The sequence below is a fragment of the Macaca nemestrina genome, chromosome 19 (genome assembly GCF_043159975.1).
Source record: "Macaca nemestrina isolate mMacNem1 chromosome 19, mMacNem.hap1, whole genome shotgun sequence".
Classification (NCBI taxonomy): domain Eukaryota; kingdom Metazoa; phylum Chordata; class Mammalia; order Primates; family Cercopithecidae; genus Macaca; species Macaca nemestrina.
In genome coordinates, this window is record NC_092143.1 from 56,289,286 (window position 1) to 56,433,464 (window position 144,179).

At 38.7% G+C, this 144,179-nt stretch overlaps 1 protein-coding gene across 1 annotated transcript; it reads right to left on the reverse strand.

The window, feature by feature from the left end:
• Positions 1-17,689: 17,689 nt before the first annotated feature.
• On the reverse strand, positions 17,690-76,308 carry LOC105498865 (polypeptide N-acetylgalactosaminyltransferase 1). The gene is made up of 11 exons (XM_011771238.3): positions 76,070-76,308; positions 67,082-67,256; positions 52,358-52,524; positions 46,552-46,759; positions 42,689-42,859; positions 40,584-40,701; positions 38,703-38,883; positions 37,618-37,757; positions 25,981-26,079; positions 25,347-25,481; positions 17,690-19,699 (listed from the first exon to the last, which is right to left on the reverse strand). Exons 1-11 carry the CDS (start codon positions 76,206-76,208, stop codon positions 19,553-19,555), a joined length of 1,680 nt encoding a protein of 559 aa, XP_011769540.1. The 5' UTR covers positions 76,209-76,308; the 3' UTR covers positions 17,690-19,552.
• Positions 76,309-144,179: the final 67,871 nt, after the last annotated feature.

A 144,179-nucleotide genomic window follows, 5' to 3' on the forward strand; every position in this document is an offset into this window, starting at 1 on the left:
CTTCCTAGCATCGATGGACTTTACATTTTGGCATGTTTTTGCAATGGCTGGTACCTGTTGTTCCTTTCCATGTTTAGTGCTTCCTTCAGGATCTCTTGTAGGGCAGGCCTGGTGTTGACAAAATCTCTAAACATTTGTTTGTCTGTAAAGGATTTTATTTCTCCTTCACTTATGAAACTAGTTTGGCTGGATATGAAATTCTGGGTTGAAAATTCTTTTCTTTAAGAATGTTGAATATTGGCCCCCACTCTCTCCTGGCTTGGAGAGTTTCTGCTGAGGGATCTGCTGTTAGCCTGATGGGCTTCCCTTTGTGTGTAAGCTGATCTTTCTCTCTGGCTGCCCTAAACATTTTTTCCTTCATTTCAACTTTGGTGAATCTGACAATTATGTGTCTTGGAGTTGCTCTTCTCGAGGAGTATCTTTGTGGCGTTCTCTGTATTTCCTGAATTTGAATGTTGGCCTGCCTTACTAGGTTGGGGACGTTCTCCTGGATGATATCCTGCAGAGTGTTTTCCAACTTGGTTCCCTTTTCCCCGTCACTTTTAGGCACACCAATTATATGTAGATTTGGTCTTTTCACATAATCCCATATTTCTTCTTTGTTGATTTCTTTTTCTCTTTTTTCTGTACACTTCTCTTCTTGCTTCATTTCAATCATTTGATCTTCAGTTGCTGATACTCTTTCTTCCACTTGATCGAGTCTGTTACTGAAGCTTGTGCATTTGTCATGTAGTTCTTGTGTCATGGTTTTCATCTCTATCAGTTCTTTTTAAGGTCTTCTCTGCATTGATTATTCTAGTTATCCATTCATCTATTCTTTTTTCAAGGTTTTTAGTTTCTTTGTGCTGGTTATGTAGTTCTTCCTTTAGCTCTGAGAAGTTTGATTGACTGAAGCCTTCTTCCCTCAACTCGTCAAAGTCATTCTCCATCCAGTTTTGTTCCATTGCTGGTGATGAGCTGCTTTCCTCTGGAGGGGGAGATGTGCTCTGATTTTTTGAATTTCCAGCTTTTCTGCACTGCTTTTTCCCCATCTTTGTGGTTTTATCTGCCTTTGGTCTTTGATGATGGTGACGTACTGATGGGGTTTTGGTGTGAGTGTCCTTTCTGTTAGTTTTCCTTCTAACAGTCAGGACCCTCAGCTGTAGGTCTGTTGGAGTTTGCTTGAGGTCCACTCCAGACCCTGTTTGCCTGGGTATCAGCAGCGGAGGCTGCAGAAGATAGAATATTGCTGAACAGCGAGTGTTGCTGTCTGATTCTTGCTCTGGAAGCTTCGTCAGGGGTGTACCCTGCCATGTGAGGTGTGAGGTGTCGGTCTGCACCTATTGGGGGATGTCTCCCAGTTAGGCTACTCAGGGGTCAGGGACCCACTTGAGCAGGCAGTCTTTCCATTCTCAGATCTCAACCTCTGTGCTGGGAGATCCACTGCTCTCTTCAAAGCTGTCAGACGGGGGCATTTACCTCTGCCGAGGCTTCTGCTGCTTTTTATTTAGCTGAGCCGTGTCCCCAGAGGAGGAGTCTTCAGAGGCAGGCCAGCCTCCTTGAGCTGTGGTGGGCTTCACCCAAATTGAGCTTCCCAGGGGCTTTGTTTACCTACTTAAGCCTCAGCAGTGGCGGGCACCCTTCCCCCAGCCTCGCTGCTGCCTTGCAGTTAGATCTCAGACTGCTGTGCTAGCAATGAGGGAAGCTCCATGGGTGTGGGACCCTCTGGGCCAGGTGTGGGATATAATCTCCTGGTGTGCCATTTGCTAAGACCCTTGGTAAAGTGCAGTATTAGAGTGGGAGTTACCCGATTTTCCCGGTGTTTTTTGTCTCAATTTCCTTTGGCTAGAAAAGGAATTCCCTTCCCCTTTGCGCTTCCCAGGTGAGGCCATGCCTCGCCCTGCTTCAGCTTTCGCTGGTTGGGCTGCACCTGTGGACCAGCACCAACTGTCCAACATGCCCCAGTGAGATGAACGTAGTACCTCAGTTGAAAATGCAGAAATCACCCATCTTCTGTGTCGCTCATGCTGGGAGCTGGAGGCTGGAGCTGTTCCTATTTGGCCATCTTGGGCGCACCCCCCTTGACTTCTGTTTTTATTGCACTGTGGTCTAAGTGTGTGGTTGGTATGATTTCATTTTTTAAAAATTTATTGACACTTGCTTTATGGCGTGTAGTCAATCTTGGAGTATATTCTGTGTGCAGATGAGGAGAATGTATATTCTGTGGTTGTTGGATAGAGTATTTTCCAGATGTCTATTAGACCCAACTGGTCAAGTATTGAGTTTAATTCCAGAATATCTTCATTAGTGTTCTGCCTCAATGATCTGTCTAATGCTGTCAGTTAGGTTTTTGGGTTTCCCACTATTATTATGTGGGTAAGTCTCTTCATAGGTCTATAAGAACTTGTTATGAATCTAGGTGCTCCACTGTCATGTGTTAAGTACTGCTGAATTGAACCCTTTATCACTAGGTAATGCCCTTCTTTGTCCTTTTTTATCACTGCTGGCTTCAAGTCTGTGTTTCTGATATAATAGCAACTCCTGCTCTTTTTTGTTTTGTTTTCATGATAGACCTTTCTCCATTCTTTTAATTTTTTTTTTTTTTTTTTTTTTTGAGATGGAGTCTCACGCTGTTGCCCAGGCTGGAGTGCAGTGGCGCGATCTCGGCTCACTGCAAGCTCCGCCTCCCAGGTTCCCGCCATTCTCCTGCCTCAGCCTCCTGAGTAGCTGGGACTACAGGCGCCCGCCACCGCGCCCGGCTAATTTTTTGTATTTTTAGTAGAGACGGGGTTTCACTGTGGTCTCGATCTCCTGACCTTGTGATCCGCCCGCCTCGGCCTCCCAAAGTGCTGGGATTACAGGCTTGAGCCACCGCACCCGGCCCATTCTTTTAATTTGAGCCTATGGGTGGTGTTACATGTGAGATGGGTCTCTTAAAGACAACAGACACCTGGGTCTTTTTCTTTTATCCAACTTGCCACTCTATGCCTTTTAACTGGGGAATTTAGTCTGTTTACATTAAAGGTTAATATAGATATATGAAGATTTGATCTTGTTATTGTTGTTAGCTGGTTGTTATATAGGCTTGCTTGTGTAGTTGCTTTATAGTGTTTGTGGGCTATGTACTCAAGTGTGTTTTTGTGGCAGCAGGTATTGTTCTTTCGCTTTCATGTTTAGCACTTCTTAAGGACCTCTTATAAGACGGGTCTAGTGATAATGAATTCCCTTTGCATTTGTGTGTCTGAAAATGGTTTTATTTCTCATTCATTTAGGAAGCTTAGTTTGGTAAGATATGAAATTCTTGGTTGGAATTTCTTTTCTTTCAGAATACTGAAAAGAGGCTCCCAACTCTTCTGGTTTGTAAGGTTTCTGCTGGAATATCCACTGTTCGCCTGAAGGGGTTCCCTTTGTAAATGACCTGTTCCTTCTCTATAGCTGCCTGTAAGACTTTTTCTGTCGTGTTGACCTTGGAGAATCTGATAACTATGTATCTCAGGGAAGGTCATCTTATATAGCGTCTTGCAGGGGTTCTCTAAATTTATTGAAGTTGCATGTTGACCTCTGTAGCAAGCTTGGGGAAGTTTTCATGGGCAATATCCTCAAACATGTGTTCCAAGTTGATTATTCTTTTTTCCCTTTCAGGAATGCCAGTTAGTCATAAGTTTGGTCCCTTTTTATTATCCCATATTTCTCAGAAGTTTTGTTCATTTCTAAAGGTTCATTTCTTCTTTATTTTTGTCTACCTGAGCTTATTTGAAGGAGCAGTCTTTGAGCTGTGAGACTCTTTCCTCAGCTTCATCTATTTTGTTATTAATGCTTCCAATTGTATTCTGAAATTCCTGTAGTCAGTTTTTCAATTCCAGAATTTCAGTTTGGTTCTTTCTTAAAAAGGTTATACCATCTTTCAACTCTTATATTGTTTTACTGTTCTCCTTGGATTGGGTTTCAACTTTTTCCTGTTTTTTTTTTTTTTCTTTTTTCTTTTTTCTTTTTTTTAGCTTCAACTTTCTTTCTTTTCTTTTTTTTAAGCTTCCTTGCTATCCAGATTCTGAATTCTATATCTGTCATTACAGCCATTTCAGTCTGGTTAAGAGCCACTGCTGGGGAGCTTGTGCAATTGTTTGGAGGTAAGAAACCACTCTGGCTTTTAGAATTACCGGAGTTCTTGTGCTAGTTCCCTCTCATCTGTGAGGGCTGGTGTTCCTTTATCTTTTGAAGTTGCTGTCATTTGTATGGGGCTTTTTATGTTCTTTATTTCCCTTGAGGGTTTGACTGTGGTGTAAGTTGACTATAGTTGATCGGCTTTGTTTCTGGATGCTTTCAGAGGGCCAAGGCTCTATACAGGATTTTTACTTGTTGCTAGAACCCTGCATTGGGTTTCACAGGCAATGAAAGTGGGAAGAATTTTTGGTGATGTAGTTCAGGCTGCAATCAGTAGATAAGGCTTAACAGTAAGGGCTTGTACATCCCTATCAAGCTACCAATAACTTTCTCCACAGAATTGGAAAAAAAAGAAACTACTTTAAAGTTCATATGGAACCAAAAAAGAGCCCACATTACCAAGACAATCCTAAGCCCAAAGAACAAAGCTGAAGGCATCACGCTACCTGACTTCAAACTATACTACAAGGCTACAGCAACCAAAACAGCATGGTACTGGTAACAAAACAGAGATATTGACCAATGGAACAGAACAGAGCCCTCAGAAATAATGCCACACATCTACAACCATCTAATCTTTGACAAACCTGACAAAAACAAGAAATGGGGAAATGATTCCCTGTTTAATAAATGGTGCTGGGAAAACTGGCTAGCCATATGTAGAAAGCTGAAACTGTATCCTTCCTTTACACCTTATACAAAAATTATTTCAAGATGGATTAAAGACTTAAACGTTAGACCTAAAACCATAAAAACCCTAAAAGAAAACCTAGGCAATACCATTCAGGACATAGGCATGGGCAAGGACTTCATGACTAAAATACCAAAAGCAATTGCAACAAAAGCCAAAATTGACAAATGGGATCTAATTAAACTAAAGAGCTTCTGCACAGCAAAAGAAACTACCATCAGAGTGAACAGGCAACCTACAGAATGGGAGAAAATTTTTGCAATCTATCCATCTGACAATGGGCTAATATCCAGAATCCACAAATAACTTATATAAATTTACAAGAAAAAAATCAAACAACCCCATCAAAAACTGGGTGAAGGATATGAACAGACACTTCTCAAAAGAAGACATTTATGCAGCCAACAGACACATGAAAAAATGCTCATCATCACTGGCCATTAGAGAAATGCAAATGAAAACCACAATGAGATACCATCTCATACCGGTTAGAATGGCAGTCATTAAAAGGTCAGGAAACAACAGGTGCTGGAGAGGATGTGGAAAAATAGGAACACTTTTACACTGTTGATGGGACTGTAAACTAGTCAACCATTGTGGAAGACAGTGTGGTGATTCCTCAAGGATCTAGAACTAGAAATACCATTTGACCCAGTGATCCCATTACTGGGTATATACCCAGAGGATTATAAATCATGCTACTACTGTAAAGACACATGCACACATATGTTTATTGCGGCACTATTCACAATAGCAAAGACTTGGAATCAACCCAAATGTCCATCAATGACAGACTGGATTAAGAAAATGTGGCACAAAAACACCATGGAATACTACGCAGCCATAAAAAAGGATGAGCTCGTATCCTTTGTAGGGACATGGATGAAGCTAGAAACCATCATTCTCAGCAAACTGTTGCAAGCACAGAAAAGTAAATACCACATGTTCTCATTCATAGGTGGGAATTGAACAATAAGGATACTTGGACACAGGATGGGGAACATCACACACTGGGGCCTGTTGTGGGGTGGGAGGAGGGGGAGATAGTATTAGGAGAAATACCTAATGTAAATGACAAGTTAATGGGTGCAGCACACCAACATGGCACATGTATGCATATGTAACAAACCTGCACGTTGTGCACATGTACCCTAGAACTTAAAGTATAATAATTTTTAAAAAGAGAAACAGAGTAAGGGCTTATAGATAGACTCTAGCTGAGCCATGTGCCTCTCAGTGTATTTCAATGCATTGGCAGCAGTGCTCTCTGGTGGGGCAGACAGGGTTGGGAGAGAGACGATCCCCTCACCAAGTCCATTCCTGGCTCTTAAGGGAGCCCCCTCCAATCACTGGTGCCATGCCTGCCTTTCCTTGGCCTCAAAGGGGGCTCTGGTGAGCTGTGCTCCTCCCTCCCTTTGAGGTGGTTCAAGCCAAAGGTTAGGTCCCGGGAGACCCACAGCTCTCTGGAGGCCCACTGAAGTCCTGTGTGCTTGGCAGAGTGAGAGCAGGTTGTGGGGTATATCTGTGGTCTGTGGGTGGTCTGTTGATGCAGTAGGTCAAGGGTGGAGCATCTCTGGGCAGGGCAGTGTTGTTGTGGGTGTGCAGCTGGTGTGGTGCCCATGTCTAGGTTTTTTTTTTGCCAGTAGTCAGCAGTGGGATTTGCGGCAGTATTCACAATAGCAAAGACTTGGAACCAACCCAAATGTCCATTAGTGATAGACTGGATTAAGAAAATGTGGCACATATACATCATGGAATACTATGCAGCCATAAAAAAGGATGAGTTCCCGTCCTTTGTAGGGACATGGATGAAGCTAGAAACCCTCGGGGGATTTTTTTTTGTTTTTTTGTTTTTTTTTGCCAGCAGTCAGCAGTGGGACTCGCGGCAGTATTCACAATAGCAAAGACTTGGAACCAACCCACATGTCCATCAATGATACACTGGATTATGAAAATGTGGCACATATAAATCATGGAATACTATGCAGCCATAAAAAAGGATGAGTTCATGTCCTTTGTAGAGACATGGATGAAGCTAGAAACCATCATTCTGAGCAAACTACTGCAAGGACAGAAAACCAAACATGGTATGTTCTCACTCATAGGCAGGAATTGAACAATGAGGACACTTGGACACAGGATGTCCTCACATCACACACCAATAGGTCTCCTTCTGATGAGTGTCCCAGAATTTGGCCTGACCAGCTTTTGTCCCAAGCCTTCTGCACCCAGATTGCTGGGCTGTTAGGCATTCAGGGCCACGAGGCTTCCCTGGGGAGAGGCTGTGGCTGCCAGACAGGCCACACCCCTCCTAGATTGGCCCAGCAGAAGCAGGCACACCCAGCTCCTGTGTCAGCCCATGAACCCCTGCCTCACTCTTCCCAGCACTGAGAGTGAGGGTTCTTCCTTCACTTAAGTTTCGGCCACAGATCTCTGTTCAGTACTGGGCTGCGTGCTCTAACCCTAGGAGATTAGGAGCGGGTCCATGGCTTTGTTGTCTGGCCCCTCAAGGTTGAGCACCAGCCACGCAGGAGCTGGGGGCGCTCCAGGTCCTCCCAGGATGCCAACAAAAATGCTGTAGTGGTAGTTGCTAGCGAAAACACTCTGTTGGGGCAGAGTAGGCTGTGCTGTGTGCCCGCTCCTATGGGAGTGGCCAGAAAGGGACTCTGGGATCGGTCAGTGGACAGGTGGGTGCACAGGTCAGATATGCCCTGGTCATGCAGGAAAGACAGCCCTGCTCTCTCCAGGTTCAGTAGTCAACAAAGGTTACAGTCTCATAGAGAAATATGTAGAGCCTTGGGGGATGACCATCTATGGCCATGTTTTGTTACAGCCGTCCCCATGCAAAGAGGCTCAAATTCTATCTCTGCTGACTCTCCAGGCAGTTTCCCCTGCCAACTCATATGTCCATGGGGGTCATAGGGTCTCCTGCAGCTAGGATCTTGGAGATCTGTAATGAGAATGGGCTTGTCTGCAGTTACTTCATCCAACCCTTTCTTAGGAGTTGTTCAGGGCCAGGAATAAGTTCCAGAGCTTGGCAACCCCATGCAGGGTTCCGAGCTTCCTCTCTCTTCAGCCCTGATGTCTGCATCATCTCTCCATTTGACTCTCAGTGCTTTCTCCCCAAAGATCTGTTCAAAGTATGATGGTTTACTCTATATTTTGATCTCTCTTAGTGGAGGATGCTCTTCCTGGCTGCATCTAGTTGGCCATTTGTCCCTCTCTTGCACTTTTTAATTAGATTTGTTCCTATTTTATTTTTTGATACTATTTTAAATGGAATTTTAAAAATTTCATTTTTGAACTGTTCATTGATGGTGTATATAAATACAAATGAGTTTAGTATATTGATCTTTTGTCCTGCAACCTTGCTGAACTCATTTATTAGTTCTGATAGTTTTTTAGTGGGTTCCCTGAGATTTTCTAGATACAAAATAATGTCATCTGCAAAAATAGTTTTATTTCTTCCTCTTCAATCTGGGTGCGTTTTCTTGACTAGTTGTTCTGGCTAGCACTTTCAGTATAATATTAATGTTGAATAGATGTGGCAAGAATAGACATCCTTGCATGTTCCTGATCTTACAGGAAAAGCATCCAGTCTTTCACCATTAAATATGATGATAGCTGGGGACTTTTCATTGGGGTCCTTTATCAAATTGAGGAAGTTCCCTTTTAGTCCCAGTTTTGTTTGGTTGTTTTAACCATAAAAGGGTGTTGGATTTCCTGTACTCTATTAAGATGATCATGTGGCTTTTGTTCTTTATTCTGTTAACATGGTGTATCATATGGATTGATTTTCAAATGTTAAAACAACTTTGCATCCATAGGATAAATACCACTTCATCATGGTGTATAATCCTTTTAATATGCTGCTGCATTTGGTTTACTAGTATCCTGTAATGGCTATTTGCATCTACAGGCATACCTCAGAGATAGTGTAGGTTCAGTTCCAGACCACGGCAATAAAGTGAATATTGCAATAAAGTGAGTCACACAAAGTTTTTGTTTCTCAACGCATATAAAAGTTACATTTACACTATACTGTAGCCTACTAAGTGTGCAATAGCATTATGTCTAAAACCAAAACAATGTACATTCTTAATTAAAAATACTTTACTGCTTTTTAGCATTTTTTAATGCTAATGTTCACCTGAGACTTTAGTGAGTCCTAATCTTTTTGCTAGTGGAGTCTTGCCTCAATGTTGATGGCTGTTGACTAATCAAGGTGGTGGTTGCTGAAGGTTGGGTGGTTGTAGAAATTTCTTAAAATAAGATAACAATGAAATTTGCTACATTGATTGAGCCCTCCTTTCACATAAGATTTTTCTGATGCTGTATGATAGCATCTTACCCACAGTAGAAGTTCTTTCAAAATTGGGGTTGTTTTTCTTAAACCCTGCCTCTGCTTTGTCAACTAACTTTATGGAATATTCCAAATCTTTTGTTGTCATTTCAACTATGTTTACAGCATTTTCACCAGGAGAATTTCATCTCAAGAAAACATTTTCTTTGCTCATCCGCAAGAAGTAACTCCTCATCCATTCAAGTTTATGATGAGATTGCAGTATTCAGACACATCTTCAGGAGAATTCTAGTTCTCTTGCTATTTCTACATCTGCAGTTACTTCCTCTACTAACGTTTTGGATCCCTCAAAGTTAGCCATGAAGGTTGGAATCAACTTCTTCCAAACTCCTGTTCGTGTTGGTATTTGACCCCCTCTCATGAATCATGAATGTTCTTAATGGAATTTAGAATGGTGGATCCTTTTCAGATTTGCTTTGCCCAGGTCTTTCAGAGAAATCACTATCCATGACAGCTATAGCCTTATGAAATCTTATTTCTTAAATAATAAGACTTGAAAGTCTGAATTAATCCTTGGCCATGGGCTGCAGAATGAATGTTGTGTTAGCAGGAATGAAAATATTAACCTTGTACATCTCCATCAGAGCTGTAGGTGTACTGTCAATGAGCAGTAATGTTTTGAAAGGAATCTTTTTTTCTGAGTAGTAGTTCTCAACAGTGGGCTTAAAATAGTAAACCGTGCTATAAACTATAAACAGATATGCTGTCATCCAGGCTTTGTTGTTCTACTTGTAGAACACAGTCAGAGTAGATTTAACATAATTCTTAAGGGCACAAGGATTTCTGGAATGAATGAGCATTGGCTTCAACTTAAAGTCAACAGCTGCAATAGCGCCTAACAAAAGAGTCAGTCTGTGCTTTGAAGACAGGTATTGACTTCTCCTCTCTACCCATCAAAGTCCTAGATGGCAACTTCTTCCATTTTAGGCTAGATGCCTACAATCAACAGAAGGCTGTTTTGTCTACATTGAAAATCTGTTGTTTAGTGTAGCCACCTTCCTCAATGATCTTAGATTTTCTGGATAATTTGCTGCAGCTTCTGTATTAGCACTTGATGCTTCACCTTACACTTTTATGTTATGGAGATGTCTTCTTTCTTTATACCTCATGAACAACCTCTTTATTTTCAAACTTTACTTCTGCAGCTTCCTCTCTGCTCTGTCTTCATAGAATTGGAGACAGCTATGGCTATGCTCTGAATTAGGATTTTGCTTAAGGAAATGTTGTAGTTGGTTTGATCTTCTATCCAGACCATTAAAACCATTAAAAATTTCTCCCTATCAGCAATAAGGGTGTTTTGCTTTCTTATCATTTGTGTGTTCACTGGAGCAGCATTTTTATCCTCCAGGCACTTTTATTTTGCATTTACAACTTGGCTAACTGGTGCAAGAGGCCTAGTTTTTGGACTATCTCAGCTTTCAACATGGCTTCCTCACTAAGCTTAATCATTTCTAGCTTTCAATTTAAAATGAGAGATATGTGACTCTTTTTTTCACTCTAACACTTAAGAGGCCATTGTACGATTACTAATTGGCCTTATTTCAAAATTGTTGTGTCCCGGAGAATAAAGAGGGCTGAGGAGAGGGAGAGAGACAGCAGAAGGACCAATGAGTGTAACAGTCCACATGCACGCACACATGCATGCACACACAATTTATCATTTAAGTTCATCCTCTCATACGGGTGTAGTCTGTGATGCCCCCAAACAATTACAATAGTATCATCAAATACCACTGAACCCCTTAACAGATATTCTAATAAAAAAGTTTGAAATGTTGCAAGAATTACCAAAACATGACACAGAGACATGAAGTTAGCACACGCTGTTGGAAAAATGGCACGGTGAGACTTGCTTGATGCTGGGTTGCCACAAATCTTCAATTTATAAAAAACACAGTATCTGCAAAGTGCAGTAAGATGAGGTATACCTGTATATTCATCAGAAATATTGGTCTTTAGCTTGTTTTGTTTTCCCTTGTTACGTCTGTCTGGTTTTCATATCAGGGTAATGCTGGCTTCACAGAAAATTGAGAACTGTTCCCTCTTCTTTTTGTAAGAGTTTGTGAATGATTGTTGTTAATTCTTCTTTAAACATTTAGTAGATGTGTTAGGTTGAATAGTGTATCCGAATTTCATCTATTCAGAATATCAGCATGAGACTCAGTTTAGAAATATGACTTACATTAATTTCCTGGGGCTGTTGTAACAAAGTACTATAAATTGAATGGTTTAAACAACAATTTTTGACTGTTTTGCAGGTTAGATGCCTAAAATCAAGGTGTTGGCTAGGGTTGGTTCTTTCTGAGGATTGTGAGGGGTTATCTGCTTCATGCCTCTCCTAGGTTGTGGTAGATTCAGACACCCTTTGGTTTGCGGATGGTGTTTCTCCGTATCTGCACATCATCTTCCTTCTCCATGTGTCTGTGTCATTTCCGTACCACCCCCTCCCCTTTTTTTTTCCTTAGACGGAGTCTCCCTCTGTCGCCCAGGCTGGAGTGCAGTGGCGCGATCTCCGCTCACTGCAAGCTCTGCCTCCTGGGTTCACGCCATTCTCCTGCCTCAGCCCCCGCTCCGAGTAGCTGGGACTACAGGCGCCCGCCACCACGCCCGGCTAGTTTTTTTGCATTTTTAGTAGAGACGGGGTTTCACTGTGTTAGCCAGGATGGTCTCCATCTACTGTCCTCGTGATCCACCCGCCTCAGCCTCCCAAAGTGCTGGGATTACAGGCGTGAGCCACCGCGCCCGGCCGTCATTTCCCCTTTAATAAGGACATCAGTCATACTGGGTTGGGTTCACTGTAATGATCTCATTTTAATTTGCTTACCTATGTAAAGACCTGACTTCCAAATAATGTCACATTCTGATGTATTAGTGGGTAGGACTTAACATGTCTTTCTTACCAGTGGACACAATTCGGTTCATTGCAGTCTATGCAGATCCAGTTAAGATAAGGTCATAATGGATTAGACTGGGCTATACATTCAATATAACTAGTGTCCTTATAAGAGGAGGCAGACAAGAAAGACACAAAAACATGCAGAGAGTAATGCCAAGTGAATACAATGGCAGAGATTGCAGTGAGGCATCTGACAAGCCAAGAATTGCCAGCAACCACAGAATCGAGAAAACAAGTCTCCTTCAGAACCGCCACTCTCTATCTTCTCTCCTTCCAGGTCAATGCATGTATTTGATCATCAAGGCTGTTTTTTTTTTTTTGTTTTTTTTTTTTTTAATCCCTTTATCTTTTTTCTCTGTGGTTCAGTTTGGACATTTTTTATTGACCTGTGCTGAAGTTCACTGATCCTTTCTTGTGTGTGTCCAATTTGCTGTAAATCCCATCCAATGAATTTTTGATTTTAGATACTTTTTGGTTTTAGGATTTTTTTTCCCCTAGTTTCCAGGCCTCTTCTGAAACTTCCCATCGTTTTACTTATTATATCCACATTTCTCTGTATACATTTTTAAAACACTGAAGAATCTGCCAGCCAATTCCAACATCTAGGTCACCAGTGGGTCTGCTTTTTTTATTGACTATTTTCAAAAATAGTCAATAAAATAGCCACTTTATTAGATGTGGTCGATTTCCATTTTGTAGTTGGCTCTAGAAACAGCCCTAAGGTCTTAGACGTGGTCTTAATTTTTATACATGCCCTTGTTGGATTTCAACATAAAGTTAAGTGTTTATCAAGCCCCTCCAAATTTGAACTTCAATCTGTGTTTGTGGTGCTGGGCAACTGCTGAGACCGCTGCTCAGATCTTTCTGCCTTTTGGTGGTTTTCTGTGACCATCTTGGAGTTTCATTCTGTGCACACAAATTTAATCAGCCAACCATCTGAGGGAAGTTTGTATGTAGATTTGGGGACTTCTTTTTCCGATTCCTTGCAGTCTAGGATTTCCTTCTTCAATTTCCAGCCTCTGTTTGCTCTCAAATAAGATCTGACTCCTCAGCCTAATATTATTCGTCACCATCTGCATGAACTCTACCTTCAGTGTGCTGAGTGCATGGTGGACACTCTCTGGGAAAAAGCTGAGATCTTACCCAGTGAACACCTTTTTAACAGGGATCAAATGCCCTACAGTTTCTGTTCACTTACCTGGGGCATCACTCTAAATAATATTTCGTTCCAAATTATTACTAAGCTTTAGTCTGATACAAGCTAGTCTTGCATTGCCAGAAGCTAGAATCAATTTTTGTTAATATTCACACATGATGGCTTACTTCCTCTTTTTGATAATTTCGTATCTGAATTTAGTTAGTGGGAGTATGGGGGTCAGGATTGACAGTTTTTTGTTTTTGTTTTTTTTCAAAGGACTTTATTCTTTTAAAACAGAATCTTGCTCTTCTGTCCAGGCTGGAGTGCAGTGTTGCAATCTCGGCTCACTGCAACCCCCGCCTCCCAGATTCAAGTAATTCTCATGCCTCAGCCTCCCAAGTAGATAGGACTACAGGGGCACCACCACACCACATTTTTGTATTTTAGTAGAGATGGGATTTCGCCATGTTAGCCAGGCTGGTCTCAAACTCCTGGCCACAAGTGATCCACTCACCTTGGTTTCCCAAAGTGCCGGGATTAAAGGTGTGAGCCACTGTGCCCTGCCAAGACTTGTTTTATTCTGATGGTTTTCAGGAAGTGGTATAAATCTTAAGACTCACTTTATTTTCTTGATCTGCGGACTTCATGAATGTGGCATTAAATCCCTGATCTACGTGAAAGGAGGCCTATGATTACAGAGGCGGCACCATCATCTCATGTACTACCTGGAAAAGGGGCAGAGTCAGTCAGATTACCCTTTGGTTTCAAGAGGCTGACTTCCCTATCCACCCTTCACTTGTAGGTGTTAACACCTATTAATATTCCAACTGAAGATGCAGGGATTTTTGGTTGGTTGTTTTTGTTGAGACAGAGTCTCACTCTGTCACCCAGGCTGGAGTGTAGTGGTGTGATCTTGACTCACTACAACCTTTGCCTCCCGAGTTCAAGCCATTCTACTGTCTCAGCCTCCTGAGTAGCTGGGATTACGGGCGTGTGCCACCATGCCCAGCTAATTTTTGTGTTTTTAGTAGACATGGGGTTTCACCATGTTAGCCAGGCTAGATTCGAACTCCTGACCTCGGGTGATCTACCCACCTCGGCCTCCCAAACTGCTGGGATTACAAGCGTGAGCCACCATGCCCAGCTGTATCTTTGGTTTAATTACCCAACTTTGTTCAGGCCCCCAAACTCTAGGCATTATACTTTGTTCTTAGAAGAGGAAGGGCTTTCATACTTAAGAGTTACAATTATCATCGAAGTTCATGTTTATCCTTTTTCAAATTTGTCTGGTCTTTAGGAATTTTCTGTATTTTCCGGTAAGTTCAGTATTCCACTTTAAAGTATATTTGTGGTAACTTATTCAGCCTTTGGATGTTTTGTAGCAGTGCAGGACTTTTCAGAAAACCTTGATGCCAGCAGGTGGAATACCTTCATCACTTTCCCCAGCACTTTATTGAGGCATACTTTACATACAGCAAAATGCATATATCCCAAGTATACAGCTCACTATATTTTAAAATATATACACACATACATATATATGTATATGTTACTACTACTGCAATCGAGATATAGAACATTCCATCATTCCAGAAAGTTCTCCTATGCTCTTCTTCAGTCTATACTCACCCCCAAAGATAACCATTCCATATTTGTTTTTGACCTTCATATAAATGGAATATGTCTAGCTTCTTTTGTTCAACAATGATTTAAAGATTTACCTACATTGTTTTGCCAGTATTATCATTTTTATTATTTTTAGAGACAAGGTCTCAGTCTGTCACTCAGGCTAGAGTGCAGTGGCATGATCACAACTCACTGCAGGCTTGAACGCCTGGGCTCAAAGGATCCTCCTACTTCAGCCTGCTGAGTAGGTGGGACTATAGGCGTGTACCACCATGCCCAGCTGATTTTTAAATTTTTCTGTAGAGATGGTGTCTTGCCATCTTGCCCAGGATGGTCTTGAACTCCTGGGCTCAAGTGATCCCGCCTTGGCCTCCCAAATTGTTAGGATCACAGGTGTTAGCCATTAAGCCCAGCCCATTCTTTTAATGGCAGACTAGTATCCAATGTATAAATATACCATTACTTGATTATTAGCTTGTTGACAGTTATTTGGGTAGTGTCAGATTGGAGATATTAGAAATAAAACTGCTATTCTTGTACAAGTCTTATTGTAAAAACATACCCTCATTTATCTTGGGTAGATCTTTAAAAGTGGAATCACTAAGTCACAGGGTAGGCATTATGTTTACCTTTATAAGCAACCGGCAAACTGTTTCCTGAGGTGATTAAACCATCTTGGACTTCTATCAGTTGTTCCACATTCTCACCATTTGGCGGGTATGCAGTGGTATTTCATTGTGGTTTCATTCTACATTCCCTGATGGCTGATGTTTGAGTGCCACTTCCTATGCTACCCCTGTATCTGGAGAGCTTCTGTGAAGTATGTATTCAATTCACTCATTGTTAAACTGGGTAGATGTTACAATGGTTTAAAATGTTCTTTGCTTTCCTTTGTTAGTTCTGTGTATTGTGAGTATTTTCTCTTAGGCTGTGGCTTGCCTTTTCACTTTAAAAGTATCTTTTTGATGAGAAGTATCTAATTTTGATGAAATTTGTCAGTTTTGTTGTTTAACCTTCCTGAGATATCTTCGCCTAAGATATCCTTGTCTACCCCAATGTCATGAAGATAGTCGTGTTTCCTTTTACAAGATGTATTGTTTTGCCATTCACATTTAGTTCTATAATCCATTTCGAATAAATTGTACACAGTATGAAGAAGGCATCAACATTGCTTTTTACCAGACATCCAGTTACTTCAACTCCAACTGAAAAATCTTTCCTTTTTCTACTGAATAGCTTGTTTTTGCTGAAAAGCCTATAACAATATATATGTGAGTCTATTTCTGGACATGTCTATTGATCTATTTGTTGTTTATCCTAACTCTAGTACCATACTATCTTAACTGTTGTAGCTTTAGAGCAAGTCTTGACATTGGGTAGTACAAGTGCTCCAATTTTATTTTTCTTCTTCAAAATTATCTTGGCTACTTAAGAGTCTGTTGCATTTTCATATATGTAGTTGCCAATTTCTACAAGATAGCCTTGTGGGATTTTGATTTCATTGAATCTAGATATCAATTTGTGGGGAACTGTCATCTTACCATTATGCAGTACTTCAATCCATGAGCATAGAATATCTATTTATTTTGGTGCTCTATAATTCTTCCCAGCACTGTTTTGTAGTTTTCAGAGTAGAGGTCTTGCACATCTTTTGTTAACTTTCTTCCTACTTAGAAGTTTGACTTCTCTGATGCTATTACAAATGGCATATTTCAACGTTGAATTTTCAAGTGTTTGTTGCTAGGGTAGAGATACACAACTGAATTTCATATATTTGCCTCATATTCTGCAAAATTATCAGTCCTGGTAGATTATCAAGCAAATGCTTGGCAATCTTCAAGAAATCAGAGAATGGAGAAAATGTCATCTAATTAGAAACAGATCTAATTTTCCAAATGGCTTAAAAAGTGACTCATTCTTTGCATACAACCCCTCACAGTTATGACCTCAGAAACACTACCTTCTAAGTTTCTTTTTCCTTTGAAGAACAGGTAACTATAGAGTTAAATTTGTTCTTGCTATACTTGTTGGAAGATGAGAAGAGCATCAAATCCTTACAAAGAGGAACCTCTGTTTTTCAGCTAAACGCAGAATGGGAGCAATGAGGACATGGCCTGCATGATGTCCTCCATCCGCAGAATGGATGAATATTCCTAATGTTCAATGGCAGCACTATTTCTCAAGAATGCCAATTAAGACAGAGATATATTAAAATAGACTGGGACTGGCATGAATAGATTTGTGAGATTCAAATTATCCTTAATTGTCACATTTAAGAATTCCTCACTGGTTAAATAATAATCCCATTTTTTCATCCTTCATTTTATCTTTTCTTTTTTTTTTTTTTTAGAGACATGGTTTCTTCTATGTTGCCCAGGCTGGAGTGCAGTGGCACCATCATAGCTCACTGCAACCTCAAACTCCTGCCCTCAAGTGGTCCCACCATCTCAGCTTCCCAAAATGCTAAAATTACAGGTATGAGCCAGTACCCAGTCATTGTTTTCTTTTTCATCCTTTTCTTCCCAATTTGATTTATAATAGAGTGATAAGCATCTGCCAAATTACAAATAATTATGACAAACAGGGATCCACTCTTTCAAATAAAACCAATGTAAGGCACAACTATACAGGAATATTTTGTATTTTCAAAGTATTTAGGAATTCTTTAATTAGAAAAATAAAGGCAATGGGAATATCTATCAGGTTCTAAAAGTACCCATGAATTAAATCACTTACATCTCCCACTTAAAAAACAAAACAAAACCTTAAATCACATTGCTGTTAAGCTTTCATACAGTAAGAAATAAGACCAAGCTATGCTGGAGTACAAAAACCTGAAATTCTGAGCATGAAAATAATTTATTGATTAGACATCTTGCTTATTCAAGCATTAGGCCTACTGGAGATAGAGTTAACACAGCTCATGGAAAAGGAAAAAAAAAAAAAAATCCATCCAGCACCTGCTTCCTTTCAAATTTCCTGGGGACATGGTTTATGCATTTTGTACTATAGCCTCACCCTAAAGCATCCCCATGTGCTTGATGTTGATTAACTTGAACAGGATATGAGAAACTTTGTGTACACTCAACCTCGCAAATATAATTAGTGATGCGACTTTCGGAAACATTCGTAGGCACAAGAAATAGCACTGCCTGCAGTGAAAGTCCTTGATAATCAAAGAAAAGAATTCCATTAAATATAATTTTACAAATAGGAAAGAAAATATATGCATTTTTGCCAACAGACTGCTCTACATATCAGGAAAAATGTCTTTATGAGATTCCTCCTATGAGATTAAAAGGTTACCTTTTAATTGACAACTTTTAACTGACACTCAGGTGATTCTGTGGTATAAAAAAAATCAGAGAAAAATAAAACTGATTTAGCCTAAAATTTAGGAAAAGAAATGCAAGCCTATTAATATGGAATAATAGCTGCACTTCTTTGGCTAAGTCATTAAAAAATGCCAATTAAACATTTTCAGTCAAATTTTATTTAAAAAAAAGCAGCAGATAAACATTACAATTCAATAATCTAATCTAAATATGCACTTGACAATGAAGCATATCTGAGTATGGAGTGAAAAAGGTTTTCCAAAAAACCATCAAATATATTATCTCCAAATACCCAAATAATAAATCACTTCTGCAGGCCTTTTGTTAAGTGGAATCATAAACAAAGAACTGAAGATTTATTGCTGTGAAAACAAATCTGTGGTACAGTAGTACGAATCTTGGGTATTTAGCATAATCAGTTGGGTCAAGAAGTTGGAAATGTGGTAAGAAATGTGTGTGTGTGTGCACGTGTCAATCTATAAGCTGGCTGACCCAGGAGCGACTGAAACATCTAATTTGTTCAGTTGAGATCAGACATTGTTAAATTTCCATTTTTTAGAAGGCAATTAAAAATTACAATTCCAACAGCCCACAAACCAAACAAAACTGTAGAGAGAAAGTAAAACTATATTCAAAGAGCCTTTTTTTTTTTCAGCTCAATTTCAGCACCCCAAGGAAAATAAAAGCATCCATGACTATCACAGATGAAAACAAAATGAATGTCATTGGAATCAGTTATTTTTCCCCACTGAGGTATAAAATCTAGATAGAAATTTGATACTATACTATAACAAATTGTACTTCTCATAGTTCTGTTTTAATTTCCTTTAAACCCTGTTTAATATAGTTTTTTTGTGTTGTTGTAAAAATGTTGTTTTCATGATTCCGAATCTGGTTCCAGTTCTTTTATTTTTATATCAATATTTAATATACTGGCTACCAGTTCTAATCAGGAAAAAAAATCTTGGAAATCTCTTCATTATGACAGCACGTTCAGCAGAAATTACTGATGTGCAAGCAAACCATAAAAGGTACAGTTCTCCAGAAAGCATATTTTGTTGACTTTTTTCATTGTCTCAATATTCTTTACCATGATTTTCGGAGAAAGACTCTTTCAGTCTTGTAAACATCAGTGTGCACAGTCTCATTACTATGCAGTTTCACGTCCATGGACAGGAAGGCTGGTTCACAGCTAGTGAAAAGCTAGAGAAGTCTAAGTTTTAATGGCTGATAAACCTTACATCCTGCAGAGAAGGAAAGCACTTTTCCTTTTTTGCTACTTAAGAATGTGGCAGAAATGTATGCTGAGGTAGCCCAGTCAATCCTTATTTTTTTCGTGTTTTTTTTTTTTGTAAATTTGGTCTCAGAATATTTCTGGCAGGGTGACGTTTCGAAGAAGCCACTGCTGGGACCGACTTCCATTGCAGTCTCTAATGCTGGGCACCTGGCTATCCTCTTCTGTGGCTTTATCCAGGCACTGATTACTGTTCACATGCTGCAGGGTTAATTTCTGAAAGTAACAGAAAAAAATCTTAACATGACAGTGGAAGAAAACAAAACACCTCAAGCATCAGTTTTGGTGATTATTAAATTCCTCTGTAGAAAAGCAGGTTTTTTTGGTAATATAAATTATTTAAAAGACAATGGAGAAAAAGTAGGTAGGTGGATGGATGGATATGTAGAGAGAGAAGAAGAGATAGGTAGATAGGCAGGTAGGTCGATAAAGAGGTATGAGGGAGGGAGAAAGGCACTGGGGTCCAGTAGGGTACACTTGACTTGCTGCAAGATGACCTAAATTCTAAGTCCTAATTCTGGCATAAGCTCTGTAACACTATGAGAAGCTTCTCTTTTTTTGTGCTTCAGTTTCCTAAACAACAAAAAAAGACCAGATTAGTGGTTCCTAATTTAGGATTCTCAACCTATTTTCAAACAGCTATTTCAAAATTGTTTCATTTCTCTATGATAAGGCTGTTCAAGTTAATTCTGTGATTTCAAAGCTCAAGTTTTTAGAAACTCAGGTGTTTCTGATAACTCAAAATCATAAAAATGTTGAGACAGCTGAGATTTAATAAAGTCAATCTTATGCCTATGTCCACAGCAAACCCAGAGGCTATCCTGGTGGTTAAAGGAGATGGTGTGGTACAGAAAGAAAAGCACAGGAATGTGGAGTTGAGTTCATAGCCTGGGTAACTTGAGGTTTCTCATTTTAAAAATCAGGATCACATTCCATATTTTGAGCAGATTTTGGGAAACTACATAGATAATGAAGATAAAGTACATAGTGCCTCATCTACCAAGGAGATTCTTAATAAATAGTTAACAGACATAGCTATATATTTTACTTATTTAAGTTCTAGATTTGATGCTGCAACATGTTATTAGGATAATTTTGAAAGGGCAGGGCAGGTAAGAATTAACAGATAGATAGTTGACAATGATCCACATCAATGATTGTGATAATATGCTCTGGTCATGTTAAGGACTTCAAAGTAGTTGTATACAGGAATGTGCATTAAGCATTACTCTACGAATGCAAATTAACTCGAAGGAAATGTAAAATGTTTAACACATAGTTATCTGATTCTTTTACTCATGGCTCTATTTTAATGTAGTTCTTTTATCTGAAACATTTCATTTTCATGAGGCCTTTTTTGCACCTATTAGAAATTAAAACAAAATTTAATAATTGTATACTACTTAGGCTTCCAGCCATTTATTATTCTTCCGTGTAGTGGTCAAAGTAGGACCTGGCAGATGACAGTCTACCTTTGCAGATGTCACTGTTGACAATGTCTTTAGGTTCAGGATTCTATCTTTAATGCTTCCAAATGTAAGACTAGAACCTGGAAGAGTCAGCAAGGCTGTGGGAATTTTTTTTTCTTTTTCTTTTTCTTTTTTTAAATGCAGACTTTGTGTAGTTTATTGAGAGGAGGGGCTTTGCAGTCAGACATTCCTGGGGTGATTTCCAGATTTGTCACACACCAACTATATGCTTCTGAGCAAAAACTTAAACTCTTTGAGACCCAGTTTCCTCATCTATAAAAAGGGGACAAAAATACCTCACCGGGTTTCATGAGGAAACACTGAGATAATGTACATGAAGTGCTGCCTATCCCAGAGTAAATGCTTGATAAATGGTACAATGACATTTACATACAATGGTAATTTGCATTTATAGCGTAATGCTTATTATTGGAAAACACAACATCCTAGCAACGTCCTGAGCAGTCATGGACACAATCCAGCAGCCAGAGCACTGCAGCTCAGTGTGCACATTGCTGCCAATGCCTTCAGTCTCAGGAAAGACCAAAACAAGAGAAACTCTCAAACATTCTGGGAGTTCCCGCAAAGCTTACCCCAGTGGCCTCCCTCATCAGGCCCATGGTCACTATTACTAAAAACAAAAAACCCCAATTAAGCACAACGAAAAATTTAGTTGGGAGAGTTGGTCTCTTTCAACCCAATTTCTAAAAATGTGCATTTCACTCATCTAGATTCATTAAAATAAACCCATTACAAAGACATAGGTTATTGCTCTGTGCTGAGTATTTAACTGTTCGACATCAGGACAGAATCCCCATAACTTGGAAGGTAAGAAGCACCCCCAGGAAGCCTAGACTCTGGTGTAGAACCCTGTTCCAGATACAACTCTGGCTCTGGCACATAGCCTTGTGGGTTGGAACCCTGTGGGTAGGATGCTGTCATCAAGCACTCCTCAGAGGACTCAGGCAACACCAGCTAGTCTCCATCCAGAGAGAGCTGGACTAAGGCATCAGGACAAGCAGGTGACAAGCATCTAACTGTACACCTCTGAAGAAGAGGATAAAAGCTATAATTAATCATTGCCTGCATCCTAGAACCTACTCCTAATCTCTAGATGCAACTAGGTCTAAAATCTGCATTTTATTCCAGAAAGGACAGCTATAAGCGGTCAAAGCAAAAGAGCCCAGTGCCTTATTATAAATTTTATGTAATATGTAATATAAGGAAGACTCAAAACTATTAATTGAAAATAGTGTGGGACTGTACAAAGAAACCTGGATCTAGAATCAAAAATTCCAGATTTGAGATCTAGTCATACTATCTGGCTGCTTGCGGACCTTGGGAAATTAATTCTGAGTTTCAATTTCTACTTGTATAAAAAGTATCCTGGGTTTAATTTCTAGGGTTACTTTGAAATCTAAGAATTCATGATTTTAGATTACAGATAATTGACATAGTATTCTGTTATTTTTCTAGACTGTTGTGTTTTCAATGGATGGAGGCAGGATGATTCTGATGGGCTGTTCCCCCTCCAGTGCTTCACCTGCAGTCTGCTCAGGCTGTTGGACCTGCACTGCAATTCAACTTCTCCCTCTGCCCAGGGAGAGGGAGGTATTCCTTTTACAGGTATTGACCCAAAAAGTGCTCCCTAATAAACATCCTGAATGCTCAACTTTATCTTGGAGTCTGCTTCTGGGAGAAATCAACTGCCAGTATTAATGTTTTATCTCAGCGGGAAAAAACCTTGCAAAGTGATCTACCAGTTTTAAAACTTCACACTCATAACTGGCTCTTTCTAAATACTCTATCTCCAGCTTTTTACCTGTCTCATCAAACATTTACTTTTGGAATACTGTTGTGGTAGACTGTGTAGGTTGGCTAGCCAACAGTCCTTCCCAATCCCTGTATCTCTCTTGGCCATCTCACACTCTAACGACTAGAAAACCAAAGACTTGCTTTCCCAGCTTCCTTTGCAGCTAGGGGTCACCATGGGATGAAGTTCTGGTCCATAAGACATAAGTAGAGCCTGCTAAGGGGGTTCCAGAAAAACCTTTTACTTTGCTAATAAAGAGTAACGCTAATAAAGAGCAACAACAGTGGTAGTGTCCCATTCCCCTTCCCCTCCCGCTTCTGCCTGGAGTTGGGATGTGACAGAGCTGCAGCAACCATCTTGTGGCCACAAGGAAAATCTAAGAATATTACAACAGTGTTATCCCTGACATCACTATGCCACTGAATTTACTTACCTCTAGACTTATGTAAGAAAAATAAATCCCTCTTTGTTTTAGCTATAATAAATACATTTAAAAAAATACTGCCTAATTAATATACTGTCATTTTCCAATAAAAGTAAGAGGTTTTTCATTTTTAAAATTTTGTGGTTGTCACAATGGCTATGGGGTGCTACTAGCACTTACTGTCTGGAGCCAGAGATGCTACACACCCTGCAATGCATGGGGCAGTCACACCCAAAATGGCAGTAGCACATACCATGGGAAACCCTGGAACAGCACATTCAGGCCATTTCCAATGGCCATATTAACTGAGCTATTATTATAGGTAATATTATTTTTTCTATAGTCTGACATTGTGAAAGGAGACCCAGGATTTATAAAAGATGATCTCTGTCCTCTCGGATCTAACAATCTAATAGTGGAGAAACGATTGCTAGATAAATAACTACAAAGAAATACAGCTTTATAGAGGTCAGAGATGACTAATTAAGTTAGGATTGACAGAGTTAATTTCAGGCTAGGATTCATGGAAGTGACATCAAAGCTGGATTCTTAAGAATGGGTAAGGTTTGTCAGGCAGAGGGAAGCACATTATCTTAGCTGTGAATTAGGAAAGTATAAGGTATGTTCACAGAACAGCATATTGATGATTAAAGTAGACCATGGTTGGTGTATGACACAGTATAGGGAAGAAAGATGGCCAAAGTCAGTAACTTTGGACAACATTTCCATTTAAGGACTAGGATGAAGGAGGAGAGAGAGCCAGGCCAACAAAAGGAACAGAGAGCAAACTAAGAGAAGAACATAAACAGTAGTGCATCTTACGGCCAAGGGATAAGAGGATATGAAAATATCAGGTCAGGCTGGGTGCAGTGGCTCATGCCTATAATCCCAGCACTTTGGGAGGCTAAGGCAGGCAGATCACCTGAGGTCAGGAGTTCAAGACCAGCCTGGCCAACATGGTGAAACCCCGTCTCTACTAAAAGTACAAAAATTAGCTGGGCATGGTGGTGGGCGCCTGTAATCCCAGCTATTCAGGAGGCTGAGGCAGGAGAATAGCTTGAACCGGGAAGGTGGAGGTTGCATGAGCTGAGATCACACCACTGCACTCCAGCCTGGGCGACAAGAATGAGACTCCATCTCAAAAAAAAAAAAAAAAAAATTAGAAAATATCAGGCCAGGCATGATGGCTCATGCCTGTAATCCCAGAACTTGGAGAAGCTGAGGCAGGTGGATCGCTTGAGTCCAAGAGTTCAAGACCAGGCTGGACAACATGGTGAAACTCCGTCTCTACAAAATTACAAAAATTAGCTGGGCATGATGGTATGTGCCTGGGTCCTACCTCCTCTGGAGGCTGAGGTGGGAGGATAGCTTGAGCCTGGCAGATGGGAGGTTGTGTGAGCTGTGATTGTACCACTGCATTCCAGCCTGGGTGACAGAGCAAGACCCTGTCTCAAAAAAAAAAAAAAAAAAAAAAAATCATCTGTTTAGCGGCACTAAACAGATTTGGAGAAGTTAAGCCAAAATAAAAAGAACCAGAGAAAGAGATATTAAAGATGTTGGTGCTGGTTCCAGAACCACAAGGCAAAAGCACAAGTTGAAAAATTAGGCAAATAGGTGGAAAGAGGTAAGTTTACCATGGATGCTCTAACTGAACTAATACCTTTTAAGTACTTCCATGTGAGCTCATTTGATGGTGGGTGGAGAGAAAGGTTCCAGACAAAAGGAAAGATAAATATGAAAGGTTCTGTTATGTATGTCACTGAGAAATCATCACAAGCCAGAGAACTTTATTAATTAAAACTTATCTTTCACTTAAGTGTTTAATTAAGTAATTTTAAAAGCCTACTTTCTGCCTCATTTCTCCCAAACTAGACTATAGAACTTGAAGACATACAGAAGGAACGGTGGCTACTCAACAAACAAGGACCCAGAGGTTGGAGGCAACTGTGATTTTATAAGACTAAAATTTAACTATTAGGGAGAATTAAAACATGTTTATTTTACTTGTTTTTCCCACCTGTCAATATTTAGTGTATAAGACAAGTTTGATCCATATTCAAGGTCCACAAGAATTCATTCCTTTAGCTATAAAGTATATAAATATACCCAGTGACACACATAATTTTATTACTATAGGCAACTGCATAAATAACTTACCACTGGGTCATACTCCCAGAGTTGGTTGCCTTTTAGGTGGTGGCATTTGAGCATTGTAACTGGGCCATTAAGTTTGGAAACATCCAAGCAAAGGTCATCTGTTCTAATTTCTTTGTTGGCAGTATAAGAGAAAACCTGGAAATAAAATGCACACACATAAACAGAAAAAATAAATTAGCATTTTAAATGCCCAATTACCTGTCAGGGAAAATACAAGTATTTCAAGGTACATGATTTATGTACTTAAGTAATGAAGAATAAAGTGACTCAGAAAAGCTACCACGAATTTACACTGATGTTATGTTACTAATTTTCTTGCTTACAAGGTGAAGCGAAAATGACCTTGAGCTCTCTGTATACACTGAATGTATTGCCAAGGGTTGTCATCTGTTTGAATAAAAAGGGCAAAATAAATTTTGTGCTCAGCAATGTAAATACAGTTCTCACAATGGGCCTTTCACAAATGTTTCATTAAAAAAAAAAGTCACTGGATTGAAAGCTTCCTTCACCTAAAAGTCTTTATTTTCTCTTTAAAGGAAGGAAAATATTTCCTGAATGATGTCATGGGATAAAAAAGGCAAAGTAAAAACAAATCTGAAAATTATCCCTTTTAAGAGTTTTCTAAGATACTCACCTGATTACCCCCCATACCATGGCAATTAAAAATTCCAACTTTTTCATTCTCTTTTCTAGCCATGTTATCTAGACACTGATTTGTTTCCACATTTCGTATCTATGGGACAATGAATAATGAAAATATCAGGAGTTGGAGAAGTTAATTAGACAGACAAACACACAGATACACTAAAAACCAACCTAAACTTTTCCTGGCACTACTCTGAAATGGCCTATTGGCCTATCACTGTCTGGCTATCTAAAATTCATTTGTCTAGAAAGGTCTTACAAACTGTTTATGCAATTTCTGTGTTTATGGGGGGAAAATCCTTAAAATTTTTTTTTTCATTTTTTTCAAGTTATTCCTTTCAAATTCGTATTGATTTCAAAAAACTCTACTTTGGTTAATGATTTAAAGCAATTAACTCCCTGAGGACACTATTATCAATGAAGACAGGAACATTAATTCTGATAACTACTCTGACTTAGGAGAGACTAAGGTGACTCTAGTCAAAGAGCTTGGAATTTGTCTTTCCTGGAAGCTGAAGCGTAGTGTGGTACAAACTCTACTCTTTTACTAGACATTTGTGGATTCCGTAAAAGGAATTTAAGTTAGTCATCAGAATTAGGAGGAATATTTTAGGTAATGCTCCTGGTTATTTTGTTTCCTCTAAACTGTTGCAGTTTTAAAAGCATATAGTAAATTAACAGACATCTGAAAGTCTTCAATCTATTCCCATGTATGGTATTGTCAGCAGGTTAAGCCAGAAGAGAAACCACATCTGTCATGTAGACTTTTTTAAAAAGGTAACTAATGTTGTGTGATAGATAAAGTAGGGGTAAAGTTAAAACCACAAAAAAGCCAGTTACTTCTATAAACAAATACACAGTCTGCATATTATTCCAATATTCCCAGGCAGCCAGGAATAAAAACTAGGGTTCTGACATACAAGACTCAGGTTTAAATACAAGTTACCTAAACCTTTTGAGATCAGGAACTGGGGGGTAATGTCAGTTCTATGCTGATGTTATGTAAGGCAACGTATCCAGGCACCTAATTCAGAGTCCAGCATGAGCAGGCTCAGAGACTGTAATAATCTGCACAGTTACTTTACCACTAGTCACATCCATCTTGCTATTCCACCAAAATCTCAAACTCGGCTCATTCAAAACAGAATTTTTCTATTTTCTAATATGAACACTGAATCATCTTCACATTTTAATACGTCCCCACCTCATCCCCTCTTGAGAATTGCTACCTGAAACAAACCTCATTATCATTCCTCCAAAAATTTCCCATTTTCCTGATATTCCTATTTTTATTAATATTTCTACAACTTGTCCAATTATTCAAGCTAGAAATTTCAAAATGTTTTTTTCTCGGGGTCCAATACATCATATCAGTTTCCAGGAGTTCTTTTACCATATAATTTACATCATCATTTTTTATCCATTATTTTAACTGTGAAACCTATTACCTCATAAATAGGTTGTTTATGAGGCATATGTTTACACAATATAAATAGGTTGTGTAAAAGATTTTATGGTTAAATACCAATTTGCATAAAGCACACCTTCCTTAATCCTGATAGGTGATCAATTAATACCAGATGATGATGGCTACCTCACTTGAAAAATAATTTAATTCAGATTGGGCCAATCACAGTGACCCATGTCTATAACCCGAGCACTTTAAGAGGCCAAGACAGTAGGATCGCCTGAGACAAGGAGTTCGAGACCAGCCTGGGCAACATGGCAAGACCGTGTCTCTACGAAAAATAAAAATAAAAAAACTTAGGCACAGTGGCTCACGCCTGTAGTCCCAGTTATTTGGGAGGCTGAGGTGGGAGGATCACTTGAGCCCAAGAGTTCAATGCTGCAGTGAGCTATGACTGCCACTGCACTTCAACTTAAGTGACACAGCAAGGCCCTGTTAAAAAAAAAAATAGTTCATATTGTGACAAGGTGAGTCTTTATCTCATACATTCACATAAAATAATCATTTCCTTATACTTTTGATAAAAATTATAAACTCTCCAATTTTGTTTTCCTCTATTTCTTCCCCCAAATGCAGATGCAAAGGTTGCTAAAGAAAGATGATAAATGCCACAGGAATTATTAGATTAACACCATTATCTTCAGCTTCTCTTGCTCTCATATGGAATGGCCATTTGTTTAAATAATTGCCTTTTACCAAAATTCAAAACAAATTAAAAAATGCAATTCATGGTGGGGCTTGGTGGCTCACGCATGTAGAATCCCAGCACTTTGGGAGGCCGAAGCAGGAGGATCACTTGAGCGCAAGAGTTTGAGACCTGCCTGGCCAACATGATGAGACCCTGCCTCTGTTTTATAATTATAAATAAAATTTTTTAAAAATGAAACTCTCCTGAAATTTAATAGGCTTTCCTATCATGTTTTAAGTATCTTATAATAAATAAACTTAGCTAGTTTATTTCTGTAAGTGATCCTGCTAATAATTACAGTAAATTCATTGTGCTTCTGTGCTAGTCACTGTTGTAAGAGATTTGTACGTAACAGCTTATACCACCCTTAACAAGATTCCTACAACTAATTCCCAACATGCAAGATCTGGGCCTCTATCCCTTGGGGTTACTACTGACCATTAGATGTTCAAAGTGGAGTTTCTCCAAGGACTGGAAACCACTGCTTCCCATTAGCTGTTAGAGTGAAGAGCAACTATCGCAAGGACAAAAAACCAAACACCGCATGTTCTCACTCATAGGTGGGAACTATGAGAACAATGAGAACATTTGGACACAGGAAGGGGAACATCACACACTGGGGCCTGTCGCGGGGTGCGGGGAGGCGGGGGGAGGGATGGCATTAGGAGATATACCTAATGTAAATGACGAGTTAATGGGTGCAGCACACCAACATGGTACACGTATACATATGTTAACAAACCTGCACGTTGTGCCCATGTACCCTAGAACTTAAAGTAAAATTAAAAATAATAATAATAATACTGGAAAAAAAAAAGACTGAAGAGCAACTAAACTGCATCAACATGTGGTCAGTGAGGCCCAGGTGAGGTGGATGGCGTGGTCAGAGACCCAGATTCAGGCTCGTGGTGGGGCCTGGAGGCAGTCCTCCAATGTACAGGGGAGAAACTGGAGATTACACTCCTGAAAGAGCACAGCTATGATGTTTGAGTCCCTAAGTGAATTTCACATTAGAGGACAGAGGATTCTGTTTGGCTCAACAAATATGTGGCTTCTTTGTAGCTGAAGGGACATCTGCTCTCCAGGTGGGTCCTTTTATATACCGCCTGGCTAGAGAATATAGAGTTTTTAGAGAATATTCTTCTTTTCTGTGTAGTGATACATGTGGACTACCTCATCTATGAGGCGTGTAAGATGTTTTTCTCAAGGACATGGAAAATTACGATGACGATGGGGTAAGTTTTGTCCTTTAGGATTCTAGGAGGGAGAGGACCATCTAATAGGTTTGTTTGCTGGGAGTTAAGTTTGAAGAGCCTTTGGAGAAGGGGAAAATGAGGAACAAACATTTTCTAGGGATGCTGAATAAATGCTCAAAATTGTAATTCCATAAAAGGCTATATAACCAATTACTAGCTTTCTAATGAGACGTGGAGGGCAGAAATGGTGACAACACATACTTGTTTCAAGTTTATCTGGGATGAAAATAGGTATTTCGGTTGGTTATTCAAAATCTGACATTTGAAAAACATTTTAAAACAGCAGAATTTGGAAAATACAGAAGGAAGAAAAAATACATTCAAGAATTGAGGACCAGCTTGTAAGGATGTTCTACACAAATGTCTCATTTGTTGGACTTCTAAAAATAGTGACAACCTTCTGATAAGGGGTATTTTGAAGTTCAATCTAAGGAACGAATGGGCCAGATTTTTTCTGGAGTCTCCCACTCTTCAGAGGATTTTATCCCATCTCTTGGTGTACACACAAGTCTACAGCTAACTGCTTAGTGGTCTTATTACACTACCAATTCCTTTTAGTTCACTCCTTTCAAGTCACCTCTTGACTATCTTGGAAAGAGAAAAGCAAGAAGTGAGCATTGTTTGGTAACATATTCAGTAGTCATCAGAACATCTAACGGCAACTGAGATTCTAAATTATCAGGAACCCTTAAATAAAAGGCAGATTTGATACGGGAAAAGAAGGGAGCTTTTCTTGGTTGAAGTAGATACTCCTGAATATCAATATGGTCCTGATATTCTCCTTAACCAGGTAGGAAGGTATCTACTGACAGGGTGGCTTGGGAATTTGATATGGTACCTCCTTATGAATTATGATAATTCCAAATTATTTCAGAGTAGAGAGAATTAGAGGGGGCATACATTAGTTACAAGATTTGAAAACATTGGATTTGACAAGGCAAATATGGTCACCTCAACTTAGGACCTAGGAAGGAGAAATGAGTGAAATGACAGGGTAGCAGTATATGATACAGACAGATGGGTAACCTCCTGGGTCGGCTATTTTATTTTTTATCTTATCTATTTTATTTTTGAGTCAGAGTCTCACTCTGTCGCCCAGGCTGCAGTGCAATGGTGCGACGTTGGCTCAGTGCAACCCCTGCCTCCCGGGTTCAAGCAATTCTCTGCCTCAGCCTCCCGAGTAGCTGGGATTACAGGCGCCTACCACCACGCCTGGCTAATTTTTTTTTTTTTTTTTTTTTTTTTTTTAAGTAGAAGCAGGATTTCACTATCTTGGCCAGGCTGGTCTTGAAATGCTGACCTCGTGATCCACCTACCTTGGCCTCCCAAAGTGCTGGGATTACAGACATGAGCCACCGACGCCTGGCTGTGTGGCTATTTTAAAACAGCAGATGTTAATGTCTCCAGCACCATCCAGTACAACTTTCTGAGATGATGAAAATGTCTATATTTGTGCTAATATGGTAGCCACTAGGCATGTGTGGATATTGAGCGCTTCAAATGTGGCTATTGTGACTGAAGAACCGGGCTTTAAATTCTATTTAATTTTAATTAAATTTATTTTCATTTATTTTATATTATTTTATATTCTGAAACAGTCTCTTGCTCTGTCACCCAGGCTGGAGTGCAGTGGCACGATCTTTGCTCACTGCAACCTCCACCCCCAGGGTTCAAGCAATTCTTGTGCCTCAGCCTCCCGAGTAGCTGAGACTACAGATGTGTGCCACCACACCCAGCTAATTTTTCGTATTTTTAGTAGATATGGGGTTTCAGCATGTTGGCCAGGCTGGTCTTGAATTCCTGATCTCAAGTGATCCACCCACTTCGGCTTCCCAAAGTGCTGGCATTACAGGCGTGAGCCACCAGGCATGGCCTAATTTTAATTAAATTCAATGTAGCTGACACATTGGATGTGCAGGTCTAGATCCTGACACACAGGAGAAAATCATTCACCATTTGTGAGGAGCTACTTGTCAATGATGGGAAAAGTTGCACAACATGCTAATAAACCCCCGTTCTCACACCCTTGGCCACCCTATGAAAGTCATGTGGAAAGTGCCCAAGTTTGGTTTGTACTTTCTGAAACAGTGTAAATCCTAGGAGATTTAGTTATTTCAAGGGGAAAGATCAGTGGGTTAATGGTACTTTTCATAGGAATTGTTTATGGCTGATTAACACATTTTTCCTTGCGTGGCCAGGCATGCCACTGGGTCAAGGCAAAACAATCTAGAAACAATGTACAGACTGAGAGTATCATAAAGGGTGAGGAGCTGTTAGAAACAAACTTTTCTACTTGAATCATAGCAATATCTGACTTACAGTGTGTGAATATCCACACTTTCAAAGAGTTGTAGAGGTGAGAGTTTAGGTTTCGGGGACATGCAGATGGGGCTTCATTCCTGACTAGCTATGAGACCTTGAGCAGGTTATTTACTCTAAGATTGTGATTCCAAAAACCACAATCTGAAGAACAGCATCTTGCAAGGTGCCCCACTAAAAAAGGTGTTTTATGATCAGATATGTTTGGGAAATACCAGATAAATAAAATTTAAATAGGTTTCTTTGTTGATGGATGTAATGTAAAATAGTATTACCCAAACATATTTGACCTCAAAATCTACCTTCTTCTCCCCAGTACCTCGCCTTTCTAATTGAGCACCTTGGGGACATCAGACATCAATATTATTTACAACACAGAACTGAAAACACTGCTATAAGAACCCTTTCTCATTGGTAAAGCAGGGATAAATCTCTCTCTCTCGGGTTTGTTAAATGCTCTAATTGAGATAATACATACAGACACATAGTAGGCACACAGTAACTGTTGGTTTTCTTTCCTTTATCCACAGACCCAGCAACTCTTCAACCCCATTTCAGAAGTGGCAACTTAGCTGTACCTGTTACTTTAAAAATACTATTTTTGACATGAGAAATTGAAAATAATTGTGAATGCACTCATTCGTAGGAAACCAGGCAAGGGTGAGAGCTTAAGCTTCTTTGTTTCTACTATTAGTCTCCTCCAGAATCAGTATCTTATCTCATTAGAGTGGACAATGTAAGAGCTTTGTTAAAGCATTTTTATCATCTAGTATTAGTGAATTTAGATTCACTTTTCCACTCTCTGCTGCAAGGGAAGTATTGGTTAGATATGAGAAAGAATACCAACATTAAGGGTTAACAGCACAGGCTCTCAAACCAGATGGTTGTGAGGTTAGCCGTGTTTTTTAAACTATTTATTTGTGTCTCAATTTACTTATCTGTGAAGTGGGAATAACAGCACAATTCTACAGTACTGTGCTTTAATATTCATAAAGCATTCAGATTTGTGCTTGACATAAAGTACATACTCAGTAAATGTTAGGATTATTAGATCTGCCTGGAAAAGCAATTGGTCAGCCCCTAAAACTGACTAAACCAGTAAAGGTCTAGATTGTTTACTTTTTGTTGTTGTTTAGAATACTCAGCTCCTGGGTTAACAGCTATCAGATACCACAATGAAACACACTTATTCAGGTTCTACAGGAACTACAAAAGTCAGAGTTAGCTGAAGCCAGAGGCTCTCAATTATATCTATTACCATAGTCATATTTACATTTTCTGACTTCCCTTTCTGCTCAAAAATCCTATGATTTCAGGTTTCCCTAGACCCTTGAAGCATGGCAAGAGATCTATAAAAGGCTAAATTACTGTTGCTAGCAAAGGAAGGCTCACATGGGTGAAGCTGTGATCAGAAGCGTAAGATCCCTGGCTGCACTATGGTGGGTACTCTCAAGAATGACCTCCAATCTAGAAATGACACTTTTAACCTGGAGGATGTGGCCTGGGATTAAGGGCGTACAAGGCTTAAGACCAGCTGCTAAGTTAATAAGGCGACAACAAGCAGGCCACAGAGGGTAAATGCTGTGACTTGCCCAGAAGTCAGCTGGCAAGAGGCAGGTAAGACGCAAGCTTGCCTTGGCAGCCATCTACCATGGAGCAGACAAGTGTTTCTTTGTCACACGCCCAAACTGTGGCCCAGCTAACAATGCCTAGGCGTTGTCCAAAATTGGGTCAGCTCAAAATAAAAACAAAAAAAACAAAAAAAAAACCAAAAAAAAACCACAACTCATTTTTGGTTCTAAAGACAAGCTGCAGAATGACTGCTAGAAATCTTTCGCTGGCGCACCACTCACCCTGGGCCGCCTTTGACCAGTACGAGGTTATAGCAAAGGAAAACACATTTCCATTAATGAGGCATCGGTGAGAATGAAGGGCTCAAGAAACTCAATGTAGTCCTCACTTGTCTGAAAACAAATTCCTTAAATCACAACGAAGTTCAGAGGTAGGGAGCTCAAGTCAATCCTGAAATGGCCTTAGTAATGGTTAAGGATAAATGCAGAAGTCTGTGCCTGCCCTGGCACTGGAAAAAACACCAGGCCAGACGGCTCCACCAACTCGCCACCATCTGGCTTCCTTCGGGGATCTACTTGCTTTCCCTTATCTTATATTTCTGTTTTACATCCTTTTCTCTTTCCCCAATTCCCCTCACCAACAGCTTCCTCACTCTCAGCCCATAATCTGAGGAAACAAGCCACCAGATGAGAAGGTCCTCACACATCCACCACAAACTGCCAGTTTCCACCTCCAAACCTACAGCTGCCCTGCACTTGTTCCCATTCCCCTATCTTCCTTCCTATGACAAGAGATGACCTCTCTTCTTCCCACCCCCAACCAACACCCTCTACTTGTGTACAGATTTCACCTCCTATCCATCCAAATACACGACTCCTATAACAACAGACCCCTTCTTTCTTTCTATTCTGGTACATAAACACATAACATAAAATTTAACATCTAAACTGTTTTCAAGTGTACAGTTTAGTACTGTTAAATATACTCATGCTGTTGTGAAATGAATCTCCAGAACTTCTTCATCTTACAAATGTGAAACTCTATACCCATGAAGTAACTCTTCTTTACCCCCTTCCCGTAGCCCTGGTAACCTCCATTCTACTTTCTGTTTCTATGAGTTTGACTATTCTAGCTGCCTGAATCATACAGTATTTCTCTTTTGGTGACTGTCTTATTATGCTTAACGTAATGTCCTCAAGGTTCATCCATGTTGTAGCATGTATCAGAATTTCCTTCCTTTTTTAAGACTGAATAATATTCCATTGTATGTTCTATCAAGATTTATAGCAGTCACTCTGTAGCTTGTCTTTAGAACCAAGAATGAGGAGTTTTTTCCTTTGAACTGACCCAATTTTGGACAATGCCTAGGCATTGGTAGCTGGACCAGAATGAACAGACACGTGGGGCGCTTCCACTTCTTGGCTATTGTGAATAGTGCTGTTATAAACATATAAGTAAAAATAACTCTTCAGACCCTGCGTTCATTTCCTTTGGATACATACCCTGAGGTGGAATTGCTGGATAATATCGTAGTTCTCTTTTTTGAGCATTGAGAAACCTCCATACTGCTTTTAAATAGCAGTTGTATCATTTTACATTCACACCAACAACGCACAAGGGTTCCAATTTTTCAGTATCCTTGCTAACATGTGTCACTGTTTTTTTTTTGATAGTGGCCATCCTAATGGGTGTTAAGTTGGCTCTTTCTTTTGCATCTTTAAATTTTCTCTTTTGGGTTGCTCATATCAGCACAATTTTATCTTAATAAACAAATAAAAACCCCTTTAAGCCCATATTCTCTTCCAGCTACCACCCATTTCTCTTCTTTTACAACAGAATTTCTTGCAAGACTTGTAAACATTCATCTATGTTGCTTCTTCCATTCTCTCTTAAAAACACGGTTTTTAACGATATCCATGGGAAACTCAACACTGTGAGATAGGCTACTGATAACATTTCCCTAGCCAAATGCAATCACCAATTCTAAGTACTCATCTTCCTCAACTTCTCTGCAGTATTCCATACAGCTGATCACTTCCTCTTTCCTGAAACATCATCTTTCCCTTAGTCTTGGAGACACCACTCTCTAGGTTCTCCTATTTCAATGCCTACTCCTTCTCAATCTTTGTTGCTGATTCCTTCTCATTTCCATGATTTCTAAACTGTGGCGTTCCCTCTGGCATTGTCCTCCGTCTTCTCTGACATACTTAACATTTTCTCCTCCTCAGATGACCTCATACAGTTTCGTGGCTTTAAAAACCATCCTATATGCTGACAACCTTTAAGTTTACATCTCTATCACAACCTCTCCCCCAAACTGAGTATTTTTTTTTTTTTTTTTTTTTTTGAGACAAAGTCTGGTTCTGTCGCCCAGGCTGGAGTGCAGTGGCGCGATCTCGGCTCACTGCAACCTCTGCCTCCCAGGTTCACACTATTCTCCTGCCTCAGCCTCAGCCTCTCGAATAGCTGCGACCCTGTAGTCCGCCACCACGCCCGGCTAATTTTTTGTATTTTTAGTAGAAACGGGGTTTCACCGTGTTCGCCAGGATGGTCTCGATCTCCTGACCTTGTGATCCGCCCGCCTCGGCCTCCCAAAGTGCTGGGATTACAGGCGTGAGCCACCGCGCTCGGCCCCAAACTGAGTATTCTTCAATGTAAAGACCAATTCATATCTTCACTTGGATCTCAAATTTAATGTGTCCCAAACTACACTGTTGATTCCCTTGAGCATCTGCTCTTCCTGTAGGCTTTCCCATCTCAGTAATGGCAGCTCTACAGTGTCTCAAGCTTGATAGAAACCTTACATAATCCTTTACTCTCTTCCTTCCAACAGTACACCAGCTCTACTCCTGTTTCCATATAGTTTTTCTCCACATAGCAGACAATGTGATCCTTTTCTAATGGAAGTTTGCTGGTATCTCTCGATGGCTTCCATTTGATTAAGAATAAAATGCAAAATGCAAACTTCTCACTATAGCCTACAAGCTTTATATGATTTGAACCTCACTATGTCTTTGACCTTACCTTCTACTACTCTCTACTTTGTTCACTTTATTCCAGACAACTGGTCTCCCTGCTGTTTCTGGAACGCACTAGTACATCGTCATCTTAGAAACCTTTAGGCTGGGCGCGGTGGCTCACGCCTGTAATCCCAACACTTTGGGAAGCTGAGGCGGGTGGATCACGAGGTCAGGAGATAGAGACCATCCTTGCTAACACAGTGAAACCCCCGTCTCTACTAAAAATACAAAAAATTAGCCAGGCATGGTGGCGGGCACCTGTGGTCCTAGCTGCTCAGGAGGCTGAGGCAGGAGAATGGTATGAACCGGGAGGCGGAGCTTGCAGTGAGCCGAGACAGCGCCACTGCACTCCAGCCTGGGTGACAGAGCGAGACTCCATCTCAAAAAAATAAAAAACAAAAAACAGAAACCTTTATACTTGTTCTTTCTTGTGCCCAGAATACTCTTCCCCTAAAAATTCGTATGACCTGCTCATTCACTTTCTTCAGATCTCTGCTCAAAATCACCTTGACAGGACTCTTTCAACTTCTTTATTCTTTCAACTTCCTTACATAAAACAGTACTACTACCCACACTCACTTGCCAGTCATTCTCTACCCCTTCTGCCCTTATTACCACCTGACATACTGTGTGCCTTTCATAATCTGTCTCACTCGAGGACTGTAAGATCAACAAGAACAGGATCTCTGCTTTACTTATTGCTGTATTCCTAGTACTTAAAATAGTACTTGTCATATACTAGCTACTCAAATATTTGTTGAATGAATGAAAGGACTGAAGAAGTGACAATCTTCTTCAGAGTGGGAGGCCACTTTTCCTGAGCTTTAATCCTGGGATAGGCCTGGTTGTGGCCCTGTCTACACATATCATCATTTGCTGCTGTGATTTATAAAAGGAAATCTTGTCCTTCTATTGATTTCTATCGCAAAAAGGTTGGATTTTTTCCCTACTTGGCTTCATGTTTTTTTCTAAAAGCCATCTTATAATTACAAGTTCACAAGGACCTGCACAGAAGTCTTTTTTTAAAAAAAATATATATGTACAAATTTTACAGATTCACAATTGCAGATGGTACAGTCTGTTTAGGAAACACATCACTATACACAGATTAGGGAAAAACAGACTCCACAGTACACAGCTTATCTCCAGATGCATCAACTCAGTGGGAATCAACTTTTAGGGAGGAGGAATGGGAAAAAGAATATTGTTTAGACTTTCCTTATTGGAAGTTTAACTTCTATTTTTTTTTAGTATAAAAAAGTAAGAACATAATAACCACATAGAATATATATGTATTTCTTACCTCTCCCAATGAGAAATAGTGGCGTGGAATCTGAGAGTCAGGATATATATTCTCTAGGTACCAAGAAAAAGGTTTGCATTGTAGTTTGTGTCTTAGACCAACTCTTGATGATATATCTCCATAATCGACCTTTGTAACACCTGTTGAAAGAAATAATTGACTCTGAATTATGAGTGTTGTTTCAGGTAACACATGTTTATTGTTGAATCTAATAAGCCAGATGAATGAGAACAGTGGTATCAGTTGGGTGATATGTAACTATACCAAGTGAGACACCATGAATCCACCAAAAGTATAAAGCAAGGAAAAGACATTAAATGTGTTTTAATTTTTCAGAGAAAAATTACATTTATGTGAGAAAATAGACCAAAAAAATCAAGGTCTATTTTGCTCAAATATTAAACAGAGCAATTGTTTGCAGTCAGGCTTCTCTCACGCAACTCACTGAATTGTGCGCTCTGCCACTTGACAGTCTTGCAGTAACTGAAAAATAAGGATGGACTAAGTAACAATGTCAGGCCGACTTATAGCTGATGGAATAACTGTTCCTACAAAACTCTGAGTAGCAAAGTTCCTGGAAAGAAGGCCCTTGTGGTGGCATGTTTTGGGCTCTCGGTGGCCTTGTGATACTTGATGAAAGCCTCCTATGACAGCATCGAGGGCCTGCTTATAGAGAATGCTTATGACCCACTGCAAAAACAGTGGTTTTGTTATGTTGAATGAAAACTCCAAGAATCAAGAAAAAGTCATGCAAGCTAGAAAAATGGCTGAAAATTTAACAAGATGAAACTTCACAGGAATAAATTAAATGTTGCGGTTAGGTTTTTAAAAAAAAATAGAACATCTGTAAAATCTGGGCTAGCAACACTGACCTGGATAATTTATTACTGTTAATTATGTATTATTCTAGGCATTCTGCCAAGCACTTTCTATACTGTGTGTGATTTCATTCATTCCTTACAATAACCTTATGAGGTAGGTGTTCACCTCTGCTCAAAGCTTCACTTCCACCCTTCTTACTTCTCCTCCAGGATCAGGGTCAAGAAAGGTACAGTCTGGTATTTCTAATGCAAAACAATGCTAACCTGGAGAAATTATATAGAAGAAATTCTTGAATTCATCCATCCACACTTCTGCAAGTCGTCTGTTATTTTTATTGATAATCTGCCCTGTGCCTCCTGGAAACGTATAAGGTGTAGCTTTCCGAAACACATGTCCAACATGTGAGCATGTAACAATTTCCAAAGTTCCTCCACATTGCCAAATCTGAAAACAGCAGAGATGACCATAAGATGTAGCTGAGTAATCAGGAAATGTTCACCTTAGTTTTCCCAGAGCATTTTTCTTTTCAGTTAAATAGGGGTTTGGCTTTTGTTTAAACTTAAATGGAACATATTGTAGTTACTGGTAAAAAGCTTCCAAAGTACCTCCATACTACCAAATCTGAAAATAACAGCTAAGACCATACATGACATTGATAGTTAAAAAAAAAAGTGTTGACATCTATTGGGTTCCACCGTTGGAATTTCACAAAATCAGGGGCACATGGTGGGCTCTGGCTGGAGGGTTAGGTTACAAAGTCAGTGCTTCCTCAAGAGAAATATTTCTCTAATTTAGGTTCTGATCAAACCAAAAGTTGAAGACTAAAATAAAGAAAACATAGGTTACAGGCTAAATACAGAAAAGACATGAGATCTAGAGCAGTATTCTTCTAACTGCAGACCATTATTCCTAAGAGAATCATAAATTCAAATTGATGAATTGCAACCCATACTTGTTAACAAGGACATACTGTTTCACAAAATGTTTAAATTTCATGTTTTGTGTGTACAGAGTATATAATGTATTAATGTGATTCATGGTTAAAAACAACCACCAAACAAAACCTGACCATGGAGTAGCCAGCCAGATTCTCATCTATTCACCCCTCTCCAAACCTGTGTCACGGCTTGTACATGAAACCGAACCTAGGAATCTAAACCAGATCCATCGTAAGTTCTTCAGTGAGAGAGTAAAAGCATGTTTTGTTGTCTTTGTTAGAACAGTAAAAACAAAAAAAGGGGTAAAAGAAAGATGATCGAGTATGTGCTTACATCCTTAATTTAATGAAATCCTTCTGTTCCTTTCAAAATATATTCCCCCAAACAAGTTAAAACTCTCATAACTCTTTACAATTAAAATAACATTTTGGAAAGTTCTGATTATGTTAAATATTCAGTGTTCCTACCTTCAAGTTTTCCCAGGATCATAAAGTGTTAGAGCTGGATAGGATCTCCAAGATGATCTAGAGTCCAACCCTCTCTTTGACAAGAAGGCAAAGCGATTCACTGGGAACAAAGTGAGCTCACTGGTTCAGATTACAGTACACGTCAGTGTGACTTCCACTATAATAAGTTATGTGTCTAAAGTTGGTTATTGTAAAAAATATGCAATGCCATTTAAATGATATGTTGATTCTAGTGAACATGAAATGCAAAGACTTTATATGTAGACTGGGTTAAATCAATTTAGAGTCATTTTAGAATTCTTTTGCGTTTTTCTTTTTATTGAAAAATATAAAGCTGGTAAAGTGACTAGGTTTTATATAAAAAAGTTTTCACACTAAAATAAAAAGCATATTGCAAAATGTGAAATTTATGTTTTTGAGAGTAAAGTACCAAAGTAGCATATTCAAACTACATATTAGTTTTTAGAGCTTAAATTACTTCCTTGAAAATAAAAATTAAAAACAACTAGGGAATCTTGTGTAAGTTTTATAGCTGGACTTCAAAGGTAACTAAATTATTTGCTTCAGTAGTTTATAATGAACCTTTAATATCAGTGTTTTTTATGGACCGAAGGTTCTGAAGTTACATTAAACTTGTATTAAATTCAATTTTTATTTTTTATGTAGAGATACACGAATAATCAAAGCACATCTATATTTGAGGCTAAATAAAAGATTAATTTTTTTGAAGGGAACTTACCCTAAAGGAAATTTCAAGGTTTTCTCCTCCCCAAATATCCATTCCAGCATCATATGTTCCAATTTCCTGAAAGTAATCTCTGTCTATTGAAAAAAGGCCTCCTGCCATGGTAGGTGTTCTGAAATTCAATAACACTATACCATTAGCAATTTAAAATTTACAATCAGCTTTTGTTTTTAAAAGCAGTTTCATAACTATTTATAACTACTGAGTAAGTACTTATTCTCACACTCTTCATAAACTTTCATAGGCCTTAGGGGTTTTCTGTGTTTTATGCTGTTATTTGGTCTTCAGACATGACCCGTACCGTGGTCATGCTGACTGCTAGACTTGCTGTGTCATGCTTCTGCCCAGACATCCCTCTCTGTCACAGTTCTAAGAGTACTTTCTATCTTTCTTGGCTTGGTCCTCAGGTCCTAACTGAGTTTCGATCTCAAACTCCTTAAATTAAAGTTATTCCTCACAATCCTCTCCATCTGACTGTGCACCCATTCCATGGATCCTAGTAACTTCAAGGCAGTTGACTGTATTAACCAAGCAGATTCAGGTTAGAGTTACCATGCCACATTCTAAAGGGTGGCAAATATTTTAAACACATAAGATAAACAGGATGGAAACAACGAGGTCTTTTCCCAATACCCATAAGAAATCTTTAAGGACAGGAGACAAAATATGGAATAAAATCAATATGTTCCTTCCTGACTGTATGGTATATTTTCTGCAAAAGAGGAGCCTAATTCATCAAAATGGGCTCAGGTAGGCAAAAGGAGTGGGGACGTGAAATTAAGCAGAAAAATGATTAAGAAATGAAGGAAGATTTAAATAAATGAATATCAGCCCATTTGATTTTTATAAAGAACAAGTATGGAGAAAAAGTGAACTCCAACCAGGAGAAAAAATAATTAAGTTACAAGGACCGAAGATACCACGAAAACTGTATTTTAAGATGAACCCTAAAATGTACTCATTGCCTTTCCAGAGGAAACAACTGTTTCAAAAAAAGGTTTGGACTTATTTTGATTTTAGAAGAAAAAAAGAATGAGAAAAGGGTTTAAAAGAAACAGCCCAAAATTCAGAATTATCATTTAATACAGGGGTTTCTTGACCTGAGTTTTTTGTGTGCTAAATCTTCTGTATGTACATGTGCATTTTTCTCCATTAGAGAAGACCCATAGCTTTTACCAGATTTTCAAAAAAGTTTGTCATCTTTGAAATGTTTAGGAACCCCTGATTTAGATAGTGAATTGCACTAACAGCTAAAGAGAAGAAAAGTCCCTTGCACTACTAAGAACTCAGGCTAAGGAAAATAGCACACAGTCAGTGGAAAATCTCTTCAGTGTTGCCAGAACTGGACTTGAATTCAAGGGAAGGCAGATGCAGGAGGCCCAAAAACAGAAGACAGCTGAAGCCTGGTTCTGAAGGAACTCTTAATACAGAAGTAGCAGGTTGATATAATTGGGATAAATTTTAGGATGGCTCAGAAGAGCTCAAAGGTCTCAATTTCATGTTCTGAAAAGAGCATGAGGATTTTTATTCCATCCTGAAAAAAAAAAATCTATATATGACCAAGTAGAGAAAAAAAATCAGAAAATAAATGGATTAATGAATTTTTTTTATACTTTGTGTCAATTCTAGCTATTTTTATGTTTGATACAAGCTTTTCTAACTTTACCAGTCAATAACTCATCCAGATGGTACAAGTCTGAATTTAAAATCGCACATTTTAATGCAAGGACCCAGTTTTAGGTAATAGTTTCACATACTGACACAATTAATTAAGCTAAGTAGTATTATCCTTAATAACTGAATTAAAGAATAGATGTGACTTACACATTTGCAGAATGTTCATAAAGGAATGAAAAAACATGCATGTCATCATTTCTCATGTGCACTAGATTTACAGAATAAGTAAAAATGTCTAATTTTATTAGAGGAGAAATCCTTCTTTATAACACTCCCATATGTGAAAGATGGCCCTTAACTACCATAAGGTATACGAATGCTTCATGTTTCTCAAAATACACTGATGCATTTGATATGATTCCCAGAGCTCCACAACCTTCTGCCAATGACACTTTAGGGAAAATATTTGACAAATTAATTACCTGACAGGAAGAGTCCGATCACCTTTCCTTCTGTCCATTTCTCTTTGGGGAACAGGATACCAGCGAAAATTGAGCTTCCAGTTGAACCCACCATAGGTCATATCAGAGCCTGCCATGTACTCAAAAGTATCATCGCTGATCACATCGATGATAGGACACACCACTGTTCTCCTGATGTCATAAAAGCAAGTTTAAAAATCCTTCAAAACATTCCTGTTTAATGTCAACTATAGAACAACTGTATAGTGTTTTTACTTTTTTCCCTCCTTGTGACAGGGTATCACTCTGTCACCCAGGCTGGAATGCAGTAGTGCAATCAGGGCCCACTGCAGCCTCGACCTCCTCAAATGATCTTCCCACCTCAGCTTCCTGAGTAGCTGGGACCTCAGGTACATAACACCACACTCAACTAATTAAAAGAATTTTTTTTTTTTTTGGTAGAGATGAGGTCTCCCTATGTTGCCCAGGCTGGTCTTTAACTCCTGGGCTCAAGGGGTCCTCCTACTTCAGCCTCTCAAAGTACTGGGATTACAAGCATGAACCACTGCACCTAGGCCTAAGAGTTTTTAAAATAAAAATACATTCTATAATGTTACAGGCAATGGTGAAAACTTTCATGCTCAATCTCACATCAAACTAGCATCATAATTATTTACTGGTTGATAATCCCTCCCCTTTTCATTCATACTCCTATATTGTCTTAAAAAGAAGCATATTTTTGTTTTTTATATTTAAGTCTTTAATCCTCAAGGGACTGATTTTAACTATGATATACAGCAAATATCCAACTTCATTTATTTCTTCTATGGATAACCAATTGTTCCACCACTATTTATGTAATGGTCCCTTTTTCTTCTGCCATAGCTATGAGTGCCTGTTCTGTCATAAATGAAGATTACATACAAAAATGAGCGGGTTTCTAGACCCTACCCTGTTTCACTAGTCTCTTTGTGAATTCCTGCATCAATATACCACTGCTGTAATTAACACAGCTTTAAAATAAGTCTTGATGCCTAGTAGGGTAAGCCCCCTTAGATCTGATTCTTCTTCAGAAGCATCCCAACTATTTTTTTTTCTTTTTACAGTTCCATATTAATGCTAGAATCAGCCTGTACAGTCTCTCAAACAAAATTCTGTGGAGATTTCAACTGGAAATGCACTGAATTTATATATGAATTTGGGTAGAACTGATACTCTTATGATATTGACTTTCCTATCCATGAACATCACCTCTCTCTCAAGATTTTTTTGTGAATTTCAGTCAATCTTGGTAAACATATTCCTACGTGTAGTCTATTGCTATTACGAATGGTATCTTTTCTTTTTACATTATATTTTCTAAGTATTCCTTGTTGGTGTGAAATAAACTTTTCTTTGTTTGGAGATGGAGTCTCACTCCTGTTGCCCAGGCTAGAGGGCAGTGGTGCAATCCTGGCTCACTGCAGCCTTGACTTCCTGAGTTCAAGTGATCCTCCCGCCTCAGCCTCCCAAGCAGTTGGGATTATAGGCATGAGCCACCATGAATGGCTAATTTTTTGTATTTTTAGTAGAGATGGGGTTTCGCCATGTTGGCCAGGCTGGTCTCAAACTCCTGGGTTCAAATGATCTGCCCACCTTGGTCTCCCAAAGAGCTGGGATTACAGGCGTGAGCCACTGCACCAGCCTGAACTTTTCTATAGTAATCTCATGTTTGGCAACATTGCTAAATTCTTATTGTTTCTATTATTTTATGTACAGATTCGTTTTCTTCACAAACACATATACAATTGACAACAATGCTTTTCCTTTTTCCAATAAATAAATGTTCTTTATTTATTGTAGTACAGCAAAACCTATGAAAGACTTCTAATAATACCTGAAGTCTTGAAGTGATTGAGGGCATTAACATCTTGTTCCACATCTTTTTAAAAAATGCTTTCAACATTTCTCCATTAACATGATTTCTGCTTGCAAAGGCTTTTTTTTTTTTTTTTTAAGCTGTCCTTTCTTGGATTAAACTTCCACTGTGTAATAGTTTGCTAAGTATTTTCTAATAATAAATTCATGTTAAATTTCAGTGAACCCTTTTTCAGTATCTATAGGAGTGATCAGAGGTGTTTAATAAGTTTGTAATCACAGTTTTAAAAATACATTAACGGGATGTATTAAATGAATTAGTTTTGTAATATCATGCTAAACCAAGCAGGCATGATATCATGATATGTTTTTTACATATGTGTGTGTGTGTGTGTGTGTGTGTATTGCTGGTTCAGTTTGCTGGTATTGTGAGATTTTTGCACTAGCATTCATGAACAGGTTTGCTCTGTAATTTTCCTTGTAGTATTTTCTGGTTTTCATATCACAGTTATACCAGCCTCATAAAAAGAGTTTTGTTCATTCCTTTTCTATATTGTTTACAAATTCTTAGGGAAGATTTGTTTCCCCTCTGCCACTGCATACCAAGGTTGAGACAGCAAGTTTTCTCTGATGTGGTGGGATTTATTTTTCATTCTTGCCTTATACTAAGATATAGATTTCAAAATCCCAGCTTTATACAGGTGTTTGCTATTAACCTTCTCACCTGAGGCAGCTCCTAGGTTTTGTCTCCTATCCTTCCATCTTATTTGTCTCTCAAGGCAGAAGCTTAGTGTCCCCAAAGTTCAGCAGAAACCCTACCAGTGAAAGCTGGCTTTAGTGTTTGGACTGCACATTTGCTCTCACTTCTTTTCAAGATCTGCAAATTTCTTACTTTTGTGCCAACTCAATGATGCATTTAAAATTTGTTTGGCCTTTTATCCAGCTTTTTCAGTTGGAAAAGTTATTCTGAATATCAAGTCCACCATACAGCCCAAACGGGAAGTCACTGTGGTTGCTATTTCAGCTGATTCCCTTCCATACTTCTGTCATCACCTCACCTTGCTTTCTCTCTATGGGTTATGTATTATCTTCAGGCAAGCAAATATTCCCTAAAACAGTCATCTATTATTTAAAGAAAAGAATTTACAGGGATATGTTATTCTTTTGATTCTTCAGGGAATGTTTTTTTTTCTAAAGCTGCTCTACTTTCCCATTGATTGGCCCAATGCTGAGTTTTCCTATGTATTCATCTTTGAATGGGAAAAAAAAGTAGATCCAGCATTTGCTATCAAATAGAATAGATGCTGTGGCTTTAGCTCCCACCGTGCTCCACTTGATTAGTAAAAGTTCACTCCACTAAAATCTAAACTTAAAGGTTAACAAGGATAGTCTCTACCTCAAATTACAATGACAAGCAGAAATTCAACCAACATAGATGTAGCAGACTGAAGTCAAGTTCTCTCCTGATGCACAAGAACTAAGCCAGAAATAAGGAGTTATTTGAAAAATGTGTAACATGAAAAACTATAACCATAGGTGTTCATTACACCACTGTTCTTCCTGTGTTATCCAAGATTATGGTGCTTTCCATATAAAATTAAGCATTTCAGGACACAATGTGCTTCTCTCCATTCTCTTCTACTTCTTGCTGCACTACAAGTTGAGAGGATCTGCCTGCTCCAGTGTTAGCTTTAGAGAGCAAGGACAAGTGAAGGGTTTTATGCTGTCTTCCCCGAGTTCACCATCTATCTGTTCTGCTCCAGCTTGGTGAACAGAGCATATAGTATACATTCCAACGACATGCTTCCTAATCACTCCCTATTAGCACGACAGTTTGCAAACATTCATGCCAGGCTTCAGAATGTGGTCTTCTAGATATTTTCTTTAGAGTCCTTTACACAGATATTTTAAAGCAAACTTGGGAGGAAATTACTTTTATATTTATTTAAAAACATAGAATTTGGCAATTAACCAGATAGTTTAGGACAAATGTACTAAAAACAAACTTACAGACACCAGAAAATTACCTGTCATGTTTGATCCTGGCCAAGAGAGGCTCCAGCCATCCCACTGTACACTCACAATGGGCATCCAGGAAGGTGATCACTTGGCCTTTAGACACAGCAGCTCCTTTTAATCTAGCTCTAATCAATCCAGAACGTTGTTCCATTCGAATTACATGAACTGGTACTTTTAGTTTTTTCACATAACTCTCTAAAGGCCTTTTCAAAAAGTCTGGAAAATGAACAAAACAAAACATGAAAACAGGTGTGGCCTGGCACTATTCAGATTAAAGTAATTTTGATTTGGAATATTTATTCAACATACCCTTACTGAACACTCTCAGTAAGGCTCCCTGACTCACAAACCCATTTTGCTAAAGGAAGCCTTTATATTCCCCGAGAGAATGGACTAGAGCTGCCTCTATTTTATTACATGCAGAATTAGGAGAGTGCCTTTGGGCTCAGACTTAACTAAGGATAGGAATGCTCCTATGTTTCACTAAGTAACTCTGTCAGACTCAGTTCTTTTTCTAATCATGCTTAAAGATCAGCAATACAAAGAAAGCATTAAATCCAGACCTCAACAGAGAGAAGACACAGAATATGTAATATGTAGAGTTCAGAAAATTGTGAAAGCAGAAACAAATTGTCTTGTTGATTACCACAGTCTTTGACGACACTTTTTTTTTTTTTTTTTTTTTAAATCAGGAGGCAGAAAGTGAGGTAACGCTTGGAAAAGAAATGCTGGACTGTTAACTGCAATGCCAAATAGAGATCCTTAAACCGACAGTTAGGTGTTAAGAAAAGAAGTTTAAAAAGGAAAGGGCAATTGAAGAAGATAAGAGAAAAAGGGGGCAAAAGGGGAAAGGGAGAGTATGTGGGTGTATGAAATCAATAGCTATCCTGGAGAGTTCAGATAAGAGGTTATGCTCCTCAGGACACAGGCAAGCATATAGGATAAGGCAAACCTTTCCTCCAAAGTTCACAACTGACTTTAAAAAGCAGAAAAGGTGCAACTTCCTCAAAGCAAAGAGAAAATATTGTTCAGATCAGGTAGGTTTACAGAATTTATGCTAGAGAAGCTATTGGTGGTAATATGGCCAAATGCCTTTCCAACTAGTCACCATACAGTAAGTATGAGGATAATCTCTCCAGGGAAGAAAATATTTGAGATGAAACTACTGGGACCCCTAGAGAGATTATCCTTACATCTATTAATTAAATACTAAAAGTAGAGATCCAAAAGGCTTCCTGCATAGTGAGGTGGAAAAGACAAATGGGAGTAAAATGATTCTTGCCTGTTTGACTCAACAAGACAAAATGACTCAATAATGAAACAATCAGGGATATAAAAGCTGTAAAAGAGAAAGGCCTGTGTGTCCCACTACACCAAAACACTGATCTTTACCATTTCTGCTAATATATTTTCTAATATTTGAGCTAAAAAGTTATCTGAAAGATATCACTGTGATTTTATGAACCAAGTCTTAGGGTCAGAAGGATCTAACTTGATTCTGAGTAAAAAGGTAAGGGTAGTGCCAATCCCAGAGAAGAGCAACATTTTGTAGTACCTATTAACATTTTGTGTCTGTTTAGCACAATGTTAACATATGTAATGCTAGTCTCATTATATATTTTATCTCATTTAATGCTCACAACGACCCTATGAGGTTAAGTGTTATTATGAATACTTTAGAAATGAAAATCTAAGGCTCAGCATATTACATGAATTTGATTAAGGTGATACAGCTTGTTAAGGGATGGATCCAAGATTTTCAAACCCAGGTCAGGCTGACTTTAAAGCCCATCTTTTTATCTACAACAGGAGAATCCTAGAAGGGAACTCTATAGAGAGAACAATTCAGGTCTGTGGAAGCACCTGATCAAGCGCAAATTTAAAATACTTTGTATCCAGAATTTGAAAGAATTTCATGCAGTAGAGTATAAGATATAATCTAGTACCTTAGATCAATCAAGACTGGGTGTGTCATAAACAATGTGTCTCCCAACAAGTTTTTCCAAAAATATTAGTTTAAAATGTTTCTTCAGAACTAAAGCAATCTAGTCCCCAAGTCCCACATGTCTTTGAAAGCTATACTATCTTGTTTATGAACAAAATTTAAAAAAAGATGCATGATTCTGTGGTCTGGTAACTCATAAAATTTGCTCTTCCACAAATTTTCTTGGCATCTTTGTTTGACATCTTTGTGGCTTTCACACAATAACATTAGGATATAGGTGTCTTCTTTTCAGTCAATATAGAATTATGGACTCAGGGCTGGGTGGGGAATTAGGAACTATCCAAGTCTCATTTATAAAAATGAAGCCATGAGTTAAGAGATTATAGTTAGAAGCTACTATTACATCAAAAACAAGGGAGAATCTTCTTATTAGGACATCTTTATAACTATTGGCCTATAAATGGATCCCTATGCATTTCTCAGGGTATGAGATTGTCAGAGAGTGTGAACATCAGGGAAAAATTTCACTGTTCACAGCAATGTCTGAGAAATATTAGCCAAAACTCTAAAGAGTAGTAGGGAAGAATAAGGAAATCAGAGTCTAATAAATCTGATGCCTAACCTCTACTAAATATAAACCTCTGCTTTTTGTATAAAATGAAAAAATAATAGTCTTCTCAGATTAGAAACATTACATAAATTCTAAGTCTTAAGATAACTTTCTGAGATGAAAATTACATAACTTCTGAAATAAACTAGGGTTTCGTCCAAATTCTTACTTTATTACAGATCCTGTAACAGTAAAGTTGCACCAGAAGCAATCAGAAGTGAGGTACACAGCAGTTAAGAGGTCAGGCTCTGGATTTATACAAGGCTTGGATACTCATCTACCATGCTAAGCCTTATTTTCCTCATCAATAAAACAAATAATTACAGCACCTACTTCATACTTCTTTAATAGAGTTACTCAGCAGGTTAACCTGAAATCAAGTATTCAGAGGCCACGGGCACACTATCTATGCTATACAACCCAATTAGGAAGTTTGCACAGAAAAGAAGTAAATGTGAAGATTAAATGTACCAGCGTACATTATTCTTTCACCCATTCATTATATAATTCTAGACTGTTGTTATGTACAGGCACTGTGGGAAGTGAGGTGATAATGGTGAGCCAACAGACCTGACAAAGTATACAGTCTACTGGGGGAAGATACCTATTAAACAGACAAATAAATAATTCAAACCCTGGTTAGAGCTGCAGAGGGGTAGAGTGTTATGAGATGTTTTCAGAGAGACATGACAGGTCTGGAGAGGTCAAGAAAGGCCTCTCTAAATATATCACATCTGAGCTGAACTCTGATGCATGGATGATTCAATGTTGACAATGCTGGGGAGATAGATGGTGGAGACGAATGTTCCCTACAGAACAATGTTCCAGGGAGAGGGAACAGAATCAGTACAAGCGAAGGCCCTGAGATAGGAAGAAGGATGATACTCTTTAACAAACTGAAAGAAGAAAACTGGACAGTGGGAATAAGTATGGGAATGGTTCAAGGTGTGACTGGAGTTGCCAGGTGTGGCCAGGTCATACAGGCCTTAGTGGAGGGGTTTAAATCATGGAAGCGAAATGATCAGATTTGCATGCTTTAAAAAAGCTCACTCTGGAGGCACCATGATGAACATCTAGATGGGAGGGGGTAAGAGTATATGGGGACATTAGTTTGACTTGTTAGCCTATTTCCACATCCGGGTGAGAAATGATGGTGCCTTGGATGTGTCTCGTGAATAGGAAAAAAAAGCAGATTTAAAGAGTTACATAAAAGCAAAGAGCTTGCTCTGGTTTCTGGGTCTAACAATTACGACTTAAACAATGGAGCCAAAGAAAAACACATTAGATGATTCTCAACCTGGAAAGCAAGACTGCAAATTATAACCACAAAAACAAAGATCTAGTGTCTCCCAGATATCAGAAATGGTAACCTGGATATTTGAGGCTTCCAAGGCAGGAAGATAAAGGAGAAACACACCCCTCAGCAGGGACTCTGGAGCGGCACTCCAGGACCCTGCCTAGAGACTAAGCCTCAGGTGGAGCAGTGAGGTAGACACCTGCTCACACCAGTTTCCTCTCACAGATGTACACAGACTGGGGTGTTAGGTGAGGTCTGCATGAGGGGAAGGAAAGACAGAACTGGTATGGGTGAGTTTCTCTGTCACTTGTTGTGGGACTCTGCACCTTTTAAATTAGGTCATATCCTATAAAAATTTATTATTCTACACAGCCTTCTTGGGCATTCACAGAACAAGAGAAAAACAAAGGAGGAAATGAAAAAATAATCCATTTTATCTCAGGTTAAGTATCTCTTCTGGAAGAATATATTTAATCCAGCAAATATTAACACATAAGTAAACCAAGCACAAGTCATTTGCAGGATAAATGTTTGTATATATTCCTCCTTAACTTAGGTTAATTTTCTTACAGAGGGATTAACTCCTAGCAAATAGATTATCCACATGAGGTTTATACTTCTGTTGTCAACAATTATTTCTTTACGTGTGGTATTCTTAACAGCTCTTATTCCTTTTGACATGTAATTATGTCATATATTATACTATTTAAATGTCTTGTGTGATTATAAACTCTCTCTTTAATTTGATTAAAAATGTAAGATATAGGCTAATTTAAAAGGTAGGATTTATCTTATTCTTCATTTGCATCTGTATAATCTGGCAAAGTAATAAGATTTAAATAGTTTTTATTGCACTAATTACTCCAAATAATTGATATTTTACATGAATAAACTTAATTTCTATTAAATGCATGTATTCAGTGTGGGCACAGGAAGGAGAAAGTATGATACTTAACTAAATCATAGCAGATGCAATGGGAGAATAGGCAAGAAAGTCGAAGATACTAGCAAGAGAGGTTAAAACGGTAGATCATTTAAGGCTGATGAAGAAAAGAAGTAGGAAATTATTTTCTGTAGCTCTAAATTTTTCTCATGTGAACACAGGAACATTGGTGGAACACATACCAATGATTCCTAGAGATGAGATATGAATAAGAAAATTAGGAAATGCTGGGTATCTAAGTTAAGCTAGTTTCTTTACTGATGGACTAAGCGGAGCCTTTTCTATATGGTACTCTGTAGTGTGAAATCTCTAGTAAGGATTCAGAATATATAATATTGACCCAGGCACCTTTAATTAATATGTCCTTTCCCAAAGAGTATTTCATGCTATAGTTTGGGATATTTTAGGCTTGTGAAAAATTCTGAGATTCCTAGAAGGACATGTAGGCAACAGTCTGTAGAGATTTATTATGACAGTCATATTACATCCTACCTTTTCATCCTTCCTAATCCTTTTATGTACCTAGCTATAGATCATTCCTGAAACTTAGAAATGGAGAAAATAGGGAAACCTAAGAAAAATCTGGAGAACAAAGGTTCACCCAGCTAAGGCTCCATCTTGCTGTCAGAGATATTTCCTACTAAACATGGAGCTACATTTCTCCATTCATGGATGTAAGCAGAATCCAGTCTGTCTCTACTCTCAGTCCTGCAGCTTCCCACAGAGAAAATCCTAACAAAATGATGAGAGTTTTTTCACTGTCCTGCATAATAGTTTGTTATATAGCATTATTTCCTTTTGAAACAAGATTAAGATGCAACACACATCAAATGTTAATTAAATATTTTAAGTCTCACAAGAGTGTACTTTTTTACATATGTGAATGAATCCAAATGCTGTATTTTTGGGATAAATTAGAATTTTGTATAAAATTATTAGGTTAAAAATTATAGCAACTAGCTTTAACCGTTAGTGACAAAAGGTGTAGCAAATTATTGGCATTAAAATTTAAAATTTACCTCTTTCACTGGCATCATCTACTAGAACAATTTCTTCTATCATGTGTCTTGGTGAGCGATTAATGACACTATGGACAGTTCGCAGAAGTGTGCTCCAAGCCTCATTGTGGAAAACAATCACCACACTTGTTGTAGGAAGATTATCTGGATACACCTTTGTTTTACACCTAGAGACAAAGCAAATGCCTTTATAAAAAGTGACTGTTAAGATTGCATAATAAAGGAATCTGGACTAGAAGGGGTGATAGAACAATAAAAGCAGTTTGCTCTAGGGGTGGGATCCTTGGTACCTTTTTATTTAAGTCTTGGTTAATGTTACGTGTTTAATAAATAGCACCTATTTAAAATGATATATTTAGATTAAAATTATTTCAAAGATGTCATTTATATTCTTAAAATTAGGTACTTCCTCCTGATGAATGTTTTCAGGTGATTCACTTTAATAGAGAATGAAATAAAGCTATCTACCCAAAACTGACTGTACTTCAAGGACCCTATTAGACAAAAAAAATCAGAACCACTGGAGTTTACATAGTTTAATAATCTAAACAAAAATATGCCTTCCACAAAAGAAGATAAATATTTAGTGAGTACCTATCATGTACCAGGCTCTTAATCTTCCTAGTCATTCTGTAAGACAGATACGTGCATCCACATTTCACAGATAAAGAAACAGGGCAGGGATAGCGAGGAGGCAGCAGAATCTGACTGAAGACTCCACAGCCCATGCCCTGCTGCTCCAATTCTTGCTGCTGCCACCTCCATAATTAAATATCAACATGTACCTCGTTCAGTAAAGACTATTTATGCCTGAGCATGCAATCATCAGAAATACCAAACACACTCAAAAGACGCACACGAAATCCACACAATAATTTTATGTTTCTAGCACTTTGTTAGGCAACATGGTCTCTTTTTCAACCTTGTTAGCTAGATAAAATTACTAGATAACGCCTATTAGAGAAAGTAACAGCAGTAGGTAACCTGAGATCAAGAGATGTGCTTTAGAACGTAAGCCCGCTCTAAACAGTGCGTATGTAATTCTCTCCCAGGTATCCCCAATTCTAACAGTTGCTCCACCCTCCTCTTTCTTCCTTTATTCCCTGCTCTCTCTCAAGCTCCTCAAGTCTCAACTGTAATCGCCTGTCAGTGGGAGTGAAGAAAGGGAAGGATGGGGAGGAAATGAAGAAAACACAAACAAGACTCCTCTTCTGAAGCTGCTGAAATAACTCTTCTTATTGAACACTCTACCCTAGGGCTGCCGGCTGGCAGTTGGAAGAAAAGGAAAAAGGAAGGGTAAAAAGATGACAAGGTAAAAGGGTTGAAAGAAGAAGTCACCATAGGGGCCCCAACAGCCCTTGTCCTTTCTCTCTCCCAGGAGACAAGGAGCAACAAGTAGCTGTTCCTGTCCTTCGATATATTCCACTGCAGCCCCTCTCTCCCTCTTCACCACTCCCAAGACCTCTTTCACAGGATGGTCTCCATCTCCTACTACCAGTAACCTCCTCTCTACCCACAGCCTCATTTCCACTTCACTGCCCACTCCCTATGTTCACTCTAACAACCACAAGAAGGCCCACACAGCCTGCCACCCTGTCTGCAGCTCCCTCCTTCCAAGTCTAGACTAAAGAGGTAGGGCCCAAAAGACTAGGCGAGAGGGGAAAAGATGTGTTCTCAGCAGTACTAATAATACTTCTGAAAATAGTTTCCCATCAAAACTCTGTTATAAATGGTGGCTACAATATTTATGTATTATAATTAGTACTAGTTTCAGGTACATCATAGCTGAGCAAGCTATATGTTGAATTCCTGATGCACAGACTCCTGGAATAAGACTCTGAAGTCAGGAATGGCCTATGTATGGGTAAAAGGGAATCAGAAAAAGAGTTTCTTATATTATTTAGCTGAATCTTATTATGCCACATACAATCTCTTTTCCCAAGTGAATCCTACTTATTATTATCGTAGAATTGGGAAGCAGGAAACAGCCAAAGTGGCCATGTAGTTGCTACCTTACCAAAATAAAGTAAAATAATAAAATCAAGTGATGCACAAAAGATGTATAGTGTACAAATGGTACTGTTAGCCATGTCTATGGCTAGGAAACAGAAAGGAAGACAGAAAAATGTGGAGACAGCAGGTTCTGCAGAAGAGAAGTGATAACCCAAATTTACTATTTGTATGATATGTTAAAGAATAAAATTCTAAAACTGTATGGGAAGGAAGTAAGATTATAAGCGTATAAGAACACTAGAAAGAAACTGGATGGAAGAATCAGAGGGAGAAGCAATATTACGAGCCAGAAGGACAGATAAAAATAATTTTTTTAAATCAAATGGTTAATCAGAAGCCATAACGAGTTCATAAAAGTTAATATTCTCTCAAAGCAAACGAGAAAACATAGAGAAAATATTAAACAACCATAATTAACCTCAGAACAGGTACAAAAACACACAAACACACACCCCTAACCTGGAAGAGCCACAAGGTACTTGAGAAGAACCAAAGAGCCTTTTAGCATTCTAGCTAAGCTTTTCCAATCAAGAAACCACCTGTCCTTTTGTGTTTCAGGGTATGAGGTGGGTAGGGGGACCGGTTCATAGAACACAGAGCTGAGGATGAGGAGAAAGGCCACAGACCATGTTCAGGAAGCAGCTTTCTTCCACACTGGCCCAAGTGAGACTTTTATCCTCAGTTATGAAAACTAGCCAGTGTAAGTGCTAATTTCTTTTTTTTTTTTTTGGAGACGCAGTCTCGCTCTGTCGCCCAGGCTGGAGTGCGGTGGCGTGATCTCGGCTCACTGCAAGCTCTGCCTCCCGGGTTCACGCCATTCTCCTGCCTCAGCCTCCCGAGTAGCTGGAACTACAGGCACCCGCCACCACGCTCGGCTAATTTTTTGCATTTTTAGTAGAGACAGGGTTTCACCGTGTTAGCCAGGATGGTCTCCATCTCCTGACCTCGTGATCCACCCACCTCTGCCTCCCAAAGTGTTGGGATTACAAGCGTGAGCCACCGCGCCTGGCCAGTTTATGCTAATTTCTAAAAGTTACATATAGGTTTAACAGCAAGGTATAGGTTAGGAAGAAATGGAATAGTCTTAAACTTTCTATTGAAATATATACATGCAAAAAGTTGACAAATCATAAGTGTACAGCTGAATGAATTTCCACAGTGAAAGCATCAAGCAGTCAGCACCCAGATGAAGAAACAGACCATTACCAATACCCCAGAGGATTCCTTTGTGCCCCTCTCTAAGGTAACCACTCTACAGGACTTCTAGTACTACTGATGAGTTTTGCCTGACTTTTTGAACATTACTTAAAGGGAGTAATATAAAGCAACAGTTCTCAAACTTTTTGACTTATAATCCCTCACTTAGAAACTGAGGACCCCAAAGGGCTTTTGTGTATGTGGATTATGGCTATTAATGTTTACCATCTTATAAATTAAAACAATTTTTAAAGTGCAAGCATCCACAAACACATAATACATTAGCTCTTGGAGATGACTCATCATTGCCATGTAGTGTGCCCATTATCAAGGTATTGCCTCTTAGTTCGAAATACACCTTTTATTACCTGCACTGTGATAATGGAACCAGCCCCTATAAGCATTTCTCCTTTGCAGTATGCATGATGCATACTTAAGCTCTGTAGGTAGAAGGTGCTGGAGGGACAATGCAGGAGGAAGATACTTCCGTCCCCGGTTCCAGCGTGCTTCCATTTGTTTTCCTCTCCCTCAAACTGTGCGGCTGCCAGTGGACTGTGGTGGATAACCAGGGCATTCACCCCGCTGAACTTCAACAGCACCCCCACAACAACAGACCACATATATGATGGTAGTCCCATATCATTATAATGGAGCTGAAAAATACCCATGGCCGAGTGTCATTGTGGCCACCATCAACATACTAGCATAATTACTTAATATGCAAAGTACATTTAGTAGAGCCTAAGTGTACAGTGTTGATAAAGTCTACATCAGTGTATACAGTAAAGTCTTAGGCCTTCACATCCACTCAGCACTCATTCACCCAGAGCAAGGTCCACTTCTGCAAGCTCCATTCATGGTAAGTGCCCTATACACGTGTACCATTTTTCATCTTTTATACCATATTTATACTGTATCTTTTCTACGTTTACATACACAAGCACTACTGTACTACACAACTGCCTACAGCATTCAGTACAGAAATATACTATGCAGGTTTACAGACTGGGAGTAATAGGCTATACCGTATAGCCTAGGTGTGTAGTAGGCTGGACCATCTAGGTTTGTGTAAGTACACTCTATAATGTTTACACGATGACAAAATTGTCTAATGACCTATTTCTCAGAACATACCCCAGTCATTAAATAACACATAAGTGTACCTAACAATTCAGAAATATAGAGCTACAGAAGTTGCTTGGTACTTACTATTACTAATATTTTTCTATTGTTATAGTCCTACTCTGGCTGGATGCAGTGGCTCATGTCTACAATCCCAGCACTTTGCAAGGCTGTGGCAGGAGGATCACTTGAGCCCAGGAGTTTGAGACCAGCCTGGGCAACAAAGTGAGACCCCATTACTAAATAAGTCCTACTCTATTTATCTTATCTCAGGGCACTGGCCTGAAAAGGTCCTGCTGACTTTTTATTAAGTTCCTGAAACTGCATTAAGAGGATTAAATATATTATCCCATGTATGCTTGTAACAACCCTAAGACAGAGTTATTACTCTCCAAATTTTACAGATGACGAAACTGAAGCTTAAAGTAATAAAGTAGATTGTTCATGAGAGCAGCTAGTAACAGAACTACAAGCTGAATCCACAACTTACGATAAAACTTGTAATGCTCATCAATCATCCATATATATGTCAAGAACTATAGTTTGAAAAAAGAGCCAAGAAAAGAATTTTCAAGAAATTTCTACACCAAGGTGACTATGCATGTATAATCCGATGCTCTCCTCCATGTCCCTTCAAGCTATGATTTTCAATGTATTCTTTTTCCCCCATTAAATTTCATCTGTCACTAGCATTTATCAATGACAACTCATATTTCATAAAATGTCTGGCTACCTGCCAGGCAGTGTTTGGCAATGTTACAAAATTACTTCTCTGTATACTCTCATTCAGAGAAGATCAACTAAGATCTAACCATAAAAGTAAGAGCAAAGCACAGTGATTCAGAGCACATATTTTGACCCTGAGACCTAGATTCAAATTTCACTTGCGTCACTTACTAACTGTACTTTGGACAAATCATTTAATTTCCCTAAGTCCAAGTTTCCCCATTTGTAAACTGAGCACATTACTACTACTTTGCCCATCTGTTTGAATATGACAATGTGTATAATACTGGTATATAATAAAGCATTCAATAAATGTTATTAAAATTACTTTTTAAATATCTAAGACTAACTGTATAGGATGGAATTGGCTTACTAGATGATTTGGAATCTGTCTTACACTTCCTTCCCTAAGATTACACATGAGGAAAGTTATTCAGGGACTGTTGGTTCTATTTAACTCTTCTGAACAGTGTAATAATGTCATTCTTCCCTCCAGTTTCCTTCAGGAAACGTGCCCTTAGAGACTGTACAAGGCAGTAGAAGTTATTGGCAGACAGGATGATCTGGACACAGCCAGTTACACACCAGTTAAGCCCATGTCTTAGAACATAAGCAAGGTTTCTCTGGATTCCAAAAGGTGGTGAAAAAGCTGCACTCCAGGGGCCATCCCACAGCATCATTCCTTCCACATAGGGGAGCAGGAATGGAAAGCAGCTGACTACCTCTGTCCAGCACAGCTGAGGCTTAAGAAAATACTATCTAATATTTACCACTTGGCATTTCATTGTGAATCTGCTTTGGAAGTCAGGAAATGACTAGTAAAATAAAGAAAAAAAAGTAGAGATGGAAAAGTCTCTTTGGAGTCAGCTTCTTCTGAGAATCAAATAGGGACGTGGAGCTCACTCCTTGAACAGAGGCCTTCTCTGTATCCTAGATTGCAGGAAGCGTGCAAAGCACTTTACAAATCCTCACAACCACCCTTGTAATTCTCCTTATCTTAGAGATAAGGACCTGAGGTATAGAAAAGTCAGGCAACTTGTCCTAAACCACATAGCCAGTAAATGGCAGAGCCAGACTTGGACTTTGCCATTATCAAGATATTAATGAGAAATTTACCTAGAGACAATTTGAAAAGGAACAAACAGAGAAAAAATAAGAGTATAGATTGAGAAGCTCTAGTATATGCATATAAGTAGCTCCAAAAGAACAGACTGGAGGAAATAATGAAGCAGCAGTATTTGAGATTACAGCTAGGAATGTCCCACAATTGAAGAATAATATCAGTGCTCACATCAAAAGTACACTATGTGCACTGAACATGTAGATACATAAAGATAAATCTACACCTTCACAATTACAAGATACATAGGTCTTACTAATAAAGGAAAAGTATACAGCTTCCAAACCAAGAGACAGAAAAACATGAATACTAAAACTTTACCAGTTGAAACTGTATCAATTAGAAAAGCAGGAAAAGAGGAAAAAAAGGAAAAAGATACTAAACAGAAAGCAAGATTTATTAGGTCAAAGTTTATGAAACTGTCATTTTCATGGGTCAAAAGTGGTTGAATATCAGTTTCATATGGTTCAACATAAAAGAAGTTCAAATATATCAAGTCATAATACATGTAGATCAAGTCATAATATACACAAAAGTCATCTACTAAAAACCAAAGATTAAATTTAGAACACAAAGTTCCAGCCTGGGCAACATGGTGAGACCCCCATCTCTACAAAACATTTAAAAAATTAGCCAAGTGTAGTGGTATGTACCTGTAGTCCTTGTTACTCGAGAGGCTGAGGTGGGATGACCGTTTGAGCCCAGGAGGTTGAGGCTGCAGCCAGCTGTGACTGCGCCACTGCACTCCAGCCTGGGCAACAGAGCAAGACCCTGTTCCTCAAAAATATATATGCGTGTACATACATAGTGAGAGTCCATTCAATGGTAGGCTGCCTATGAACATGAGCACGAGAGAAGCAAAAAATTAAATAAATAAATGGTAGGCTGTCATTTAAAAGAAAAAAGTCCAGCCATCTAGTAGAAATACACCTAAAACAAAGTCCTTTCCTATGCCAAGATCACAAAGATCTATTTTCTCCTATGTGAACTTTTAGGGCTTTGCTGGTTTGCCTTCACATTTATTTCAGGTAATACATATAAAATTGATTTTTCTGTATGGTGTGAGGTAAAGATGCAGTTTCAGTTTTGTCTTGAATTATATCAAGTTGGCCCAGCATAACTCATTTGTTCATTTTTTAGAAGATCATCCTTCTCCTACTGCCACATCGTGCCACCTTTGTCCTAAACCAAGTGTTCAAGTATGTATTGGACTGGTCATGAACTCGCTATTGTGTTCCACTGATCTGCTTGTCTATCCTTGCAACAATACCACATTATTTTAATTACTATAGTTTTCTAAGAAATCTTAATAGTTCTATAAGAATGTCTAGCTCTTCCAGGTCTTTGCGTTTCCAGTCACATTTGAGAATCAACTGGTCAAATTACATATGCAAACGTGGTTATGATTGGAACTGCATTAAATCTACTAATGAATGTGGAAAGAACCAACATCTTTATAATATTAAGGAGTCCGACCCCAAGAATGTGGGATAGTTCTCCATTTATTTAGGTATTTAATTTTTCTTTGCTTTAGAGTTTACTCTGAAAAGCCTTTCTTGGATATCTGATATTTTCAGATTGCATTATAAGTATTATTTAAAATTGTTTTATTTCCTAGCTTTTGTAAGAAAACAACATACAGAAATGCAATTTATTTTTCTTTTTAATATTAACCTTAAAATCTTCAACCTTGCTGAATACATTTTTTTTTTTGGAGACACAGTCTCACACTGTCACCGAGGCTGGAATGCAGTGTGGCATAATCATGGTTCACTGCAACCTCGAACTCCCGAGCTCAGGACATCCTTCTGCCTCAGCCTCCTGAGTAGCTGGGACTACAGCTATGAACCACTGTGTCCAGCTATTTATATAATTTTTTTGTAGAGATGGGGTCTCATCATGTTGCTCAGGCTGGTCTTGAATTCCTGGACTCAAGCAATCTTCCTGCTTCAGGTGCCCAAAGTGCTAGGGTTACAGGTGTGAATCACCGTGCCCAGTCTCTAAACACTTTTTGATTCTAATCCTCTAATTCTTTTGGATTTTTGTTATACACAATCATGTCAACTGCAAATAATAAAATTTTAATGAACTTCTTAAATTAATACATTTTAACAAATTTTAATTCCTCTTTTCCAATCCTTGTAACAGTTACTTATTTTGCTCGCCTCCTTACACTGGTTAAGACCTCCAGTACGACACTGAACAGAAGTGGTGTTAACAGGCATCTGTGTCATGTTCCAGATCTCAAAGGGAAAGCTTTCAAAATTATTATTAAATATAGATATTTGCTGGGAGGGTTTTGTTTTTCTAGAAACATTTTGTCAGATTAAAGAAGTTCCCTTCTATTCCTAGTTTGCTAAGGGGTTTTATCATGACAGTGACAAATTTTATCAAATGTTTTTCCTGTATCTAATGAAATGATCACATAACTTACCACCTGTTTCCCTATAAATGTGGTGAATCTAAATGATTTTCAAATCCTAAACCAACTTCACATGCCTGGAATAAACCAATTGATTTTTAATGTATTATTTATATTGCTGGATTTCACTTGTAAATCTGCATCCATATCGAGATTACTGGTCTGTAATATTTCTTTGTTGTAATAACCTTGTTGGATTTTCATATCAAGATCATGCTGATTTCATGAAATAAGTTTGATATGTTGCTTCGTTTTCATTGGCAAAGCCATCTATGCCTGGAAGTCTGTGTTTATGTCTGACTTTGTGAGTGTCTGTGTGTAACGATTTTTTTTTTCCTTTGAGATGGAGTCTTGCTCTGTCGCGCAGGCTGGAGTGCAGTGGCGTGACCTGGGCTCACTACAAGCTCCACCTCCCGGGCTCACGCCATTCTCCTGCCTCAGCCTCCTGAGTAAGTGGGACTACAGGCATGTGCCACCACGCCTGGCTAATTTGCAGTTTTAGTAGAGACCGGGTTTCACCATGTTAACCAGGATAGTCTTGATCTCCTGACCTCATGATCTGCCTGCCTCAGCCTCCCAAAGTGCTGGGATTACAGGTGTGAGCCACCGTGCCCAGCCGTGTGTAATGATTTTAAATAATTAATTTAATAGCTTATATTAATAACACTTAATAGCTATAACTTAATACTTAATAGCTATAACACTTATATTTTCTACTTTTCTCTGATGTCAGTTTTACTAAGTTATATTTTTCTAGGAACTAGTAAGTTCATCTAAATTTTTAAAAATTGGGATGTTATTTATAATATTCACTTATAATCTTATCTTTATGTCATTGTGGTAAGAACACTTACCATGAGATCTAGGTTTTTAAGGGTACAATGCAGTATTGTTATCTACAGGCACAATACTGTATAGCAGATATCTAGTCCTTATTCAGCTTGCATAACTGAAACACTAATCAGCATCTCCTCCTTTCTCCCCTGCCACTGGACCCTGGCAACTACCATTCTACACCCTGCCTCTATGAGTTTGACTATTTAAAAAACCTCATAAAATCTACGTATAATCTTTCAAATGTCTGCAAGATGTGCAGGGATGCTGTCTTTTTCATACCATTATTTGCTATTTAGGAAGGCGTTTTTTGATTTTATTATTTTATTGATTTTTTTCCAAAGAACTTTCAGCTTTGTTGAGCCTCTATACTTGATGTTTGTATTCTACTTTTATAATTTCTCATCTTTGTGATATATTATCTTCTAAGGTCTGGATCTGTAATGACACCAGCTTTCACTCCTTATATGGATTTGTGACTCTCCTTATTTTCTTGATTTTAACATTTTTTTTCCCATGAACTTTTGACTTTGCTGTTCTTCTACTGTACATTTTTATTTCCTAAGTTTCCAAGCTTTAAGTTTCCACTCTTTCTTCTACTTATTCTAATTTGTTCCTTTTCTAATTTCTTAAGATGGTTAGTTCAGTAATTTTCCATCTTCTTTTTAAAAAAAGTCATATGTATTTAACGGTACATATTATCACCTAAGCATGGAATTAGCTTCATTCCACAAGTTTTGATATGCAGCATTCACACTGTCAACTTTGATAACATATTTTCTTCCTCAATGCACTTAATTCCTAGCTAACATGAGCTACAAAAAGAGAAAATAGACAAATGAAACATGTAATGAACCTGTCCAATAACAATGCATATTATGGGCCAGATCTCACACCTTTAATACCACAAGCACACAATTTACTTGACTTTAAGGATATTGGTACAATATGCCTTTAGGTCTAACTACCAATTCACAGGACAGGGAACTGAAGAACATGTTCAATGACACCACAGTGATGCAGTCAGCAAAATGTAGGCTGAGAAAAGATGTGAGGTATTCTACCTGGATTCTTCAAATAATAAACTGTAAGGAAAAAAGATAGAGAAGGAACCTACAGACTTTATAAAAGAGACTTAAGAGAATATCCACCAGCTGCAATTTTGATCCTGACACCTACACTATAAAAAAAGAAATATGTGGCCGGGCACGGTGGCTCAAGCCTGTAATCCCAGCACTTTGGGAGGCCGAGACGGGCAGATCACGAGGTCAGGAGATCGAGACCATCCTGGCTAACACCGTGAAACCCCGTCTCTACTAAAAATACAAAAAACTAGCCGGGCGAGGTGGCAGGCGCCTGTAGTCCCAGCTACTCCGGAGGCTGAGGCAGGAGAATGGCATAAACCCGGGAGGCGGAGCTTGCAGTGAGCTGAGATCCGGCCACTGCACTCCAGCCCGGGCTACAGAGCAAGACTCTGTCTCAAAAAAAAAAAAAAAAAAAAAAAAGAAATATGTATGTCATAACTAGGGAAGTCTGAATATTAACTGAGTATTTTATGATATGAAGGGATCATTGTTTATGTTATTTTAGGGGTGAAAATGGTATCATGATTTTTATTTTTCTTTTCTATGAGTCCTTATCTTTCAGAGCTACATACCAAAATATTTAGAAATGTTTTGTCTTTGCTTGGGGTTAGAGAATATGCTTCTAATCTTACTTACCTGGTTGTTCACAAAAAGCCATAAACCACACAAGTGTCGACATAGGGCTGCTGCTATTGTGTCAGGGGCTTATCCCAGAGCAAATGATCACAGCAAGAGTAAAGACCAATGTGGAAGCCACAGCATATTTGATAACATAATATTGAAGGAGATACTTCATTTTACTTGCACCATGTTCTATTGCTCAAACAGACCAATCTTAGTGCAACATGGAGACTACAAAGAGGTGTGAATCCCAGGAGGCAAAGATTGTTGGGGGACATCTCAGAGGGTATAAGAATTCATAAGACAAAACTGTTAGGAATTGCTGAGGCTGAGTGGTGAATACATGAGGGTTCATTACATTATTATCTCTATTTTTGTATACATTTGAAATTTTCCATAATAAAAATTCTAAAACTTTTTTTTTTTTAAAAAAGGGTATCAGTCCAGAGATGGAATGAAGACATAAAAAGGCTACTCAGTGGTAGCAGTGACTCTGCACTACCTCCTAGGCAGCCCAGTCCCACAGAGACCCAGTGGTTGGCCAGAAGGACTATGTACTGGCAGCTTTCACAAAAGTGGACTTTGTCGGGTCTGAGGAGTCTTGATCATCAAGTGTGAAACTTGGTGCATAAGCATTTGTATCACACCATTTCAACACTGTTCCTAGTATCATAAAGCTGTTCAATGTCCAAAACCTGGTGACTTACAATGCACTTAGAAGGTACTCATTAATAAAAGTATCTTCAAAAACCACATCAAGACAAAAAGACATAAATGTTTAATAACATGTGTTGAGAGTGGTGATATACTTAGGGGAGTTATTAAAATGACAAAAACGATTCTACTAGAAACAATAATAGTTGAGGCTCTTGAACGAAGTGTAAGGTTGTTTATAATACAAGCATCATTTAAACTGTAGACTGTGGAGAGTCTACAGTTTTCTTCAACAATGTTTAAATTTTCAGGAAAGCAAACAGTTTGTGAAAATCTTTACAAATTAAGCTTCTTTTGACGGATCTCCACTTAATCAACTTGCTGGATAAAGAGATACTCTTCATCTCCTTTGTTTAATTTTTACATGCACAGTATTCAACAGTTACCTTATCATGACTTATTCATGGCTAAGCCATGTGTAGTAAACTATGATTACTTTTGTTTTCTCTGAACAAGTTTTTTAAAGTTTTCCCTGAAGGTAGTGCCCATTTAATTTTTTTTCTTACTATGGTTTTCTATGTATTTTAATCCCAAACTTCCCATCAATTGTCTAAATCTACTGTAGACATTCAGCCATATCAGGTGTAACTTCAGTGGCATCTTCTTGAAGTCTCTTCTGGAATTTTCTCACCGGCTCCGTCTGGGCTGGTCGCTTCTGCCTGTGCAACTCTCACTCAGGCTCTCCCTTCATCATCTTCTGGTCATTCTCACCATTTCTCACACAAGCTGAATCTCCTGTTTTTTACATTCTATGTCTTTCTTGTCCTTAGTTTATTTAAAACTAAGGTTTTAAATGGTAGTGTCCTATCTCTAGTAACTTCCTGAGAATGGATGTGTGGCAGTTCAATGTTCTGAGATCTTGCATGTCCAAAAATATCCTCATTTAACCGGTGCACTTTATTGCAAGTTTGGCTAAATATAACATTTTAGATTAGAAATTATTTTCCTTTAGAATTTTGCTCCTTTGTTTCTAGAGTTGCTGCTGAGAAGTTTGAGGCATTCTGATTAATAACCCTTTTGATTGTGACCTGCTTTCGCCTCTTAAGAAACCTGTAAAAGGTCTTTCTTTTTCCCCCTTGGGAGTTGAAATCCTCAGTGTTCTCTAAAAGTCACAATGTCTTGGAGTGCAGTCTATCTTCATCTATTGTCACAAAAAGTTGGTGGGCTCTTCCAATTTGAAAATTTGTGCAGTTCAGTTATGGAAAATTTTGTGGATAAATTTTCTCTTCCCTATTTTTAAAATTCTTTTTGAGACTCCTATTATTAAAATATTGGATTTCCTGATTGTCATTTCAATGTTCATATAATTTTACTGTTGTCCATCTCTTTGTTGCATTTTTATTTTCATTTTTTTATTTTCAAAAGCTCTTTCTGGTTCTCTCAGTGTATCTTTTGAATAGTATCCTATTCTTATTTTATGGTTGTAATATATTCTCTATTTTGTTGAGGTTATTAGTTATTTCTCTTAATGTGTTCTACCTTAATAGTTTTTCTTCCCTCAAAGTTGCTTTTTTCTGTTTGTTGAGGGCTTCCTGAGATGTCTAGTATTCTTTGCTTATCTATTTGTTACTAAGAATGCAAGACCAAGAGGCTGAATATGAGGCCTAAACACGTGAGTAGGACTCACTGACTATGCATTTCCGTAAGGGTGATCAGGCTGTGCCATTAAGTTGGAAACTTTCCCAAGTCAATCAGCACTAAAATGCAATTTCTTGGAAATTCAGAACATACTTTTCATTCACATACTCTCAGGACCACACTAGGTACTTACCTTTCTCTCTAGGGCTATCCAATTCTGATGAGAAAGATCTTCCAGTCTCTTCTCTGGAGGAGGCAAACTTGGCTGCCAGCATCAATGGGAACAAGGAGTGCAGGGGGCCTCAGCACAGAATGTATATGTTCACTTACTCTACCTATTTTCTGTAGTTTGCTTGCTTTTAACTCGGCCTATTGTACTCTAGTACCTTGTATTACCTTCTTCTTACGGCACAACTAGACATCTAATTTGTATATTGCGGATAGGAGTGTAAATTGGTATAAACATTTTGGGAAAATGTCTGGTAACACATGCTAATGCTATATAAATGCATAATCTATTCCTTTCTCTAGTATATAGCAAACAGTAACGGGCACTTAAGTCCTCCAAAAGACATGAACAAGAATGTCACCACAGTTTTATTTATAGTGGTCAAAAAGTAGAAATAATCCAAAGGTCTATCAATGTATAAATAAACGATGGCATATTCATATTACAAATCACTATACTACAGTAGAAAAGAATAAACTTCTGATACATGCAACAATATGAATCTTAAAGGCACAAAAAATGGTGTGGATCCATTATAAAAAGTTCAAAAAGAGACAAAACTACTCTATGTTTAGAGAGGTCAATATAATGGCTGCCTCTGGGGATGGAAGTACTGACTACAAAAAACATAAAGAGACTTTCAAGGGTGATGGGATCATTCTATGTCTTGATTTGGCTGATGGTTACACAGGTGTATACATAGCAAAAATTCAGCGAACTGTGCACTTATGACTGTTTTTTTCACTGTTTCAAGTTACATACAACTTAAATCTTTTGTAAAAAGTTGAGTATGTGAGTATTTTGGTAATAATAAAGTTTAAAATCCCCTACTAATCCATTAAGATAAATAATTATCTTCCAATGCCTGAAATACATAGTGCTAATAATCAGTAGAAGCTTGAGATATTATTTCTATCAGCATTAATTATTTTCTAAGTGGGGTAAGTAGTAACATAGTGATATAACATTTGCCTTAAGAACAATCAGCACTCAAGTGCAATTTACTGAAAATTCAGAACATACTTTTCATTCACATACTATCAGGACCACAATAGGTACTTACCCTTCTAACCTAACATCTGGTAAAGATCTGTTGAGTGCAATCATCTCACTTGCCATTAAATTGAACTGATTGATTTTAAACATCTCTTTCATCTTTTCTTGATCCTCTTTAGGAATGACGACTGGTTTCCCCATTTCTCCAGGACCTTCATGAGGCTTTTGTACTGGCTCTAGAACTAAGAATAGGAGGAAACTTAACTAACATTAATTTCATAGCAATTGATTGATTCATGATTCTATTTAATAACATTTGTGTTTGAACTGTGCCCTCAACAACCAGACCCCTTTCTGGGCCCACCCTCTCCAAGGCTGTTAACCCTTCCAAGGGGCTGTCTTGTCTTCCACCTCCACACCAGTGTCCTGATTCAAGACTTCCTCACCTTGCCCCACTCACCTGAGTCACTGCATGGTGTTGGCTCCCATCTCAAAAGCTACTCCCACAATGACCTCCCTAAAGTGCAGACTTCACTGTTATTCCTATGGCCTCCTAGAGTCCAACCTCTGTAATGTGGAATTGAACCTAATTTTCCAAACCTATCACCTTCTAGGCCTTCTTCTCCCACCCCACAGTACTTCATCTTCTGGTCAAACAGCCACCCACTGCCTTCCTTCCAACGTGCCTCACATTTTCCTGCTTCCATGCCTTTGCTCACATCCCGTTCCCACTTCCATCGCTGCAACACCAAATTCCTATTTGCCTTCCCATGCCCAACTAAAATGGCTTCTCTTGCCTGTAGCTTTTCTGAATCTCTCTGTAGTGGTTATTTACTACTCTTGACTATGACATTATTTTATCCAGGGTTCTTATGTCTCTAACCAATTACTATCTCTCATTATAATGATTGTCAAACCTATCTCATGTACCCCTCCCATTAGAACAAGTATTCTCATCAAAAGTAACGTTATCTCTTGATATAGACATAAAAAGAGCAATGTGCCTGATGAGCACTTCCCAAGCTTTGTTCCTTATTATATGCTTTTGAGATGTTAATAAATATCCAAGAAAAACAGGTTCTGGGATTCATTAAATTTGGAAGGTACTATGTTAAAAACTTCTCATCTAAAAGGGATGGCTAAAGAATGGGGTGGGGCCAAAAACGGGATGAAAATACATTTTATGCATTACTTATTTTAAAAATATAAAGTTTTATTCTCTTGTAGAATGTTTTTTAGGCATCCTCAAAACATTTCTAAACAAAAATAGTGGCATCAAGGTGCAGAAAAGCCATCTCTCTTCAGTCAGGCTTCATCTGTGCAAGAACAAGACTAGCTGGTAAAGTTGACTTTATTTAGGTGATTGTTTCGGCCAGTGGTACAAAGCCACCGACCAATACCAGAGCTGCAGGATGTGAAACTATTCATTGTGTCCTCAACCATGTCCAGAATTTAAAAACAGATTTCAGAGAATGATGATGAAAAAAGTGTGCATTAGTTTTCCCCTGTTCTCAGGATAAACTGTGTTTTTATGAGGAACAAATCACTTTAAAAATTATAGGAAACTCAAGTAAAAACAAGTTTTTAAAAACAAGTCCTGCCTAATATTTGCCCAGTAAGTAAGCTCCTTAAATATAATGGTTGGTAGAATTTTTTTAAATTCTCAATGACAAAAATCATCAACAAGTGTAGTAAAAACTATAATACAAATACAGAAGTGCAATGCTCCATACAAAATAAGCTTTAAAGCTTTAAAAATCATAAATTGTAAAACTCGTATAGTCATTTCTACTTGCCAGTCTCCTCCGAAAGTAAAGAACAACCAACAGATTTTGGGACTGGTATATCAGGGGTCAAAAGGAACCAGCAGAGGTCTGAAGGTGACAAAGATCTTTTGTGGATGGCACAGAAAACATAAAGAGTAGGTGGGAGACATCTAGTGGCCCTGATTATAAATATCCTTCTGTTACCCATGCCCTATTTTAGTATAAAATAATGCGTTACAGAAAAATGAAAATAGAAACGTTTTCACGCTGCTCAATTTTTAAATGAAGAGTATTAACGTATACATATACCATCTGTGTTTTTGCTAGGGGGAAAAAGATCCTCAACCTGATCAAGCCTCTAGACCTAATTCACAGGAAATATGTGAGACAAAGGCACATGACATGCACCATTAAAGGGATGCAAATCCAGACTGCAGGAAACTGGAAATGAGAAATACCTCAATTTCTTCTTCAACAACAAAACAGGTCGGAGGGAGACAAAGAGAAAGAGGTATCCATGCCACAAAACTAGCCATGAGTTGACAACTCTTGAGGCCAGATGATGGATCTATGAGAGTTCAAATTTTGTTTGTTTGTTTTTTGAGACAGAGTCTCACTCTGTCACCCAGACTAGAGTGCAGTGGTACAATCCTGGCTCACTGCAACCTTTGCCTCTCAGATTCAAGTGATCCTCCTGTCTCAGCCTCTCCAGTAGGTGGGATTACATACGTGCACCACCATATCTGGCTAATTTTTGTATTTTCAGTAGAAATGGGTTTCCACCATGTTGGCCAGACTGGTCTTGAACTCCTGACCTCAGGTGATCCACTCACCTCGCCGCCCAAAGGGCTGGGATTACAGGTGTGAGCCACTGTGCCCAGCCATAATTTTCTATTCTCTCTACTTTTGTTTCTGTTTGAGAATTTTCAAGGTGGAGGAGGGGCATTAAGGACGACTGGAGAAATTATTACTATAAATACTACAAAACATAAACTTAATTGCTTATTACATATGAAACTATATAACCAGAAACTTAAAGTCGGTCTTGCGATCTTAAAGGATGAGGCAAAAATGTACAGCATATACAATCCTGCTGATGAAATATTTTGCACATTTCATCACCTGATATTTATTAATAATCTGAAAATCTAACACAGTACCTGCATTATGTACTCTAACCTACCGTTACATATGAAATTTCAGAGCCACATTTAAAATTACCATTAATCAAAAGTTATATGTCTACTGCATGACTTAGAGAATCCACAATACTCTAATTATTAATAAGAAATTACAATATCCTACAGAATTAAATTTGTCATTAAACGAATTTTCTTGGCAAACGAGTTTGGATGAAATGCATGTGGTTAGTGAATATATGCTATTATTAATGCATTTACAGTATTGGAAAGCAACTAAAAAGATGGTAAGCATTAAGTTTCCATGTACTCTACTGCCAGTCTTCTATGTATATTACAAGTTAGTTCTGTGAAAATTTTATTAGAAAGAAACTGAAATGAGTTTGGATGTCATTTCATGAACTAAATAAAATATCTTTGCATAAAATTCCACATGCAGCTCATTTCTAAGAATCGAATCACTTTGACAAGGGAGGGACAAAGGTGTCATTCCAAAGTATTATGTGAGAACAAACACATTTTATTATATACTTCAGTTAAGTTTTATTTACATGACACTGTAGATAAGTATCATGATTTAGAAAAGGTATTTACCAAGAAAACCAGAGGTTCACTCTGAAAGTCTCCAAATAAGATTAACATACATAAACCACTGGCATGCCTTTGAATACACTTTAAGGTATTTTTCAAATTTCTTATGTGTGTTTCTCTCATGAAAGTAAAGAGGTACAAAGTTATATGACTTCTTTTTGGGGGGTAAATATACTAATAAAAGGCTAAAATCATTTTTCCAAAACTATTTTCTGATCTTACTATACAATTAACATCTTTACTGTCTTTATGCACTATATTTCACTATTTCAAAATGTTTCCTCCTACATTTTAACATCTCTGAAATTGGAATGTGGCTCACAATGGTAACTAGAATGTTATCACTTTTACAGTGGTATACAGAATATTCTATAAACAAAGGTACGTAAGATGCAATAAAATGCAGCACACTGATTTTTTAAACATCAAAATATCATCTATAACTTTCACTGGTAACTTTCTGCTACTTCAACATCCTTGTCAATTTCCAATTTCATGTTCAATTTACCTGTGCTGCATATATAAATATCAACACTTAAAAATTTGTTATGAAATTATTATAGCCTTTACTAGTAATATTTTATAGTTTTTAACCATTGGAAGTTTTTTCTATAAACCATGTTCTCCAAGGCTTCCTAATGTTCAACAGTTGAAATAATTCCAGCATAAGTACATGAAAAGTTAAATAATTAATATTTTAATGATCTAAAAATGCAGTACTGACAGGAAGAATCAATCACTACTTGAAACTGCATCTTTAAAAACACTGAACACTCTATATAACACCCAAATCCATAAAGTGGATAAATGAGCTAATTCTGGTAAGCAGAAGAGTAGTAAAAATATTCCTAGGCCATAATCCCCACCACTCGTATTCTTTCAAGGGAGCCCAATCTAACTCTAGCAGCAGGAGAACTCTGCTATTTTCAGATAGCCTTAGGTATAAAATACAAGTATAGACCTATAAGAGAACTACTCAGAAAAAAACAAACCCCTCTGGAATCACCAAAGTCTGGCCCACTATTCCTTGAAGCAGGCAAGTAACAGGTAAATAGAAGAATCTTAGAAAACTCTTTAAGTACAGCATATCAACAACAACGTTACAGGAAGCCTTCAGCACTATCACAATGACATCAATCCATTCTATTCAAACCTAGGAAACTTTTTTTCACACCAGAGAGAGTAGAATTTGCTAAATTTCACCGAAATCAGAGCTGTAAAGTAGAACATTCAGAAATTAGGTGCTTCCAATATTGAAACAGTCACTCTGGAGTGTTATAATGCTCAGTGCTTTTTGTTGTTGTTTTGGTTGTTTCAAAACAAAGATCCAGGAGGCCCTATGTGTTCTATCAAGAGAGACTTCGATGCCAGGCATGGTGGCTCACACCTGTAATCCCAGCACTTTGGGAGGCCGAAGCAGGCAGATCAACTGAGGTCAGGAGTTCAAGACCAGCCTGGCCAACATGGTGAAACCACGACTCTACTAAAAATACAAAAATTAGCTGGGCGTGGTGGCGGTTGCCTGTAATCCCAGCAACTCGGGAGACTGGGGCAGAAGAATCGCTTGAACCCAGGAGGCAGAGGTTGCAGTGAGCCGAGATCGTGCCATCACACTCCAGCCTGGGTGACAGAGTAAGACTCCGTCTTTAAAAAAAAAAAAAAAAAAAAAAAGAGGGAAACTCTGAGGTCATGCACATGTTAATTCCACTAGAAAGTTGGCATCCTTGGTGCCATTACCCATCCCCTCTCCCTGATCCTCTTTAGTAAACATCTCTTCAAATTCACCACAGCAATTTTTCACTAGCAGAACCTTAATAACTTCTGGGCTCTGAAGACTTAGGACCTCTCAGCACCTGTTGCACTGAAACTTCACATTAAAGCAGATTTTTCAAACTGTTGCTTATTAGCATCAACTGTGCTCTTCCCCTAATCATTTCTCCCCTTAAGACTACCATGGACCTCAAAGATTATCTCCCCTTAGCTATGTACTTTCCCTCCGGCTGCTCAGCCCTTCTCTCACACTGGGACGTCCTTCTCAGTCTGTGCCCTGAACACCCTGACACCCCCAGGCTGTTGTAAAGTCTCTCCACTGTCTGGTCTCCACAACACACAGGCTCCATCTTCAGACTTAACTGAAGTCTAGCTCTCCTCCAGAGTCCATTAACCAACTGTTTCTGGGAGAATGATTCATTCTCCTTTCCTCCAGAGGCAATGATGCCATCTCATACCTCTACATTGCTACTTTCAGATTATTGCTCCTTTAGCTTGTACTTCTGTACAAAACCCAGTCTTTTTCTTTGAAACTTACACCACTAGTGGTTGTCAAAATTGTAATAATCTGTGAATGCTCTTTGAGGAGAATCCTTTTCACGATTCTGATACCACACTGTCTCATCTGCTGAGAATTTGTTCTTTCAAGTATCCCTCCTTTCCCCTATAGTTTAAACCTCTTCCTGAACATATACAAATAATAATAAATACATAGAAAACCAACTTCGGCTCCATTTCTCTCTTATAACTACTGTATACTACACGCTTCCCTTCATGCTGAAGCTTCCTAAAGAACAGCCATATCCCTACTGTTTCTCTGGTATATCGAATCCAGAATCCACTGACTTCCACAGTTACCATCCCTGAAATGACACTTGCTAGGGTCACGAGAAGCCCTATACCAAACCTATCAGAAACACTTTATCTCAGGTAAAATCTCTGAGCAAACACCACCCTTGACTGGGCTTCTATGACCTACTCCTTGGGGCTTTTCATTCTACTCTGACTTCTCGGGAAGCCTTCTCTTCCTTCAGTGACCCTCCAGGAGGGGCTCTCCAACAGGGAGTCTGTGTCTTCCAACTCTACACATACCGTGCACAGCCTCATGTATAGACAAGGCTTAAATTCCCATCTGTTTTCTCCATCTTGACCATCCTCTACTGCAGAACATCTCTACCAGTTCCTCAAAGTTATATATTCCAAACTGAGGTTGGGTGCAGTTGTTCATACCTGTAATCCCAGCCCTTTGGGAGGCCGAGGCAGGTGGATCACCTGAGGTCAGGAGTTCGAGAACAGCCTGGCCAACATGGTGAAACCCCGTCTCTGCTAAAAATACAAAAATTAGCTGGGTGTGGTGGCATGCGCCTGTAACCCAAGCTACTCAAGAGGCTGAGGCAGGAGAATTGCTTGAATCCAGGAGGCAGATGTTGCAGTGGGCCAAGATTGTGCCACTGCACTCCAGCCTTGGTGACAGAGCGACACTCCATCTCATTCATAAATAAATAAATAAGAAAAATGAAAAAAAAAAATCCAAATTCAACTTCACGCATCCACCTTTTTATCAAAGCTGCTCCTCTTCTGAGGAACATCAATTCTTCCAACCATGGAGACATGAAAGCCACCTTAGCCTTTTCTCTTTCTCTTATTCCCTATATTCAATGGCTCCCCAGGTTATGTAAATTCCACTACTTAAATACTTTTCATATATATTCATTTCCTCTCCGTCTCCAATGTCATTTTAGTGTCTGTTCCAAGCTCTTTTCCAAATTCTCACAACAGTCTCAGACTGGTATCGCTACCTGCCTCGTTCTCTTCCAGTCCATCAGTCACATGACCACTAAAGCATTCTTCCAGAAGTCCAGGTCCAATCAGGCCTTACTCCCTTGTTTAAAATGCTTCAGCACCATACCGCTGTCTACAGATGAAGTCCAAAATCCCTACAATGCCATAAAAGGCCTTGTGTGACATGGCCTCTGCCATCTCCCAAGCTTCATCCTGTGCTCTTGTTCTCCTATCAACTCTGTTCTCACTTGCTAATCTTGCACATCCTTCTTTCCTTTGCTTGGAAGGTCTTCCCCTCTCCCAACAGACCTAACAAACACCTGCTCAAGCTGATACTCAGCTGGAACATACTTCCTTACTGCAGCTTCTCAGACACCCCAAGGCGTTCCTTCCTTTCTACTCTTGTGCATATTCCTAAAGTGATATTTAGTATACTGGTATTTACTGTTGTTATTTCTCTTCCATTAGACTGTGAGTTCCCTGAAGGGAGGAATTTTGTCTTATTTTTTTGTTCAACTGTGTATCAACAAAACCTAGTACCTTGCCCAGCACATATAAAAGTCAAAAAAACATTCAAGTGAATCTTCACATGCTACAGAGCCTATTCTTTCTCATTGTCAAGTCTTTACATTTAAGATAGAACACCAGGAGCTTATTATAAATGGCAATGAATTAAGGTAGGGTGAGGGGAAATTTATTCCATTCTGTTTGGGAAAAGAATACTCAAGTTTCTGACTGATGAATGGTAATACCTGTTCTTTGATTTAAACACAGATGGCATGAGTACAGCTCTAGCAACAGTTAAGGAGGCAACATTTTGTCACCCAACAAAGATACTAAACAGCAGAGCTATAAAGTAAATATACAAACTAACAGGCTGACTTTGGATGAAAAATGTATTAAAACCTTTCAAAAAAGTGAAAATTTAGTTAAGAATTAGCCTAGGCATTACTGGAATTCAGTGCTAGCAACTGAGCCTAATTTTAGGCAGATTTCCCAGGAAGATATAAATAGAACCAGTTATGTAAGCCCACATATAACAATTACAGTTAAGTTGGTACAGTTAACAATACAAATTAATATTTTTTTCTATTGTAAGTTTTGGGGGATCAAAACCCTTCTCATTATAAAAGTGCAAAAAATTTAAATGTGGCTATATGCTTAAAACATGTTGAAAGAGTAATTATTTGTATATAATTTCTAAAAATAGTAGAACTGCTGTACAGCCATGTATTCTATAACTAATCACAGAGTTCAGAGCCCACAACAACTGGATTACTGACTCCTGCAATGCAGTCATTTTCATTATGGTTAAAAATGAAAAAAAAAAAAAAAAAGAATTTGTTTGTTGAATAAAAGGAGTTTAAAACTGAATTTTCCAAAGTCCTCTGACAAAAATATCAGTACTACCTATTCCCTCCCTCCTTTATATTTGTATATTTTCTTTCCTTTCCATACTAGATATTGCAATGATCTCACTCCAGCCTCTAGTCTATCACCCAATCTTTTTAAAAGTTCTCCCTAGAAGTACTAACTGGAGCTATCTACAACATTAACAACAACAACAAAAACCTCTCCAGATCACATCTATCTATAAAAACTTCTTCCCCTTAGGACTGAGATGGGAGGGCTGGAGTAATCGCTTTTGATACCTTATAATGCAATTTTAATGCTCCACTCAGCATTAGACTAATCTTCTGTACAACTTTGATATGCCCAACTATGAGATACCCACATTATTAAGTAACATAAAGTAACTTGTAAGAAATTAACTACACTGAATATTGAACACAAAAGTCGAATTTAGCAATTCTATACATGATACTTCAATGCTTTTAAGTGTTGGATGAACCCATTTGAGAACTATCAATATGATCATCGTATCTCCTACAGGAAGTCAGGGACATCTGTTAATCTAAAAAAGTTAAAATTTTATATTACCCAAATTAGTTAGTAAAAACCAGTGATATACTGATTAAAACAGCTGTATTATAAAATGTCACTCACCATCCCCAGCAGGAAGTCCTCTCTCCTTTTTTTCATCACATTTGTTGCATTCACTGAAGTAAAGCAGCAGGAACATATCCAAGAGTACCCAAATCAAGGAGGTGGCTAGGACCACCTTGCAGTATGCAAATTTTCTCATGGCACTTTAAGTCAAATGCAAAATTTAAAAATATATATATAAATATACAAAGATGAAAATTATTCCAATCCAGTTTCATCAGAAATCACATTCATACCCTACAAAGAAAGGAAAAAAGATTAACTTAAAAATTCAGAACCTCAAAAGTGAATTATAAAATTAATTTAATATTATAAACATTAAATACTATAAATTATTAATTTCATTAAGAATAAGAAATTTCACTATGAAGACTATGTTTGAAAATCAGACTTGGAAAAATGCTTATAAAATATATAAAGAGTATCAGGACTACATAAATAATTCCTACAAATCAATATACAACAATCCAATAGGAAAACAGGTAAAGGATATAAACAGGTACTTTGCAGAACGGAAACCTAACAGCCAACAAACACGTAGAAAAGTGCTCAATTCCCTACAATTAGGAAATGCAAATTAAAACAACAGTGAGCTACTATTTCACACTCATCAAACACCTGGGTCTTAACTACCTTTCTACTCAATTGCTACATTATGTGTTAAGGCAAAAGTTAAGCTATTAATTACCATAGGGGATTAGGCAACTAGTGATTCCAAGTGCATTTCAACTGTCCGCATTCAGTACCCAGGCTCAAGAATTAATAAGAGTTCTCCTTGGAGCCTGCACTACAGTAGCTTCCCGAGCTAACTCTCATTCCTCTTTTACACTGAATCTCAATCTAAAACTGCAACAGTCACCAATCATTCAGGAAACAGATTCGTGGAAAGTAAAATGGGAAAGAAAAGTATATGTCATAAGATCTGACATTTAGTCTTGGCTCTGACAATTTTATACACTTCCCTGTTTTTAGTTTCCATTTCCCACCCTGCTATCTCCCTTTATCATGCTATACCATGATGAGAAAATGACTAGAGGAACTGTTAACAATTTTGAAAAGTCATTTGGGATAGTTTGAGCATAGGCGTCTTAAGCATAAGGAATTCATCCTGGAGCATGCTGAAGCAGCCTGAGAGACCTCAGAGAGGTGGAGAATCTCCCGCTCAGCAGCTGACTCTGAGGCTCAAAGCCTGTGTCACTGAAGACCAGGGGAAATATAAACCAAGTGCATTCCTATGAAGTGGAGTGAGGAAACAAGAGTTCGCACTGTGTCCATGCTGAAAGCTACAAATGCAGACGCCCTGGACGGACCAGAGTGTGGGCAAGGTAGCAGCTTCTTACAAGGACAACTTTATGCAACAAGTTCCATGGTGGCCATCAGAGATGCACTTACGTGAACAATTCAGGGCAGGCCTGTAGTTTATCCATGAAATACATACAGCAGTTCTTGCCTACTTCACAAGGGTTGCTAGAGAGCAACCTGAGAAAACACTAAGTGATACTTATAAATGTAAAGTCATTATTTATGCTCATCTCTCTAGGGACTTTGATCACTTGCCATATTCCTCCTTTCACCAAACCAATACTCCCCGACTGCAAGATGAAAACAAGGATGCTACTGTCATGTTCTTACCTGAAAATCATGCTTACTCAATACCTGATACTGGGTCACCTGTAGTGAGCAACTACTGATAACTATGGTAACTGAGGTGAGGGGAAAACCTAAAGCATTAGAGTGTACAATGTCAAGGAACAACAGTTCTCACCAGATAAACTACATACATACATTTATATTTTGTGTTATTTCATATGAAAAGCTGCCTCTTTTGATCACTGGCAGAGCAGCCTCACTGCTGGTGCAATATCTGAATTTCAAATGTGGTTTTACGGTCTCTAAAATCCTATTTTTAAAAAATGCCTGCAGAATAGTTAAATGTAAATGTACCTTTTCATCTACTTCTACTTAAGTTTTGCAAGGTTGCGCAATTAGCTTTTAAGATTGAAGGTGAAGTGCAGTGAAGGGGAAGTGTTTGGGAGAAGAGGGGTGTCTGGCACATTCTACATGGGGTATGAGGAGAAAGGAAGATAAAGGAGAGGCAAAAAAATGATTCCCAGATTTAAGGCCAAGATAACTAGCTAGATGGATGATGGTAATACAATAATGAAAGGAAATACGGACTAAATCAAGAGTTGAGTTAGTTCACACTGAATGTGAGGGGCCTCAAGTCGAGGTGTCAACAGGCAGTCAGGGGAGTAACTGAGTCTGATGTGAAAAGGCAGGTTTGTTAAACATACATACACAAGCAGCAGCCGGGGTCAGCAGAGGGGACGAGGTGGCCAACGAAGAAGGCAGAGAAAAGAAGGGGCTGAAACTCCAGGAAACCCATCACTTTCCACATACTGCAGAAGACAGACCCCTCTGAGAAAGGCATTAGAAGTCAGAGGAAGGAAGGAGTATGGATAAGCCATGTTAGACCCTCTATGAGGCTGAGATAACAAAGAAAGAATGTCCACAGGGTTTGGCTCTTAGGACAAAGCCACTGGTAATTTGCGGTTTCTATTACTGTTCCCCGCAAGAGAATGAGGTCATAGAAGGCTTGCTCAGCTCTACAAGCTTCAGAGAAAACTCTTAGAAAACATCTTCTAAATGAAGAAGGAAAGAAAAAGACAAAACGGCACAAGAGATGTTTCTTTGAGATTCATTTAAAACAGCATAACTGTATCAGAAAGAAATCTGGTGAAGAGCAAATAACATGTAAGGAACTTGAATTTTTTTTACTCTGTTGTTTATGTTCAAGAAAAAAAAATAAAGCTACTTATGTCTTTAGAAAATTGAAGATAAAGTTCCAAGTATGTTGCCAAATATATAAGATGTAAAAGAATGAAAAAACATTTATTTAAATATGGCAGATAATTTTTCTTTCTAAAGAGTTGTTTAAAAGATTGTTAATTTGCATGACGCATTGCAGGTAAGATTCTAGTTTTCATATATAATTAAATAATTATTATTTCAATTTGTTTAATGAAAGCTAGTACACTGTATTTAAGGAATGAATTGCTACCTTTATTGCCACCATTATTGTAAAGTTATTCCTTATTCTCCACTTACTAAGCAACTTTTGTGTGTCCTTCACTGTCCTTGAAATGAAGGATACAAAGAAATCCAAGTCCTTGTTCCAAAAGGCACACAAAGCTCAGTCGCAGAACAAATCAGCAGGTGGGGAGAAGAGTCAGAGCTGAACTGTCCAACAACAAACTTCCGCCCTTTAAGAGATTATAGGACATCAAACCCCAAAGTAATATACTAAAAATGTCTTCAGACTTCATTATTTGATCCAAGAAATTCAAGGTCAATTTTATATTTTTGGTACAGTATTTTTCATCACTAGAAAAAATTAATATATTACAAAATCAGACTTTTAAAATTACATTTTGAAGTTTTTTTCTTCAAGGTAAAGGGATGGGGGCAGTTTCTTTATAAAAAGTTATGATGCAAAATTATGAATGCATTGTTAAGTCATAAATCATATTTTTAGGTCCATGATAGCCATTAATAACTAATAATAACATGATCTCCTTGCTCAAAAAGATGAGCCATAATCTAGGAGGCCCTGAAAAGGAATTTTACATTTGGCCCAGAGACCTTTAATAAGGTTCAGGAAACAAAAGAAGTTTGAAGAATGAACATCCCACATTTTTCAGAGACTGCTGGTGTTGCCTTCACCTGAGCAATTTCCCACTCTTCCAAGAGGAGAAGACTGACAACATCATCTGGGAATCTTTGGCACAGCCAAAGCACTGTCTGTCACAACAGACAACATTGTTGGTGACAACAGTGCACCAGTGAGTGCTAACCTTAGCACTAAGCCAAGCCCTGCTCTCTACAAAAGACCCACACATACACAGTCCATTGTTAATAGTTATTTCAATGGTCCCAGAACAATTAGATATCCATATACAAAAACCCCCACAAATATTGGCCCATATCCTATACCACATATCAATATTAACTCAAATTTTTGAACTAGATCTGGAATAGAACATAGAATAAAACCTGCTGAGACCTTGGCTTAGGCAAAGATTCCCTAGATAGAACAAAAAAGCACAAACCATTAAAAAAAAAAAAAACAAAACTGGACTTCCTAATTAATCTTCAAAAGACACCATTAAGAAAATATCTGTTTATGCTCAGGTGATACACTTTTATTGATTAAGTTAAAAATTCCAATTTTTCTTTGAAAGAAAATAAAGTTACAAATTTGAGAGAAATATTTATAAATTACATATCTAATAGATGACTTGTATCCAGAATATATAAAAAATTTGTCAGAACACAATAAGAAAACAAACAATTCAATAAAATGGGTAAAAGGTCTGAACTGTCACTTTACCAAAAAAGCCAAACACTTTTTTCAGATGGCAAATGAGAACATGAAAAGAAGTTCAACATTAAATTATAACCACGATGAAACACCACTATGAACTGATGAAAACAGCTAAAAGAAGAAAGAAAAATAACAAGTGCTGGAAAGGAATTGGAGCAACTGGAACTCTAATACAATGCCAGTGGGAATGCAAAATGGTACAGGCTCTCTGAAAAACAGTTGAGTTTCTCCCCATAAGAATCTGTAATCCCATTCGTGTTCACTCAGAAGAAAGGAAAATATATCCACACAAAGCCCTGTACGTAAATCTTTATAGCAGCTTACTTATAATCATCAATATCTGGAAACAATCCAAATGTCCATCATCTGATGAATGGATAAACAAATTGCACTATATTTACACAATGAAACACCACCCATCAACCAGCGATAAATCAGAATAGTGGCTGCCAAGGGCTGAAAAAGGAATAGGGGATTGCCCATAAATGAATTTGTGGCAATGAAAACATTCCATAACTTCCTTGGGGTGGCGATCATACAACTGTGTCCACTGGGCAAACTTATAAAACTGAACCTAAAAAGAATTTTACCATATATAAATTCAATCTCAATCAACTTAAAAATAAATAAACATGGGGGAAAGGATATCTCAAAGAAATAATGCCAGTTTTACAAAGAGAGAAACTGTTTTATGTTTTCTCAAAAGATGCATACCAGAATTCATTTTGGAAGTAACTTAAAGTTGTTTATTTTGTTCCAACCACAGTAAGTTAAAACCTTCCATTTGAAATGCATTTAACTACTTATTTTTAAAGTTATAAAAGTAGAGTTAATATCAAAGTATAGTGATTAATTTCAGATGCTTCCTGACTTATGATGGGGTTATGTACCAATAAACCCATCATAAGTTGAAAACATTTTAAGTCAAAAGTCGAAAATGCCTTTAATACAACTAACCAACAGAACATTATAGCTTAGCCTAGCCTACCTTAAATGTGCTTACAACACTTACATTAGCCTATAGTTGTGCAAAATCATCTAACACAAAGCTTATTTTACAATAAAGTATTGAATATCTTATGCAATTTACTGAATACCATACATTACCTATAAATTCTGATGGTTTTACACTCTTGTAAAGACAAAAAATCTTAAGTCAGGGCCCATTTGCATATCAGTAAACTTCTGATCCAATTCTTTTCTTCTTCTTTCTTTTCTTTCTCTTCTTTTCTTTCCTCCCTCCCTCCCTTCCTTTTTTCCTTCCTTCCTTTTCTTCTTCTTCTTATTTTAGTAAGAGACAGGTTCTCACTTTGTTACCCAGGCTGCTCTGGAATTCCTAGTCTCAAGTGATCCACCGGCCTCGGCCTCCCAAAGTGCTGGGATTATAGGCATGCACCACCACGCCCAACCCTGATCCTGTTCTTAATATCATGATATGCCAAATTTTCCCGAAGATTAATCAGTATTTTCTAGGGCCAAATGATTTTCTCCTACCCCTCATATTTCTAACCAAAGCTCTGCAGAAATTTTGAGAGAATCTCAGCTCGATAGTAACTTTCTAAGAAAACAAAGCTTCATTCTCTTGGATCCATGCTTTACTCCTCTCTCCTGAGAACACAGCATTCTCCCAGTCACCCAGAGCCAGGATCACTACTTTTACATCATACTAACCAGTCAGAAGTATTACATATGAGACCCTTCAACAAATCTATTTATTTAATTAACAGCTAAAGTTTCTGCCAAGAAAACTAAAAGACTTAAAAAGACAAGTGTTATCCTCTAACACAATAGAGTCCAGATTATTTTATTATTTTTATATTTTATTTGCTCTATTTCTCAAACAGAACTATAATCTAACAATGTATTCATTCACTTATTAACTCATTCAATCACCCAAACAGTAAATGTAGGGAATGTGTCAAATGCAGGGAATACAAGGGGAACAAAATGCACACACTCCCTGATCTTATGAAGTTCAGAGTTGGCTCCAGGGAAGCAGACATTAATCAATCATATAAATGTGAAATTCTAATTGTGATAACTGCTTTGAAAGAAGGTACACAGCTCTACACACATCTATAATAGATTTGACTTTGTCAAAAAGGCTTCCCTCAGAAAGACATGGTTTGAGGGAAAATAAGCATTATAGGCAGTGAATAGTAAAGGCTCTATAGCAGAAAGGAGCCCAACACTGAAAAGCTAGTGAACTGAAGAAAAAGAAAAGGAAACTGTGATGTGAGATGAAGCTGGAGATGATAAAAATGGGAAGAGTCAAGAGATATGACGGGACAAACTCAATCCTAGCTTGTACAACTGGATAGAGAATGGTATCAATCATGGAAATGGGGACCAGTGAAAAAGGACCAATTTTTGGAGGGGAGAAGATGGGAAGTGTGATTTTGGACATGTTGAGTATGAGCTGCCTTTGAACCTTCAATGAGAGATGCTACCATGGCTGCTTGGATACACACTCGGGGGCTCAAAGGAGAGGCCTGAGGTAAAGATTTTCAGACAGAAGCCCTTGACTTATGCTACTCTGTGAGGGCAAACAGACTAAAAGAAACACACAAAATAGTTTTTGTGTCATTTAATTTCCTCCGAGAGTGTGGGCTGGACTACTAGTGACTTGATTCTAACCAACAGAATATGATGGAAGTGAAGACTGAGTCATTAAACACTCTATGGCCTCCCCTAGCTCTCTCTCTGATCACACTCTGGGGAAAGAGTCAGAAGGATGCTTAAGCATTCCCATGGAGAGGTCCACATAGCAAGAAACTGAAGCCTCCTGCTTACAACCAACATTATGCTGCCAGGCAGGCAAGTGGGACCCCTTTTAAAGCAGCCCCAGGCAAGCCTTCAGATAACAGCAGCTCCAGCTGACAGATTGAGTACAACCTCATGAAAGATCCTGAGCCAATATCCTGCTAAGCTGCTTGATAGAGTTTGGCTCTGTGTCCCCACCTAAATCTCATGTTGAATTCTAATCCCCAGTGTTGGCAAAGGGACCTGGAGGGAGGTAACTGGATCATGGGGGCAGATTTTCCCCTTGCTGTTCTTGTGATAATGAGTGAGTTCTTAGGAGATCTGAGGGTTTACAAGTGTGTGGGACTTCCCCCATCTCTTTCTTTCTCCTGCTCCCCCATGGTAAGACATGCTTGCTTCCCCTTCACCTTCTGCCATGATTGTAAGTTTCCTGAGGCCTCCTAGTCATGCTTCCTGGTAAGCCTGTGGAACTGTGAGTCAATTAAACCTCTTTTCTTCATAAATTATCCAGTCTCAGGTAGTTCTTCACAGCACTGTAAAAATGCACTAACACACTGCTCTTCCATTCCTGATCCAAAGAAAATATGAGATAACTTCATTGCTTAAAGCCATTAAACTTTTAGGTAATTCATTACTCAGCAACAGAAAACTTCAACAGCAAACTAGAACTAGAAAGGGAATTCTTTAAACTACAATAAACATCATATTTAATGATGGAGCTTCAGTTAAAACAAGGCAAGTTATGTATCCTCACTTCAGTTTGACATCATACTAAAGGTCCAAGCAACAGACAAGAAAGTGAAATAAGGCTTAGGGGGAAAAAAGCCAAAATTATCATCTGCAGATGGTACGATTTCTACATAGAAATTATTTAAGAATCAATAGATAAACCATTAGAGCTAATTATTGATTTCATCGAGACAGATGAATACAGATGAACATATAACATCAGTCATGCTCCTATATGGTAGTAATAACTAACTAGAACATATAAAATAAATTGGCTGGGCATGGTGGCTCACGCCTGTAATCCCAGCACTTTGGGAGGCCGAGGCAGGGGGATCACGAGATCAGGAGATCGAGACCATCCTGGCCAATACAGTGAAACCCCGTCTCCACTAAAAATATAAAAAATTAGCTGGGCATGGTGGCTGGCACCTGTAGTCCTAGCTACTCGGGAGGCTGAGGCAGGAGGATGGAGTGAACCAGGGAGGCAGAGCTTGCAGTGAGTTGAGACTGCGCCACTGCACTCCAACCTGGGCAACAGAGCGAGACTCCATCTCAAAACAAAACAAAACAAAACAACCACATTCGAAATAGCTATAAAAACCCAATAGGTACAAGAGGTGAAGAAAACTGTGGAGCTTTATTGAAGGATACAAAAGAACAACTAACTAATAAATAGATGAGAAAATGAATACCAGGTTCTTCCCAAAATTAATCTATAAATTCAATATAATTCTGATCAAAACCCAAATGAGGCTCTGGGGAGTAGATTTATTTATTTATTTGTTCATTTACTTATTTATCTATTTTGAGACAGAGTCTTGCTTTGTCACCCAGGCTGGAGTGCGGTGGTGGGATCCTGGCTCACTGCAACCTTTGCCTCTTGGGTTCAAGCAATTATCCTGCCTTAGCCTCCCAAGTAGCTGGGTCTACAGGCGTATGCCACAATGCCCAGCTACTTTTTGTATTTTTAGTAGAGACGAAGTTTCACCATGTTGACCAGGCTGGTCTCGAACGCCTCACCTGAAGTGATACGCCCGCCTCGGCCTCCCAAATGCTGGGATTACTGGTGTGAGTCACTGCACCTGGCCTGGACTAGATTTAATTATAAAGCAGAAGTACTTAAAACCATATGGTACCCCAAGACAAATTCATACAAGTGTGAAAACTAAAAAGATGCTACTACAAAGAAAATTGATGCAGGGACAAGTGGCTTTCCATATAACTAAAAAAATAAACTTGGATCCTACCTTATAGCAATAAAAAAGTGAATCTGTGGAAAGACAACTGAAGCCAAAATTGTCAAAACCAAGTAGCAGCTATTCTGGCCTAACCCTACTAGCCAAAGTGAGTACGGCTCCAGTCCCGTAGGCTTCAATTTATATTCCCAGCTTCCTATAAAGTGTTCAGGCCAACACTTCTGCCACCGTTTTTGAGTTGTCAAGTGATTACTGATCAAAATTTAGCACTGAGAAGCCTCATTCACTAGACAAAGAAAACGGAGAACCAATTTTCAGGTCTTAGAATCTTCTTATTCAACGTAAGCATTTAACAAAAATTAGCAAAAAAAATCAATCCAAAATTCCTGCCCAGATTGATGTTCACAAAATTTCATTAAAACCTGGATATTCTCTTTCTGTAGTTATTTCCCAGGTGTTATCTCAAGTTTAGAGGTCAGAAGAACAAGCTTATCATTTTGGGTAGTCATGATGTAAATAAACTCCTACAAAATATATTGGCTCAAATGTTTCAATTTAGGGAATACAGTGTTTAGTGTCTTGAGTGCAATGTCAGTTTTTAAGACGATAAACTGACTTCTAGCAATACCTTCAAAAGTTTATATTTTTCCTGTTTGTAAAGTAATGTATGTTCAAAGCAAAGAACCTGGCAAACAGAAAAGCAAAAGATACAAACTACCTACAAATTTGCATCTCAATTAAACACCAGTGGGTTAAATGCCCTTCCAATCATTCAGAATAATAGATTTGTTTTATGTTTTACGTTTTTTTTTTTTTTTTTTTTTTTTTTTTGAGACGAAGTCTCACTCTGTCGCCCAGGCTGGAGTGCAGTGGCGCTATCTCGGCTCACTGCAAGCTCCGCCTCCCGGGTGCACGCCATTCTCCTGCCTCAGCCTCCCGAGTAGCTAGGACTATAGGCGCCCACCACCACGCCCGTTTAATTTTTTGTTATTTTTAGTAGAGACTGGGTTTCACTGTGTTAGCTAGGATGGTCTCAATCTGACCTCGTGATCCGCCCACCTCAGCCTCCCAAAGCGTTGGGATTACAGGCGTGAGCCACGGTGCCTGGCCAGATACATGTTATGTTTTAAACCAAGTTTGTAATATCTATTTAAACTCAAGTACTTAATGCCTTAAATGTCCTTATGGGAAGAAGGGAAGGAGACGGGTGTGACTGTAAAGTGGTAGGAGAGCTGATCATGCTGTATTTTGATTTTTAACAGGTAATACGCTCAACAGACATTTCTAACCCCTCTTCCCGCCTCAGCCATGTCTGTGTCATGTCTTAGGCAACATCACGGCATCTTAGTGTTAATGGCAAAACAGCCCTAATATCCACACAAAGGTGGGACAAAATGCCACACATATTGCTTTACACTTAATACATATGTAACAGTTACAAAGGTGGCTCCCTGGCTCATGATTCTGACCCTTAACCCCTCCTCCCCTCCTTCAAGGGTTTCTTCTGGTAACAGATCCAGTTGCCTGGCCACAGTATAGTTAAATGACCTAGCCAGGCTAACCACAGGACCTGACTCCTTGGCCTCTTGAGTCGCAGACCTGGAAGGCTGTGCTCTAGGACTGCGCTCAGTCACACTGCCCCCAACGTGCAGAAGGCCACTTGCAGCTAAAAAGAACGAGGCCAAGCACAGACATACAGGTGAAAGGCAGAGCGCCCTGACAGTGACCAAGTCCCTGACTCTTCCTTGGCTTCGGTGACCCACCAAGGAATCCTCCTATTAGTTCCCTTTTCTGCTTAAGAAAATCTGAACTGGGTTCCTGATACAACCAGAATGCTTGGGGAACCAGGGAAGAGGGGGCTATAGGTAAAAAGCAGCTTCTAGTCTGCTGATGAGCTTCCCCTCTGTGGGTCATAATTATATATTATGAGACAGACTATACTATTTGAAAAGATACTTTTTAATGCCCCAGATCACAAAAACTTATAAAATATCAAAAGAGTACATATAAAATGTGTCACAGAAATAAATGATCACAATACAACATACATCACCAGCACCTAGGTTAACAATAAGAACATGACTTTTAAAATTCCCTCTCAAATCCCACCTTTCCCCAACTCTTCAAAGGCAATCCTTATTCTTAACTTACAGTCCTTCCTTGTCCTGATAATTTAACCTCACGAGTATCTTTAACAATCCCTTGTTTATACTTCACTGTTTCTGAACTGCTTATAAGTGGAAAAACCTGACTTGCTTTTTTCTAACACTGTTTCTGAGATTCATCCATATGCTAGGAGATTCGTCCATATGCTTGGATCCATTCATGCATCCAATTCCATTTCACTACTGAATAGTATTCCACTGTCTTAGCAAACCATATTTCTCCACTCTACCCTTAACGAACATTTGGGTTCTTTCTAGGTTTCCATTATTACAAGCAATACTGCTATGACCATTCCTGAACATGTTTACTAGTACGTATGTGCAAGACTATTTATTTAGAGAAGAGGTCAGTTTTTCTGTAAAGGGCCAGATGATAAAGATTTTAGGCTTTTTGAGCCATGCAATGTCTGTTGCAACCACTTAACTCTAGTGTTGCACCATGAAAGCATCTGTAAGAGGTATATAAATGAGTGTGACAATATTCCAAGCTTATTTTTGGACACCAATACTTGAATTTCATATAATTTTCACATTATAAATCACAAAATATTATTTTTTCCCAACCACTTAAAAATGCTAAAAACCATTCTTAACTCATGAGTCATCACACCGACCCCTGATCTAAATAAAGTATATATGTATGGTTGTTAGGTCACACAGTATGCATATTTTCAATATGATCAGATATCACTAATTTGTTTTCCCAGGGTGGCTGAAACCACCCACCAGATGTGAACTGTTATATCACTGGATGTGGTGGATGTGTTATATCACTGACAACACTTACTGTCAGACATTTTTATTTTTGACAATCTGATTTAATTGGTATCTTAATATAGTTTTAATTTGCATTTCCCCACCATCTCTGACATTACTGATCATTCCATTTCCTCTTCTCTAATGTGCCTACTGAAGTCTGGTCCACTACTCTGCTAGATGTGTTGTTTTGTGTTTTTCTTGTTAGCTTGTGAAGATCCTAATGTAGCCTTGTGTGAGTTAAATGTACTGCAATATCTTTTCCCACGGTTTTGAAGACAGGGTCTCCCTCTATTGCCCAGGTTGGAGTGCAGTGGCACAATCATGGCTCACTGAAGCCTCAACCTCCTGGGCTCAATGAATCCTTCCTACTTCAGCCTCCCGAGCTAGGACTACAGGCACACGCCATCATGCCCACCTAATTTTTGTATTTTTTCTTTTGTAGAGAGAGGGTTTCCCCATATTGGCCAGGCTGGTCTCATACTCCTGGGCTCAAGCAATCCTCCCGCCTCAGCCTCCCGAAGTGCTGGGATTATAGGTATGAGCCACCGTCCCCAGCCCTTTTCCCAATGTTAATAAAAAAGAAGTATCTTTGTTTGGGTATGGCGGCTAATGCCTATAGTCTCAACGCTTTGGGAAGCCAAGTTGGGAGGACTGCTTGAGGCCAGAAGTTCAAGAGCAACTTAGGCAACATAGCAAGACCCCCATCTGTAAAAACAAAAAAAGAAGCATCTTTTATGGTTCATATTTTCTGTGTTTTAAGAAAATCTTCTCTATCTAGAAATCATTACAAACAATGTTTTAATATCTAAAAATGTTAAAGGTTTGCTTTTCCCATGTAAGTACGGATTCAATGTCATTCCCTCCTATGGGGATAACCAGTTGTCAAGAACTATTTATGAAAAGCTGTCTTTAAAGGAGTGCAATACCAACTTTGTCACAAGCCAAGTTTGTGGGTTTCCATATTCTCTTCTATTGCTCTACCTCTCCCTATACCATACTGTCATCTTAACTTTTATAGTTTTATACTAATTCTTCATATATGGTGAAAATAAGTCTTCTCACCTATCACAAAGTTTTCAGGAGTGCCTTGGCTACTCCTGACCTGTTAAGTCTTCCTCAAAAATTTTAGAATCAACTTTTCAACCCAAAAAGAAAAGTTGTCATGATTCTGACTAGATTGATATAAAAATATAAATAACTGGAGAGCTCTGCTATCTTTCTAATAGCATCGTCAAATTTATAAAAATATTCTCTCTCTCCATTTATTTATACCTTTCTTAACATCTTCCAATAAAATTTTATAATTTTCTTTTAAAGGTTTAACACAAATTTTGTTACAAAATACTGGTTAGATACTTCATATTTTTTCCTACCTGAAACGGTATCACTTTGTTTATTGTTGATTTATAGAAATGCACCTCTGCTTTTATTTATTGATTTTAAATTCTGCTACCTTGCGAAGATTTCTAGTATTAACATCATATTGAACAAGCAAAGTGACAACAGGCATCCTTGTTTTATTCCTGATCTTAAAGGGTAGGTTTTAATAAGGCAAAAAAAAAAAAAAAAAAAATGCAGTAGCTATGATTGATCATTTAATTACTTAAAATAATAATACAAATATTGCAAAAGAAATCTAGTAGTTAAGGCCAGGAACGGTGGCTCACGCCTGTAATCCTAACACATTGGGAGGCCGAGGTGGGCGGATCACCCGAGGTCAGGAGTTTGAGACCAGTCTGGCCAACATGGTGAAACCCTGTCTCTACTTAAAACACAAAACCTAGCCAGGCGTGGTGGCAGGCACCTGTAATCCCAGTTACTCGGGAGACTGAGGCAGCAGAATTGCTTGAACCCAGAAGGTGGAGGTTGCAGTGAGCCGAGATCACGCCATAGAACTACAACCTGGGAGACAAGGGCAAGATTTCATCTGACCAAAAAAAAAAAAAAAAAGAAAGAAAGAAATCTAGTAGTTAGAAGTATTTAAATATTTATGGTGGAACAATTCTACAAATCAAACAAGCATAAAGATCACAAAAAGTAAGTTAATGTTGATGGGAAAAAGAGCCGAACTCAAGAGAAGTCTAAGAGAAGTTTAAAATAAAATTCCAAAAATGTTTCCCAAAATGATATCATTACTAAAAATAAATGCATAGCACCTAACTTTTATGTCTACTATATTGTTGTTCCTTTAAAAAACAAAGTTTCACTACAGGTATACCTCGGCTATATTGCAGGTTTGGTTCCTGACTACCAAAATAAAGCAAATATTCAGTAAAATGAGTCATAAATATTTTGGATTCCCAGTACAAATAAAAGTTATGTTGATACTATATAGTAGTGTAAGTACACAACAGCATTGTCTTTAAAAGTAATATACATACCTTAATTTAAAAATTTTACTGCTAAAAAATACTACCAATCATCTTTGCCTTCAGTGAATCGTAACTTTTTTGCTGGTGGAGGGTCTTGCCTTAGTGTTGATGGCTGCTGACTGTTCAGGGTGGTTGCTGCTGGAGTGGCTGTCACAATTTCTTAAAATAAGATAAAAATGAACTTTGCCACATCAACTCTCCCTTTCATGAAAGATTTCTCTATAGCATGCAATGCTGTTTGATGGCATCTTACCCAGAGTAGAACTTTTTTCGAAATTGAAGTCAATTCTTTCAAACCCCTTGCCATTGCTTTATCTAGTTAGGTTTATGGAGTATTCTAAATCCTTTGTTGTCATTTCAACTATGTTCATAGCATCTTCACAAGGCGTAGATTCTGTCTCAAGAAACTACTTTCTTTCCCCATCCATAAGTAACTACTCATCCATTCAAGTTTTATCTTAAGATTGCAGCAATTCAGCCACATCTTCAGGCTCCACTTCTGATTCTAGTTCTCTTGCTATTGCCACCACATCTGCAGTTGAACTGGACTTCTTCCAAACTCCTGTCAATGTTTTGACCTCCTACCATGAACCAGAAATGTTCTTAATGGCATCTAGAACGGTGAAACTCTTTCCTGTTACTTTGCTCAGATCCACCAGAGGAATCACTGTCTGTGGCAGCTATGTGTTGGTCAATGTGGTGGGAAAAATTGTAGAAAGATGCAAACCTTCTTGGAAGGCCGGGAGATTTTATAAAAGCTTCGGAAAAGGATTTGGCTGAAGGCAGCCAGATTCTCTTACCCTGTGCCTGAAAGCTTAGGTTAGATAACAAGGAGATGTAAAGAAACTGATCTAGGTAAGTTAGTTTACTTAGGCCTTGGAACCTTGCCTTTAATCATCTGAGTGCAGGACTGCTCTTGGGGGGGATGACACCATGTTAATTACCCACAAGTATGTTGACTCAAGGCCTTTGTCCATATATCTTTACTAAATAAATGCCTGCAGCACCAGTTTATCATGGCCACGGCTGCTACAACTCCTTACGACACCCTCCCTGGGATCCATGAGCAGCCCCGGTCCCCCAGCCTGCTCTTTCACTGGATACCTGTGTCTGAGTGTGTCGCTTGGTAAGGGTCTGAGGGTCAGACCCAGCAGCTATGGCCTTATGAAATGTATTTCTTAAATAAGACTTGACAGTCAGAATTACTCTTTGATTCATGGGCTGCAGAATAAATGTTGTATTTGCAGGCATGAAAACATTAATCTCATCGTACATTTCCATCACAGCTCTTAGGTAATTAGGTGCATTCTCAATGAAAAGTAATATTTTGAAAGGAATCTTTTTTATTAAGTAGCAAGTCTCAACAGTGGAATTAAATTATTTAATAAACCATGTTGTAAACAGATGTGCTGTCATCCAGCCTTTGTTGTTCCATATATAGAGCAGAGGCAGAAGAGATTTAGTATAATTCTTAAGGGCTCCAGAATTTTCAAAATGGTAACTGAACATTGGCTTCAACTTAAAGTTACTAGTTGCACTATCACCTACTAACAAAGTCAGTCTGTTCTTTGATGCTTTAAAGTCAGGCACTGACTTCTCCTCTCTACCTATGAAAGTCCTAGATGGCATCTTCTTCCAATAGAAGGCTGTTTTGTCTGCACTGAAAATCTGTTGTTTAGTGTAGCCACCTTCACCAACAGTCTTAGTTAGATCTTCTGGATAACTTGCTGCAGCTTCTACATCAGCACTCATTTTTACGTTGTGGAGATGGCTTCTTTCCTTAAACCTCCTGAACCAATCTCTGCTAGCTTCAAACTTTTCTTCTGCAGCTTCCTCACCTCTCTCAGCCTTCACAGAATTGAAGAGTTAAGGCCTTGTTCTTGATTAGGCTTGGCTTAAGGGAACATTGTGGTTGGTTTGATCTATGCAGACTACTAAAACTGTCTTATCAGCAATAAAGCTGTTCTGCTTTCTTATCATTTGTGTGTTCACTGGCGTAGCTTCCTTCAAGAACTCTTCCTTGCCACTCAGAACTTTTCAAATTATATGGCGCAAGAAGCCCAGCTTTTGGCCTATCTCTGCTTTCGACATGCCTTCCTCACTAAGTGTAATCTTTTCTAGCTTTTGATTTAAGTGAGAGACACATAACTCTTCCTTTCACTTGAATGCTTAGAGGCCACTGTAGGGTTATTAATTTGCATCCTTTCAATACTGTTGCTTAGCAGAGTGTGGTGGTATATGTGTTGTATCTTAGGGAACAGGGAGATCCGAGGAGAGTGAGAGAGACAGGCAAACAGCTGGTCAAGGTCGGTGGAGCAGTCAGAAAAGCAGTCACATTTATTGATTAAACTTGCCATCTTGTATGGGCACAAGTTTGTGGCACTTCAAAACGATTACAATAATAACAACAAAGATCATTAATCAAAAATCACCACAAAAGATATAATAATGAAAACCTCTGAAATACTCTAAGAATTACCAAAATGTGACATAAAGACACAAAGTGAGCAGATGCTGTTGGAAAAATGGTGCCTATGGACTTTTTCTGTGTAGGGTTGCCACAAACTTTCCATTTGTTGGGAAACAAAACAAAACAAAACAAAGTAGTGTCTGTGAAGTACAATAAAACAAAGCACGATAACATGGACATGCCTGTATTTTTGAGTCACAACTCATTTCATGCTCTCCAGATATTTATTAAGTCTTGGCAAATGATGTTCTTGATACTGCATCAGGTACTACAGGTGATACAAGCATGAAGGTAATGACCCACATCTAATCACACTGTTAAAACACCAATCTAAGAGACATGTCATTCACATTACAAAAGAGAAATATCAACTAAGGAAACCTGACAGGAAAAGAAACATCAAGATAGGGAAGTTTCTGAAAAGGTTTTACCAGAAAGCAGCATATGATACAAGGTTTTGTTTGTTTAAAGTAAGTTTTTTCTACAGTTATTTTGTTTCTGGCTCTCTTTGACCTAAAACCCTCTAATGGACTTTCCCTGTCCTTAAGACATTCTTTCCCTCTGGTCCATTTTGTTCTAAAGAACACTGTCATTGCAGGACCAATAACTGAGACAGTTCTCACTAAAGAGATTCCAGAGTCAAGTAAGACGAGGATACAGTTTATACTCTATTTGTCCTGGTAGATTCACATTGCATAGTCCTACTAAAGGGTCTGTAAAGTTCTGCAATAAGGAAAAGTAAGGGAATCTATTTAACTATGTTAACTCAGAATGTCCCATTTTTAAGCATGGGATTGTCCCCATCCTCCTTGTTGTTTTTGTATAACATAAAGCAGGTTTCGACTAGCAATAAATAAAGCAGCAAAGATTGACTCCATATCCTAGAATCAGACATTCTTTTAAAAAAAAAAAAACATGGCTGATGTGCTTTCTGCAAAACTGGTATTTCTGCGAATCTGGAAATTCTGTAAAAAAGGATCCCATTGTGTTGTAAAGCCAATCACAAGGAAGACCTTCACAAAGTGAAGGTTAATTTTGAAATAACTGTCTTTAAGTTAATATTTTTGTATTACCCTTCAACATAACACATATCATTATATAATACAAATAGTTGTGGACAAAAATAGGAAATCCAAAAGTCACCCTAAAAGAAAAGAACCTATAAATCCCTAATTTTAAAAAAATCTACAAACTTCTCAGAGAAATAAAATTGGTCAGCTATTTTACTATCAATTATTGTTTCTACGTTTAGAATATCATATTATAAAGACTATATTTAGCATTAAATATTGCATTCAACAAATCCAACAGTATTTCAACTGTGTGAATAGAGTTAACACAGGAGGTCCATTTTACTTAGGTCGTGCTAATCTCTAGCGGATTCCTGGAGTCACGGCAATGACCCTAGCCAAACTCTGAGAACTATGTTCCTGGATTGTTCACAGTCACTTGTTAATGATCTTTTTGTGTGTGCTCCAGGCAGTGAGTCAAGATGTACCAGGCTGTCAGCATTGTTTTAAAGTAATCATTAAGATTTATGATGTGTACCTGGTGTCTGGTGTGGGATCCCAAGTATCAGTTACCAGAGCTGGTCATATGGTAGGAATGTGCTTATGTGACTAGCTCCCTGTAAGAACTCTGGACTGTAACACTTGTGTGCTTCTCTGGCTAGAGACATCTTGCATGTGTCTCTATCACTCACTGCTGGAGAGAAAAGCATGTCCCTGTGATTCTCACAGAGAGAGGACTTGGAAGCCTATGCCTACCCTCTCTACCATTTACCTTCTTCCTGCATTGTATCCTTTGCTGTAATAAACCTGAGTCATGAGAACAACTTTATGTTGCGTGCATCCTTCCAGAAAATCAGTGGCAACTGGGACCTCTCCACCCTCCACAAAACAGATTCCATTAAAGAATTTAGTTTGTCATCATACCTACTTTTCTCATTACTTGTCAGAAGCTGAATGATCATAATCACAACTTCTTCAAATGAATAAATCAGCATAGAGGAAAAAAGTTAACAGGCATAAGACTGCTATCCTTAGAAGGACTTGGTTGTCGAGATTGGCCCTTGGCTGGCATGTGGACGCTTGAATGGTGAACAGTTCCCTACACTGATATAAAACTTTCCCTAAATGATAAGTGTGATTCACTGTGCCTAAACTTTAGAAACAACATTGTATAAACACCTGCTTTCCTTCTGGGAATCTGGAATTTTGGTATGTGCTAGGCAGAAGATGCCTACATGACCAGCCTCAACAAAAATCTTGGGCACTGACTCTCTAATGAGGTTCCCTAGTAGACAACATTTCACACATGTTGTCACGATTCATTGCTGGAGGAATTATGTACATCCTGTGTGACGCCACACGGAGAGGAGTCTTGGAAGCCTGTGCCTGTTTTCCTCTGAACTTCACCCCGTGCACCTTTTTCCTGTGCTGTAATAAATCTTAGCTGTTAGTACAACTGTATGCTGGATCGTGTGAGTCCTTCTAGCCAACCACTGAACCTGGGGTGGGTCTTCGGAACCCATACAAAATCAGCATATTAAGACAGAAGTAAGTGACTATTAGGCCAAATGCTGAAATTTAAATATGAGTTCAAATTTCAGTTCCAACACTTATTAGTTATGTGACTCCTCGCAATGTTACTATATTTGCAAAAACCTGAGCCTCTTCATTCCTTTAATGAGAAAAACATATCTTCCTTATAGTCCCATTGCACTAAACTAAATGAGAAAATGAACAACACATTCGTACATGACAGTACACACTTGGTAAATTTTAAATGGTATTATTTCTAGAGGCACCTTCTCAGATTAAATAAACAATGGAGAGCCTTTCTCATGTATACTTATGCAACAAGAACTCAAATGGTCATTTGGAACACTGCAAAGCAAAGCTCATAGACAAACTTTCACCCTGTATCTTCAGCACTGGCTCTGGGAATGATTTCCAGATCACATGACAGGATTACTGGGTAAGTTCAAGCAGGTTAAATCCTATATAACATTTTCAATTTCTGAACCTGGTCCTTATTTAGCCTTCAGATTGACCTCCGTAATCAGAAGTGTGTATACTAATTAATTAGTATTGGGACTATGCTTTATTGTTACATTTCTCAAAGTACTAAACTGGGATTTTAGTACAAGCCATTCTCTTGTTTGTTATGAGGCATAAAGTCCAATCAACATAATTTTTAAAACCTAAGAAGCTAGCTGTAAGATCAAACCCTAATGTAAGGGAAGGAGAGCCCTAAAGTCATTCACTCCCAACTATCAACTTACCCCAAAGTGGTTTTTCAAATGAATTCATATCCCAAATCCACATGTCCCACATCTCCTGTTGAAAAATAAAGTCCTAAAATCAGTTTGTTTCAGAATAACTCTATTCTCCCCCCTTAGTCAGCACTGTGGGAGACACTGTTCCTTATCCCATCCTGACATTTTTCATTGCATTGGACCCCCAGCTGAATTCAAGTGATTATTCTCTGCTAGGTCACCTATTCCTGACTGGCCCAAGCCAACCACGGTCATTCCATTCCTCTAGCTAATACAAGTGACCAAATCCTGACTGATGGGACCCAAAGGGAGGTCTGCTAGGAAGCATTCAGAAAAAGTTATATCTCTCATAGAGATGTTGAAGGAGAAACTACACTTTTCAACCTTTGGTTACTGTTGGAGAGTACAGAAGTAGTGTATGCTTAGAAGTAATGTAACCATCTTGAGGCCATGAAGGAAGTCATCACCAACATGCCATCACTGACATGCTGAGGATGACAAATTGAAAAAATGGAGAGCACACCAGATGCTCATGATTTCATGGAGCCAGACCAACCCTAAGACCAGACCTCCCCACGTCTGAACTTCTTGTTATGCAAGATGATAAAGCCCTCACTGATTTAACTGCTACTACAGTGGGTATTCTGCTACTACAGTGAAAAGCATCCTGATACACCAATCTACAACTACAATTACTGATTTATATAGGTATATATCCTGTCAAGAAAAAAATGAAGATACACATCAGTGGAGGACCTAAATTAAGGACTCTACTTTTACAGGAGACTGCAAAGAAGCAGAACTTCAACATAAACTTTAAGAGCTACAAACTAGAACCTGGTATATGACCTGCTCATCTCAGACATGGCATTACTTAGCCTATCACAGAATCACATATCCCTAATTCACTCAAACTTTCTCCAATATGTGCAAAACACTACACTAAGCAGTCTGATGCACACAAACATAAAAAATGTTCAGTCCCTATCCTCAACGAGCTTGCAATATAGAAGGAGAGATAATAAAGTGAGTTTGCATGTCATTTCACAACTTAAATCTTTGCAAAAGATGCCAAGAGTTGTGATGGGCTATAGTGCACAAAAAAGAGAAACTGGTAGGGAGAATGACTGGAGAATTGGTATGAGTTAGGAAAGGCAAAATAATATCTCAAGTCAACAAAATAGTGTGAGTTAAAATAGGGAGGCAAGAAATTGCAGGGAATGTCTGGGGAACAGCAAACAGAAGAATTAATTGGGAGATATAACTAAAGGGGTGTGTTCAGAACAAAGGAAATCTTAATTGTCATGCTAAGGAGTATGAAGAGCAAAGGCCAGGTAAGTCATTAATTTCTTCTCATATTTTAATTTTTAATCGCACGAAGATGAATGCCAGATCATTACAACAGAACACTGTGTTAGAGTTTCAGAAAAATATGCATCTTTTCCCCACTCTGAACTCAGACACAGGAAAATACATCGCCTCCCAGGGGAACAGTGTCTGGGAAGTAAAGGATCCAGCAGGAACTTCCTCCAGCCCAGGGGCCCATGTTATTTTCTGGTCATGGAATCCCCCAAATCTCTAAGATTTTCTATATGTTTTTGATATAACACCAACCTCTCCAATTATCATTCTATTCGTTCTTCCTTCCTTTACCATCTTCTGCACAAGAAATCTTTATTCTCTATCCCTAAGGCAAGTCTTCACTTCAGCGAAACCGTCTGTTAATCAAGTCCCTGTAATGTCCTACCTAGCAACACAAGTCTCTTTCTCAGCTTCGTTCTACTTGATATCTTAGCCATCTTAAATTATTTTTAGCATAGACAGGCTATAAATAAAATAAAGCCTCTTCTCTTGGCTCCCAGGGTCATTTCTTGTTCTACTTTTCTGACCATGCTTTGAAGTCCTCTTTATTGGCTCCCCACTCTTCTCCGGATCTGTTCTCAAGCCCCCTGACACTATACACATCCTCCCTGGGAAGTTCATCAGTGGCACAGCTTCACCCGCCATGTGCCAGTGGCTTCCATATCTGTATCTTTTCCCCAGGACTCTTTGGTTAGATTGTAAACATGCCCAGCATGGGAATTATGTTTTTCATACTTGAGCCCTAAAGATGTTATGAAATGTCTGAAGAGAGCAGAAACTCATCTACAAGACAGCATCTCCACCCCCAATGTTATTCTTTATTTTTTCCTAATGCTTTACTTTCAACTGTAGCACCAACTACTAACTTACATCAAAATGTATCTTAATTAATTTATTATCTTGTAAGCTGCAAAATGACTGGAGCTTTATGTTGTTTAATGTTATTACTACATCATCTGGAACAGTACTTGGCACAAGATAGAAGAGTTCAATAATTATTTAGTAAATAAATAAAAATGCCAGAAAACAGTATCATGTGAGAAGGAAGAAAGGCAATTGAAATGAAAGCATTTTAAGGTCGTTGTATTTAGGGATAGGGTAGAAAGATTAATTTTAGCTTTTTTAAAGAGCAAATATGTTGACAATTAAAAGATAACAATGAGTTAAATAAAAACAGAATGTGTAAGTTAAAAATCAAAGTTGAAAAAGGAGGAAATAGAAAATCAATCACTTTAAATGAGAAAGGAATTTAAAATAATAGAGAAACCACACCTACAGACAGCACAAATGGTAGAAATAAAACCCAAAACATCAGTTATTAAAATTAAGACAAAATGACTACATATATCTAAATTGTCAAATTGGATTAAAAAAAAAAACAAGCTAAATGCTATTTACGAAACAAACACCAAAAACATAAGGATTCAGAAAAGCTGAAAGTGAAAGCATGAGAGACTTACACACAGAAAAGTAGAGGAGCTTATTCTAGACTAACCTACTCACAAATAACGGCAGTTACCAGCCTACACTGTGCAGAGTTACTGAAACTCAAGAAGGAAGTCACAATCATATTGGCTTGAAGCATCAAAGGATGAGGTCTGGAACTAGCAGGCAACTGGAAAGTGAGGGAGGAAATACTAGAAAAGTAAGAACCCTAAAATATGTATGTAAACTTCACTACCATCTTTAGTTGGACTTTGAATCATACAACACAGGGCAGACTCCAGAGGCTCCAAAGAAAAGGAACATTTAGATGGCTGAAAGAACTGAACAGAGGTATCCATGATGTCGCCCAATGCTAGGGAGGCAGAGTTCGGAGTTTAAATCTAGCCAGCAAGGAATCAATATTCATTAAGAGAAGAAAGAACTGAGGGTCAAAAAAAAAAAAACAAAAAAAAAACATATTATCCACAATATCCAGTCTACAAAAAATTACTAGGCATGAAAATAAACAGAAAAGTTGAGTCAAAAAAGCAGTCAATGGTATTGAACAGATGATGATCCAGATGTGGAAATCAGTTGGCAAGGACTATAATGTACCTACTATAAATATGTTCAAGAAATTAATAATGAACAGAGGAAACTCTTATCAAACAAATTAAAACTATAAAAGAAGAACTACACAGAATCACGTAAAACACAAAAATATAAAGTCTGAAATGGGAAATTCACTTGATGGGATTACAGCAGATTATAAACAACAGAATACAGGGTTAGTCAATGTAAAGGCAGATCAAAAGAAATTATCCCATCTGAAGAGGAAAGAAAAATCTTTAATGAACAGAGCCTCAGTGAGCTGTGGTATAGCAAAAAATTTAACATATGTGAAATCAGAGTTGCAAAAGGAGAGAACAGAGGAAACAGGACAAAGAAAAATACATGGAAAAAAAAAAACCTTGATAATGGCCACATTTGGGGAAGAACAAAATTGCAAGTCTAAGTCCAGTGAAACCTAAGCAGATAAATACAAAGAAAACCACAACCACAGCACATCTTGTTTAAGCTGCTGAAAACCAAAGATAGAGAGAAAATATTCAAAGCATCCACAGGGAAAAAAAATTATGTACAGGAAAAAAAAAAAAAAAAAAAGGATGACTTCTCATTATACGTAGCGAAGACATTTTCAAGTAAAGAAATGTCAAAACAAATTATCTCTCACAGATGTGTACCATAAGAAATGCTAAAGGAAGTTCTTCAGGTAAAAGGGAAATGACACAAGATGGAAACTCAGATCTGTGAGAAAGAACGAAGAACACCAGAAACGGTAAATATATGAATAAATATAAAAGCCTGATTTCGTCCCTCTTCATTTCTTAAAAGTTGTATAACCAATTAAAACAAAAGTTATAATTCTGTGTTGTACAACTTATATGAAGATGTGAAAGATGACAAGATTAGAACAAAGAAAGGAGGTGTAGGTAAGAGGAACTATAATATATAGCTGTAAACAACTTACACATTATATAAAATAGTAAAACTCAGCAGTCCTTTATGACACTTAAAACGAAAGAACTCATGGAAAACTAGAAATAAGAATTTGGTTAACTTGACAAAAGATATCTGCCCCAAATCTACAGTTAAAAAAACTACTCACTGTTAAAGTTAGGAAAAAGACAAAGATAAATGTCTTCTATTACTTCTTCCTGTCAAAAATGTACTAGAGACCCTATCTAGCACAGTACAATAAGGAAAGAAAAAAAAAAAAAAAAGATTTAGAATCAGAAAGAAGAAAACGAACAAAAAATAAAAGAAAATCCAAGAAAATAAAGACAATTCAGCAAGGTTGCTGGATACAAGATGAACATACAAAATTCGATTAAAGTCTTCTGTACCAATAACAACTAGAAAATTGTTAAGCCAGGTGCTTTGGCTCATGCCTATAATCCCAACACTTTGGAGGCTGAGGCAGGAGTACTGTTTGAGTCCAGGAGTTGGAGACCAGCCTGGGCAACACAGGGAGACCCTGTCTCTACAAAAAATACAGAAGTTAGCCAGGCATGGTGGCACATGCTTGTAGTCCCAGCTACTTGGGAGGTTGAGGGGGGAAAATTGCTTGACCCTAGGAAGTCGAAGCTGCAGTGAGCTGTGACTATGCCACTGCACTCCAGCCTCTGTGACAGAGATCCTATCTCTTAATGAAAAAAATAATAATAATAATAAAAGAAAAAGAAGAAAATTGCTTAGAAAGATCTATCAAAAAATTAAGGAATATTATCCTTACGTGTGGAAGGTTTTCTATAGTAAAGAAAAAACTATCTTTATATTAATCTGTGTACTTACTATAGTTCCATTCAAAATCTCAATATAGTTTTTTAAATAGAACTTTAAAAGTAGATCCCAAAATTACATGGAAGAGGAAAGCCAAGAAAGCCATTACAATTTTGAACAACAAGGTGAGAGAACTCTGTCTACCATACATCGAGATATGGTAACTACATCAGTGTGATATGCAGGCAGACACAGATGAAAAGACCAATGAAACACAAGACAGCCCAGAATCAGACCCACATGAATATGCAAACTTCATATATGACAGAGACGGCACTATAAATCCACGTGAAAGGGGGGGCTATTCAGTAAATGTTCATTCATATGTAAAATTCCTACCTCATACCATACAAAAAAAACATTTTAAAGGTTTAAAGGCATAAATCTCGAACACTCTAAACTACAGGCAACTACTGTCACATCATTACATCAGAAGAATTTCTTAAGCAATATTCAAAAAGCACAAGCCACAAAAGAATGAATAATTTCTACTACATAAAAATTAAAATTTTTGATATAACCAAAGACATCGCAAGATATGCGAAAGCCTGGGAAGAAATATTCATAATACAGATAATGAACAAAAGATTAGTATCCAAATGTATTAAAAACTTCTACAAACCAAAACAAACAACAGGCCAATTGCGGTGGTTCACGTCTATAATCCCAGCACTGTAGGAGGCCAAGGCAGGAGGATCACTTGAACCCAAAAGTTCGAGACCAGCGTGGGCAACATAGGAAGACCCCATCTCTACAAAAAGCAAAAAGTAAAAAAAAAAAAAAAAAAAAAAAAAAAATTAGCCAGGTGTGTTGACATGCACCTGTAGTCCCAGTTATTTGGGAGGCTGAGGTCGGGGGATCACTTGGGCCTGGAAGGCTGAGGCTACAGTGAGCTCTGATCCCACTACTGCACTCCAGCCTGGGCAACAGAGCGAGACTTTGTCTCTAAAAAATAAATAAATAAATAAATAAAACAAAGACACACACAATTGAAAAATGGCCAAAAGATATGTATGGGCAAATCACAGACAAAGAATCATAAACACGGAACATATAAGACAAGATATAAAAATATGCTCAATCTCCGTAGTACTCAGGAAAACGAATGTGACCTCATCAAACCGGCAAAAACACAACTAGTAAGAAACAAGGAAATGGGACACTCACACACTGTTGTTCCAAGTGTAATTTGGCACAGCCACTTTGTAGAGCAATCTGGCAATATTATCTCATAAATATCTCATAAAGCTGAAGAAAGCACTACCCTCTCACTCACTAATTTCACTTCTAGCTGCAGTCCCTGGAGAAACTCTCACACATGAGTATAAAGAGAAATGACTGCAGGATTGTTTACAACGGCAAAAAAAAAAAAGTAACAACCTAAATGTACACATGAACTATATAATAGATTACTATATAGCAAGAAAAACAAACTAGAATTATGTGCATCACTATCAGTAAACAATGTTGAATGAGACAAAAGCAATTTGCAGAATATGTATAGTATGTTCCATTAATATACAGCTTTAAAACATATTAAAATGAAACAGACTGCTTATGGACACAAACATTGTAGAAAATAATATGCACGAGAATAACTTACCAAATTCTTACTAGTGGTTGTTTCTGAGGAGAGAGGGAGGGAAGGACTTCAACTATATCAGAAATTATTTTATATAAAAGATCTAAATTGTGGCAGACTGCTAGTTGTTCATTCAATATTTTCCTCTTCTTTTTTTTACAAATCAAACTGCTGTATTACTAAAAGTGACAATTTACATCTTCTGGCCTGCCTTGAAGATTAGGGTGGCCAATATCAGAAATCACTGGGTGGAAATATGGGAAAGATTTTAAAGGGACCAACTTCACGGAGAGAAGGGCCCTTTTGCCCTCACCCCTCCTTGATTCTGCTGCCTGGAAAACAAACACAACAGATGGAGTTGCAAGGACCTTCTTTGCAACCAGGAGATACCCCGGAGAAGGCAAGTCATAAGCTAAAGAATGCAAAACAGAAAGATAAAAGGAGCTGGGTCTTTGGTGACCACATAGCTGCCATTTCCTGAGAGGAAAAAACCTCTACCTTGTTTAAAGCACCTTTTTTGTGGGGGAAAAGGGAATACAGGGACCTTTTCCATGCTGCCAAACCTAATGCTAACAAACACAGAAGGAAATCAGTCAAAACAGAAAAATAAGACAAGACATAGGGGAGAGGTGGCTTCATGGCTTATTCCTTATCGTCTGCTAATGGTACTTTTGTATAGGCTTTACATTTTTTATTTCAAAAAACCTTTTACTTTCTAAACTTTAAACAGAGATTCTTAAATGTTACTCACAAACAAGTGTTGGTCCATAGATCAAGTTAAAAAGCAAAGACAACATGTATACTCTATGAGGTGGCCCACCAGAGTGGATAAAGAATTCACTAGAAGTTTGCCAATGACACTACTGAGTGCAGACAGTTACTACACTGTTGTCATCAGTACTGCCACTGCCAGTTTGGATAACAAACAAGACTGTATGATCCCACAGTCTCTTGGCGCTGCACTACGGATGAGAAAGACCAAAAACAATTTGCAGACTAAATGGAAATCTCTGTTGTCACTCCCTTTTCCCAATTTTCTTTTTTTTTTCCATGCATTCCCCAGAGCTCAGTGCCATACTTTTCCTCCTCCACAACTGGATCATCTGTGAGGAGAAAAAGAAGAAAAAAAATCTCAAAAAACAGTAGTACCCTTAGATGAAATTTTTTTTTTACATTTGTATGCATGAAGGTTCCTTTGAGAACTACTTTCCTTAATACACTGTCTGATGTTACTTGGTTACTGACAAGTGACTTTTGAGATCTAGAAAGTTTTCAGATTTGCTAAACAGACCAAATAAAAACCAAAACTTGAGTTAGGGCAGATTTTAGACTTTTGGCCCTAATAACAGCCTGAAATATTTAGTTACCATTGAAAAAACAAAACAAAACACCTTTTCATTTATTAGCATGTTACAGAAAGACAGTGTTCTGGTTAGTCACAAATTCTACCTTACAGATTTATCACAGGTATCACACACCGCAAAACAACCATACCCTTCCTTTTTCCCTTAACTAATCAGTAATTTGGTGTATCAGTTTTTGAGTTGCTGTTTTTTCTAACTTGGTTTCTCTCTTACTAGTCTCTCCCTAATGTCATTTAACTTCTCTTAGTTTATAGCGTTACTGGTTGTTCTGCATTCTTGCCTGCTGATTTTCCTGTGAAAAGCTATTCTCTGCCTCCCTCCTTCAATTCGGTCTGCCCTGTAGTCTCAGACTGCTTCTGCATTGCTATCAGTTAAGATCCATTCCAGGGGATAATCTCTAGTGTCTTTTCTTGATATTTGTTTCAGCTCTTTAGGGGGCTGATTATAGGATTTGGTTCCCGCTCTCAGAACAAACAAACAAACAAAACCAGTGCAGTATAATTAAGTTGACATCTTAACAATGTAATAGGAAAGTTAAGTAAACTGTTGGAAAAAAAAACCCTCTGAAATAAACCTGCTATTTAATTCACGTCAATAACTCAAACATTTCTTCTGTATTATTTTTTAAAATTCTAATTCTCAAAACTGTATTCTACTAAACCCTCTAATCACTTGAGCTATCTCTCCTTTCCTTTTAAATACACTAAACAGTTACACATGTTTGTCTTTATTACCTATAATGTAACGAAAAGATAAATTTTTTGCAGAAGTCATTTCTCCACTTGAGCTTTAGAGAATTTAAAAATTAAGTTCATCCAGGAGCAGTCTTTTTCAAACACACGTTACAGTCTAGTCTCAAACTTCCTTCTTGAGACCCTAACCATAAATTCAAGAGGAATAACTAAAAAATTTTACAGATATATTTAAACTATTTAAGTATACCAAAGAACATATACTTTTTAATGAATACAAGATTATTTTACAGGTTTAGACTGCATTTAATGTAAATAATGTAAAATTATGATGAATGAAAATGATGTAAAATTATTTTCCTAACAGTACTGCACATAATGCTATCTCATTGCACAAGAAAGATCAGTTAACAGTTTTGCATTTTGCTGTTAACTGCAGTAGTGCTCTCTATACATGTTAAGTGCTTGGCTATCAAAAAAAAAAAAAAAAAGAACAGCAAAGCAGTCTTAAAAGATGACACCGTTACCTGCTAGAGCAAAGTTTATGGTTTCATCACAAAGAACCCTAACCTGAAGAAAGAGTTATCACAAAGAAAAGAAGCAGAGAAAAGGAGAGAAATCATTTTTAAAATAGGTACTGTTTTATTTCTTTTTAAGGAAAGCTTTTTTTAAAAAAACTAAATGTACTATGTTGATCTTGTTTGAGTTCTGAATCTACAAATCAACTTAAAAAGAAACTTCAGGGACCACTGAGAAAATACCATTATGAACTGGGTTATAGATGCTACTAAAAAATCACGGTTAATTAGGAATGATAGTAGCATTGTGGTCATATTCAAAATGTTCTCATTTTAAAGGATCTGTACTGAAGGAGGTTAGAGGTAAAATGACATGATGATCTCTACTGCTTTAAAATACTTGGGCTTGAGAGCAGGGGAGTGAGGGTAGATTGAGAGGTGGAGCACAAGTGGGAAAATGTGTTTGCTGAATGTGGAGGATGGATACAGGTTTAAGGGGACTCGTTTCACTGTTCTGTCTACTTTTATATATGTTAGAATTTCTCAGAATACGATGTTAAAACAAAGAAGTAACTTTTAAACTTGTTTCAGAGAGCTAAAAGCTAAATTAGGATTATCAGTGGATTTAACATCTTACTTTGGCAGGCCAAATACTGCATACACTGGTGTTCTGTGAACAAAATCAAGGCATATAGTAGACATTTGTTCAGTTAACAAACTTGGTAAGTGCCCTACTATATGCCAAGCATTTTACCAGACCATATGAGAACAAAGATGAGTTATACAATGTCACTGTCTTCAGGGAGGAAATGGTCAATATAAATACCTGTAATAAATGATTCTTGGTGGTGTGAGAGAAGAGCCTAGAGAAGAGTAGCCACAGACAGGAAATGGAGGGGGGAGCTGTCTGAATGCCTGCAATGTGCGGCTTGCATTACATTCACCCATCACTGCTGCTCAAATGGGGAAGGAACTACTCATAAAGTTTTGTTTGTTTTCACACCACACCTCACTCCGGCATAAATGAGTCAGGATCTATGGTTACAAGGTTCCTCGGTGGATGATTAGGCATTACAGAGAGAATTTATCGTAATAACAACCCTTTCAAGCGGGTTTTATCTTCGTTTTCAGTTGAGGAAGCTGAAGAGTCAGAAGTTTGAGGGGTGGATCATACTAGAGGACTGGAAGGTCTGAGAACTCACGGAATGTGAAGAGTGGTGCCAATACAAAGGAGGACAGAGCTCTGAAAAAGGAGTCCGGGATGATGCTAACTGCCACAGAGAAAGATTACGTGACACTGGAAGCTGTTTCTGCCAAGTATTCAGCAAGCTACCATGAACGTGGAGATTTAAACACAACACTAAAACACTAGCAGGTTTTTACAACCTGTGCTAAGCAAAAGAAATCAAACATTACTCGAGACTTCAGGTGAGGATATTTCAAGTCTTAGTACTTCTACTTAGCCATATGCAATGCAGGTCAGACAAAAAAAAAAAAAAAAACAGTTTCCAAAGCAATAACGGCTATATTTCTTTTAATAGAGATATAAATTAAAGAGGAGAATAAAAGCATAACAACAATTACCAAGCACTTACTGTGTGCTGAGCACTTTGATGGGCACTGTCTAACAATCCTCCCAACAACCCAGTAAGCCAGGTACTATCATGTGCCCCATCTTACAGACAGGAAAACTGACACCTTAAAAAGTTAGGTAATTTGGCCAGCATCACATAGACTATAAACATCAAGGCCAGAATTCAAAATTAGTCATGTCCCAGCAACTATGATGAAACCCACAAACCTGTATCCTTTACCTTGTCTACCTCTGCAATTTACATATATTAAATCATATTATAATGTATTCTTCTGCGACCTTTTAAATCCAACATTATGTTTTTAAGACTCATCCATATTGATGTAGTTCACTAACTTTGGTGTCATAGAGCAAGGGCTGGCAAACTAGTATTTTTGTAAATAAAATTTTATGGGAATGCAGACACTCTCATTCATTTATGTATGGTTTTTCAGCTGCTTCTGCACTACAACATCAAAGTTGTTGGCCTTTACAGAGACTGTATGGCCTGCAAAGGCTAAAATACTTAAAATACTTACTATCTGGCCCTTTACAGAAAAGTTTGCCAACCTCTGCCATGGAGTAGTGTGGTGGTATACTTGACAATGTCCAATTTTTACAATTTTGTCAATGTAGCTTTAATTTGTATTTCCCTGAAAACAACACTGGCTATTCATTTTTCTCCTAAGAAACAGTTCTTGCTTTCTTTTGCCGTTAACTGTTTTCACACTTACGTATGTATGGGTACTGACAAAAGGGTGTGTGCATTACTGTGACTTTAAAAATCCTTGTCCTTTGTATGAGAAATATCTTCTACTTGCGTATTTGTGACTAGTCTTTACACTCTCCTTTTCGTGTACAAAAAACCCAAGAGATCTTAATTTTAGTACAGCCAAATTAATAAACCTTTTCCTTCAACAATTGTGCTTTCGGTTTCCAAAGCCTGAGGTCTAAAATACTCTCTAATATTTTCATCTGAAGGCTTAAGTTTTGCCTTTCACAATCTAGTCTTTAATCCATCTGAAATTGTTTATTTCTAATACAGTGTTACCATTTTTTAAAATGTGGCTGATAATCTCAACACCATTTAAAGAGTATTCCATTTCCTTGATTTGTAACATTAGCTCTCTCATGTATTAGGTTTCCATGTACTTAGAGTTCTGGTTTTTGCCTTAATTTCCTTCCATTATCTATTTGTCTATGCTTGTCCAAATATTACACCATCTCAATGATTAAAGTTTTACACTGCCTTAAAATCTTGTAAGACAAGTACTTGCTTCAGGAATGTCTTAGCCATTCTTGACCCTTTGTATTTCCAAATAAATTTTTGAATTAACTGGTCAAATTCCACAAAAACAAACAAAACCATACCCTGCTGGGTGTTTTTTAAAACAGCGATAAATTCATATATTAAAGACAGATTAACTGATATGTTTATAGGAAACCATCTTTCTCTCTATGAACACGGTATGTCCTCACATTTATTTAGGTCTTCTTAATGTCTTTCGATATATTTCTATACCTTTCTAGTTAAAGGTCTTGCCCTCTCTTTTTCTATTTATTCCTACGTGGCTTTTTTTTTACTATTGAGAAATATTTTTATTACATTTATTATTGCATGCTGCTAGTTTGGAGTAATAGAACTGACTTTACCATATTGATCTTCTTGCTGATTAATTGGCATTCCTTGCAGATTCTGGATATCAGTCCTTAAATTTTACTATATCAATCATATATTCAGCAACTTAATAAACTCCTGAATTTTCTATGAAGGTATTTATATTCACTCTAAGGAATGATCATTCTGTTCATTCCTCATAGCCTTGTAGCTCTTCGTTGCTTTACTGCACTAACTCGTATCTCCAGTGCAATCGTGAAGAGGCAGCGTAACAGTGGGCATCTTTATATTGCTGCTGCTTTTCAAAGGAATGCCATTAATGTTTCTCTATCAAATACTATGTTTGCTGTAGGTTTTTCACAGATGCCCTTTGTCAGGTTACAGAATTTCCCTTCTGTTCTTAGTTTGTTATGAGTTTTTACCATAAAAGAGAGATGAATTTTAATAAATTCTTTTTCTGCATATTTTAGGATGATACAGTTTTTTTAACTTTAAACTGCTTGTGTGGATAATTACATTAATAGTCCTTCTAATGCAGAACCAAGCTCACCTTCCTGGAATAAACCCTTTGTTCAATATACAGTATTTCCTTTATATATTGCTGAATTCAACTTGCCTAATTATTTTTGACAGTCTTTTGCTCTTTAGACATATTTTTACACTCTCTAAACATATTAAGCCTTTATCTTATATTCCATATCTGACAATACAATATCTGCCATGTGTGAATGCCTCATTACATGGTCTCCTTGCTCTTCTGATTAACTCATGGTTTACTTAAAGTGTTTTTGGTTTTTTAAATTGTGAATGCATTTCTAGGAAGAAACTTTACCTGTGTCAGTTCTCTCAGGCCTGTGTTCCCATATTTCTCCAGCGAGGATTTCATTTGATTCGCAGTCCTGAGACCTGAGACTACTTTTCACTAAATTCTTGGCTTTGTTTCCCCTTCTCCGCACCATTAAGGTAGTATGAACTCTGACCCCAAATCCAGTTTACAGTGGAACTGCAGTTACAATTTTTCAGGGAAGGTTATTCTACCCTTCTGGTGAAAAGCTGAAACAGGCAACCTTGTTCCTATTCTACCTACCCCATACTTTTCCAACCCCTGAGGGACAGGTTTTTTGTTTTTTCCTAGTTTACCCACTGACACCTTTCAGGGAGTTTCAGCGTTACACAAAGGTCTCTGGATCTTACTTAGCAACTGCTCGATCCCTAGACATCGTCTGGTACCCTGTGGCCACCCCGCAAAAGCCAAAGTTCTAGGTCTCCAAGGATTTACAAATACCAGAACCCTTAGCACGGCAGCCAGTATCACTACTAACTTACCTCCCTGGATTCAAGATGTCTTGTTCTGGGTCTCTGGAAAGTTTCCTTACTTCTTGTCAGCTCAACAATGCACTTAAAAGATATTTTGAATATTAAGTCCAGTATTTTTAACATTTCATAATGTGGGACCTTTTTTTTAACCTCTATTCTGCCACGCTGCCAAAAACAGAAGACTCTTAAAGTTTTAAATAGTCTGCTGAGTATTTTTCCCCAAAAGAAATGTACATCTACTTCTAGAAGCCAAGGGAAAAACAATTCATTGAATTAACAAATACGTTCTAGGCACTAAGTACATATCAGTAAACTAAACAAAGATCAACGCATTCAAAGCACTTCTGTAGGAGGAGAGTCGAAGACAGGAAATAATAAACATAAGTAAACTAGATTATAGCACAGAAGGTATTGCAATGGAAAGAAAGAAAAAATTGAGTAGTCAGGTAGGGAGGACCACGAGTGCCTGGTGGATAGGAGCTGCGATCTTAAACAAGATAGCTATTACTAAAACATTTCTTACTTCCCTATAACATACCACTAATTAATTTTTATTAAACATAAAATTTTAAGAAACTATGGGTACTGCCCTCCTCTCTTGGTTTGAGGTACGATGGAGAGCTGCTTCCAGAATTTTTTTTTTTTTTTTGAGACAAGAGTTTCACTCTTGTTGCCCAGGCTGGAGTGCAATGGTGTGATCTCAGTTCACTGCAACCTCCACCTCCTGGATTCAAGCAATTCTCCTGCCTCAGCCTCTCGAGGAGCTGGGATTACAGGAACCTGCCACCACGCCCAGCTAATTTTTTATATTTTTAGTAGACACAGAGTTTCATCACGTTGGCCAGGCTGGTCTTGAACTCCTGATGTCTGGTGATCCATGCCTTGGCCTCCCAATGTGCTGGGATTACAGGCGTGAGCCACTGCGCCCGGCCCAGATATGTTAATACTACATGACTCCATCTACTTCAAAAGAAATTGGGGCACACTTTAATATTAATTGGAAACTTATGATGCTATTTATTCAAAAAATTAAATATAAAAATAAACATAATAGGCTTAGAGTGAAGCCTTTACTGAAAAAATGGTTAAATTAGCAGAATTATCTTTCACATTTCTGAAGATAATTTGAATTTAATTAGTATCAAAGTTCTTTTGAATTTTAAACCTAATCCAGAAGGCAAATTGTTCAACTATATCTCCTTCTATCTTTTATGGAGATGTACCCTATTTTTAACTCATTAAAACAGGTTTTCTATCTTTTCATAAGAATCATGTGTGAAATTATTAAATCACATCTTAAAAATATTTAAGTCCAAACCTAAGACAGTATTTTGCAGCCTTGTAATTATTTTCATTACTTTTCTCTTTATCTCTCAATTTTTCCTTCTCTTAAAAGGCAGACAACAAAGCTAGAATTCATATTTTATATAAACACTTAATATAATTATATACAATAAATGATCTCTTTTTTAATGATACAGGTAATAAATAATGATGGTAATGAGGCCACTTCACATTGCCTGTCAGATAAAACTCCCAAAGGGCAAAGCCTACAAAACTTAGAGACAGGATTACTGTGTTAAAAAGAAAAGAAAAAGCTTTATGGGAAACTTTTGTCAGGATCCTTTTTTGGAGACAAAAAAGATTAGAAACAGTTTCACACAGAAACAAAATAGACTGAGCTGAGAATGTTTCCCAAGGCAGTTAAACACTGCATTTATCACAACAATGTATTACCATCAGCTGGTGGTGGTGCTGCCTACCACACAGTCCAAGCTCTAGGCAGCCTCTGGCCAGCTGCCATTCCCTCCACTCACAAGACCATGAGAATTCCTCCTCCATTTGGCACATACAATTAGATGACCAATTCCCAATATTAAACTTCCTCCACATCCTTACGTTTGTCTGATTATGTATTGGACCTTGACTGAATTCTATTTTACATACTCTCAGATGGACAAAGAGAGCAAACTGTCTTTTAAAAACCTGAGTTAGATAATATTTGATTACATAAATATTTCTATAAGGTTGCTGCAAATTACAGCAAGTTTTCTACTGACTTATATAAAATATTAAAAAGCTATTAAATAACTGAAAGTTAAACTATGGCACAGGGTGGAAACTCTCTGCAGTATGTTCAACTGCTTCACTTTCTCTCACACAGTATTCCTGCCGTAAAGGTATAATCCCTTGGCCAATTTAGTAGCTCAGCCAAAAAATCAGAAAGAAAGGGAAAGCATGGCTCCAGGGAACTTCCCCTGCTCCCGAATCCCTACTCCCACCACATATGCACTTTAACCAAAACAGCTCCACCTTTATCTGTTCTACGCATTGGAACTTGTTAGGAGATATTTGAAAATATACTCCTGCTACTATAAAGTTTGAGAATCATCCACCTACAGCAGCAGTTCTGAAAATGTAGTACAAAGACCCCCCACCCTATCCAACTCAAGGGGTCATCAAGACCCTTTCAAGAGGTCTGCAAGGTCAAGACTATTTTTATACTATGCCAAGTCACCATTTGCCTGTTTACTCTCATTCCCTCCTAAGTATGTGGCTGAGGTCCAGAGGCTACATGATATGCAGTATCAACAGACTGAATGGAAAACAGAAGGTATCCACCTATGAGAATCCACCTATGAGAAGTCAGACATTAATAGGATTTGCACAAATGTCAGATAATGCCACACTTCTCACTTTTTGTTTTGGAAAAGTTATTTTTCATAAAAAAGTTTACATTAATATATCACAAGTCTATTATTTTAAATGAATTATTTTTAAATGTCTAGGTTATCTTTAACACGGTAAATATCAATACATATAAACCTACAAAACAAACTCTTTGGGGTCTTCAGTAATTTCTAAAAGTGTAAAAGGGTTTAGAGAACTACATGACTGAGAACAATTAGCCCACAAACTAAAATTCAAAATCCATAATAAAAAAAAATCCACTTATATTCACATCACAAACATTTATTAAATGCCAGTTTTATGCTGGGCTCTAGATCTACAGCAATAAACAGGACAGACAAGGTCCCTGCTCTCATGGAACTGTAGTGAAGCACTAGGACACAGACAATAAACAAAAAGTGATAGCCAGTAAGGAATGCTCCATAAACAAACAAAAAGAGGAGTTGGCTTGTCAGCAAGTGACTGGTGGCTACTTTATCCTAGGTGATCAGGAAAGGCTTCTTTGAGGCAAGGCAACGAGAAGGAGCCTGGAAGAGCAGGGAGCCAGACACGGGAAGATCCTGCAGAAGGGCCTTCTAGGCAGAGGCCTCTGGAACTCTGCCCATCACAGCTGCGACCACACCCTGGCTCCACTCTGCACCTCTTTCCCATGCCCTGCTCTTCACTCACATCCAACCATTCCCAGTTGCCCAATTATGTCGCGCTTTCTCTGGCTTCCATGTCTGCACAGGTGTTGCTTTCTCTGTCTGAAATGGCCTCACAAATTATATAGCTGTGCTATTCCTTGAAATCTGAACACTCTGTGATCCATGAAAGTGTATCTTCATTGTTCCAGGAACAATAAAAATAAAAAATTTGAAATGATCTGTGTTCCACTCATTTCAGAAAAATGGTTTTCAGAACTATTTTCCACCTCGATCTGAAAGGATCAAATGTATACTGAAGAATAACCAAATCCTAGGGATTAACTTCATTTTCAAATAATGAAAACATGAATTATTATTTGGGATATCAGTGTTAAAATATATGTCTTCAATGTAAAGAATCTAACGATATTAATACTAAGCAAAGAGTGGGCAGATGATTACAATCAATATATTTTTTTTAATTCACTCTGTCTCCTGGTCACTGTTTCCTCCCAAATGCTTCTGATGAAATATGCTTCTGATGAAATGTTGTGCCCAACCTCCATTAAAAAATAATTATCTTATAGGAAAACTTCCTTTTTTTGGACTGTCCAACAACATCTATGATGCCAAGACAGTGAAGAATTAAAACATAAAATTTAGAGCTACAATTTATCTAAGTAAAATAGCAGTGCTTTCAGTTCACACATTTAACACATACTATGACAGCACACACAGAAGAGGCTCAAGGGCAGCAAGGTGCTCCAGACAAAATTATCCAAGAGCAAAAACACCCCCTCAAATAAGAGGTCTAAAAAGTAAAGCTATTTCCACATCCCAAGAGATGGGCTGCAGAAACAATGCTCTATTAATCTCATGTTATCACATATATTCTGCATAAACTGACAGAGATTTAACTGACCTAATTTTTTTTGCATTAAAATTCCATTTCAATCTAAGCTTAGCGTAGCTATCCTCTAAAGTACCAAAATATCAATCAAAGACCAACTTTCTAAAGACAAAGGCAGAAAAAAAGTAAAGAGGGATAAGATATAAAGTAAAACACACCACCAGTGGCAAACTGGTCAATAAACACAGACTGCTATTTTTAAAATGCCAAAAGATATCTTAGTCTGACAAAACTGGGTAACTGGATTTCTGGAAAACTAGGTTTGCAATGAGAAGAGTTTTCTAAAACATAAAGCATTATACATAAGTGATTGCTCTTTACTGTGGTAGGTTTAGGGATTTGTTTAGAGAAAGCTTTTACTCTGTTCACTAATAAGGCAGAACTGGAAAGCTCCTGTAAGAAAGAACACCTGCATTTGGACTTACAGTGCTCCTGTGATAGCTAGTGCTTAGTTATTTCCTGTCTTGAAGAAATAAGAGAGCTGGAAGATGCAGAAAGCTAGTCCTCCTTTTCCATCATTCTAGTAGTATATGTACACTTTATACCCTGAATGTTGATCTTTATTACTGCATTTATCATACTATATTATTTTTACTTACTCATTTGTCTCTCTGCCAAACTGTGAGCTCCTTGAGGGAAAAGATCACGTATTTCATTTTCGTGTCTTTCTTTTGTGTCTACAATACCTAGTACCACACCTAGAGTACATAATAGACACTAACGTTTATTAAATGAAGAAACAAAGTGAATCTTTGTTTAGTTTGGCTGAAATAATCAGTACAGCAGAAACTCAGGTACAAACAGGCATTAAATCAAACAAGAAGATTCTGAGTGGTGTTTTACACTCTTTTCATACCAAGGCACAGAGGTGGCCTCAAGCAACAGGGAGTTTACTTTTAAGATACAGGAAGCATGGGAGAAATAAAACTATCTCTATTTATAAATTACATGGTTATTTATGGGCGAAATTCTTAGAAATCTAAAAAAAATTAAATTTAATAAGCATGCAAAGTAAAAGATCAACATAATCTAATCAATTGCATTTCTACAGATTAGCCGCAAACAATTAGAAATGCAACTTAAAACATCCTTTTATAATAGCACAAAACCCACAAAATTGTAGGAATAAACTTAGCAGTAAGACAACTTCATTGAAAAATAAAAAATATTACTGAGAAAAATTTTAAAATATCTAAAGAGAGGGATCTAAGAAATAGCGATTAGATGATTTGATATTGTTAAAATATAAAAACTGCTGTATAGATTCGAGATAATTCTCCCCAAATCCCTATTTTTAAAATAAAAATTGGCAGTGACCCTAAATTTATATCAAAAAAATTTTTAAAACATATATGAAGCACACTGCAAGACATCCCCCAATATTCATGTCCCTTTCAGCAGTTACAGAACCCCCAATTTTTGCTAGGTACATGGACCACCAGAATAAAGATATATTATTTCCAAGTTACCCTTGGAATGACTAGTTGGAGGTTCTAGTTGATACATGAGAGGAAGCCTTGAGTATAACTTCACACAAGTGTCTAAAAAGGACTACAGCATGACCCTTCTTTCACCCTTCCTCCATCCCACTGCATGGAACATGAATATGATAGTTGAAGTTTCGTTTGAGACCATGAGGATGAAGACCAGCCCCTGAGTCAGCAAATAAGAAAGCTAGAACTAAGATCCCAGAAAACCATGGAGTCACCATACCAGCCCCCAGCCTCATATATGAGCTGTGTAAGTCCAGATTTAGACATGAGAGAGAAGTACCTCTTCCTTGCTTCAGCTACTCTTACACTAAGCCTCTGCATGAAACTAGTACCAACACCCAATCCTATCCTATAGCATGCATGCAAGGAAACCAGGAATCCCAAGCCAAACAGGGCAGAAACAACCATAGAGTAAGGCATCACAGAAGGAAGCAAAAATGCAGTAGCTCTGGCAGAACACAAGGCCCCACCAAGGACCCCAGTAGAAGGGTTAGTGTCTCTCAAGGACTCCATGAGGACAACACTCCAAGAGCTTCTTCCTTCTCTTTTCATCCCCAGTCAACTCTGCTCTCTCCTTTTTCTCCGCCCTCACTTTTTTCCTCTGATTTCCTCAAACTGCCTATGAGTGATAATGGCTTTTTTACTCTCCCATGCACTGTGTTAGACTCAGGGCCTCTGTCTTAGACTGGGAAGTTAAATTCTCAGGAAGAGGGCAGAGTGGCCGGCCTACTTATCTTTTCAAGCCAGGTCATATCACAGCAGGTGCTTCTGACCTGGCTGCCGTGAGTCTGGTGCTCACTTCTGAGGGTATAAAATATGACCAAGAGCACCTCTGAGCAGGAATTGTGGGGGTCAGGCAGATTCCTCTGGAATGTGATAGAAATATGGCCAGTGCTACGACTATGTTTCTCACAGTGGATGGTCACAATCTACAAATCCCAGCCCAAAAAGACATCAACAAAGAGATCTGATCTGGAATCCCAAACCCCACTTGAAACATCCAAGAGTCTGACCAGGGATTTTACTCATGTCACAACTGAATCAAAATCCTACTTTAAAAAGGAAGAGGGACAGCGATGGGCAAGGTCTTCCTACAATAAGAAGTAAAGAAGCTGTAACTATTCTGCCCCTTCTCTGGTATACTGACTGTATCACCTTAGAGAAGGGAAAAGTCTGTACCTCCTAGAAAGAATTTGGGATCCAATCTAGAAATTGGTATTCCCTCTCTGAGGACTTCTAATTAACGAGTCTAAAATTGGCTTTAAAATAACAGCTAAGAAAATAATGAGGGTAACTTTAATACTATTACCTACACTCGTCGAATGAGGGTAAACAATTCTTGAAGCCTTAGCTGTTACACATCAAGTTGAAAGACAGGTGAAATTTTAAATTTCTCACAATACTGTGATAGTCATTAGTGTTGCCTACCAAACATTTCTGGTTCTTTTCACCAACACATGATGAGTCTGCACTTTTCTGTCCCCTAGAAATAAATACAGGTTAGCCACGTGACTTGTTTTGGTCAAACATGAGCAGAAATGCCATGATTCACTTCCAGGCAGAAGCTTTAGGAGACCGCACACAATTTGCCCTGCTCTCTTTCCTTCTACGATGGTGCTGGCAACAATCAAGACAGTAACTGCTCTTTCAGCTTGGTGAGGCAGAACAGAAGCCGCAGTCAATCAACAAGTCTTGTGATTGTTTTAAGCCACTGAGGTTTTGGGGTAGATTGTTAGCACAGTATAACTCATCCTACCTTGATATGTACAAATATGAATGCCTAAATATTCATAATTGTTTGGCCAGAACTGCTAATATAAAGACTAGTTTTCACAGTGCCATACCTTCTTATGATGCTAAAAAGAACAGTACCTTAAACAAACATGCAGGCAACTGAAACATTGAAGCAAGAGATGCCTAGCTTAGGTCTAGAGTTCAGCATGAAAAAAGTCTCTTATCTAGAAGAGTCAAATGCAAGCACTTTAAAGCTACTGGTTTTAAGGCTGTCAAAATGTTGATAATTACTGAGGTTAGATGATGAGTATATGAGGGTTCATTATACTATCTATACTTCTACATATATTAGAAATTTTCCACAATTAAAAAAAGGAAGAAAAAGGGAGGGAGGAAGATCTGAGTTTTAAAAAAGGAAGAAAAAGGAAGGGAGGGAGGGAGATCTGAGAGTTTAAAAAAAAAAAAAAAAAAAAACTACTTGTTTTAAGCACCTGAGAGAAAAAAAGTTTTTCTTTTTTTTTTTTTTTTTGAGACAGAGTCTGGGCCCAGGCTGGAGTACAGTGGTGCAATCTTGGCTCACTGCAACCTCTGCCTCCTGAGTTCAAGCAACTCTCCTGCCTCAGCCTCCCGAGTAGCTGAGATTTCAGATGCCCACCATCACACCCAGCTAATTTTTGTATTTTTAGTAGAGATGGGGTTTCACCATGTTGGCCAGGCTGGTCTTGAATTCCAATCCACCTGTCTTGGCCTCCCAAGGTGCTGGGATTACAGGCGTGAGCCACCGTGCCTGGTCAGAAAAAAAGTTTCTAAAACACTGTTAAAAGACTTTGCCAGTGCTATTTACAGAAAAGTTGCAGAAACAGAACATCTTGGGGCTACTAGACTATGAAACCATAATAAATACATTAAAGATCTGAGATGCCTGTTCTGCAAAATCCTCACCTTCTTAACTCCTAATTAAATTTAACCAGATATTTTACATGGGTTCCAAAATTAAAGAATATCTGAGATAAAAAGTAAATTACGGTTTATTGAGGGTAACCTCCTTGTTTTTATTGTTCAGGAAATTTAGGTCTAGTGATATAGGTAGGGAGTGGCAAAGTAGAAACTAAAACCCAGGTGGTCCTCTGACTCCTAAATTTATGCAGTTTCTAAATGCCAGGTTGAGAGACTAGCCTATTTAGCAGTATCTTGGTGTTCAACTTATAAATATCCAACATAAAAATCTTGTTATCAAATCATCAAGCAAAAAACAAACAACCCTATTAAAAGATGGACAAAGGTCCATGAACAGACACTTCTCAAAAGAAGACATACACATGGCCAGTAAACATACGAAAAACTGTTCAACATCTCTAATCGTTAGAGAAATGCAAATCAAAACCACAGTGAGATATCATCTCACACCAATCAGAATGACTATTATTAAAAAGTCAAAAAATAACAGATGCTGGTGCCGCTGCAGGGAAAAGGAAATGCTTATACGATGTGGTTGAAATGTAAATGAGGTCAGTCACAGTGGAAAGCAGTTTGGAGATTTCTCAAAAAACTTAGAACTGCTACTTGACCCAGGAATCCCATTACTGGGCATGTATGTATTCAAAGGAATATAAATCACTCTTCCATAAAGACACATGCACGTTTATGTTTATCGCAGCACTATTCACAACAGCAAAGACATGAAATCAATCTAGATGCCCATCAGCAGCAGTAGACTGGACAAAGAAAATGTGGCACATATACACCATGGAGTACCATGCAGACATTAAAAAGAACAAAATCATGTCCTTTGCAATAACATGAATGCAAATAGAGGCCATTATCCTAAGATTAGGAACCAAAATACCACATCTTCTCATAAGTGGGAGCGAAACATTGAGTACACATGGACACAAAGAAGGGTAAAAATAGACACTGGGGCCTAGAGGGTGAAGGGTAGGAGGAGGGTGAGGATAGAAAAACTATTAATCAAGTACTATGCTCACTACATGGGTGATGAAAGAATTTGCACACCAAACCCCAACAACATGCAATTTACCCATGTAACAAACCTGCACATGTACCCCCTGAACCTAAAAGTTGGAAAGAAAAAAATAAAGAAAAACCCTCTTATTTCCTTACATTCTAATTCTGCATTACTACATCAGTTGGGATCCCTTTAGCTTTAGATCAGAAATTCCACCTCTAACCGCTTAAACATGAGGAAATTTACTGGCTCACATAACTGTTAGTTCCAGGGGAGGGTGAAGTTCAGAGTTGGCTTAATTGTAGAGGGATGGAGCTCAGGGTCCACCAATGATTGCCACACAGTGGGGAAGAAGAGAAGTCACGATTGGGAGACAATCACATGCCACTAAGAGGACAGCCAGGGTTTCCTAATCTATAGTCCACAAGTCTTGGGAAAGTAAGGAATTGCCTCATTAACACTTTCAAAACAAATTAATAAATTAACATGTGTGTGTGTCACAGATACATGATGCTATCATTCAAAATATATAGAGGAAGTGATGTTACCAAAATTGCAGCAACGTGGCTTTACCCTCCTCTGCAGAAAACCAAAAACAAATATTCAGTCCCAAGAATATCACCAGCAGTATCCCAGACCTTGAATCTGAGGCTAGTAAGATCTCCAGGGTCACAGAGAAGTGGAATAACTCCAAGTAGACAGTAAGAGAAACAGACTTCTCTATCCATTATACCCCTCCCCCAATCTGCTAGGCACTGCACATGGAAAATTCCTCCGTCTCACAATTTCTACACTGGAAAAAGTGAGATCAAGGTGAAAGGCCAGCTTCCCCACCAGCTTGGGTTCCCTGTTCTTGCCTCAACCCACAGGAAGCTTGTAAGGAGGAAAAACCCTCCCACCTCCATCTGGGACAGGCAGTGCTCTGAGTATCTGCAAGAGCCAAGGAAAACCTAGACTTAAGGCACCAACCATCCAGTGCCAAAAAGGAGGCAGTGATCTAGGATAAATGAAAATTATAGTCAACTGCAAAGAACTTCTAAGGAAACATACGCTAGAATAACAAGACATATAGAGAAGACTGGAAAAAAAAACTAACTCTTCAATGTGAAGTCATAGACATATATCAAGAAACAGCAAACGGGGAATTATGACTTCCCCAGAAGGACAAAGCAAGACACCAGAGACCAACCCTAAGTAGAGAGCAATGTGTGAGCTCTCAGATCAAGAATTCAAAATAGCAATTCCATGGAAAATCGGCAAGCTCCAAGATAACGCAGAAAAACAATTCAGAAATTTATCAGATAAATTTACCAAAGATTGAAATGTTTTTAAAACATCAAATAGAAATCCTGGAACTGAGAAATACATTTGCTAAACTGAAAAATGTATTAGAGGGTCTCAATAGGAGAACGGATCAAGCAGAACCATCAGTGAGCTCAAAGACAGGATATTGGAAAATACAGTCACAGGAGGAAAAAAGAGAATAAAAAGGAACAAAGAACACCTATAAGATATACAGAATAACCTCAAACAGAAGATCTAAGAGTCACTGGTGTTCAACTGGGAGTTGAGAAATAGGGGGGTAGAAAGCTTATTCAAATAAATAACAGAAAACTTTCCAAATCTAGAGAAAGATATAAATATAAAGATACAAGAAGGTCAGAGATCACCAAACAATTCAACCCAAACAACACTACCCCAAGATATAATGATCAAACTCTCAAAGTTCAACGACAAAAAGAGGATCCTAAAAGCAGCAAGAAAAAAAGAAGCAAATGACATGCAAAGGAGCTCTAATTCATCTGGCAAGAGACTTCAGTGGAAGCTAGGTAAGCCAAAAGGGAGTGCGACAACATATTCCAAGTGCTAAAGAAAAAAAAATTACCAACCCCGATGACCCAGCAAAGCTTTCCTCCAGACATGGAGAGATCAAGTATTTCCCAGACAAACAAAACTAAAGGTATTTACCACTACTAGACCTGACTCATAACAAATGCTAAAGGGAGTTCTACAATCTGAAAGAAAATAATGCTGATGTGCAAAAACAAAACATTTGAAGGTATAAAGCTCACTGGTAAAAGTACACAGACAAATTCAGAATACTCAATACTGTAATTGCAATGTGTAAACCATTCATATCACTATAATGATGACTAAAACACAAATCTATCAAAAATAGAAACTACAGCAACCTGTTAAGTCATAAGACAATATAAATCACACTAGACCAAAGGGACCTAACTCACATTTAGTGAACATGTAACTGCTGCAGAATACATATTCTTTTCATCAGCACATGGAACATTCTCCAGGACAGACCATCTGGCAGGCCACAAAAGTCTCAACAAATTCAAATCCATCAAAATTATATCAAGTATCTTTTCTGATCATGATGAAGTAAAACAGAAATCAATAATGAGGATATATAACATATCAAAATCTATGGGATATTTATAGTAATAAACATCTACATCAAAACAGTAGAAATATTTCAAATAAACAACCTAACAGTACTCCTCAAGTAACTAGAAAGGCAAGAACAAAAACTCCAAATTAATAGAAGGAAAAAATAATAAAGAGCAGGAAAAAAAGTAAATTGAGACCAAAAAATACAAAAGATCTACAAAACAAAAAGTTGTTTTTTGAAAAGATTAATAAAATCAACAAACCCTTAGGTAGACTAAGAAAAAAAGAGAGAGGGCCGGGCGCGGTGGCTCAAGCCTGTAATCCCAGCACTTTGGGAGGCCGAGGCGGGCGGATCACGAGGTCAGGAGATCGAGACCATCCTGGCTAACATGGTGAAACCCCGTCTCTACTAAAAATACAAAAAAAGTAGCCGGGCGTGTTGGCGGGCGCCTGTAGTCCCAGCTACTTGGGAGGCTGAGGCAGGAGAATGGCGTGAACCCGGGAGGCGGAGCTTGTAGTGAGCCGAGATCGCACCACTGCACTCCAGCCTGGGAGACAGAGCGAGACTCCGCCTCATTAAAAAAAAAAAAAAAAGAGAGAGAGGACCTACATAAATAAAATGAAAACTGAAAAAGGAGACATTAACAAATGATACCATAGAAATACAAAGGATCATTAAAGACTATTAAGAACTATACACCAAAAACTTGGAAAGCCTAGAAGAAAGAGATAAATTCCTGAACACATACGACCTATCAAAATTAGAACATAAAGAAATAGAGAATCTGAACAGACCAATCAAAAGTAACTAGATTAAATCTGTAAAAAAAAAAAAAAAAAGTCTCCCATCAAAGAAAAGCCCAGGACCTGATGGCTTCACTGCTGAATTCTACCAAACACTTAAAGATGAACTAATACCAATTCTACTCAAACTATTCCAAAAAAGTAAAGAGAAGGAAGGAAATACTTCCAAACTCATTCTATTAGGCCACCATTACTCATATACCAAAAGCAGACAAGGACACAACAAAAAAAGAAAACTACAGACCAATATCCCTGATGAACATAATATCCAAAAATCCTCAAGAAAATGCTAGCAAACCAACTTGAACAACATATTAAAAAAAATTATTCACCATGATCAAGTGAGATTCTTCCCACTGATGCAAGAATAGCTCAAAATATGCAAGTCAATAAACTTGACACATTACATTAATAAAATGTTAATGGTATAGAAGGATCATACCCCCAAAAAATAAAGGCCATATGTGACAAACCCACAGCTAACATTGTACTGAATGGGAAAAAAATTGAAAGCCTTTCCTCTAAGATCTGGAACAAGACAAGGATGCTCACATTCACCATTTCTCTTCAAAACAGTACTGGAAGTCCTAGCCAGAGGAATTAGAAAAGAAAAAGAAATAAAGGGCATCCAAATTAGAAAGAAAGGAGTCAAATTATCCTTGTTTGCAACAACATGGTATTATATTTAGAAAACCCTAGGACTCCATCAGCAAACTATTAGAACTGATAATCAAATCCAGTAAAGTTGCAGAATACATAATCAACAACAAAAATCACTAACATTAATACACACCAACATCAAACAAAACGAAAAAGAAATTAAGAAAGCAATCCCATTTACAATAGCTATTAAATACAAAAAATATAAAATGCCTAGGAATAAATCTAAAGAAAGAAAGGAATGATCTCTACAAGGAAAACTATAAAACACTGATGAAAGAAATTAAAGAGGACTTTTTAAAAATGGGAAAATATCCCATGCTCATGAATTGGAAAAACTAATATTGTGAAAATGTCCATACTAAATCTACAGCTTCAATGAATCCCTATCAAAATACCAAGGACATTCTTCACAGAAATAGAAAAGCCAATCCTAAATTGGAACCACAAAAGACCCCAAATAGCCATAGCAATCCAGGCAAAAAGAATAAAGCTGTAGGTATCACACTATCTGACTTCAAAATGTATTAGAAAGCCATAGTAACCAAAACAGCATGATACTAACATAGTAACAGACACAAAGATCAATGGAACAGAACAGAAAACCAGATAAAAATCCACGCATTTACAGCCAACTCATTTTTGACAAAGGCACAAAGAATATGCACTGGGGAAATGACAGTCTCTTCAATAAATCCAGCTGGGCAAACCAGATGACCATACACAGAAGAATAAAGCTAGATCGCTATTTCTCATCATATACAGAAATCAACTCAAAATGGATTTAAAAACTTAAATCTGGCTAGGCGCAATGGCTCACACCTGTAATCCCAGCACTTTAGGAGACCAAGGCGAGCAGACTGCTTGAGCTCAGGAGTTTGAGATCAGCCTGGTGAAACCAGATCTTTACCCAAAATACAGAAAATTAGCCGGATGTGGCAGTGCATGCCTGTGGTCCCAACTACTCAGGAGACCGATGTGGGAGGATCACTTGAGCCTAGGAGTTCAAGGTTGCAGTGAGCTGTGATTGTGCCATAATGCACTCCAGCTTGAATGACAGAGTGAGACCTTGTCTTAAAAAAAAAAAAAAAAAAAAAAAAAAACAAGATGTAAATCTCAGACCTGAAACTACGAAACTACTAGAAGAAAACACTGGGAAAATGCTTCAGGACATTGGTCTGGGCAAAAATTTTTGGGTAAGACCTCAAAAACACAGGCAACAAAGGTAAATGTAGGCAAATGGAGCACATCAAGCTAAAAAGCTTCCACAAAGCAAAGGAAACAACAAATATGAAGAGATAACCTGTATAACAGGAGAAAACATCTGTAAACTATCCATCCAATGAAGGATTAATAACCAGAATTACAAGGAACTCAAAAGCAAAACAACAAATAATCCAATTGTTAAAATGGGCTAAAGATCTCGATAGATATTTCTTAAAAGAAGACATACAAATAGCCAAAACGTACATGAAAAAGAAAATGCCTGGATACATCACCTGGAAAATGCAAATGAAAACCACAATGAGGTATCATCTCACCCTAGTTAAAATGGCTTTTTACTACAAGGACAAGAAAATAACAGATGCTGGCAAGGATGCAGAGACAGGGGAGCCCTTATATGCTGTTGGTGGGAATGTAAATTAGTACAGCCATTATGGAAAACAGCATGGAGGCTCCTAAAAAACTAAAAACAGAAGTACCATATGATCCAGCAACCCCAGTGCAGTATACATCCAAAAGAAAGGAAATCAGTACATTGAAGAGATAGCCACACTCCCGTATTTATTGCAGTACTGTCTACAATAGCCAAAACAATGGAATCAACCTAAGCATCCATCAACAGATGAATGGATAAAGAAAATGTGGTACATAGATACACATGAATATTATTCAGCCATAAAAAATGAAATCCTGTCATTTGCAACAACATGGATGGAACTGGAGGTCATTATGTTAAGTGAAATAAGCGAGGCACAAAAAGACAAATACCTCATGTTCTCACTCGTATGTGAGAGCTAAAAAAGTGGATCTCACAGAGGTAGAGAGTGAAATGATGGTTACCAGAGGCTGGGAAGGGTAGGGAGGAGAAGGGGAGATGAGAGACTGGTTACTGGGTACAAAAATACAGTTAGATTGGCCAGGCACAGTGGCTCACGCCTGTAATCCCAATACTTTGGAAGGCCAAGGCAGGAAGATTTGAGGTCAGGAGTTCGAGACCAGTCTGGTCAACATGGTGAAACTCCATCTCTACTAAAAATACAAAAATTAACCGGGGGTGGTGGTGGGCACTGTAATCCCAGCTACTCGGGAGGCTGAGGCAGGAGAATTGCTTGAATCCGGAGGCTGCAGTGAACCAAGGTCGTGCCACTGCACTCCAGCCTGGGCAGCAGAGCAAGACTGTTGAAAGAGAAGGGAGGGGAGGGGACGGGAGCGGAGGGGAGTTAGATGAAAATCTAGTGTTCGATAGTACAGTCAGGTGACTATAGTTAACAATGATGTATTGTATAGTTCAAAAAAGCTAGAAGTGAAGTCTCAGAATGTCCCCAGCATAAAGAATCATTGCATTTAATGCCTAATTTCAAGGCGTTTACATATATATGTTGAAAAGATGAACTTAAGTTGTGACTTAAAAGATGTAAACTGTTTTATTACATGAATTTGACTATTATTTTAAAAGTACAGTTATGCTAACAACCAGTGAATCCAAATTCATTTAAAAGTATTAACTAATTCTTGATAATGTTTTAAACCACATACAAGCACGGTAGACCAGATTGCTTGAGTTTGCACCCTGACTCTGACACCTACTACCAGGTCAGTTCACACAAGTTGCCTGTATTACAAGACTGTTGACATAATTAAAGGAGCAGCAGGTAAAGGGCCAATCAATATCAGACACAATATAAATTCTACTGAGAAAAGCACTAAATAAACTGTCATTATTTGTCTCATATAAGTAAACTACTAGAATGTAAAGAGTCATAAAATTATTTAATGTTGACAAGGGGTCTGGAGGAGGTATTTCATTTTGGCTGCTTAGCATCCATCTCTCCCCCATCCTAATTTCCTGCTGGAAAATTACCTGTCCTTGTATAATCCCAGCGAGAATGTAACTCCTTATGACTACCCTCCCACTAATGGATGCCAAAGGGATTCCTGGAGGTTCTTGTAAATACTATAAATCCCTACTCTCACCACTGGTACATCAAGCATGACCTAGGTTTCACCAACTAGATGCTTTCTCCAGGACTCTTAAATCTTGGGCAAGTAATATTCGAGGATGAAAGAACAGACTGGGTTCAATCATCCCAGTGGTAACCTGTTGATCAGACCACTTCTGCAATTCTGCTTCCTAGCCCCCAAGAGTTGCCTTAGTTTCCACTGACCTGTTCCCAAGGTTGGTTCTCTAGAATTCCATCAGTTCTGTGAGATTCTAATTCCTTTCCAATAAATTACCTCCCGCTTAAGTTAGGCGGAGGTGGATTCTACTGCCTCTAACCAAAGAATCCAATGGAGTAGTGAATGAAGATCAGTCAATGGAGTACAGCATGAAGGTACTATGCTGGGGCTCATGCTGGAACTGGAAGCTCTGCTGAGGATAAGAATAGTAAGTCTTCAAAAGATGTTTTAGTAAGTACAGTGAGAAAGCCAGAGGCTAAGATGTGATGAGCAATGGAGTAAGGTATGGAGACTTCCCCTAGAGAAGTGAGGAACTATGGTGTGAAGAGTTGACTTGCATGGGAGGAAGTGGGCCCACCTACATTGGACCTGAAATTTCTGCCTGGTGAAATTCTAGGGTGTATTTTTATAAAGTCCCTTTCAAAGAGTTCTGTGATGATTAAAAAAAAACATAAAAATAAAAATAACACTCTCTCTCAGGTATCTACAAGTACACAAGGGTGGAGACCTTTTACAAAGAGCCAAGTCTCTATGCCCTTCCCCCCAACTCCCACCTCTCCAGCTCAACACACTTTTTTAGCATACATAAGGTTCAAGTTCATAATGAAACTCTATTACAGTTCAATAGCATTTGAAGGCAAAGAACATTCGGAAGTGAGAGAAGAGTATAAAAGTTACCTAGCTGGCTTGCTTCAGGTTTAAAGCCTTCAACAATTTATTCCAGGAATGACATTATTACTACCATAGTCTCCTAGATCCCTGTCTACTTTGACTTGTCTACCTATTTCCACCCTTCTGACCCAATCTGAATCAAGCTACAGTTAGAGCTCCCATTTGGGGTCTCCGGGGAAAATAGTTTTTCTAGTTCAGGGCTCAGATAAACTCCCACTGACTGTGAAAGACTCTTTGCGCTTTTTTCTTCTCCAACATAATCTACCCTAATCTCTATATTTAAAATCAGTATCCTAAATTCTCTCCAAACTCTGCTGTTATCCTGTGTCTTCACAGCACCCTCTTTCCCAAATACACATTCCCTACCTCCTTCCATTTCTCAAAATGCACCCCAAATTTGACTTTTTAAAAACGCCTACCAGCAAGTCACACCCAACTGGTAATTTCTTTCCCATCTACTTTAGTTATCATATCTTTTCGTAATATTCTAATTCAGAAAAGAATTTTGAGGCAACTCTCATCTGGCCCAGAAATATTTATGACTTCCATTTACAACGTTAGAAAAAATTACTAGAATAGAACAATTGGTTTTCACTGTATACTTTTTGGTATTGTCAGGACATCTTACTATGTAAACATGTTCTTTTTTCTCTCAAGAAAAAAACTGCCATTATTTAATAATGCAAAAAAAATTATCTTATTGTCCCACTCTGCCAATAGTATTTTTATGCAAAAACATGTTAACACTAGGCAAGAGAAAAGAGCATCCCTAAATTCACAATGTTTCTATTTAGTTTTGTTTGGAGGGCGGAGAGTGGACATGCAGCACCTTGTTGCCACAGGTTTATGGTCTGGTTACTAAACGAATCAATGTTCTTCCACTGTTAAAAGTTTAAGGGAAATCTGAAGATCTTTTCCAAGTCAGTCATCCCTCAAAAAGTTGGTACTGCAAGTACTTTCAGGCTCCCAAGTGATGGCATGATTGGATCAGCCACTGTTACCTCCCACAAGTCTGGGAGTTGCTAGTAAATCAGAACAAACCAGGTCAGGGACAGCTTCTCTGTGTGTGTGTCCCAGGCAGACTCCACCTCTCTTTCCTCTAAGCAAAATCTTTTCATATATCATTTCATTATGTAAACTGTATTATTATTAAATATTACGTTACTTTTTTGTTATATATTAAGAGTATTTTACATGGGATATTTTCCATGCTATTGAAAAATCATATTGTAACAACAGAATTTGAATTGTGTATTTGTCAGAATCTGCCTCTTCATTTAGGCCCCATCCCAAAAAATTTATCCTCATACTGACACTGATCTTTAAGGCACCATCTAGCCTCCCCTAATGAGTTGATTTCAACGCTGGATTTACCATCTTCCTCCCCATTTCCAAAGCTCACCTCAAACCTCTGTTAGCAGCAACACCCAAGCTTATAGTCCCCAGTGGCCTCAATCCTGATTTGTCCATCTCAAGTGTCAACACCAACCTGCCTGTTCATACCATAAACTACTCTTTGGCCAAAACCAAACCCAGACATAAAATACACCGTCATCATGGTCTCCTGACCACTGGAGTTTAGGTTCCCTCACCCCTGCCAAACTCGTTCTTCTCCATCTGCAGGAAGTTGCCTCCTAGTATACTTAACCAGCCTTCTAGTTTCATGTGCTCAGCTTCCAACACAGAAGTCATATTACCTTTGTAATTATGTACTCTTTGACACACAAAAAATCCCTCACTTCATTGGACCTTTCAGCCTTACGTACAATCTCTAACCCTCGGTAAGTTCTACTCTTCACTTTTTCTGCTTCAATTTCTAGGATAGTGACATTAGAAAGTTCTGAAACACCGGCGGAGTCCCCTGTAAACCTACACTAACTAGCCAGACCAAGCCTTACTATTCTTTACAGCTCCTCTCCCGGAAGCCCTCTCTCGCCCTTTACTTTCCCTTGTGCACACCCCCACAGACCAGCCAACATATTCCTTGCCTCTCTACAGAGAAATCCCACCTCATCAGACCGGAGTTCCTTCCACCTCACTTTTACCTCACATTCCCTTGTTCCTCTGAGTTTTTTCTCCTTTTTAAGGATAATACTCTTTACTTGTACACTTAATTACATTCCTTTACAAAGAAGCCTTGGAAGCCTTGCTTCACAAATAACTCCTCTTCTCTTTCACATTCACCAACCAATGCCATCAGCCCTTTCTCCCAAGGTAACTTTCAGGCAAAGTTATGCCAGAGACAAGGGTTTTGTCCCCTACTCCTGCCCCCCTGCCCAAAAAAGATTGAAAAACTGATTTAATTGCCAACATTTCAAAATCAGGACATTACACTTGAAAAATCAAGATTTGTATTATAGGCTGGGCGTGGTAACTCACTCCTGTAATCCCAACACTTTGGGAGGCCGAGGCAGGTAGATCACCTAAGGTCAGGAGTTCAAGACCAGCCTGACCAACATGACAAAAGCCCCGTCTCCACTAAAAATACAAAAATTAGCCAGGTGTGATGGCGCGTGCCTTTAGTTTCAGCTACTCGGGAGGCTGAGACAGGAAAATCACTTGAACCCGGGAGGCAGAGGCTGTAGTGAGCCAAGATTGTGCCACTGCACTCCAGCCTGAGTGACAGAGCAAGATTCCATCTCAAAAAAAAAAAAAAAAAAAAGACTTGTATTCTAGCTTCTCTGGTTTTAAAAAAAAAAATCATCTGCCACCACTGAGTGAGCATACCCAAAGAGCGAAATCCTAGTAGCTGATTAGCTGCCCTCCTCAATGGGGTGCTTGCCATCTCCAGTCACCACAGCTGACTTTCCTTGTGCCCAGTCACCCCTCAGTGACTCTCATACACCTTACTACCCTGACTCAACATAACCTACTACCTACAAATAATAGGTTCTGCTCCTTCCTATCCTAAAAACCATTTGCCTCAACTACCCCAAATGCCCAAATGCAAGCTACAATCTCCTCCTTTCTCCTCTCCCAAATACTTCCTCAAGGAATGGTCTACATTTGCTGTCACTCCTATCCCCTGGTAATAGATTTCTGCTCTTCCCCCTCTGCAAAAACTACAGAGAGCAGGCAAAGAATCTTTTCACCTTCCTGCCTGTTCAGCAGCACTGGACATCAGCAACTGTCTTCTTTCTAAGTCCTCCTTTATTGGCTTTCCCAACTCTGCCCTCTCCAATCCTAATGAGCAAATCACGTAGACCTCCCTGTGGTTCAACACCTGAAAACACCTCTGCATGCCACAGAGATTTCTTCGGTGCTTCCTCCTCACAGGCCCCAGACATGCAGCATGCTCCTTCTCCCGTGGAACCCTGCCCACAGCCTCCCACGTCTTGCAACTCCTCTCAAGGAAAAACAACAACGGCAACAGGTAAACGACCTCAGTATGAAGACAAGTACATTGATTTATTCAACATTTACTGATCACTTTTCAGGTGGTAGGCAGACCAGTAAGAGGTCCCTATCCCTACCTAAGGGATTCACAGCCTAAAAGGGACAGTGATAAACAGAGAGGGGTAACATGATACATACGATGATAAAGAAAAACAGAGGTACTAAGGTGAAGGCCAGAGGAGCTTGCCGAGAGAAACACCAGAGTCTGATCCCCAGCCTCAGATATATCCACTACCACCATTCAGTCCAGGTCTCCTGCAAGGGCTTCCCAACTGATCTCCATGCCTCCCCTTTACCCATTCCACCCTCTCACCCAAATCCATTTTCCACACTGCAGAAGAGGTGATCTGCTTAAAATCAGAAGCAGAACTTTCTCCTACTCAAAACCTTTCAACAGCACTGAGAATGAGGTCTTGCATCAGCTACCCCATGCCAATTTTCCCACCTTCATCTCACCCCCCCATCCCTTGCACCAATGGCCCTTCAGCCACACTGGTACTTCAGTTCCTTCAACAGAATAAGTCCTCCTTGCTACACAGTCTCTGTGCATAGCATTCTTTTTTACCAGAATCCTCTTGCCCATACTCTTTGTATTATTAAAATCTTTTAGACCTCTGGGTCTCAGCTGAAATGTCATTTCTCCCATTGTTTACTTAATTGTCTCTATTTTTATCTTCCTCATTAAACTGTATGATCAACAAAGGCAGGATCCATGTCTGTTTATTTCCCATTGTAGTCACGGTGCCTGGCACAAACAGATACCCAATAAATATTTGCCCAGTGAGGATGTAAAAGTCACTTTCCTCCTCTGGGCCCATAACTGTAAGTATCCCCTCAGGTTTATTACTCAGCCCTTTCTACCACTCCCTATTTTCATCATTTCAATGCTGATGATGCTCATCTGTACCCCCAGACCTGACCTCTCCCAACAAGATGCAGTGTTCCAACTATGATGCCTACAGGACAGTTTCAACTAGAATCCTTCTCTGACACCTGCAACTGGACATGTCCCAAAACACACTCATTAACTATTCTCAAAGTCTGTTTTTTTCTATTGTTGTTAATGGTGACACCCCTTACAAATCAAGTGATTGACTTATTTTTCCTTCACCCATGGATGAGACCATCTGATTCCATTTCTAAAAATGCACCTGTATGCTCCTGCATACAAAGTCATGTGAACTAGTGCATTAGCCTCATTTCCTGCCTCTAGTCTTTTGAAATAGCAATCACTCACCTACATGTATGTTAAAGCTTAATTCTGATTATGTCAACGAATGCCCTCATCAAAATCCTTCAACAGCTCCCTCCTGCATTCTAAAGAACATCCATACTCTTTTTGTTGGTATTCAAAGCCCCTTTCAATCTTGCCCAAACTATCCGAGCAAGGTAGTCTAGTTAGACAGTTAAGACCATAATCTCTGGAGCCAGACTGCCACATTAAATGCACAGACATGGGGACAGGTTTACCTGTTCAGCTTTACCACTTATCTTCTCAGTGCCATTTAATTTTGTTATAGACAGCAAATGAATTAATACAAGCACAGCACTTAGAACTGTGCTTGGTATATGGCCAGAGATATTCTAAGTTGTGATTCATTTGTGTTTTGCTTCCCCATCTCCAATTATCAACAGCCTACATTCACATCTGTCTGAACCAACTAACTATTACCACTGCACAGGGCAGGACCACAGCACAAGGACCAGCTGATAAGCTGCCAGTGTTGCATCCCCTCCTCAAAGCATTTTGAGTGAAAAGCTCCTGCCACAAAGGTCCTTTCTCTCCAGGAGTATGTATACATCTCATGCACTGAAATGCCCCAGAGGTTGCTCATCAAAGGATTTCCAGCCCTGTTCAAAGACTCTCAGTCTAAATTAACCACCCTCTACTTTCTCAATCCCCTCACAGGTTTCAGATCAGAGAACATGTTACCCTCATTTCCTATCCCCAGTGGCAGAGCTGTTTTAGTCATCTTTTGCCCCCAGTCTAAGTAAAAGTTGAAACTCTCACGGCTACTCTCCCTATATCAGTTCTATTACTTCAGATAGTGTTTCCTTTGCACGGAAACACTTAAAATAATTAAAACTAATTAAAAATAATTAAAACTAATAATTAAAACTAATACGAACAGAATATGGACTTCAATCTCCAAAGCATCAGGCCTCTCCACTACGACAGTGCCACCTTCCTACCTTTTTTACAGTCCCTGCCATGCACAGGGATTTATAAATGTTAATAAAGTGTTTACTGATAACTCACTAATTCTTAGGGATGGACAAATGAGAGTTTCAATATTCCCAGAAATTTTCTCCTACCCTTTGAGCTGAAAGAAAACAATACATTATAGAACATAATGTGTAGTTTCCAAAGGACAATCCAATAACTTAGTATGTGTCTCTACCAATGCAATGCAAATTCTACTCTTTTCTACAAATGAACTGATACTTTAAAAATATTATTTTTTCAATGAGAAGTCATAACTTCCATGATGCTTAAACCTAAAGAACTGTCTTCAAATCATCTTCTGGTTCCCACAGAAGTCTGTCCTATACTCAGGGCTGTCAATCAAAAGATTAACATACTGGAAGCCAATACTTAGACATCTTTACAGAATCAAAACCAATCATATGTTCTCTAACATTAGAAGTCATAAATTACAACGAAGGATTTAAGGGATTCTTATAACAATTTATAAGAATGTATAATTTGTAAAAGTTTGTAAGAATTCTAAACACTGAACAAACAAAAGTTCAAAAGTTTGTAAGAATTTCTAAACAAACGGATCACCTGAAATCAGAGATGCACTCTCAACTCTCATCACCGCTGCTACATCTGTCCTCAAAACAATCCCAAGCATACCTCCACCATTAAGGACTAAAACAGGCTTCACACTGAAGGCGTCCCTACAAAAATCCACGAAAAACAGCAGAGAAGTTCAACTGAATGGCTAATCACTAGTTTATCATTTTAAAAAGAATCAAGCAGTAACACTCCAGGCAGTGCTAGTCAAAGTCTAGTTCCTAGACGGCAAACTGGCACTCACCTAGTCCATGAGAAGGTAAGGAGAGAGGGTGAGAGTAAGCATTTAGAAACTTTGATAGTAGTTTGACAGATAATAAATGTTACATCTACTGAATCCAATAATTTTTGAAATGGAAATTATATATTGTGGTTTTTAATTTCATTTTTCTTGCAATTCATGTTTTACATATATTAGGAAAACATCAGCCCATGAAAAGAAGAAACGTTACAAACTGATCCTTCAGGAATATTCAATTTCAGGAAGATGAAACAGATGTATTTTCCCTATTCCTCCCACTAAGTACAACTGAAAACTCTGAATATTACATACAAAACAAACATGAGAAGATTCTTAACTGTGGAGAGAAGAAGGCAGACTGGCTAGGGACCTCAGGATGCAAGGAACAATAAAATGGTAGGTTCCCTGAGACTTATTTTTGCCTCATATATCCCAGCTTTCTGGAGTTGAAAATGCCAGCAACCTGAAACCTGGAAATATTAACAGGAGCAGAAGGGAAAAAAGTCAAAAGACCAAGAAAGGGACATCCTACTGAGACAGAAAACTGATAGGAAAAAAAACCACTCTACTCCAGACCAACATCACCGAAAAAAACTGTGGCCTTACCCTGACCCATGCCAACAAAGGCCAGGTGGGTAGCCTAGACTTCACATACCTACCAGGTTATAAGAAGGCATCCACTTCCCACACACCAGGGTGGTGTTGAGAAGGCCAAGTAGGTGGCCCAAGCTTTCATTTACATCAGCTGGTAACAAGGCATCCTTACACACACACCCTCTCCCCAAGACATCCTGGACCTCTACTCCCACCTGGTGGAAACAAGATACCATACCTCTTGGGTCAAGAAAGACTAAATGGGGAGCCTGTACTTCTAATTTCTCCTAGTGATCACTACACAGTGCCACATGCCCTCCCCACCAACCTTTCCCTGCCAGGGTGGTATCAAAACAAAGCAAGCTAAAACAGAAGGCTTAAGTAAGATCCAGAATCTCATAGTATAATATAAAAACATCCAGGTTTTAATTTAAAAATCACTCATCATACCAAGAGCCAGGATGAACTCAAACGGAATGAAAAGAGATCAGGTGACAGCAACACCAAGATGAGAGATGTTAGAATTATCTGACAACAATTTTAAAGCAGCTGTGATAGACATGCTTCAATAATTGCAAGCATGCTTGAAACAAATTAAGAATAAATAAACAAAAAGTCTCAACAAAGAAATACAAGATATAAAGAAAAACCTAAAGCAAATTTTAGAGCTGAAAAATACCAAAATAAAAAGACTCAGCAGCAGAAAGGGAGGGGAGGACACAGGAAAGGAACTGGAAGACAAGAGCCCAATATGAGTAAGAGAGAAATGGACTAAAGAAAAATCGACAAAGCCTCAAAAACATGTGGAATCCTAACAAAAGACTGAACATTCCAGTCATCAGAGTCTTGAAAGAACAGGAGAAAGAGAGCAGGCTGAAAAAGTATTCAAAAAAATAATGGTGAAAACTTCCTAAATTTGGCAAGTAACATAAACTTACAGATTCAGGAATCTGAGTGAACCCCAAGCAGTATAAACCCAAAAGAATCCACAACAAAATGTATCATCACGAAACTTTTGAAAACTAAAGACGAAGAAAAAATCCTGAGAACAGTGAGAGAAAAACGATTCCTTTCTACAGAGGAAAAAGTATTAGAATGACAGTGGATTTCTCCTGATAAACCATGGAAGCCAAAAGAAAGTGGTATAATTTTTCAAGGGCTGAAAGAACTATCAACACAGAATCCCATACCCAGAGAAAATAACTGGCCTTCTCTCTCCACATCTGATAGAATGCCTTGACAAAAACAAACAAAGACATAGAATTCAACAGCATCATCAATCAACAGGATGTAAAAGCAGAAAACACATTTCATTCAGGGACCTACAGACAGACCATACTCTAGGCTGTAAAACAAACCTCAATAAATTTAAAAGAACTGAAATCACAGAGTGTGCTCTCCAACCAAAATGGAATCAAACTAGAAACCGAAAACAGAGGATGAAAGGAGAATTTCCTAATACTTGGAATCTAAACAGCCCACTTCGACATACCATGGCTCAAAGTGGAAGTCCCAAGACAAAATTAAAAAAAGACATTGAATTCAATGAAAATAAAAATAAAACAAACCAAAGCTTGTGGAACACAGAGAAAACAGTGCTGAGAGGGAAACACTGCTAAATGCCCCCATGAATCTAAATGCAAAATTCCATAACAAAATATTAGTAAATGGAACTCAGCAACATATGTACGAAAAGTGTTATACTGTGACCAAGTTTCATGCCATGGATGTAAGGCTGGCTCAATATTTAAAAAATAAATCAATACAATGCACCATGTCCAGGTTAAAGAAGAAAAATCACATGATCAGATCAACTGATGAACAAAAAACACGACAAAATTGAACGCTCACTCATGATAAAAACTCTCAGGAAGATAGGAACAGAGAGGAACTTCCCTAACTTGATAAACAGCATCCATGAAAATTCTATAGTTAACATTATACTCATAGCTAAGGACTGAAGGAATGCTTTTCCCCAAGATCAGAAAGAGTGTCCTTTCTCACCCTTCTTATTCATCATAGTGCTGATATTTCAGCCAGTGCAATATGGCAAGAAAAGGCAAGAAAAAGTATGCAGATTAAAAAGGAAAAGAATAAAACTGTCCCTTTTTGCAGGTAACATGGTAGTCTGCATAGAAAATCCCAAGGAATCTCCAGAAGAACTCCTAGAAGTAATAAGTAGGTTCAGCAAGATCATAGAATACAAAATCAACATATGAAAGTTAATTATATTTCTACATACTGGCAATGAGTACATGGACATCAAAACCAAAAATACCGTTACAATTATTAAAATATAAAAAGAAATATTTACATACAAATGTAACAAAACAAATCCAATAAAAACTAACAAAACATATGTACAGGAATCACATGATAAAACTACAAAATGCTGATGAAAGAAATCGAGGATCTAAATAAATGGAGAGAAAACCTGTGTTCACAGATTGAAAAATGCAACATACATAGTAAAGATGTCGATCTTCTCCATACTGATACAGGTCTACTGCAATTTCTATCAAAAGCCCAGAAAGACTTTTTTTTTTTTTTTTGTAGATATAAACAAGATTATTCTACAATTTATACGGAAAAGCAAAGGAACTAGAACACCTAAAATAACTGGGGGGAAAAAAGTGTAGGAGGAATCAGTCTACCCCATTTAAAGATTTATCAAAGAGCTACAGTAACCAAAACTGTGTGATGTTGGCAGAGGGACAGAGACATAGATCAATGGAACAGGATTACAGAACCCAGAAACAGACTCATACAAATATATCCAACTGAGTTTTTTTCTTTTTTTTAGAGACAGGGTGTCCCTCCGTCATCCAGGATGGCATGCAGTGGCACAATCACAGCTCACTACAACCTCAAACTCCTGGGCTCAAGTGATCCTCCCACCTCAGCCTCCCAGTAGATGAGACTACAGGCCCACACCCACCTCTCCCAGCTCCAACTGCGTTTTGACAAAGATACAAAGGCAATTCAATGAAGGAATGACAGCCTTTTCAAGGAATGGTGCTGAAGTAGCTGGACATCCATAGACACATGTATAAACACACACACAATTTTGACCTAAACCTCAGCTTCATAAACTGGATCATGTAAAACCACAAAACTATTAGGGAAAAAAGGCACAAGAGAAAAATCTTCAGGATCTAGGGCTAGGCAAAGAGTTCCTAGATTTGACAACAAAAAGAACGATCCATAAACAAATAAACTGAGAAACTGGACTTTAACGAATTTAAAACTTTTGCTCTGCAAAAGACCCTATCAAGGGGATGAAAAGACAAGCTAGAGACAAACCACATACCCAACAAAGGACCAGTATTTAGAATATATAAAGAAGTCTCAAAAGTTAATAGTAAAAAGGACAAACAATCCCACTGGAAAATGAACAAAGATAGTTCCATGAAGAAAACATACAGATGACAAATAAGCACATGAAAAGTGTTCAACATCATTAGCCTTCAAGGAAATGCACTTTAAAATCACAATGAGATATCCCTACACACCTATCAGAATGGCTAAATGGTGACAGGCCAGGCATGGTGGTTCACGCCTATAATCCCGGCACTTTGGGATGTTCCAGCCATTCTAGAACATTTTACAAAACAGCTCACCAGTTTTTTAAAAAACTAAACATGCAATTATCACACAACCCAGTAACTGTACTTCTGGGCATATATCCCAGAGAAATAAAGACTCTGTTCACACAAAAACCCATATACAAAAGCTTACAGCAGCTTTATTCACAATAGCCAAAAACTAGAAACAACCAGATGTTCAACAGGTAAATGGTTAAAAGATCCATAAAAGTACATTCATACTATGGAATACTACTTAGCTATGAAAAGGGAGTAATTACTGATACATGCAACAACCTGGATTAATCTCCAGGGAATCATGCTGAGTGAATAAAGCCAATTCCAAAAGACACTCCATTTACAAAACATTCTTAAAATGGCAAAATTACAGAAATGAACAAATTAGTAATTGTCAGAGTTTAAGGAGGGGATGGAGGTAGAAGGGTAGTAGGTGTGGCTACAAAAAAAACATAAGGAAATCTTGTGACCATGGAAGTTTTCTGTATCTTGACTGTTTCAAGGTCACTATTATGGGTCTGAAAATTGTACTATAGCTTTACAAAATGATACCACTGGGAGCAACCAGGTAATTGAGGACTAAATGAGGACACACAGATATAAATGTAAACGGTTATCCCTCCCCTTAAACACCATACACTCAAGGGGCATAAAACAACAGTGAATAACTTCATCAAGGAGAAAGGCCTTGAGCAAATCTATGAAAAACAGGTAGCACTTCCACAAGCGGAGGTGGAGAAGGGGACATCTTGGGAAGGAGAAGAAATCACATAAAAAGGTACAGAACCAGAAATAAGCAAAGTGCCTATGAAGAAAGAGGCATGTGTCGGGGGTTGTGAAGTAATATAAAAATTGGATAAGAAATGTGGAGGGTAATTCTGAAGGGTCCCCAAAAGTCAGGTGCAGGAGTTTAAATGTTACATACCCAGAGAAGCCCTCCTCCCCAACCCAGCCAACCTGAAGTTCCCCCTACCTACAATCTCTCCAGCATCCTTTACTTCTGTGTAGCACTAATCATGAATTGTATTTATGTACTTATTTGCATGTTTATTTAATGCTGTCCATCCCTCAGTTATCTTGAGACTACAGCACTGGGTGTGGCACACATTAATAGCTCCATACAGGGGTCCCCAACCCCCAGGCCGTGAATCAGTACCAGTCTGTGGCCTGTTAGCAACCTGGCCACACAGCAGGAGGTGAGCAGTGGGTGAGTGAGCATTATTGCCTGAGCTCCCCCTCCTTCCTGTCAGATCACCAGCGGCATTAAATTCTCATAGTGCAACCACAACTGTGAATTGTACATATGAGGGATCTAGGTTGCACAAGCCTTATGAGAATCTAATGCCTGATGATCTGAGGTGGAACAGTTTCATCCTGAAACCATTCCCCTGGCCCCCAACCTGGTCCATGGAAAAACTGTCTTCCACGAAACTGGTTCCTGGTGCCCGAGAGATTGGGGACCGCTAAGTCAATAAATACTAATTGAATAAATGAGCAAACAGTAAGTATTCACTCCTAACTCTCTTCTACGAAGTTGCCATACTCCTCTTCCTCCATTATCTGTCACTCCCTTTGCCTTGGTCCCTCTTTGCCTAACTGCCTCTTTTAACTGATCTCTCCTCTTTCCTTCCGCCTCTACCTCAGCCCAGCTCTTAACCCATCAAAAAATAAAACTTGATATATAACTGCATTGGTATAACACTCTTCTGAATCTCAACCAATTAGGAACTGTATCCAAGAAATCCGTTACTGAAAACAAAGTACCGAAGTTGTATGTTACATAAGCATGACAGATGTATGTATTACATAAATAAATAAGTAAAAGCAAAAACAGGGTCAACCTGATTGTGACCTTTCATGAGAATGAGTATGGAAAGCTGTCCATCAAAGAAAGCGAGGACAGTATTCCTCAAAACCACCGACATTATGGAAAACCAGACAAGACAGAAACTGTCACAAACCAAATATTAAAGAAACATGCTGTCTAAATACAAAGTAGTACACTGGTTTGGATTCTGGAACAGAAAGAAGATATTAATGGAAAAACTGGTGAAATCCAAATAATGTCTGGAACTTAGCTAACTAAAAAAATACAAAATTTTTAAAAAACTATATGAAGCACTAACGTATGATTCAGATTCAAATTATTATATTATTAAAAAGAGGGATAGGGCATGCAAGTAAGCCAGGAGCAAAACTCCAGTCAGAGTAGCTGGAGCGTCCCACTGAAAAGTTACAAACAGATCTATCTTCATTTTGACTCTGGTTCCATGCTCTCTCACCTGATGCCATGAGAATTACCTTGCCCATAACTGCTTGGGATTAACAACCAGTTTTGTTGTTGTTGGGTTTTCAGTTTTTTTTTGAGACAGGGTCTCGCTCTGTCACTCTGGAATAGCTAGGACTACAGACGCATGCCACCACACCCAGCTAACAACCACGCTTAAGTATCCTAGCACACTCATTCGTTTATCCAACAAGCATTTATACCAAGTGCTGACTGCTTACTAGGCACTGTAAAGTCTCCAGGGACACAGGGCTGGAAAAGGAAGCCACAATCTCTGCTCTCATAAAGCTTAAACTCTAATGAGAAAGCCAGGCATTTAACAAGTATTTGCATAAATGGTGAGTGCTCCCAAGAGTTTTGCAGTCTGCTGCTTAAGAGGCACCAAACAAGCCAGCAGAACAGTCATTAAACCCAGTTATCACCAGCACGCTGAATAAAGGCTTCTCAGGTTTCAAAGTGCATACAAATAACGTGAAATCCTGGTAAAGCAGATACTGATTCAGTTGATGTGGACTGGGGCTTCACATTCTGCATTACTTGAGTCTGAGGAGACAGGGATGCTGCCTGGTACACCATCCACACTTGGAATAGCAGGACTCGGAGTACCATGGAAAGAAACATCCTCAAAGGATCATATAAAATGTAAATTCCATTAGGGCAACGACATTGTGTCTCCCTTATTCACCATATACCCAGAACTTAAAATTGGGCCTCATAGACGGATCGCATTCAGTAAATATTTACTGACAGAACAAATGGATGTATAATTTAGACCAGGGCTGTTCAATTGTAGCAGAGAACCACATTAAACTATGGAACACTTGAAATGTGGTTAGTGTGACTGAGAAGCTGAATTTTTAAAATTTAATTTTAATTTTAATAGTCACATGTGGATAGTAGCTCCCACGCCGGACAGTCCAGGCCTGGACACAGATGTGATGTAAAGAGGACTGGACTAACAAGGTCTAGGTTTGAATCCCAACTCTGCTGCTCAGCTTGTGACCTGAAAAGTTGCAACTTCTTAGGGCCTTCACTACTTCATCTGTGAAATGACAAGACCTCCTAACTCTCAGTGTTCTTGACATGAATTATTATAAAGCAATGTATTAAACATAAAATATGATCAAAGTGACATTCTCTGCCCTCCAGAAACAGTTCACAAAGGCTACTTTACCTATTGCCCACTTGACCAAAAAAAATGCCAAGTGAGTTTGGTTGACGGGTTGGTTAGCTTAGTGGCTTTGAGAAAGAGGACAAGGTCACAAATCTGGGGGTAAGGGAACCTCATCTAGCAAGGCTGACCAGAGAGAAGCAATGACAATGCAGATCATCCCAATTACTGGTAAATGTTTAAATAGTCATTGTATTGATAATGGGTGAGTAAATGACATCTCATTCATTCATTCTTCCAGGAAAAGCTGCCACATTACCTAAAGTCCGCTACTTCCCAACCACAAACATTTGGTAATTCAGGGCCGGGTCCTCCTCCGGGGCAGCGGGCCGGGCAGCCCCCTCCCCCGCTGCCGGCGTGTCCTCCCCTCCCCCGTGGCGCCGCGAGGGTCAGGCTGGCACCGCGGTTCCAAGTACCACACGGCCGAACCCAGAAGCCATATTTAGCTTTATTTTTGTCAATAAAACAAACTTCCGTCTTCTAAAGAAAAACGGTTCTAACTCAATGTCAAACTAGGACGGAAACTCGCTGCTCGCCAAAGCTGCCAACCAGAGACGCCGCGTGTCCAACGGCCCCGGGATCCCAGACCCGAACCCGCGCCGAGCGTGCCCGCGCCCCGGCCCCAGGCAGCGCCGGCCACAAAGGGACTGGGGACGCGGCCGCGGCGGGGCCTCCTCCTCCACCTCCGACCCGCGCAAGCCGCTACGGCTCCGGGACTGCCCGGCCGCAGGCGAACACTCACCTCGCTCGGCGCGCGACGGCGGCGGCGGCGGCGGCGGCAGGCGCTCCTCCGGGCCGGCCCGGGCGGTCGCGGCGCGGTCCCGCGGGCCGCAGCGCGGGCGCTACTCTCGGGCCGCCGTCCGCCGCGCCGCCTCCTCGGCCACTGCCGGCGGTTCCCCCGGCGGGCGGGCGGGTCCGGCCCGGGCCCCGCCTCCGCCGCGCCCGCCCCCGCCTCCGCGCCCGGCCTCGCGGACTCGGCGCGCTACTCCGGGCTGCCCCGCATGCCGCCGCCGCCGCAGCTGCCGCTCACTTGGGGCTGCTCCGCGCGGCGGGCCCGGGCCGCAGGGGCGCCCCGCAGGCCGCTCGGGCGCGGTCCTTCCTGCGCTGCGTGCTCCGCGGCGGCGGCGGCCCGTGCGGCTGCGCGGGGGAGGCGGGGGCGCCGGCGCTCACCCGGATGCGCGCCCCCTCCTCTGCGGCGAGCCCACCGCGGAGCCGCGGCACTCCCCTCGGGCTCGGGACTCCGGGGTCGGGCGCGGTGCCCCTCCCCGACCCCCAGCCCAGTCCCGGGCCCAGCTCACACAGCTACGGGCAGGGCCAGGCCAGGCCGAGAGGTGCCCCCGACCATGGGTCGGGACAAAGAGGCTGCCGCAGCAAGTTAAAGACTACTCGGGCCGTTGCGCGTCAACCGGGTCACGGGGTGGGAGGAGATGGAGGAGCCCTCACAGCGGATCGGCCCCCGGGCCGAGCTCGGGGCCGCCCCAACCCGGTGGGCTGCCCGAGGCGGCCGCGAGCGCGGGAGCTGGAGCGCTGTCAGCCGCGCTGAGTCTGCGCCTGGCGACCACGATGCAGGAGGCCCGGGACTGAGGGAGGACTGCTAGAGCGGAGGCCCACCACCCGCACAACCGGGGCAGGCACCCGGGTCTCGGGGGCAACAACGCCCGGGCCCCTGCAGAACGGGGACTGTTTGGGGAAGTGGCTCCCGCGCAGTGCCTGGAGATGGGCCCTCCCACTGTGCCCCCTTGGGAAACACTGTTTGGTACAATTCCAATACCCAGCTGTACCCTGCCCTGAAGATAGAAGACAAAACCCTGGCTCTGTCAGTCACGCGAGGCATAACCAACCATTATTTTAATAAATTAATTCTCTACTTAAATAATTCAGAGGTTTGTGTCGTATTGCTTGCCAACCAAGAGCAGCAATAAGAGATTACTTAATATTTATAATATTTAAGTGGTCCCACTTTTAAACTTTTAAATTTATATTGCATCTCTTCACATAACCAAAGACTGCCCGGAAAAAAAAAAAAAAAAAACCCTGAAGATTATCTCTGGAATTTTACTATCCTGTTTTTGCTTATCTACATCTTCCAAGTATTCTAAAATAAAAGTTAAAAGTTACTATTTTAAAAGTACTTATATAATATTTTGAAACAAAGTCAATCATGACTAGCCTGTTACTGTTCCACAAGGAAACTTCACTTTGGAATAAAGTTGTCATCATTAAAAAATACTCTATCTTGGGAGAAAAGATTTGCAAATCATATGTCTGATAAAGGACTTGTAGCCAGAATGTTATGAAGAACTCTTACAACTCAGGAACAAGACTCATAATCTAATTTTAAATGGGCAAAACAACTGAATAGACATTTTACCAAAGATATATAAATGATCAACAATCACATAAAAAGATGTTCAACATCATTAGTTAACAGAGAAATGCAAATTAGAAGCACAACAAGAAAGTTCTTGACACCCACTACGATGGCTGTAGTACAAAAGACAGACAATAGCAGTGTTGGTGAAGAGATGGAGAAATCAGAACCCTCATACGTTGCCTATGGAAATGTAAAGTGGTGCAACCACTTTGGAAAAGTTTTCCAGGTTTTTAAAAAAGTTACACATAAAGTATTCTATCACCCAACAATTCCACTCCCAGGTGTATGCCTGAGAGAATTGAAGATAAATTGTTACAGCAACTTGTACATGAATATTAATAACAGTGTTATTCATGATAGCCAAGAAGT

Coding starts and splice junctions, on each gene's coding strand:
- LOC105498865 (XM_011771238.3), bottom strand. CDS start 76,208: ATGAGAAAATTTGCATACTGCAAGGTGGTCCTAGCCACCTCCTTGATT. Junction 52,525..67,081: donor CCAGATGTTAGGTTAGAAGG/GTAAGTACCTAT, acceptor CTTTGTCTCTAG/GTGTAAAACAAAGGTGTATC. Junction 42,860..46,551: donor GCCAGGATCAAACATGACAG/GTAATTTTCTGG, acceptor TTATGACATCAG/GAGAACAGTGGTGTGTCCTA.